The following is a 144,179-nucleotide window of genomic DNA, read 5'->3' as shown; positions in this document are numbered from 1 at the left end:
AATGCCCGCTTAAATGACCATAAAGAAGGCGAGTTCACCACTGCTACTGGCAGGGCATTCAATGAACTCACAACCCGCTGTGTAAAGAATCTACCCCTAACATCTGTCCTATACCTACCACCCCTTAATTTAAAGCTGTGTCCCCTAGTAACACCTGACTCCATTAGCGGTAAAAGGTTCTCAGTGTCGATCCTATCTAAACCCCTAATCATCTTATACACCTCTATCAAATCTCCCCTAAACCTTCTCTTCTCCAATGAGAACAGCCCCAAGTGCCTCAGCCTTTCCTCATAAGATTTTCCTACCATTCCAGGCAACATCCTGGTAAACCTCCTCTGCACTCGTTCCAATGCCTCCACATCCTTCCTATAGTATGGCGACCAAAACTGCACACAATACTCCAGATGAGGCCGCACCAGAGTCTTATACAGTTGCAACATGACCTCAGGACTCCGGAACTCAATTCCTCTCCCAATAAAGCCCAGTACACCATATGCCTTCCTCACAGCACTATTTACCTGGGTGGCAACTTTCAGAGATCTGTGTACATGGACACCAAGATCCCTCTGCTCATCCACACTACCAAGTAGCCTACCATTAGCCCTGTAATCCATCTTCTTGTTACACCTACCAAAGTGAATGACTTCACACTTAGCTACATTGAATTCCATTTGCCACATTTCTGCCCAGCTCTGCAACTTATCTATATCCCGCTGTAACCTACCACTTCCTTCCTCACTGTCCACAACTCCACCGACTTTTGTGTCATCCGCAAACTTGCTTACCCAGCTTTCAAGCCCTTCCTCTAGATCATTTATAAAGATAACAAAAAGCAATGGTCCCAAAACAGATCCTTGTGGTACACCGCTAGTAACTGCACTCCAAGATGAACATAGTCCATCAACTACTACCCTCTGTCTCCTTCCAGCCAGCCAATTCCTAATCCAAACCTCTAATGTATCCTCAATGCCATACCTCCGTAGTTTTAGCATTAGCCTACCATGGGGAACCTTATCGAACGCCTTACTAAAATCCATATACACAACATCTACTGCTTTACCCTTGTCCACTTCCTTAGTCACCTTCTCAAAGAACTCAATAAGGTTTGTGAGGCATGACCTGCCCTTCACAAAACCATGCTGGCTATCCTTGATCACGTTATTCCTATCCAGATGTTCATAAATCTTATCCCTTACCATTCTCTCTAAGACTTTGCCCACCACTGAAGTCAGACTCACTGGCCTATAGTTACTAGGGCTATCCCTACTCCCTTTCTTGAACAAGGGGACCACATTCGCTATCCTCCAGTCCTCCGGTACTATTCCCGTTGACAATGACGACATAAAAGTCCAGGCCAATGGCTCTGTTATCTCCTCCCTAGCTTCCCATAGGATCCTAGGGTAAATGCCATCAGGCCCAGGAGACTTATCTATTTTCATCCTCTCCAATATTCCCAGAACCTCTTCCCTGCATATTTCCAGGCCATCCATTCTAATCATTTGTGACTCCATATTCACATCAGCAACAGTGTCCTGTTCCTGAGTGAATACTGATGAAAAGTATTGATTTAGTGTCTCTCCAATCTCCTCCGCCTCCACACACAACTTCCCACTACTATCCTTGACTGGACCGATACCTACCCTAGTCATCCTTTTATTCCTGACATACCTATAGAAAGCCTTTGGGTTTTCCCTAATCCTACCAGCTAAAGACTTTTCATGTCCCCTTCTTGCTTCTCTTAGCTCTCTTTAGATCCTTCCTGGCTACCTTATAACTCTCTATCGCCCCAACTGAACCTTCACGCCTCATCTTTACATATGCCGCCTTCTTCCCTTTCACAAGGGATTCCAATTCCTTACTAAACCACGGCTGCCTCACAAGGCCCTTTACACCATGCCTGACTGGTACATACTTATCGAGGACACGTAGTAGCTGCTCCTTGAACAATCCCCACATCTCATTAGTGTTCTTCTCTTGAAGCCTGTTTTTCCAATCCACACATCCTAAGTCATGCCTCACTGCATCATAATTTCCCTGCCCCCAGCTATAACTCTTGCCCTGCGGCACACACTTATCCCTCTCCATCACTAAAGTAAAGGTCACCGAGTTGTGGTCACTGTCCCCGAAGTGCTCACCTACCTCCAAGTCTAACACCTGGCCTGGTTCATTACCTAGAACCAAATCCAGTATAGCCTCACCTCTTGTTGGCCTGTCTACATATTGTGTCAGGAAACCCTCCTGCACACATTGGACAAACACCGACCCATCTAATGAACTCGAGCTATAGCTCTCCCAGTCAATATCTGGGAAGTTAAAGTCCCCCATAACAACCACCCTGCTACCTTCACTCTTTTCCTGAATCATCCTCGCAATATTATCCTCTACTTCTCTAGGACTATTAGGAGGCCTGTAGAAAACACCTAACAGGGTGACCTCACCTTTCCTATTTCTAACCTCAGCCCAAACTACCTCAGATGGCAAGTCCTCTTCCATCGTCCATTCCACTGCTGTAATACTATCTTTGACAAGTAATGCCACACCTCCCCCTTTTTTCCCCCATGTCTGATCCTACTAAAACATTTAAACCCTGGAACCTGCAACAGCCATTCTTGTCCCTGTTCTACCCACGTCTCTGTAATGGCCACAACATCGAAGTCCCAGGTACCAACCCACGCTGCAAGTTCACCTACCTTATTTCTTATACTTCTGGCATTGAAGTATACACACTTCAAGCCACCCTTCTGTTTACAGGCACCCTCCTTCGAGATCGCTGCATTATTCATAACCTCCCTACACTCAAGGTCCTGTACCCTAAAGCTACAGTCCAGGTTCCCATGCCCCTGCAGAGTTAGTTTAAACTCTCCCAAAGAGCACTAGCAAACCTCCCCCCAAGGATACTGGTGCCCCTCAGGTTCAGGTGTAGACCATCTTTTTTATAGAGGTCCCACCTTCCCTAGAAAGAACCCCAGTTGTCCAGAAACCGGAATCCCTCCCTCCTGCACCATCCCTGTAGCCACGCATTTAACTGCTCTCTCTCCCTATTCCTCGACTCTCTATCACGTGGCACGGGTAACAAACCAGAGACTACAACTCTGTTTGTTCTAACTCTGAGCTTCCAACCTAGCTCCCTGAAAGCCTGTCTGACATCCTCACCCCTCTTCCTACCTATATCGTTGGTGCCAACGTGGACCACGATCTGGGGCTGCTCCCCCTCCCCCTTAAGGACCCGGAAAACACGATCAGCGACATCACGTACCCTTGCACCTGGGAGGCAACATACCAAACGTGAGTCACTGTCGCCCCCACAAAACCGTCTGTCTGTACCCCTCACTATCGAGTCCCCAAGAACTATCGCTCTACCTTTCTCCACCCTTCCCTTCTGAGCTTCTGAAATTGCTCTACATTATCCAATAGTTCAACATGGAGCCTGATGGGCAGAAGCACAGTGTCATTTGTTTTCCTGATATTTATCCCAAGGCCCACTTTTTCTTCTGTCTCTAATAAATACATTACTAACAGTCCGAGCTCAGCCTGTGAATTTGCAGATATACAACCTCCATCTGTAGACTGCAGCTCAATGATAGAAGTTAAGCTGCCCTTGATTTAGACTGGAGGCAAGGAACGTGAAAAAAACGTGAAAAGTTTCCCACTCAACCCGTTGATTAGCTCCAACCCAGTAGAAAATGAAATGTATATGGGGTGGAGTGTTGCAGTGGGGAAAATGGAGATGAGCACTGGTGTGTTGACACATCTTTGTTTGCACACATTTAGGTTCCATAGTGAGTCCATTATGAGGATCATTTCTCATTTGTAATTGTGCAGAAAGCTAAGGACAATGATGGATTCTGGGGGTTGCCAAATTTGAGAGTAGCTTTGTTCATGTTAGCAACTCATTAGAAGTTATATTGTAACAATATTATACCATATCATAGACTATGGGGAAGACACGGAAGTTGGTTCTAATCTCCGTGTTTCTACAATGTAAATATTGCGAAATAACAAATAACTTGATGCAATAGTAAGAGTGTGTAATGCCAATTTTTATAACAAGGGGGCACAATTCCAACTTGACTCTACAAACTTCTCATTTATAATTCTGCCATTGTTTACACAAAATGAGGAATCAGGTAATGTGTCTGGGATGGAAACAGGATAGGCCACTGGTAAACCCATATAGATTGAGGAAATATTTATTTAAAATACAATAAAGGTGGTGGGAGAGTATTAAGTTGAATCAACACCAAGATGGCTGTACTAACTCTGAAAGAATTATTTGTTACAGTTGCTACATTAGAACCACACAGAACCATTATTTCTTATCAATGTAACAATTTAAAATGTTATATCTTTTGTTTTGAATTAAATCTAAAGTTCTTTTCCCCAAAAGAACTCAGACCATCAAGAATCATTGCCTAAAACAATAGGGCAGCTCCACACCTCGATGGCAAAGTGTGAGCTTTGTGCAGCAAGTCTCGATTATTATTCAGTTGCTTGGAGAGGCATTAAGCAGAGGTTGGTGTTGCCCCAAAGACAAGTAAGATATTTATATTTTAATAAATAGAAGCCAAGTGATCTAACAAATATCTTGTGTTATCTCCTAGTGGCTACTATGTTGTGGAAAATTAATGACCTGCTCATAAAATCATATATTTCAAAAGCCACATGTTACCACAATTTCATTAGCAAATGATTAATTATGGACAAATCAGGCATCCTTCTGTTTTTCATTAAATCTTAAATCTCACCCTCACGGCTAGTTAAACTTAATTTCCTCACCATCAAGATGGTTTCATTTCTTCTCAGTATTGCAATGTATTCTGAGTGGGATGTGCAGTTTACGAATATACCCCTTTCTAGTGTTCCCTATCAGTCTGCCTCAGCTCCAAACTCAGAACAGCAGCCCTTACTACTTTTCCCTGTACTAAGGAAGTCTGCCAATCATTGCCAAATTAAGGACAAAAATCTTGTGTTGGAACCTAAGTCCATTGGGAACCAGATTCAAACTGCACTAGCACATTTGACAAAAAAATCTTTACAGCAAGCAAGAGAATTTCACCCTTTCACTCTGGTCTGGATTTGAAACAGGTCCCACAGGTGAAAGGTTAATGTTTAACTCAGTGCATACAATACTTTGGATATGGACATTTAATGAGAAAAATAGATTATGTTTGAGTTCAATTTAGTATAGAGTGGCAGTTTATGTTTATTTTGGTATGCCTGTAAGAGTAGGTTTTACGAACCAATGTAGTTGGAATACAGCGTTTATGTAGAAGACTAGGGGATTACATTGTTTTGCATTGCAAGTGTTAATCAGACTAACTGTGATTTTACAATATGTCCTAATGATTTCTACTGCTGCTCCCAACTATACTTTTTGTACAATTGACAATGATTAATTTCATCCTGTTTTTCAGTTGGATTGGGCTTATGTTGGAGTATGTTAAACATGTATGAAATTGGGTGGATTGTAAAATGTAGCACTCCTTCTAAGCCTGCCTCCAGGTTCAGGAAAGTAATTTTATGATTTTTTTTTAAACTTTTATTTTTGGTGGCAGACTCCAGTGCTTCATTCACAGACCAAGTGTTTAATAGCATGACAACCCTGCCTCAGCCCAAACTGCTGCTGTAATCCTATTCCTTTCTTACCTTGAAACACAATCATTCCCATGTTGCCTTGCCAACATCTCATCTTTCACCATGCATAATCGTGAAGTCATCTGAACTCTGCTTCTTATCAATTTGCACCAAGTTCCATTCACCCATCACTATCATCAACTTACATTTGCCCCTGAATATCTGAATTTAAAAATTCTTATTCTCATGCTCACCTCCTTCCATGCTCACCCCCTCACCATTGCTATGACCCTATACTACAACCTCTTCCAGCTCAACAATGCTCCAACAACACCAAATTTTCCCTTTTCATCTGCTTTTGGATACATGATTTTCCTTGCCTCAGCAATGGTAACTGCATCTTCGGTTCTTTGGGCTGTAAACTCGGTGATTCTCTCCTTAAACCTCTTTGCCTGTCTACCTCTCTCCAATCCTTTAAAATGCTCTTTGGCCAAGCTTTGTTTCACTTATTAAATTAATGAAGAAAACATTATAATATTATTTTTGGTTGATTACATGCCTGTGATGCAGGTTAGGTTGCTTTACGCTACTTTCAAGTTACTGAAAGCTTTGTTTTAACTGACACCTTATGAACTAGCACTCTCAATAAACCGGCAGTTATATACCTCAAATACCATGAAGCTTATTGTATTATTTAGTCTAATTATCATAGATTAATTTACCTCAATGTAAATACACTTGTTCTCCAATCAAATGGCCACATTAAATATCAACAGTTGATTCAATTTCAATTCAATTTCCACTCAAATACTAAAATTTACTGCACTGTCTGAATAGTTAATTGAGGGCACGAGTGAGAAGGCTCTCTGCTGGTAGGTTTTATTTGAGACAAGGTTGAATTATTTTTAAGTGATTGCTGCTGTAAATAAAGTATAATAGCAATGTATATACCCCTTGCATTACTTCTCTATTACTTAGTGTTTTTATATTGATTGTGTGGACTTCTTGATTATCCAGAATATCCGGCACAGATCCTGGTCCCACAGATATTAGGTTTATTGTCCCATCGCAGTACTACAAAAATACAATTGATATTGAGGATAGTGATTGCAGTAGCATGAAAACTGCTACAATTACTCACAATCTCGTTATGCGAAAGGTTCCAAAACAGAATTTCATTTGTACGGGTGTTGGTCATAAGGTTAGTTTCAGACAGGCCCTGGATAATGCTAAGCAGCCCTAACAAACTGACACATGGCATTAACCTGATGGAGCATATTAGAGATTTAGTACTTGATAAAGTGCACAACTCAATTTCTAAGCATTTATTTGCATACATTACATATTTCTGCTCAAATATTTACAAACGTATTGCACTGTCCACGCCAATTTGTAACATCAAATTAAACAATTTCCTGTACTTCATGCATTAACATGAGAGATCAAGTGTACTTGTGTAGGTGTCAAACCCTGTGTGCTTTGGATGGATTTATGGATGAATGCATTGTCACGTTTGGTTGCAAATAATAATGATCAATAGGTTTTGGGTTTTAAAAAAAGACTTGCATTTCCATATTACCTTTCCCAACCAGTGGACATCCCAAAGTTCTTCATAGGCAATGAAGCATAAATCGAAGAGCACCAACAGCAAATTTATGATGACGATCAGTTAATATGTTTCTATGATGTTGACCATTGTAAACATTTTCTAGGACACCAGTGATAATTCCCTTATACAGAGTCATGGATTCATTGAGCTATTTACAAGACAGAAGGAAATCATTTTCCCCATTAGTCTATGATGTCTCTCCAAGGAGCAAGCCAGTCAATCAGATTTTTCTATAATATCCCCACAGCATTACAACTTTATTTCTCTCAGGTGTAATTTTATATCTTTCTAAAAGCATTCATCATCTCTGCTTTCACTGGCTGGTGGGCAATAAGTTTTAGGTCATTACCATTTGCTGCATCAAAAAGTTATTTCTCTTATCTACCCCTTAATCTCTTGCCCATAAATCTAAATCTCTGTGTCTCGGTCCCTTGTACAAATCAAGCTAATTAAAATAATCTTGTTCTACCATAATCTCTATCTCCCTTGTTAGTTAAGGATCTGTGGTATTGATTCCTCTCTGACCCATATTGGAATGAGACTGGTTTGTACCTAAAAACACCTCCTTCTCACAAATCATCCATTTTTCAAGCAATTGTTCTTGTCAGTCTTTCTTTCACTTGTTTAATGGCAAGATCTTACCTTGATCCATTGAAATTAAACTTCTTCCAATTTAGAAATTAGAGATAATGATCTTCTACCTCCATTTTGTTTAGAAGACATTGTGCTTTTTTTTCTGGCTTCTTTATTTATTCCAGCTGGCAAATTAAGTCACCAGCTGCCTTCAATCAGTTGGACTTTGGTAGGCCAGGAGTTTGAAACCAAAAAGGTGCATAGAGTAGACCAGGTAAGAGTAAGTCGACATTATTTCTGTTTCTTGTAAAGGCAACGTACCTCTTTGGATTTAGTCCCATCACACCTTTCAGTGGAAGATAAGGTGTCCTTTGGAATGAAGATATTTTCTCTTACATTGAATTAAAATGCAGTTTGGAATTGTTAAAGGTAGGCATGAATGTGTGATTAAAATATGCATAACACATTTCATATCATGATCATTTGAACAGTCAACAAATCTAAAAAAAAAATCAACCATCAAGACCTTCAAACATAATTGTCAAGTGGACTGGTCAAAACCATCAAGGAGACTTGCCAAAACAATCAAGAGGAATTGTCAAAGGGACATGTCAAAACAATTGTCAAAAAGTTGCTGACAAGCTATGAATTCATTTAAAAGGCTTGTCCTTTAAGTCTTTCAAAAGCAATTGACAAGACTATTTGCTATTTCACTATATTGACATAAGCCTCAAGGCTTCCATTATTGAATTAATGGTACATGAATGATTTCTCAACCATCTATTATCTCAAAAGGTTGACTGTCATTTCCCAATTTGTTTGAGAGTCCAGTATTTGAGATGGTTAATTATTCAAATGTTTGTTCAATTTAATGAAATATTTTTGTTGCAAAACTTTGTGTTGTTGAAGAAATTTAGATGCAGTCAATGGGTTTTCATGAGAGTTTTTTTTTCTTAGACAACGAAGTTTGCAATATTGAATTTAGGATTTTAACTCAAAGCTTAGTTTACCCCATCTCTGCATAGTTCCAGGGGTCTGCACATAGGTGTTGGGTTAGTTGGCATGCTGAATATAAAGGCAAGGACTATTGGATGTATTGAATGGCGTAACATTGGCAAAGAGGATATAATAGGCCATGTATTCGGTATAGTTGCACTGTTTTGCATTGAACATATGCTGAGGACTAAAGCCCTCATGAGAGAGAACAATCTTCAGGCAATTCGATTCACTCCATGTGATAATAAGGGCTGGAAGATTTGGATACTCTAAAGGCCATAGGCCCTGACAACATTCCAGTAATGGGACTGAAGAAGTGTGCTCCAGTGAACTTTCTGTTCCCCTAGCTAAGCTGTTCCATTACAGTTACAATGCTAACATCTACCCAATCATGTGGAAAATTGTGCAGGTGTGCACTCTATGCAAAATGGAGGACAGTCAAACTTGGCCAGTTATTGCCTAATCTGTTTCTTCTTGCCCATTAGTAAAGTGTTGAAAGGTATCATCAACAAGATTATCAAACATCACGTACTCAGCAATAACCTACTCACTGTGACTCCAGTTTGATTCTGCCGCAGACATTTAGCTCCTGGCCCCATTACAGCCTTTATCTAAACATGAAATAAGACCGGAATTCTAGAGTAACTGTACCTGACATTGAAACTACATTTGATCCAGTGTGACATCAAGCAGCCCTAGAAAAACTAGGGTCAATGGGAATCAGGGGGAAAACCCTAGCTACTGGTTGGGAGTCATACCTATCATTTTCCATTTTGACAGTCCAGATGGTCATATTTGCATTTGTAAGTGCCTGACATCAGGTGGTCGTGGTTTTTGAAAGTCAGTCGTCTCAGCTCTAGGGTATCTCTGTAGGAGTTCCTCAGGGTCATGTCTGAAACCAAAACATCTTCAGCTGCTTCAACACTGACCTTCCCTTCATCATAAAAGGTCAGAAGTGACATTCACCAATGATTATATAATTTTCAGCACCATTCGTGAATCCTCAGATACTGAAGCAGCTCCTACCCAAATGCAGCAAGATCTGGATAATATCCCGGTTTGGGCTGACAAGTGGCAACTAATATTCATGCCACAACTGCCAGGCTAACCCAACAAGACCCACATCCCATGAAATTAAAAAAAGATACAGCAGTTTAAAATGGAATGGAGGGGTTGTATGGTAATGGAGAGGGTGCAGGGCATATACTGGTTTGGAGGGATGAGAGCTATGGGCAGTGGGTACAGGATATGAAGTGGCATTGGTTGGCATGAAGCGTGTGTGTGAGGTGAGAAAGGGTGTGAAGATTGAGAATTGAAAAGCTGGACTGCTTTTGGTTTCTCTCTTTCGAAGAAAAAACGTGGCTAGATCACCAAGGCTGGCCTTTCAAAAGAACCTGCCACCATAATTCCAAATCTTCCTCACTACTGCTGGTGACATCTATGATATTTTACATAGCCTGCCCCTCCCCAGGCTTGACATTTAGGCCACCGCCATCTTTAAAAGTCTAGACCCTTGCTTCCTCCACAGGTATCAAGTATCCTTTTTGTTAGGAGGGGGAGGGTGATTTCTAAATTTTTTTTAAAATTTAGATTTTTAATGTTGACAGCAGGATTCTCTATAGGAGGCAGTATGGAAATTCCAATTTTTCACTTAAAAAAAAAACCAAATTACTCAACCCATTAAGCTATTAATATACAATGAATATGGTGGCAGGTACAATGCCTCCGTGGAAGAATTCATGTGACTTAAAGTGATTTAGATAAGACAATTGATTAGCCTGATCATTCCGCTCACAGAAATTAACTGCTCATGCATATTACATGACTGAATCATACTTTTGTTACATTACAATGTTCAGATTTTGGTGCAAAATTAATCAAACCAGTTGTAGGGATGGAGTAAGTGGGATGACATGTAAGGGGGAAATATCCTCATCTCTTAGCAGCAAGAGGATGCTGACTCTGACTGCAGCAAGTAGGGTCTGTGCTGATTCTGGGGGCTGCACCTGCCTTACCAGGATGCCCTGAGTGAAGGCTATCCCCATTGACACGACAGAGGCCTACTGTCAGCTGTCGCAAGCTTTTCCGACCTCTCTGCCTGTTCAAAGTGGTACAGTAAGACAGCAGTAATCCTGAAGAAGGGCTCATGCCCAAAACGTCGATTCTCCTACTCCTTGGATGCTGCCTGACCTGCTGAGTTTTTCCAGCAACCCATTTTCAGCTCTGGTCTGCAGTCCTCACTTTCTCCCAGCAGTAATCTGAGCCAGGTGTTTCTGGTTGAGGGAGAAAAGCACAAGGCAGCAAGGCAGGGATGCTCAGCGTGAGTGAGCGATATGACTGAGTGAAGAGCCCAGGAATACACCTAGCTCATGGATTCGATGAGGTTGTAAGTCCCTGAGTGCATGGTCTCCTTTCTGCAGACACTCTCTATACACAGTGTCTGGATCTGCTGATCAGGTGTTTCAGTTTCTGCTGTAGTTCTTTAGCCAGTTTGTGTGATGGTGTCCCTGGTAGTGATACTATGGGTCTGAGTGGGATGTCTGGTTTGTGCACTTTAGGTAGTCCATAGAATCTGGGGGGTGTTGTTGCTTTCAGGTTTCATTCTTTGTAGGTCAAACCTGGTTATCTGTCTGTTTTTTTGTAGGTTCCTCGGTGTTGTTTATCCTATTGGTGAGCTGTGGGGTGGGGTCACCCCAACACACAAAAGAAGTTGCATCAAGACACTATTCAAAAAAAAAGGGCCACAACACACTGCAGTACACCAGAACTGCAAAAAGAAAAAGACCTATACAATGTATTTGCCAAAACGAATACCCGCGCAATTTCATCAACAGGTGCCTAAGAGAAAGACAACTGAATGAGTACATGCCGCAACCCAAAGGACTAGCTACACTACCATACATCAAAAGCATTTACAAACTGACAGCCAGACTACTGCGACCATTAGGACTCATAACAGCACACAAACCAACAGCCACTCTCAGACAACTCACCAAAACAAAGGAACCGATACCCAGCATGAGCAAAACCAATGTAGTGTACAAAATCCCATGCAAGGACTGCACAAAACATTACATAGGACAAACAGGAAGCCAGCTAATGATCCGCATCCATGAACACCAACTAGCCACAAAACAACACAACCAGCTATTCTTAGTAACCACGCACTCAGATGACAAGCAACATGAGTTCGACTGGGACAACACTACTATTATAGGACAAGCCAAACAGAACAGCCAGGGAATTCCTAGAGGCATGGCACTCATCCACAGATTCAATCAATAAGCACATCGACCTGGACCCAATATACCGACCACTGCAACAGACAACTGGAACTGACAATCGGAAGCAGCAGATACAAATCACTAGAAATGCCGGAGGAAACATCACAGAAGCACATCACAGGAGGCTCCCAAGCACTGAGGATGTCACCTAGACAGGGGACGAAACGTCTGCAACACGAATTCCCAGCTCAGCGAACAGAACCACAAGAACGAGCACCCTAGCTACAAATCTTCTCACAAACTTTAAAAAACTTTTCTTGTTGTCAAAGTGAAAAATTAAAGAATCTTGTCGATGTTGTTTACCAGACCATAGGGGCTGCCCTTAACCTGAGGGCCACCATATTTCAGGCAAGGGAAGGAGAGTTCTTCTTGGTAACCTCAAAGCAGTGATGAGAATTGAACCCATGCTGTTGGCATCACAGTGCTCTGGAAACCAACAATCTAGCCAACTGAGCTAAACCACTTCCAATCTTGTCTATCTTGGGTTTTAAAATAAGGAAAGATCTATCAGCGAGTCTTCTTAATAAACCCAGTATTTTGTTTTCAAATCAATACATATTCAATGAAGATACAATAATTGATTAAATATACCTCGTCGGTAATATGAAAATATAAATGCTTATACCACTAAATGTCTCACACACAGCACCCAAGTGGAGGTAGTGCTAATGTAGTAACAATAGTGAAGACGACTTGTAATACATGAACCCCAGACAGACTTCAAATCCCACTGAGGCATTTGAATTGAATAAAACCTGGAGTTAGAAGCTAGTTTAATTTAATTTTTCTTAATTTACTCAAGCGATGTAGCAGTAACTAGCAGGGCCGAATTCACTCCCATCCCATGAATACAACAGTGGCTTTACAGGCCACTTCAGAAGGCAGTTAAGAGTCAATCCCAATACTCTGGATCTGGAGCATCATGTCAGCCAGGCCAACTAAGGGCAGCAGTTTTCTCTAAAAAGATTAGTAAACCAGATTTACATTTTTAAAAAAAAAATCACAATCAACAATGGTTTCATGGTCATTATTAGACATTTAGTTCCAGTTTTTTTTTTGTTGAATTCAAATTCACATCTACAATGATAGGATTTGAACACATAACCCCAGCCCACTAATCATTAATTTTTTTAAAAAGTTACAATACCACTAAACCATGGCATCTCCTAACAACAGGGAATGAAATCATTTTCAATTATCCTGAAATCCCATCGGATTCATGAATGTCCTTTATGAAAGGAAATCTACCATCCTTTCCTGGTCTGGCCTAAAATGTAATTCTAGACCAACAGCAACGTTCCATTTGGGCAATTAGGGATGGTCAATAAATACTATCCTAGCCCGAGATCCCATACACCCATGAACAAAAACAAAATACATACACTTCTAAAAAGTGTGTTAAAAAGAGAGATTTGAAAAAAACAACACACTTTGGCCAAAGTTATTCTCAAAGACAAAAAAGGACTAAAGGCAGACTATTTGGAAGACTAATGTGCTGGTTCATGTGGTCATGTGTGAGTATCATAAAAGTCTCAGACACATCTGCTCAGGAAATGCAATATTGAGAGGTTCCTCCAAATCACAAAAAGCAAACAGGTTTCATCCTGAACTCAACACAATGCATCTTGCAGAAATAGGATATCTGGGTGCCCGTCATCATGGGTCCCCAACTAATTGTAGATACTAAAGCACTCCATTCAGTTGCTGTTCAAATCCTACACCCACCTCTGCTCCAAATCTCCAGTAAAGCAAAGCAAAGCAAATACTTAGTCATGTGATTTCTCAAGCTTCAAAAAAGTTCATATCCAGTGACCTTTCAATGACCCCCTTTACTGAAACCATTTCCTTAAAGTTTTATGGAGATATGGCATCAATTTTTCCACAATACTGCCAAACGTTAGTCCTGCATGCAATACTAAATCTGACATGTCTTTGTAAAAATGCAAAATCCTCAGCATCGGTGGAGAAAGAAATTGAATTAACATTTCAAGCTAAATTACTACCCTTCTTCAGAGCTACAAAAGCATCCCGAGAGATCCAAATGTAAAACAGTCATCAAGCAATCCTGACATTTTAAGAGTGCAGTGTTCAGCTGTTCTACTTTTAACCTGGTGAGTCTTTATCGTTGATGTTTACTGTGCTGGATTAGTTAAACCTGGGTGAGGACTCATGCCATCTCCACCTCATCTCATCAAATACATACCATAAACTTCTCACCCAATGCTAACTATTCTCCCACTCACCACTGCCTGATATCCTGAGACCCGCCCTTGGATCCCTGGTGCCAGCACTATCTTTTAAAGGCTGTTCTTCACTTGGTCAAGTCTGGAAGTGCCCTACACAACTAATGGCCTACCCCATATCCTTTTGACTGTGGCCTCTGAATTGGACTCTGGACATCAGGAACATCTGTTCTGCATTTAACCTTTAGTCCTGTTCGAATTTTATAGGCTGCTATAAGATCAGCTCTTCATTCGAAATTCCAGTGATTGAAGGAAAACAGCCCACAATACAGCAGGTGGTGTCAAGGCAGTTACTCAGGTGCCAGACAGACATACAGCTTCTCAGTCTCTACAAGGAGAGGACCCCCAACCTCATGGCCCAAATGACTGACTGACCATTCACAAACCACTGGACAGAGGGTCCCTAACCTCCTGTGCCTGGACTCAGCTCTCTTTCCTCCAGGCTGGTCATCATCCTTCTGTCCCCCAGTCAGCCCACGTCCAGGCTGCCCCTCCCTTGACCAGTTTTCCTGCGAGCACATTGTTGGCTGCCTAGCTCCCAGCCACCCTGCGCACTAACGAACTACGCCCCACCCCCCACTTTCTCCTAGGCCAATCACCAACCTTCCCATTCCTGGTTGCCACACATACTGACCAACCCACTCTTGCCCATACCCAAGTAATTAATTACAAAATCCACAAACATTAACAGGATTCATAAAATCCTCACAATACAGTTTCCAGTACCAAGGCAGAGTCTACACACAGAGGCAGGAAACGTACATCCCACGTGTTCAGCCTCTTTAGCAGCCTAGCCCATCCATCAAGAACCAGGCCCACTCACAGGAACACAGCACATTGTGAAGCTACAGTTAACTCACAGGGGTTTGGTCCACTCCTAAAGGCAGAGTCCACAGCGCACATACACAGGTGTTCAGTCTCCACTCACAGGAACACAGTACATTGTAAAGGCACAGTTAAATCACAGTGGTTTGGTCCACTCCAGGATGCAAAGTCAACTCTAGGATGCAGCAATTGTTCACCTCCAAGCTCACACAGTGAGCAGTCTTTACAGAGGCCTACTCACCCACAGAGGGCCAGGCCTACCTATACAGGATCAGCTCATCTGGAAAAAAGTGTTTTCTCACAAGGGCTCAGTCCAAACACTAAACAAGTGAAAGCACATTCCAAAAAACAAACCGGAATGCAAGGACTAAACCCTGCCTCAAAACCAGCAGAGGTAAAAGTGAGATAAAAGGATTATGCTGGTTTGTGTCAAGATTAGAGTGGTGCTGGAAAAGCACAGCAGGTCAGGCAGCATCTGAGGAACATGAAAAAAAAAATCAACATTTCAGGCAAAAGTCCTGATGAAGGCTTTTGCCAAAACATCCATTTTCCTGCTTCTCAGATGCAGGAAGTGACCAGCAAGTGAAACAACAGTTCCCTAACGAGAACTGAAACACATTGACTGTGAAGATCAAGCAGTTTAGAAATCAGTCCTCAATAATAAACAAAAATAGCTTTATAAACCAGCAGTTTCAGAATCAGGTTCTCCAAAATAAACAGTGACACACTGACTGTGGCCCAGCCAATACGGAGTCAGTTCCCTAACCTAAGGAGACTCTAAATCTCCCGGTTAGGTTAATCAGCCAGGGATTTCCTGATTGGCCCAGGTTAACAAACCCAATCAATGAGGTCAACCTGGTTCTGATCACTGCATCTCTCCCCATCTGAATCTGGGGATGTAGACCTCGTCTTTGGCTTGCAAATTTTCCTGTGATATTTTCACCCCAAGTTTGGTTCCTCTGATTTGGACTCTGAAACGGGTGGCATGTTCGAGACCATATTCCTGCCTTTTGCATCCAGACTGTCTCAGGACCATTTCATCATCTTCTTCCAGCGATAACTATATCAATGCTGCATTCATCTCAGATTTTGAAGTTTGGTCAACACTAGACGGAAGGGGAGCACATTTGATTGTTCTGAGGGAGCTGATATGTTTTGTTTCTACCCCGTTTGTGAGGTAACAGCGTTCAGATGATCCATCTGTTTGTTCAGGACTATATCACCTTCCCGAACTCTGTAAGTAACATGACCTGACCCTGTGTCAATCTTGCCTCATGCCCACACAAGATCATTTCCATGGTTCCAGAACCAAACTTCAACCCCTGAATTAAATTGCCTCTCTAGCTTAGAGGTGGCATGTGGCCGGCATTGGCATTCCTGCTATTGTTTCACACTCCCTCCCTGATATGGGAATAACCTAGTGTGGAGTCTTCTCCCTGTCAGCAACTCAGCTGGAGGTATTGCTATTGTTGCAGGTGGAGTGGTCCTATAATTGAATAGAAACTAGGACAGTTTGGAATCAAATGACGTATGCTGCTTCTTTAAGCCTGCGTTCAATATCTGGACTGTTCTTTCCGCTAGATAATTAGACAATAAATAGTTTGGAACTGTCCTTATGTGCCGAATGCCCTTTGAATTTCAGAGATATTCAAATTCCCCACTAATAAATGATTTCCCAATATCTGTAACCAATACCTCTGGGAGTCCATGTATCGTGAATGATGCTCGCAGCTTTTCAATCGTGATCCTTGAGTTTGCTGAATCTATGTCAAATCAATTTGAACGGGTGTCCACAATAACCAGGAACATTGAGTCCATGAAAGGACCTTCACAGTGGACATGCAACTGAGTCCATGGCTTTTCTGGCCATTCCCACGAATGTAGGGATGCTGCTGGTAGCAAGGTTTGGCCTTGTTTGCACTCTGGGCACAGCCCAACCAATGCAGCTAAGTCAACATCCAACCTCGGCCACCAGACAGAGCTTCTTACCAGCATCTTCATCTTGGAAACCCCTGGATGATTCTGGTGGAGTTCAGCCAGTATCTGGCAACAACCTTTACGCAGGACAATAACCCTTGCTCCCCACAGTAATATGCCGTTCACTACGGTGATTTGGTCTTGCCGGGTCAGGAAAGGTTTCAATCCGGCTTGCAATGGCCTTTCTGTCTCTCCCATTACCACCAGCTGTTTTTGTTTTGCTGGAATGGGATCTTTTTATGTCCACAGTTGGATATTGTCAGCGTGACTGGAAGGGTGACCAGAAAGTTCAAAACCAAAACAGATGTTTCCAGGGGAGGTACCACCAATGGAGTATCTTCCAATGGGAGACAGCTCAAGGCATCTGCATTAGCCACTTGGCCTCCTGGATCTAACTTGTATGTGCTGAGATTAAAGGCCCAATGCTGAATTCTATCAGAAGCTATCAGACACCACCTTGTCTTCTTTCAGTAGCCTGAGCAGGGGATTGTGATCTGCTATTGTGACAAATTCCCAACTGTAAAGGTACTGGAAGAACTTCCTCACACCAAAAATGACCACCAAACCTTCCTTCTCTATCTGGTCATATTTGTGTTCAGCATCAGCCAAAGTCTAGGAAGCATATTCTATCAGGTGTTCCTCTCCGTTAGGTCACCGGTGAGCCAACACTACCCCAATACCTTATGAGGAGACATCGCATGTCAGCACTACCTCTCGCTTTGGATCATAGTAGGCCAACACTTAGATAACAATAGTTGCTTTTTCACTTCCCTAAAGGCTACTTTTTGACTACACATCCATTTCTAAGGCTGACTCTTTTTCATTAGCAAGTGTAAGGGTGCTAAGATGGAGGTCAGGTTATGTATGAATTTTCTCAAATAATGACCTCACCCAAAGAAAGACCTAAGCTCCTGTACAGACTCTAACCTCATTTTCTCTTCTAATGGGTGTGACTTGGTTTGTCGAATTTGTAACCCAAGTAGGTCACTTGGGGTGCCTGGAACACACATTTTTTTGCTTCTCGGGCATACACCCGCCTGGGAAAAATGTTTAAGCATTATATCCAAGTTCTCCAAGTGTTCTTTATTGGTCTTCCCTGTTATTACTATATCATCCAGATAAATGGCAACCTGGGGTAACATGGTGCACTGGAAAAGGGTGCAAGCCGATGATACCCTGAATGGCAGTCTTGTATATTGGTATAAATCCTTATGGGTATTAATTGTCACGTAATTCTGGGTCTCCTCATCTGGTCGCAATTGCAGGTGGGCGTGGCTTATGTCCAGCTTTGTAAAGGACTGCCCCTTTACTATCCTTGCATTCAAGTCCTCATTGAGTATTTATCCAGGTGTGAGAAGTGGTTTAATATTTGCTTAAAATCCCCACAAAGGCGAACCGAGCCATCAGGCTTCACAATCGCTGTGACTGGTGCTACCCATTCTGTAAACTGCACTAGTCTGGTGATTCCTTCGCTCTCCAGCCTCCTGATCTCTGCCTCTATTTTTGCCCACAAGCCATTTAAAAGCGTGTGGGCCTTAAAAAATCTCAGAATTGCTTCCTACTCAACATGTAAAGTGGCTTTGGTCCCTTTGATAGTCCCAAGCCCTTCCTGAAATACTCCTGGGTATTTCACTAGGACTTCAGAGGCAGCCATTTTCTAACTAAAAAATGTTGAGCCAATCTAGGTGAATCTGTCTCAACTAATTCCATACCAATATGCTTCGGCCTGAGCCTTTTACTACCAACTGAGCCTTTTACTACCAACTGCACCAATCACTTCTCATGTCAGACCAGAACCAAAGCTGTACCCTTAATCTGCAACGGTTCCCCAGTGTATGTTCGTAATCTGGCTGAGGTCTTGCACAAACTTAAGGATTGGAGTCCTGAGTGAGTGAACCTTGTTAAGGATAGATTCTGCATCCACAGATACAGCTGCACCAGTATCAACCTCCATTGGAACTGGATGACCATTTAAGCAAACATTAATTTTATTTGGTTCCAATTTGGATGTCCCTAAGCAACTTAATAGTTCCAATGACATATAGGGGACTTTCCAGGGTGTGCACTTTCCTAGGTACCAGCCTATGAGTTTTCTTACTCAAGTCAGGCTTGTAAGACTCCTTTGCTGTCTCAAGTCCATATACCGGCAGCAACTACATTGGGGGATCTGCTATGAGTTGACCTAGAATGCCGCTGCTCAAGACATGTCCTGCGTGACATTCTGCAGATGCATGTTGTGTTTCTCAAGCTCAGTCAGAGAGATGAGGGAGTCCACTTTCATTGTGATGCACCGTAGCTCCCATGCTCCACTTACTGCATCTTCTAATGACAAGGCCAGCTGCAGTACCTGTTTGAAATCCAGTTGGGCTTCAGCTACTAGGAGGTTCTGCATGGTTACATTAATCCCACATACCAAACAGTCTCTCAACATCTTTTTCAGGGTTAAACTAGAATCACATGCTTCTGCGAGTAAATTAACTTCATCAAAAATCCCAATACAGATTCCCCCAGTTCTCTAACAGCTGAATAAAACTGATAGCATCTCAGAATTAGAGGAGGTTTGGGGTTGTAATGTTCTTTAACCAGCTCCATCAATTCTTGGAAGGTTTTAGTGTCTGATGCCTCTGGGAAAGTTAAGCCCTTAATAATGAGAATGCTATGGGTCTGCAAGCACTCAGAAGGATTGCTTTCCATCTGCCCCATTGTCATTTGTCTGGGAAAAAATATCTTTCCACAATAGCAGGATCAAATAAGTTAAGCTTCCCAAATAAAGGTATGATGCCAAAAATGCCTACCTCAACACCAAGATGATATATTCTCCAGGCATGTCGCATTGAGTATTTATCCAGGTGTGAGAAGTGGTTTAATATTTGCTTAAAATCCCCACAAAGGCGAACCGAGCCATCAGGCTTCACAATCGCTGTGACCGGTGCTACCCGTTCTGTAAACTGCACTAGTCTGGTGATTCCTTCGCTCTCCAGCCTCCTGATCTCTGCCTCTATTTTTGCCCACAAGCCATTTAACATCGTGTGGGCCTTAAAAAATCTCAGAATTGCTTCCTACTCAACATGTAAAGTGGCTTTGGTCCCTTTGATAGTCCCAAGCCCTTCTCATTGCCACTGCAATAACTGCAGAGGCCGGTATCCCATCACCAAGTCACCCTTTATTCACTTGTGCACAATACACTAACTGTGGCCGGACAGCTTGGAGTCAGTCCCCTGAACTGAGAAGATTCTCATTTCCTGGTTAGAGTTTGTTTAAGTGAAAGACAACAGGTGTACAAATCTTTATTCAGTTTCCACCAGCATGAAGAAAGGAAACATCCAAATGGCCAGTGACAAGCAATGCCCTTCTCATTAAAGGGCAATGCTGCGTGATCAAAAAAAAAGTGAACGGGAGGACAGGGATTAAATCAAAATAGAGTTGGAGGGGGAAAAAAAACACTCCATTCCCTGAACAGCTCATGGGATCTCCTGGTTAGAAGTCAGTTTCCATGCTACACATCTCTATGACACTATCTGCTGCAGTGGGATTCAAGCTGCAAATGTGTTGCTGGTCAAAGCACAGCAGGTTAGGCAGCATCTCAGGAATAGAGAATTCGACGTTTCGAGCATAAGCCCTTCATCATGAAGGGCTTATGCTCGAAACGTCGAATTCTCTATTCCTGAGATGCTGCCTAACCTGCTGTGCTTTGACCAGCAACACATTTGCAGCTGTGATCTCCAGCATCTGCAGACCTCATTTTTTACTTGCAGTGGGATTCAAACCCAGATCCTAGGAACGTTACCCAAACCACAAACCACTACACGATGCCTGGAGGAAGAGCGCCTCATCTTCCGCCTAGGAATCCTCCAACCTCACGGGATGAATGTAGATTTCTCCAGCTTCCTTATTTCCCCTCCCCCCACCTTATCTCAGTCCCAACCCTAGGATTTAGCACCGCCCTCTTGACCTGCAATCTTCTTTGCGACCTCTCCACCCCCACCCCCTCTCCAACCTATCACCATCACCCTCACCTCCTTCCACCTATCGTATTCCCAGTGCCCCTCCCCCAAATTCCTTCCCCCCTACCTTTTATCTCAGCCCACTTGGCACACCAGCCTCATTCCTGAAGAAGGGCTTATGCCCAAAACATCGATTCTCCTGCTCCTCGGATGCTGCCTGACCTGCTGTGTTTTTCCAGCACCACATTTTTCAACACTAGATTAACAACCCAATGATAATACCACTAGGGTGTTGCCTCCACATCTCCTGGTTATATTAATCAGACAGGACATTCCTGATTGGCCCAGGTCACCAACCCCAATCAATGACCTTTGAGTCAACAAGGTCACCCTGATTCCAATCCCTACAGATCTCTCTTCTGGAAATCCAAGGAAGGTGAAGTCCTAGTGGTATTACTGCTTAGACTATTAATCCAGAGATCCAAGTAATGTTCTGGGAGCCTGGGTTAAATCCTGCCATAGTAAATGGAGTTGGTGGAATTTAATTCCAATGAAAAGAATCTGGAATTAAAAGTCCAATGATGACCATGAATCATCTGTGAAGGAAAACCCACCTGGTTCACTAATACCCTTTAAGGAACTTCCATCATTACTTGGTCAGGGCTGCAGTGACTCCAGGTTCATACTTGTGGAGTTGACTCTCATCTGGGCAATGAATGCTGGCCTAGCCTGAGATGCCCACAATCTGTGATGTTTTTAAAATGACAATGGATGCAGGATTGTTTGTTAATTTTAAATTTGATATTGACAGATTTTTGTTAAGCAAATGTAATAAGGAATGTGGGCCAAAGTCAGGTACGTGGAATTAGGACATAGATCAGTCATGATCTCATTGCAGAGGGGAACAGGCTCAGGGCGCTGAATGGCCTCTTCCTGTCCCTGTGGTCCTCTCAGCTGGGTGCCTGTCACTGCACTTTGTGTTGTTGCAGCAGCATTGCAATGAGAAGTTCCACTGTACCTCAAAATTCAGCCTTAAATTGTTCAGTAAATGGGCTGGAAATGAGCCACGAGGGTGCAGAGAGGCTGGTACATGTGAAATGCCAGCATCCATGAAAAGGGAACACATGCAGTTGCTCCCCATGGAGCATGTGCTGAGATGTTGACACTGGTTGTCCAAGATGAAGTTCTAAAGGAACACATGGTGAGCTGGTTTGACCAGGTTCTCACTCTGGTGTTGATGGTTCTCATTTATGTTCAGCAGTGGTTGAATGGGATATCACATGTTAATAAAGAGGTAACAATCAGAGTGACAATGAGTGATAATCCCTGTTAATAGGCCCCTTGCTGGACACTTGCAAAGAATCTTGTCTCAACATTCAGAAGTCTGTTGGAAAAGGTAACTTGTTAGTTTCAACATCAGGGAAGGTCTCACTCAAATTCTCACATGATTCTCATAAAATTTGCATCAGGGCATGTACTGTTGAGGGCCTGGGATGACACCATTCATGATGTTTGTACGTTGTCAGATTAGATGCATTGTTTTACATGCTTTTTTTAAATTAATTCACATGCTGTGGATTTCACTGACCACTCAAAAATGTATTTCTCATCCCTAATTACCCTTGAGAAAGTAGGTAGTAACAGTCCGATTGGGGTATCTGGTAGACCCACACTGTTGTTAAGGAGGGAGTTTCAGAACTTTGACCCAGTGACAGTGAGGGAGCAGTGATTTATTTCAATGTCAGATTGGTGAGATCCCATGTATTGTTGCCTTTGTCTTTTGAAATGGTAATGGTCATGTGTTTGGAAGGTGCTATATAAAGAGGTTTAGTGAATTTCTGCAGTGCATCTTGTAGGTGCTATTGAGCATCAGTGGTGGAGGGAGAGAATATTTGTGGATTTGGTACTAATCAAGTGCTGCTTTGTCCTGAATTTGTCCTATTGGGCTGCTTTGTCCTGTTGAGTTTCTGGTTGATGGCAACTCCCAGGAGCAGTAGGGGAATTCAGTAATGCTAATTCCATTGAAAGACAGGGGATGATGGTTACATTGTCTCTTAATGGAAATTGTCACTGCCTGGCACTTAGGCAACATGAATGTTATTTTCACTTGTTACCCTACCCATGGATTTGGCCAGATCTTGCTGCATTTGGACATGAACTACTTCAATATCTGTAGAGTCACAAATGGTGCCAAATATTGTGCAATCATCAGCAAACATCCCTACTTCTGACCTTAAGACAGAGGTAAGGTCATTGATGAAGCGGGGACAAGGGGAGGTGATGGCCCAGTAATATTATCACTGGACTGTTAATCCAGAGATCCAGGTAATGTTCTGGGATCCTAGTTCAAATGCTACCACAGCAGATGGTGGAATTTAAATTCAATACAAATCTGGAATTAAGAGTCTAATGATTAACATTAATCCATTGTCAATTGTCAGGAAAATCCCAGCTGGTTAACTAAGACCATTATGGAAGGAAAATGCCATCTTTGCCTGGTCTGGCCTACATATGGCTCCAGCCCCACTACAAAGTGATTGACTCTTAACTGCATTCTGGGTAATTAGGGATGGGCAATAAGTGCTGAGACCCTCGTCCCATGAATGAATTTTCAAAACGGAGAAGGGCCATGCACTGAGGAATTCCTGCAGAGATGTCCTGGAGCTGAGATGATTTCAATAAAAAATACTGACCTAATCTCTTGTATCTTACCTCTGTGAAAGTTTTGTGGTACTTCTCACTGGACATTTAAATGAACTTTTCATTCGAGTATGTGTTTTACCTTGGTGGACTTTTCAGTACAGTGCCTCACGTCATTTTGTTTTGTAATGATTTTTGACTAATTTGGTAGTCTCATCATGTTTTGTGCAATTGATTTCTTTTGGTGAATTGGATTGGATTTGATTGTTTCTACTCTTTAGATGCGTTACATTCTTTTTGGTAGAAGTGCAAACTTCATTCATCTCCACTTCTATATGAACCTCCCTTTTGAATAGTTGCTACCTCAGATTGTTGGATTTAGTTCAAGACTCCCTGTGATAGATATTCCTGTTGGGTAACTGTATTAAAGTGTGAAGGTGGATTAGTGGGAAAAAGTTCAGCCGGGCAGGTAATGTCAGAGCAGTCAAGATATATGGATGGCCAACAGCTCACTGTGAAGTGAATGGGAAGAGTCTGGCATGGTAATTGGTTGTACGGTTGGCAGGCAGCCAAAGCAGAGAAGGTAGGATGGAGTAGAAACAGATCCAAAGGACTGATCTCACTGAGAAAAGTGGGTGAACAAAACAGGAGAAAAGAGGAAGCAGAATCTGGAAAGAATCAAGGAGAGAAGGAATCAGGTCTGAGTCAGCCAAGAGAAACAATGAGCATCAGTCAGGAGATGAATCTGGGAGACAGCACAGCTTTTTTTTCAATAGCCCTGAGAGGCTGAAAATTTGAGAATAGAAACTGTTGTCACTAAAGAGGAAAAGAGTGGAATTGAGAGAGAAACTGAACTCTTAGTTGTCCAATAGTAATTAAGTCTGATCAAATCGCTGAAGTAACTTGGTCATGATTGTCTGTTTAAATTTGTTGAAATCAGATTTTAATGATCCATTATGCTGAAAATCTGTTTTGCTATGACTTTCTGGTTTCTTTCAGATTCATCATAAACTATTTTTTAACTATTATTTCAAGTCATTTTTTGTCAGTGCAGACTTAGTGGGCCAAAAGACCTCTTCTATACTTTGTGATTTTACGAACCTATTATTGTATTTTGAAAGTACTAGTACTTTTCCCTATGTGTAAAATTTTATAGTTTGCTGCATTAGATTTCATGCCATTGGGCTATCCAGTTATGTATTTAATTTAATTCATGCAACAATCTCTGAGCTACTTTCCCTGTTGCCCTCTCTAGGCTGTAAACTCATTTCTTTTGGGACAACAGTCAGCAAATAGAGGAAATACCTGTAAAGCCTTGGGTCTAGATGCATAATGTACTGTAATATTCTGTCACCCATCAACATGGCTAGAAATTTTAAAATAAATAACTAGCGAGAGAGAAAATTCTTGCAATTTCCAACATTTTCATGAAAAGCAACAAGGGCTATTAGGTTAGTCGGTGAAAGATAGATTAGCATTTGTATACTGCCGTTCTTGAACCCAGGAGGTCCCAAAATGTAATCACCTGTAATTAGGAAAGATGGAAACTAAGTTGCAAATTGTGGACTTGAATGAGATAATGGCCAGATAATCTATTTATAGTCCCGTCGATTCATGGATAACTATTGACTAGCACATGCCATGGGATCTTTCATGTCCGCATGAGAGGTAAGAAAAGCTGAATAGGCTGGTACTTTTTTTCATTGGAGCGTAGGAGGTTGCGAGATGACCTTATAAAGGTTTATAAAATCATGAGGGGTATAGATGGGGCTAATTTATTTCCCTTGAATGGGGGAATTTCAAATGAGGGGGCATATTTTAAGGTGAGAGGAGAGAGATTTTAAAAAGACATTAGGGGCTTTTGTTTACACAGAGAGTAGTTTGCATGTGAAATGCACTTCCTGAGGAAGTGGTAGGTGCAGACACAGTTATAACATTTAAAAGACATTTGGATAAGTAAATGAATAGGAAGGTTTGGAGGGAATCAGGTTTGGACCAAAGGGTCTGTTTCCATGCTGTACATCTCTATGACTTTATGCCTTACCTGAAAGACAGTATGGCTGACAGAACAGCACCCCAAAGATACTGCATAAGTGTTCTTAAGGCTATCATTTTCAATTGTTTATGGAGGAATCAGAGCAGGAACACCATAAAAATTGTCCCTGGTTATTGTGCCAGTTTCCCATAGCCAGGAAAATTAACCACCTTCTTCGAGATTACTATAGCTTTGCCATCCTGCAGCCTTTGACAGCGATCATTTGCTGAGCTGCACCAGTCACTGTCCCAATTTGGATGATTATCTTAATGGCAATGGCCATTAATTGGCTGCCACCAGCAAAATGGTCCCCAGGGTCCTGCCACTAGCTCACGCGGGGGCCAGTTCCTGATTTTGGTCCTGGCAGTGATACTTTATCAGTTCAAGTAAAATTCAGCCCAGAAGCAAGATTGTTCACCTGAACCACTACTGACACCAAGTGGCTAGAAGTAATAACATAAGTAGTTCTCATGCATATGATGACGAGGATTAGTCATTTTATGGATATGCGGAGTTCTGAGGCCTGTGTTTTTATGTGAAGCACATTCAGACAGAAGTATTAAGACAGAATTATGCAGTAAGAATACTCTGTCAAATAGAATATTTTCATTGAACAAAGCTTTGGCAACTAATTAAACATTTAATAGTTATATGTTAGAGCTATTAAACTTCAGATGTATTCATTCATACAGAAGGGAATCTCCACTGTCATTATAATAACTAAAAGCACAAAGAGAATTTAATAAAAAAAATTAAATTGTTAGTTTAATCTCTCAGCTGAAAAAAAACTTTATCGCTTCTTAAATAAAGGATCATATTAAGAAATAGGGTTGTTAAACAGTAAAAACAATAAATGCTAATTTTACCATGAATATATTAAGTTATGTATAAAACAGATTGGCAAAGTAATTCAGTATCATTATAGTACCACATTTTAGAAAGCACAGTAATACTAACAGCACTTTAGTTTTGGCAATTTTTGGAAATTGCTTTTCCACAGCAGGAAATATGACCGTATTCTGAAAATTGAGCAAGTGAAAAGGAGCAGAACTATTTTCACAGAAATGGAGGAAACACTGTTATACGTAACCTGTATGGTGCACTGCTGAGGCACATAAACAGCACTGACACATGCTGAACCATTTAATTTTAAAGCATCCTTCTGTATCATGTGAAAATGAAGGCAATAATCAAATGAAACTTAGTGTTTGTTTCAGTTCAAGAAAACCCAACATACAACATGCCAAAACATCTAAAGGATATGATATGTTCTATGATCAGTACAGATTTGCCAACTATAAGTGTCACTGAGGGCATAGATTTTAATGCATTGAAGAGTTTTAAAAGATTTGATTGCCATGTGCCTGTAAGATAGACAGTAACCTCACATCTAAAGAAATGTTAGGAGGACTGTGCAAAGTCTTTGCGGGGTGAATTTGGAAGGCATTATTATACTCACTTCACCACTGACTACTGGACAGCATTAAGTAGAGAAAGCTGCATGACTGCTACCTGCCATTATATTGAGAATGAGAATCTTTGATCGGTATTTCTAGACACTGAAAATATAACACAACAACATACAGAGGCAAAGCTGGCTGAAAAATTAAACACTTATGGTGGAAAGACAGGATAAAAACAGAAATTACTGGAGAACCTCTGTAGGGCTGGCAGCATTGATGGACAGAAAGCAGAGTTAACATTTCAGGATCAGTGACCCTTCTTCAGAACTTCAGAGCTCTGAAAAACACTCAAAAGAAAACAAGCACAAATTCAGATCCAGCTCCAATTGATCCAGTCTTGCAAACCCGTTAGAATTTGGCACCTGTCAATTTTGAAAGACTCAGTCAGCAAAGGTAGGCCATAACAGCTGTGCTTTCAGAGAGCTCTGTAACAAAACAATCTGATGCCCAAACACTTCAGCAATGACAACTAACTGAGGACACCTTGCCGATTTTTTTGACCTTTCAATGTGCTACGACTAGATAAAGTGAAGACTGCAGTTGCTGGAGATCAGTCGAAAGTGTGATGCTGGAAAAGCACAGCAGGTCAGGCAGCATCCAAACAGCTGTAGAATCGACGTTTTTGGCATTAGCCCTTCATGTGCAACGACTGCCATGTCTGCTGAACAGTCGGTTTCAATTTTGATATTTATCCAATCTATGATGGTCTTATCCAAATGCAGCTCAAAATTAAAATTCCTTTTGGCACTCTCCGGGAACTTTGCATGATTCAAAATGATCCTGATATGATTGCCAAATATGCAGTCACTGCCTATTGTTAGATTCATGCCATAAACATGCAATTTCATTTGCCTGCCATCTAGATCACTGCTCAGTCAAAGCTTCTACAAGTTGCGGTGATGGTGGAAGTAGGGAAGCTGTAGCTGAACTGGATGAGGCAGTGGAGGCAGCACTGAAAACAATGCATGAAACTGAAAAGAGCACTATGGTAAATCTTTTAGATGAAGTTGAGACTTAAAAAGAGGACGAAATGGAAATGGAGCAAATAGAAATTACTTCAGAGAGCCTTGTGACATAGCAGAATGCCGTCCATTGGAGTGGTGCAAGATGAAAGCACAGCCCTTTCCATAAGTATAGAATTGGCATTTCAGGATTGCCTGCTCCATTAGAACATGCATTTTCCAACTTTAGTTTTGCTGTTAATTGTCTGCACCCAAGATTGACAGCAGTGTGTTTAAAATGCTATTTTTCTAAACGAATACCAGCATTCAGGTTGAAATACAATATTTATTAAACTTAATTTACTCAATTTCTTGATCAGTTTTTTTGTATTTTTGGGTAGCAACATCATCTAAAAGTTTAGAAAATTGCCACAGTAAAATAGCATTTTTTGGAAAGGCATTAGTAATGCTTGAGAATATTATGTAAGACCGTTCAATAATTGTTCTGTAGATGTACCCTTGCTCTATTTTCATGTTTGGTGAGTATAATTTAAACTCCAGAGCTGAAAGTAATATATCAGAATTTTATATTTCTTGAACACACTTGTGAATGCTTAAAAGTAAAACCAACATACATTTAGTTGTTTAAACAAATACTTTTTAAGACAGTACCATCATGAAAATGCAGATGGCTAGATACTGTTCACGTTGAGCTTTCATCAAGTGTGGCAATAATTATTTTGTAAGTAATGTGAGCCCATCTCACTCTGGTCTCAACACCATTCAGAGATTTACCTAACCAGTCCATTAAACTCATGGAAACAACCTGACCTTTGGAACACAGGAACTACAGCACATTAGTGTTAGTAAGAGTGTCTGGCCATTCCCCACTGTAACGTTGTCTCCATCTTGTGGTAGACAGCCATAAACCAGCTGGAATTCTTGAGACCAGTTTCCACAAAAGTCACAGATAAATGATTTCAAAAGAAGGAACAGAAAATAAGATGAAATAAGTTTGTGAAATTAACTTCTTCCTCTTATTGTTTGCTTTCGAGTAGATAAATGGAAACAAGCCATAAACTTGGTTTTCCACTGGCAAAAGACCCTTAGCAAAGGTAATCTGGTCATTTCTACATCAAAGTTACAAGAGCATCAAATGTTTTTTAATTCAGAGAATAAACTGTTTTCACACAGTTGTATTAATTCCGGAAATTGTACTTCATCACTTGACATTTACCAAAATCATATTTTGCAGCTGCTATGATTAATTTCATCATTTCAAAATCATAGTGCACCATGAATGAAGAGATAAAGGGAAAATGCAAGTATCACATGTGATATTTCTAATATTGCTATTTTCAATATCCATCTATTGGAAGGTATGAAAGAGAATGAGACTGACACAGAAAAGATGCAATCAGATACTTGTAGAAAAGACAATTGTTTAATGTTTTAATGTAATGCCCTATTATCAATCTTTCTTTTTATTCATTTTCCATCATTCCCCATTTCATTTGCTTAAAATCTATTACTTTTCCCAGTTCTAGGTCATAACCTGAAACATTGACTCTCTATTTTTCTCCACAGATATGACCTAACCCACTGAGCACTTTCTGTTTTTATTGCTGCTAGATACTAACCAGGTCACTCCAATTCAATAACCATAGTTTAGGTGAGCTGAAGTAGTGAAAGAATTAAGGAATGGGTCAAATTTGGACTGCAAGAGTTTGATAGAGTTTGATTCTGTAAACAGACCTTGGCAGTAACCAGGAACCAAGGTTACTGTGAATTTCATGGAATGTGTTACAGGTCCTTACTATGTATAGCTCAGAGTTGCCCACTCCATTGGCTGAGACTATGTCCAAAGAACTCACATCAGAACATTGTCAAAGGTGTGATAGTGATAGACACTTCAGTTTAAGGAAAGTGATTTTTTTTTCCCCACAGAGGAATCTAAAGAACCATAAGGAAAGACTGAGCAACCATGGGGCAAGGTAGAATTACAAGCCAGGAAGATCATCAGAAGATTTCCCCAAGTTAATGGCTTGTCAGCTAACCTAAAGTGAGATATACTCAGAAGAGGTAGCATGCTGGTGCAAGCTGAGAACCCCTGCCTTTTCCAAGGCCCTTTGATGCAGTCAAAGATCCACAACTAGCACTTAGATGGGAAGAAGACTCAGACCTACAGGTATGGATTTGCCTCAGGTTCCCATGTGAAGTAGAAAAAAGCTCCATGTCTGTACGTTACTGTATACTGTGGTTACTATAGCTGAAGAGGTTTTTAATACGGGGAGGTGCTCATGAAACTTTAACAGATTCTCAATCAGCCCCAGCAGCCTTTGATGCATATTTCAGTCCCAAGAATTTTGTTAGTGAATGCGTAGAATCCAGTCAGGGGTTACAGAAGCCAGTAGCCTTGGTAAGCTCTATCAAAGATTTATACAGTGCCCCTAATTTGTGTAAAGATGTAGGGTGAACTGTTTCAAACCCTCAACTGTATACTCCTTATTTATTGTACTCCGAAAAGACTGATGTTCAAACAAATGAGCTAGTGTGCAAGGCAGGCTGGACACAGGGCGAAATGCCAAAGGATCATTCAACATAAGGACAAAGCTCAGCCTGAGCCATCAATGAAGTGAAGCCAAAGATGGCTCCTTTTTGCATCAAGAAACCCATCAAAATTAGGAAAAGCAGGGAGCTTCCATTTTGAGGTGCTGATGTTTTGGTGCAGGGAAGGATCACAGGTACTTCTGTACCTTCACGGCTGCAAGTTTGCAACACGAGTTCATCTTTTGAATCAAAATTGTCAAGGTTAGCTCCCGAACTGAGCGAATTAGGCAAGAGAAGGCAGATGACATGGAAATCATATACTTTCTTGCTCAAATGGATGCTGTTGACCTTACAAACAGATTCTAGATTAAAGTGGTGCTGGAAAAGCCCAGCAGGTCAGGCAGCATCCGAGGAGCAGGGGAATCGATATTTTGGGCAAAAGCCCTTCAACAGGAATGATGGCAGGGAGCCTCTGGGTTGGAGAGATAAATGGGAGGGCAGTGAGGCTGGGAAAAAGGTAGCAAAGAGTACAATGGGTGGATGAGGGAGGGGATGAAGGTGATAGGTCAGAAAGGAGGGTGGAGCAGTTAGGTGAGAAGGAAGATTGGCAGGTATGACAGGTCATGAGGATAGTGCTGAGCTGGAAAGTTGGAACTGGGGCAGGGGGTAATGAGGAAACTGGTGAAGTCCATGATCAGATTAAATAGAATTATTGATCAGTAGGTTAAATCTCATGAATTTTGATGCAAAATCCTTTCTTAATTCAGGAGCAGGTATGACTGTATTTGCTTGAGAGTAACTACATACCATACCTACACATCAACCATCATGGTCCAGAGTTTGGAGGGCAGTGGGGGGAGGGGCACAGAATTTGGACTCTGTATAGCCTTTGAGCCTCGTGTACCATAGCATTACCATCATGTGCAATATAACAATAAACACACATCAACAGTTATTCAGACTTCTGGCCTGACTTTGTATCAAAACCTGAAGTACTTTTACAAGAACGTGATCAAACAATTACTATCTACCCATAAAAACTAGAGATTACAATAGGCTGTGCTTGATCTGTATTTTTTTTAATGAGTGCATTTTATATCTGGAATTTCCATATTCTCTGGTACAAAGCAGTTTCCTATCCCTTAGAAGCTCATGATACAACACAAAAAAAGCTTATCCTGAGCCAGCTGTTCAAAAACACTGCCAAATTAATTGTACTACTCCGTACTTTCTCTGTAACCCAATAGATTTTTCGTTTGAGTTTATCTAATTTCTTATTGAAAGTTATTAATTCTACTACCACTATATTTCCATACAGTCTACTCCAAATCAGAAAACTGCCCGAGCAAAACTGGTTTTCTTATGACAACAGTTGAAAATGTGTTGCTGGTTAAAGCACAGCACGTCAGGCAGCATCCAAGGAACAGGAAATTCAACGTTTCGGGCATAAGCCCTTCATCAGGAATGATTCCTGATGAAGGGCTTATGCCCGAAACGTCGAATTTCCTATTCCTTGGATGCTGCCTGACCTGCTGTGCTTTAACCAGCAACACATTTTCAACTGTGATCTCCAGCATCTGCAGACCTCATTTTTTACCTTTCTCATGACAACACCTGTTTTTGTGTCAATTATCTTAAACTGTATTCTCTTGTAACCAATGATTCTGCTACTGATAACAATTTATTTTTTGCACAATTCCATCGAACCTCCTCAAAGTTTCTTTGTTTGAAGGAAAACAACTGTTGATTCATTATTCTATCCATGGACCTGAAGTCATTCTTGAAATAAGATGCCCAGAATTGTTCATGTTATTCCAACTAGGACCTAACTAGTGTTTTCTAAAGGCTTCATGTAACTTCCTTGTTTTTGTACTCTGAGCCAAGAACCCAAAATCCAACTTGTCCCTGCTATTTTCAAAGACTTGTCTATTTATAGAGTCATAGAGATGCACAGCCCAGAAACAAACCCTTTGGTCCAACTCGTCCATGCCCACCAGATATCCCAACCCAATCTAGTCCCACCTGCCAGCATCCGGCCCATATCCCTCCAAACCCTTCCTATTCAAATACCCTTCCAAATGCCTTTTAAATTGTACCAGTCTCCACCATTTCCTCTGGCAGCTCATTCCATACACATACCACCATCTGTGTGAAAAAGTTGCCACTTAAGTCTGTTTTATATTTTCCCCTCTCACCCTAAACCTATGCCCTCTAGTTCTGGACTCCCTCACCCCAGGTAAAAGACTTTTTCTATTTACCATATCCATGCCCCTCATAATTTTATAAACCTCTATAAGGTCACCCCTCAGCCTCCAATGCTCCAGGGAAAACAGCCCTAGCCTATTCAACCTCTCTCTTTAGCTCAAATCCTCATGTAATACCAACTTCTGGTGGCCACTTGTATGTAAGTCCATACAAGAGGAAACCAATTTTTATTGGGGTTTGATTTTACCACTGCTTTGTATCAGTGAATATGTGCAGAGTCTAATCTGCAAAGATATCCGAGTTGGCAACAAAGTGGGACTGTGGACGTACTCTGCCAAACAAATTTGAGCTTGAAAAGCTTCCATCAAGCCAGCAGATGAATTGTGCATTTTTTTTTCTTGCTTGGCAGTTGTTTTAAAATTCCAGTCTTCATGAAATGCCTGTTCGCAAAAGTAGGTGAACTGACCTTTGAGGAAGGCTGCAGGAGCAGGCACTAATACAATACTGGGAGCGTACATTGTGATGAGCAGTCTTTCAGAGTCTATGTTAAACAGCACAGGATAATAAGGGACGGTTAGATTCCCCCTGCAAATTAGCAAGCCATCCTGTGCAGTTTATGTCCAAAACAGCAGGCAAGCTCTGTGGTTTTTACTTGGAAGAATACACATGGATGGGGTATTCAAAAGAGGCCTGGAGTATTGGGACTAAATGCTCTCACATAAACCAGTTCCAGCCTGCATTTATACATTAATGTGCTATAATGGTCACAATCAAATAATTATCCATTATTTACTCTGAGTTGCATGCAAAGGATCTCTCCAACTCTGAGGGTTGCAATTCAGTTTAAAACAAAAAGGAATCAGGGCAAAGAAAATTCACTCAGGCTACAAATCGACGAATCTTAGCATTAGTGTTATTCGTAACCTTCACAGTAATGGCCACATTGTTCAACTCTCCACTCTAGCCATCTTTACCCTTCCCAACCTTAATTACATTTAGCACAGTTGTTTCTGACCTACGTTTCTCATTATCAAACTGAATAAGATTAGATTTGACTCCCAACAGTGTGGAAGCAGGCCCTTCAGCCCAACATGTCCACACCAACCCTTTGTAGAGTAACCCACCCAGACCCATTCCCATACCCTATATTTACCCCTGACTAATGCACCTAACATTATGGGCAATTTACCATCACTAGTTCACCTGACGAGCACATCTTTGGATTGTTGGAGGAAACCAGAGCACCCGGAGGAAACCAACTCAGACACAGGGAGAATGTGCAAACTCCACACAGACAATCACCCGAGGAGGGAACCAAACCCAGGTCCCTGGCGCTGTGAGGCAGCAGTGCTAACCACTGAGCCACCGTGCCACCACTGTTAAAGTCTAACATCATGGTTGCTGTTCCTAGGGGATCTTTTACTCTGGGTATTCATGACCACATCTTTGATCTGAAGAAAGTGAGAGGAGTTAAAGGAGAAGTTGATCAAAGTGAAAATGACCTTGGTCAGGCAGAGGAGGATGCTGGTAGATAGGGCAAGTTCAGACTTTCTTTCAGAGATGACATGGAGAGTCCTTAGACCGTCCTGATGTAAAGGGATTACACGTCCATGGAGAAGAGGAGGCAGCTGGTACCAACAAACTCAAAATATTGAAACAGATTTAAAACATCAGAACAATCATGGATGTTAGTTGAAAAAGACTGGACAAGGGAGACAAAAAATTGAGACAATATAGGAAGAAGTAAGTTCAGGGACAGGAACAGACAAAAACAACGTGTCTGCCATGTGCAGTCTTGTTTGTGGATTTTGGGAAGAAGATAAATGAAGTGGTTTGTACATGTTTGGGGGACTGTGAGGTGGGAGGCTATGGAGAAGGCAAGATAAGATGAGGTCAGTAATGGTCATGGAAATATTAGCTTGATGTTCAGTGGTGGAGTTCTGAACCAGGGAGAGATTAGACAAGGTGTTCAAGAGCTGATGCTTTGCCTCTACAAGATAGAGATCAGTACACAAGACAACAATAGCACCATTCTTGCTGACAGGCTCAATTCTAATGTCAAATTAGAAATGGATTTGGACGCAGGGATCAAAGTTGTTTTTTCACCTCAATGATTTTTCCTGAGGTTTTCTCAAGGGCTAGATTTTGATATACAAGTGGGCCGATGTTTTTTTGATTTTCACATCCTCCTTTTTAATTCACACACTCTCTTTATTAGGTGATGCAGTCACACAGGAACGTTACCTACGTGTATTTGTTTAGACACGTCGGGCATTTGAGTCAAAGCAGTTATATAGTGCGGACCGTTATGTTTGCATTCGCTTGTTGAGCATTTTAACTTAGTGCCAATCTCCCCCCTTGACCCTCATACTTTTGCACATTGTTGAAATAATCATCTAATCCACTGTTGATTATCTCGATTGGACCTGCCTCCAATACAGCCGGCATAGTCTGAACCCCAAGGGCTCTTGTGGTGAAGTGTCCTTGCTTCCAGACCAGAAAGTCTAAATTCAAATCTCACTTCTCCAAGGCATGTTTCGAGAGAGAATGGTTATATATGTTTTTAATGCATTCTGGACCCTAATCACTCACAGCATGAGAAAAGAGTTTCCTCACTTGGGACTTGTGCTTTTTCCAAAATTTTTTTTTTATTTATTAATCATTGATGAGTGGGAACAGTTTCTTCTTCTGCACTCTTTCCAGAACCCTGATGATTTTAAAAACTTCTATCAAATCTCTCCTTAGCCTTCTATTCTCCAAGGAAAACAATCCCAACTTCTCCAAACTTTCTTCATAACTGAAATGCCTCATCCCATTTCCACCCATGTGAACTCACAAAGAAGCAGAATTAAGTAATTCATCAAAATTAATTCTCTTTGTTAAACTTAAAGCTGCAAAATACAGGGAGCTGCAAATTCCTAGGTATGTGGTACTAAATTAGCACAAGAAACAAGCAAGCATCGGTAAGCAAGCATATTTTTTTCCGAAATAATTGATACATTTATACACACAAAAAGCTATCATCCTAAACAAAGCTCTTGTGAACTTCTGAGGTCACAGGAAATATGTTTTCTTCATAAATGCACAAACCTGGAACATTCTATGAATTCATTCTCTGAAGTTTAACCAGATAATCACTTTTTTTTACTGCATCTCAGTTCCCAATCTCAGATTTAAATTTCACATTGGATGTAGCATTGATATTAATTGACATTAAGAAAACTGTTTACTCTCACCTTTTCAACAACAATTAGGAATTGACAACAAATGTTTCCTGAGCCAATAACATCCATATCCTGTAATTGATTAAAAAAAAGCTAATATCAACTGATGATACTTAAAGAGAGTTCTAAATGTCTACCACCCTTCCTGCATAGAATTGTTTCCTACTTTCACTCATAAGAGATTTGGTTGTAACTTTCAGGTGTGCTCCTTGTCTGCGATTCCCCTAAATTAGTTGCTCACTTACCTTATTACAATTCCTTCAATATAACAATGACTTCACTTCCACAGAACGTTATTGTCTGTAAAGTGCTTTGACATTTCCTGAGGTCATAAAAAGCCTTACAAAAATGCCAGTGGTTTATCGTTGGTTTGGATTTTGTTTTTCTATATACTCTTCCATAGGGTATGGGCATTGCTGATAAGGTTAGCATTTATTGACCATACCTAATTGTCCTTGAGAGAAGTTAAGTTTCAGCTACAATGATATAGGTCCAGAGTCTCACATAAGCTAGACCAAGTAAGGATGGCAAAACTACTTGATCAAACAAGATGTGGATTTTTTTTTGCTTATTCCAATCAATGGGGACTTCAGGGTCACCATAAGTAAGACTAGCTTTCATTTCCAGGTGTATTAATTGAATTTAAATTTCACCAATTGCTGTGGTAGAATTTGAACCTGGGTCCCCATATCATTAGCCTGTTTCTGGATTACTCATCCATTGATTTCACCACAATCACCTCCAATAAACCAAAGGAGTTCTTGTCAGATTAAAGCGATTTATTAAAGTACCTGAAATGGTGGTAGGGTTCAAACCCATACCTCCACAAACTCTGGAACCTTAATCCAACACTTTAGGCCACTCTGCCACATGACCTTTGCAAATGCAAAAATGGCTGCCCATTTGCCTTTAATATTGTCACTGCACCTCAAGCTATTCACAGAATTTGACGTGATAACTCATGATTGCATGAAGCTCTTCAGCATTCAATTATCTAATTAACACGATGTTACTTCAATTATATTTTTCCTGAAGTTATCCAGCCTTAAACTGCATGCTTCACCTTCCTTTGTCAGTTACTTCGCATCTTCATGGTTCCTAGTGGACTGAGTTTTTCTTTGTTGACAGTTTTAAAACCATTGTCTGTCCCTTTAAGCTTGTCTCATCCATAGTAATCTTTCACAGCAACATTGCCTCTCTCACCTACAGCTACTCTGAACTTTGTAGACTATTTCCCCATTGCGCCTTGACCCCACTATTATCCTGACAGTCTGGCCCCAGCTGGAACCGTTCTCTCCTCATAGTCTCTCTCCCTCTTTTCACAGCCTCTCTCTCCAACACAACTGCTCTCCCCAACCTCGTCCCCACAACCTCACCATCCCTCTACAGCCTCAACCAGCCCATATAGCCTCTTTCGCCCTGACAGCTTCTCTACAACCTCTCCCCTGTAGCATTCCCTATACCCACTGCAGCCTCTGTCCCCACTGGCAGCACCTCTCCCCATCAGCACAGCCGCTCTAACCCTGAGAGCCTCTTATTTCCTCTAAGGCCTCTCCTCATTCTACATCCCCAAGCCCCCACCCCCATCCACCCCCCCTTTAGTGGCCTCTCTCTCTGCTGCTACTCCAGTACTGAGGTTGATAGACCATCATTCACTTTCCCATTGCTCACTGCTTGCTCAGTCACAGTCTATCTCAGAGGCTGTTATTGGAGAGTCAGCTCCTAACAGACCCTGTCACTTCCAGGTATGGAATCAACTTCTTGGTTGCTATATATATTGAATTTTAAAGGCTTCTTGGGGTTTTCAAAGGGATAATTCAACCACTGTCCTGTGCAATTTAATCTTTGGTTGGATCACAGCATGCAGGACCTCTGATGCTAGGAAGAATTGATTAATATACTACAGCAATATAGTATATAACATTCATAACAAGCCCCCAGATTTGCATATCTGTAAGTATATTATCTACAAATAAATACACAAACAGCTGCAAAATACCATAATATCTTTGTATCTATCATGCCTCAATTAATCTACCTCACATCTTTACATCATATCACATTCCTCTGAACATCTAATCCTGCCAATTTATGGGACATTACACTTTCACTACTTAATTAATAGCTTTCATTCATAGTTTACACGGCTGTATAAAATTGACCTGAATTCAGAAGACTGAACAAAATCAACTATTTTAAAAACACAAACTAGATTAACATCTGATGTATGAATAAGTGCAAATTGAAGAAATCCATCGAATGTTCATTGTTGAGTGGGAGCAACATCAAATAAGGAATAAATTTGGTAGCAACAGCAAGTAACATAAATCTTATTATCAGTAACAGAAGTTTAAGGTAAATCTGTACTTAAGGTATAAACCAAAGGCCACAGTGCAAGCTTTAAATTAATTTTCTGCTTATAGCACAGCAAAAATCTTATTATATTCTTGTAACCTCCTATTATAGGTTCTACTGGCATTTAGGGTGAATTTATACAACAATATCACTTTACACAAGCACTGAAGTTGCAATATAAATTCACGGTCAGATTTAGTCTAACTCCAGAGAGCGGATTCCCTGAAGGAGCCAATCTAAAGCTGTTTGATTTTGTTGCTGCATGCTATACAATTCTCACACCAATTTAAGTATTACAGGGTGCCCTTTGCATTTCCTGGGTCCTACTTCACCTGGAGTTAATTAAAATATCTTCACTGTACAGCCATTGCCCTCCTGACCTTGTAAACAATTACATTTTAACTGCTTAGAGAGCAGCTCTCCTTATGTCTGTATATGTGAATCCATACATGGAGTTCTCTTGCTCAAAAGAATGAGGATTTGAACCAAGCTGTGCAAAGGAGATGCTGCCTTGCTGAAACTCAGGATGCAGTGGTAGTGTGAGAGTATTAATGTAGAAGCAGTACTACGTTTCTCACATGTTGCACAGTGCATCATTTGTAATTATCATTTCCTGACTCTATTTTTTTAATATACTTGACATACTTTGTGGTCCCTTTCCCCAATGCATTGAGAAGTTCAGCAGCACAGGAGTTAAACTATACTCCTTGTTATAAAAGTTAATGTGTGCTGTTTTGTAGTTTCCTCTCTGCATTCAGAATATAGCCTGAGGACTATCCTGCTGAAGGGAAGTAATTTAGCTTATCCTACTCTACAGCCCCAACAGCTGCTTTTATTTTTGTGGGGTCTTTTCCTCATTTAATGCAACAAAGATTGTCCTCATGGTTTGACCTTCTAAATGACTGCAGGGCAATGCCCTGATGCAAGTAAATAGATAACACACTCTATCAGAGATTTACAAATCATTGGAAAATGCTGGGGTTTATAGTGGCATCAATCGAAGTTTGACACAGACCTAGGTCACCCATCCATCTAACTAAAATGCCTGTGGTTACTAAAGGAAGATACCTTCTTTACCAGTGAAGAACTACATTGATGAGAAATTCAGCACTATCCCTTGATAAGGCTCCAAACTTTCCTAAGACTGACTGCATCTGAACACATTTTAATTCCAAAGGCACTATTCAATTGTAGCGTATTCCACGAGGGCATAAGTAACACAATTTCAATGCAGTGATTCACTTGCTTTAGGCATGTGATTAGAAATAGGACAAGATTCTGAGATAGACTAATTTGCCAATACAATCAATAGTTTATGAAAGCCCATTTCACCTCTCATTTTCTCTTTGGCTTCCACAATTATGAGTTTGATAAAAATGAAAAGAATCCTCTGCATGTTTTAAGCCAACTCTGTACTGATATGGAAATAAATGATATAAGAAAATAAATCAGAGCTTTGCAAAGCTGATTCCCATTTTTTGTGCATTTGCCTCTGTACAGGGAGAGTTTTATGGAGTCCACAACAGAGGGAAGAGAGGTATGTAAAGTGACTTCATTATTCAGGACGCAATCTTTCAATTTCCTGGTGATGGATTAAGGTGCATCACTAAAGTCAGCAAAATGTTTGCAGTATGTCTGATATTACACTGGCCTATGGTGGACTCGACTTGTAACACATATGCATAAATAGTCACTAGTCTAAAAAAGTTTACAATAAAATCCTACCTTCAGAATAAAGATAGTAGCACAAGACAATCTTGTGGCATCCAGTTCACAATCAGAATGTATAAGTTGGTTTTGTACAGTTGTGATGAGATGCACATTTTCATTAACAACTCTGGCACTAGGCATTGGGTGATAAATGTATAGTGTCAAGATTCAGAATGTAACAGTGGAGGGAAGGGCAAGTGAATAGAGGGTGGTGTTCACGAACAGGGAGGTCCAATGAAGGGAAGGTCATAGCACCCTGTGTAATGGCCCTGTAAACAGACCAGGTGGACATGCCACCCAGGGATTGAAAGATGGGTCCTGATGGTCAAACTGAGGGTGCTGATGGTGCACAGAAAAATTACAGTCAAAGTGGCAGGAGGGAGGGGCTGGGGGGATGGGGGTGAATTGCAGTCAGTGCAGGAGCTGGTCCAGAGTCAGGGTCAAGTATTGGAAGGGCACATAGGATTGGTCCCCTGAGTGAACAAAAAGATGCATTGAGTAGGGTAACAGGAGTGTTCAGGGTGTTAAAATAGTCACAGATGGGAAGATGGCATGTGGAAGGAAATGGTAATTGGGTAATGTTTTTATTTGATCCATGATACAGGCATTATTGCTTGGGACAATATTTACAGCGCATCTCTGAGAGCCATTAAGAAGTTGATTATGAGATGCCTTCTTAAATTGCTGTGGTTCATTTGATGTAAGTTTTTTTTAATCGTTTTTGGAGTGAGGGCATCGCTTGCTGGACCAGCATTTATTGCCTACTCCTAATTACCCAGAGGACAACTAAGAGTTAACCATATTGATGTGAGTCTGGAGTCACATGTAGGCCAGCCAAGTAATGATGGCGGTTTGCCTTTCTCAAGGGCATTGGTGAATCAGATGAGTTTTTCCCCAATAATCAATTTATTAGATTCTTAATTCCAGATATTTTTTATTTGAACCCTGGGCCCCAGAACATTATCTGGGCCTCAGTCCAGCAATAATGCCACAAGGGTGCTACCTCCCTACCGCGTTGACAAAGTTATTCAGTGGGAATGGGGATGGGGTTGGTGGTAGGAGAGTTCTTGGATTTTGACTTAGAGATAGTGAAAGAACAGCGATATATTTCCAAGACCGGATGTTGGGTGGCTTGGAGAATTGCAGGTGGTGATGTTCCCATGCATCTGCTGCCTTGTCCTTCAAGATGATAGTAGTCGTGAAAGGCACTATTGTTGGAACTTTTTTTTTCTGTTATTTTTTCATTTTCACTTTGGAAATGTGACTTTCAGTTGAGAATTGAAATTTGAACTTTAAGCAGCAGCTTGCTTTATAAAAAAACATGAGAACAGAAATACTGATATTTTCCATTGATAATTGATCTGGAAAAATAAAGCCATTTAATTACTGCTCTAAGAACAGTATAGAGGAACTGGCATTGAGATGTTTTTTATGCTCAGCAACTAGCAGCAGTTGGTTGGATGTTAAATTTGTCAATCAAGGGAGGACTGGTACTGACCAGTCAATTAAAGAGTATGTTGAACAAGAAAGATCATAAGACCATTAAGACCTAGGAGCAGAAATTAGGCCATTGAGCCCATCAAGTCTGCTCCACCATTAAATTTCTCAACCCCATTTCTCCCACTTTCTTCCCGTAAACCATGATCACTTTGATATGCAGAACCTATCCAGCTCCATCTTAAGTATAGTCAATGACATGGCTGCCACAACCTTCTGGGGCAGTGAATTCAATAGATTGACCACTATCTAACTGAAGAAGTTTCTCCTTATTTCTGCTCTAAAAGGTCTTCCCTTTACTTTAAGGCTGTGCCCTTTGGTCCTAATCTTTCCTACCAATAGAAACATCTTCCCAACATCCACTTTGTCCAGGCTATTCAGTATTCTGTAAGTTTCTATTAGATCTACCTTCATCCTCCTAAACTCGATCAAGTATAAACCCAGAGTCCTCAAACCTTCCTCATATGTCAAGCTTTTCATCCCTGGGACCATTTTTGTGAACCTCCTCTGAACCTGCTCCAAGACCAGTACATTATTTCTAAGATATGGGACCCAAAACTGTGTGCAGTACTCTAAATGCAGTCTGACCAGAGCCTTATAGAGCCTCAAAATTACATCCCTGCTTTTATATTCAAGTCCTCTCAAAATAAATGGCAACATTACATTTGCCTTCCTAGCTACTAACTCAACCTGCAAGTTTACCTTGAGAAAATCCTGGACCAGAACTTTCAAGTTTCTTTATAAGTCAGACTTCTAAATTTTCTTCCCATTTAAAAAATGGTCAGTGCTTCTAGTCTTCTTACCAAAGTGCATGACCTTGTACTTTCCCACTTTGTACTTCATCTGCCAAAGTGTGATTTTGGGCAGAAGGCAGTGTTGCTTTGGAATGTGCAGGATTGTGTTTTCTTTTTTGGCTGTGCTTTGTCTAGTTAATCTCTAATCATTAACTTGTTGAAAGTCCTGAGAAAAGAATCACAGTCTCCAAGGAATCAGGAAAAGTCTTTTGAAGTTTATTGTCCAGTGACTTCAGAATTTGGACAAAATACAATTCTATGTGCCTATATTAAAACCCATCAGGTTTCATGAGGCTGAGTATTCATTGTTGAAATGGTTATTGAACACTCAAATTATGATGTTTTTCTTAAATTTGTCCCCAAACTATGTCATCTGTCTGTCATTTTGGAGGTTGGTGATCAAAGAATATTGGGGTTAGCACGTACATATTAATTGGATTACCTAGCACTCATCTGTGTTCTGCTAAAGCTATATTATTAATAATAAATTGTTAATTTTTGTTTACATCATGAACTCAAGGGCAGTAATTCTCACTTCCATTCTGGAATTCAGCTGTTTTGTCTTTGTTTGAATCAAGACTGTAATGAGGTCAGGGGCTGAGTAGCCTTGGTGGAACGCAGACTGAATATGAGTGAGTAGGCTTTTGATAAGCAAGTGCTGCCCAATAGCTCTGATGATGTCCCTCTCTCTGCTTCAACAGGATCAAGGTTAAAAGAAGGAAGAAGAAAGCTGTTGGATGTATCAAAGGGAGGGAAATAAGTTGAGTGATGTAAAGATAAAGGTAAATATACAGTTTCCATAGTCCTATGGGAACTTTGGCCTGTTCTCTCATTTAGCTGAATGGTGAGCTTGCAACACAAAGTAAAGTCATCAGCATAGGTTCAATTCCTGCATTAGCTGAGGTTACTACGAAGGGATCTCCTACTCAGCCTTTCCCCTAGCCTGAGGCATGGTGACCCTCAGGTCAAAACACCACTGCTTGTCTATCTCTAATGAGACAGCAGCCCTCTGAGTAAGAAAAATATATTCAAATTGTCAATTCAGTGCTGTCTCCTAATCTACAAATGTTAAACTTTCATTTTCTTTGTTTTAGTGTGGAAGTGGTATTTTGCCCATTCACCAGAGTGAGTGTAATTATCAAGAGTGAAAATTTTAACCAATTATTGCAATACCCCACTCTATGTTATAAGCTAATATTCACCATGTTTCTAAGCCTTCCCAGTCTTAAAACGCGTTTTAACATCATTATCTTTTTCCCTGACAATCATCATAATTTCCAGTCAGTTAAAATCCCAGAAACTGTAAATTATCACAATGTTTCAAAGGATCAGGTTTTTCTTTCATCAAAGAAAAACTGGTAGCATCTGGGCTATGATAGCCCTAGTCATGTCACAGAGTCTTAGGTACAGTAAGAATTAATATGTATTGACTAGTCTGTCAACTAGCACATTATCAGATCATTTATTTTGGTCACAAACATCAGCTGCTCACTTATTTTTCTGATATTAGATATCAAATAAAGCACAGCTGTTAGTTCAGCAGAAAATAGTGAAAGTGGATATTATAATTCTTTGAATCTTCACACAGAACTGATTATCATTTGCAAGAAAAGATTTAACAATTTACAAGCCAATGAGACCTTTATTGGTCAATTCTGTGACCTGATTTTATTCACAGTGTTAATCATTACACTAATGTGTCTTGGTTGAGGGTAACATTTCATAATGTATACAAAACCTGCCATAACTGTGAACATTGAAATATTGACAGAATGAAATATGTCAACAGCTGAATATGTTTATATAAATAGGTGCCCACAATAAAATGTTGCACATGATCCCTATTGTGTCCATAACATCTGTAATTCTATTCATATAGCTCCTCCAAATATTTTACTTTCAGATGTCAATGTTCAGAAAATGTTCAGAGATTTGAAATATTAACATTTTTCAGAATTTCACAATAAAAGGCGCTCCCAGCTGACAATGCTGACTTGCAGAGAGATCATGGAAGGGTAAACAGCATACGATGAACCAAGATCCTGGGTCCAGTGTCACAAGTAGGTCAATGACTTCCTTCTATACACCAAGATACACCATGGTTCAGTGGCATTGTATTGTTAGAGCTCTCATGAGGGTAGCCAGCATATGTATAAGCCTGAACCAAGTCAGTGACCAGGTGGGTGAATATGTGACCAACCTTAGTTTCGTAAAGTACTTAATGCAAACCACATAACCATTTTACTTGAGAAAAAGAATCTGCCAGGATTTACAAGGGAACGGCCATAGAGAAAGGAACTCCAGTAGCCCTCAATGACTTGACCCTGTACAAGATGTCTGTTCAAATCATTACTGGCAATGATGCAATAAACCCAGCAGCTTACCTCCATCTCAGATCTCAGGATCATACCAAAACATAGTGGGAGGAAAAATAATTTTAAGACTTCATGAAGACAGAAAGTTGATGTTGGTGTTCACCACTGAACATTTCTTCTCATGCAAACATAACCATCTTACATTTGATTTCATGTATGCTTCAAGGTTATTCATTGCGACACACCTAGTCAGAGGCCTTATAGTCTTGGCATGTCATAGAGTCATAGAGATGTACAGCATGGAAACAGATCCTTTGGTCCAACCCGTCCATGACGACCAGATATCCCAACCCAATTGAGTCCCACCTGCCAGCACCTGGCCCATATCCCTCCAAACCCTTCCTATTCATATCCCCTTCCAAATGCCTCTTAAATGTTACAATTGTACCAGCCTCCACCACATCCACTGGCAGCTCATTCCATACACATACCACCCTCTGCGTGAAAAAGTTGCCCTTTAGGTCTCTTTTATATCTTTCCCCTCTCATCCTAAACCTATGCCCTCTAGTTCTGGACTCCCCAACCCCAGGGAAAAGACTTTGCCTATTTATCCTATCCATGCCCCTCATAATTTTGTAAACCTCTATAAGGTCACCCCTCAGCCTCCGGCGCTCCAGGGAAAACAGCCCCAGCCTGTTCAGCCTCTCCTTAAAGCTCAGATCCTCCAACCCTGGCAACATCCTTGTAAATCTTTTCTGAACCCTTTCAAGTTTCACAACATCTTTCCAAAAGGAAGGAGACCATAATTGCACATAATATTCTAACAGTGGCCTAACCAATGTCCTGTAAAGCCACAACATGACTTCCCAGCTCCTGTACTCAATACTCTGACCAATAAAGGAAAGCATACCAAACGCCTTCTTCACTATCCTATCTACCTGTGACTCCACTTTCAAGGAGTTATGAACCTGCACTCCAAGGTCTCTTTGTTCAGCAACACTCCCTAGGACCTTACCATTAAGTGTATAAGTCCTGCTAAGGTTTGCTTTCCCAAAATGCAGCACCTCGCATTTATCTGAATTAAACTCCATCTGCCACTTCAGCCCAATGACCCATCTGGTCAAGATCCTGTTGTAATCTGAGGTAACCCTCTTCACTGTCCACTGCACCTCCAATTTTGGTGTCATCTGCAAACTTACTAAATGTACCTCTTATGCTCGCATCCAAATCATTTATGTAAATGACAAAAAGTAGAGGGCCCAGCACCGATCCTTGTGGCACTCCACTGGTCACAGGCCTTCAGTCTGAAAAACAACCCTCCACCACCACCCTCTGTCTTCTACCTTTGAGCCAGTTCTGTATCCAAATGGCTAGTTCTCCCTGTATTCCATGAGATCTAACCTTGCTTATCAGTCTCCCATGGGGAACCTTGTCGAACGCCTTACGGAAGTCCATATAGATCACATCTACTGCTCTGCCCTCATCAATCTTCTTTGTTACTTCATCAAAAAACTCAATCAAGTTTGTGAGATATGATTTCCCACGCACAAAGCCATGTTGACTATCCCGAATCAGTCCTTGCCTTTCCAAATACATGTACATCCTGTCCCTCAGGATTCACTCCAACAACTTGCCCACCACCAAAGTCAGGCTCACTGGTCTATAGTTCCCTGGCTTGTCCTTACCATCCTTCTTAAACAGTGGCACCACGTTTGCCAACCTCCAGTCTTCCGACACCTCACCTGTGACTATCGATGATGCAAATATCTCAGCAAGAGGCCCAGCAATCACTTCTCTAGCTTCCCTCAGAGTTCTCGGGTACACCTGATCAGGTCCTGGGGATTTATCCACCTTTAACCGTTTCAAGACATCTAGCACTTCCTCCTCTGTAATCTGGACATTTTGCAAGATGTCACCATCTATTTCCCTACAGTCTATATCTTCCATATCCTTTTCCACAGTAAATACTGATGCAAAATATTCATTTAGTATCTCCCCCATTTTCTGTGGCTCCACACAAAGGCCACCTTGCTGATCTTTGGGGGGGCCCTATTCTCTCCCTAGTTACCCTTTTGTCCTTAATATATTTGTAAAACCCCTTTGGATTCTCCTTAATTCTATTTGCCAAAGCTATCTCATGTTCCCGTTTTGCCCTCCTGATTTCCCTCTTAGGTATACTCCTACTTTCTTTATACTCTTCTTTTTTTTTAAAGATATTTTTATTAGAAATTTAATATTTTGACAGATTTACAAAAATAAACAGAACTTTCAAGCACAAACATTAATATAAAAATAGATCTTAAATATATAATCATCAAAATTCAAAGGAATAATACTGAAGAAGAAAGAAAAACAATGAAACTCAGTTAACTACTAATCTAATCCACAATTATCCAGAGTGTATAGTTGAGTCACTTACATCCTTCAAACAAGAGAAAATGTTCTCTAATACACTCATAACAGTATAATAAAAAGGAAACTATTTCCAAACAATAAGAACAAAAAAAACATGTTTGAATGGAGATCCTCCCCCTTGTTCTCAGGGGGCCTTACTTCCTTTCTAAAGGTCCACCATATCCTCTCCCAAACAGTGTCCCACCCTTGACCCGGGCGCTCCTTAATAGGATTTAGATATAATACCGAGCTAGAGTTAACAGTGAGCGCCCCATCCCCACCCCTCCCCACCCATACCTGAGTATATCTGATAGCATCAATGCCACGTACAAACACACATAACTATAAAATTACAACTCCAACAGATTACAGTTAAGTATAATAACATAAAATAGCAAGGGAAGACAACCCTGCTCCCAGAAGCAAAAGTAAAGTAGAGTAAAGTATCCACTTCTCCCCACGGAGTGTGGAAGAGGCAAGCCAACATAAATTGTCTCTTACGATTTATTTAAATGAGTCTAAAAGTTCCTTAGCCTCTTCTGGTGATCTAAAATTATACTCGGATCCTTCGTGGGTAAGGCATAACGTCGCTGGGTAGCGTAAGGTGTATTGAATATTTAAGTTCCTTAGACATTTCTTCACCTCATCAAACACCTTCCTCCTTCGTGCCAAAGCCGGGGAGAAGTCCTGAAATAACATAATCTTGGATCCTTCATGGATCATGGCTTTAGGATCCTTTCCAAGATTTCTGGAGGCATCCAGGAGTATCTGCCTCTCCCTATAACTCTGCAGCCGGAACAGGACCGGGCGTGGGCGCTGGTTTGGGCCAGATCCGCGTACTGCGACCCGGTAGGCCCACTCCACCCTTACCCGGTCAGTTTCAGCCCCCAGGTTTAAAAGCTGGGGCAGCCATCACTCCAGAAATACTGCTAACTGTCCCTTCTCTTCTTGTTCAGGGAGGCCCAGAAGACGGATATTCTTTCTCCGATTTCTATTATCCAGGTCATCCATGTAGATTTCAAAGGCCCGGACTCTCTGCTCCAGAGCTCGCACCTGTTCTGCAGCTGTTTGTGCTGCAGCCTCGGAGGTCGTGGCCTTTAGCTCCGCCCCCTTCACTCGGCCCTGTAATTCCTCGAGAGCCTGGCTGTGTTTCTGCAGCTTTTCTTCGAATGCATTCCATCTCTGTCTGGATTCTGCGATGAAATTGACGAGTGTCGTTTCCAGCCTGGCAATCATCTCTTCAAGGCCTGTTTTTACATCAGCTGCAGCCGGAGGAGGAGAGGAGGGTGGGGGAGGGGTCTTTGTTTTCTGAGAGCTGCGGGATCCCTTTGGTTTACTCATTATCCACTTAATATTAAACTGCTTAAATATAATAGTAAGCAGCTAATTAAGGTTAGAAAATGTTTTTGGGTGGTTTGGTAAGTGTGGTGGGGGTGAGTAACTCACTTTACCCAGGTTTTGGGAAGAGCACTGTAAACTCAGACTTGCTGAGTCGCCGCCATCTTGGATCTCCCTCTTTATACTCTTCTAAGGATTCACTCGATTTATCCTGTCTGTACCTGACATATGCTTCCTTCTTTTTCTTAACCAAACCCTCAATTTCTTTAGTCATCCAACATTCCCTGTAGTTACCACCCTTTCCTTTCACCCTGACAGGGATATACTTTCTCTGGATTCTTGTTATCTCATTTCTGAAGGCTTCCCATTTTCCAGCCGTCCCTTTACCTGCGAACATCTGCCTCCAATCAGCTTTTGAAAGTTCTTGCCTAATACCGTCAAATTGGCCTTTCTCCAATTTAGAACTTCTACTTTTAGATCTGGTCTATCCTTTTCCATCACTTTTTTAAAATGAATGGAATTATGATCACTGGCCCCAAAGTGCTCTCCCACTGACACCTCACTCACCTGCCCTGCCTTATTTCCCAAGAGTAGGTCAAGTTTTGCACCTTCTCTCGTCGGCACATCCACATACTGAATCAGAAAATTGTCTTGTACACACTTAAGAAATTCCTCTCCATCTAAACCTTTAACACTATGGCAGTCCCAGTTGATGTTTGGAAAGTTAAAATCCCCTACCATAACAACCCTATTATTCTTACAGATAGCTGAGATCTCCTTATAAGTTTGTTTCTCAATTTCCCTCTGGCTATTGTGGGGTCTATCATACAATCCCAATAAGGTGATCATCCCTTTCTTATTTCTCAGTTCCACCCAAATAACTTCCTTGGATGTATTTCCGAGAATATCCTCCATTAGCACAGCTCTAATGCTATCCCTTATCAAAAATGCCACTCCCCCCTCCTCTTTTGCCTCCCTTTCTATCCTTCCTGTAGCATTTGTATCCTGGAACATTCAGCTGCCAGTCCTGCCCATCCCTGAGCCATGTTTCCATAATTGCTATGATATCCCAGTCCCATGTTCCAAACCATGCCCTGACTCCATCTGCCTTCCCTGTTAGGTCCCTTGCACTGAAATAAATGCAGTTTAATTTAGTCCTGCCTTGTCCTGCCTGCCCTGACTGTTTGACTCACTTCTGTTCTCAGCTGTACCAGTCTCAGATTGATCTCTTTCCTCACTATCTCCCTGGATCCCACGCCCCCAACTTACTAGTTTAAATTCTCCCAGTAAATCTCCCTGCCAGTATGGTAGTCTCCTTCCAATTTAGGTGCAATCTGTCCTTCTTGTACAGGTCACTTCTACCCCAAACGAGATTCCAATGATCCAAAAATGTGAATCCTTCTCCCTTACACCAGCTCCTCAGCCATGCATTCATCTGCTCTATCCTCCTCTCCCTGCCCTCACTATCTCATAGCACTGGGAGTAATCCAGATATTACTACCCTTGAGGACCTCCTTTTTAAAATTCTACCTAGCTCTCTGTAATCTCCCTTCAGAGTCTCAATCTTTTCCCTTCCAATGTCTTTGGTTCCAATGTGTACAATGACCTCCTGCTGGACCCTCTCCCCCGTGAGAACATTCTGCACCCTCTCTGAGACATCCTTGATCCTGCCACCAGGGAAACAACACACCATTCTGCCTTTTCTCTGCTGGCCACAGAAATGTCTGTCTGTATCTCGGACTACAGAATCCCCTAACATGGTTGGAAATCATTGATGGCTCCAGTGGACAAAGGGATATTTCTGGCGGCATCGATATTGTTGTGTATTTGCATTCTGTTTTTATTGGATGATTATGCATTTGGCATGATCAGTAACCTCGACTCTGTTAAACATAACTGAACATATAATTCCCTTTATGGCAAAGAGATTGGCCAAGGTTACTTACTTACTACTGACATTAGGCTCACAACCTGTGCTTGATTTGGCAATTTATATCCAAGTGTGCACCAGTTGTCCTTGGGAACAGTCTTTACCCATGAGAAAGGTCTGCCTGACTTGCTTTTCAAAGTGGCAGAGAACAGGGGCTTTTACATTTGCTGTGGGCCAGGCTGACCAGGCTGGTTGACCATCCCCAGCAGACAATGGTTTGTAGTCAATGAGACACCAGGTAGTTAGGTACCTCATACCCTGCATAAAACAAGGTAAAATCAAATTATGTCTGGCACCCTAATGCGTCTTCACATTACCTCTCATCTTGGAAATTTGGTGTGACATTCGAGTGTCTTCTTTAGAATCGTCACTATCATTCTTAGTCCTCCAGATCTTTGCAAGGTAATACTGCTATTGGACAGCAGACAACAATAAACTGTGATATCCTTTGTAGATTGTATTGTAGTGGTCCACCAGAACAGGCAAGGCAGTGGAAGCACAATTACAATAGCCTTTTGGATTCCTCTCTGATAGCTTTAGTTGAAGCCTGAGCTTCATGTAACTTTCCTTCAGGGATGGTGCAAATATCACACTGGTATCAAAGGCCAGAATTCAACTGTAAACTTGGACAGGGGCCTCAAAGAGCTGGGGGTGGTATAAGATATAGGAATCATTAGAATTCCTTGGGAACTGAGCACAGTTTGGGTGGCTCGGTGGCTCTGTGGTTAGCACTGCTACCTCAAAGCACTAGGGTTCCCGGTTTGATTCCAGCCTCGGGTGACTGTCTGAGTGGATTTCCTCTGGGTGCTCCGGTTTCCTCCCACAATCCAAAGATGTGCAGATTAGGACACACACACACACACACACATTGGGTTCTATCCACGGTCAAGGGGCTGCAGATCCTGTTGAAAGAGGATGCAAGGGTCAGTAACAGCATCAAAGGAATGCCTCAGCCATCCGCACTTCTTGGAAATTTGAGGTAATTGATTTGTGTTGAGAAAGTCGAGGGGTGTGCTAATTGGAAACTAAAACCTATTCTGGTTTGCCTTGCTCATGACACTTTTTTTTGGATAAATACTCTCTTTTGCCTTCCAAAGTTGCAGAATGGCCCCAGCGTATTTGAGACCCATTGCAAATGCATGAAGTGAGCTGTGAGAACAGAGCAGCAAAGATCTGAGCACCTCTGTGTATATGGCATTCATCTGTAAAGCAGCTACAGCTGACCAATAGGTCTATCTGAGTCTCCCATATGCCATAGCCACTTCCTCACTGCAATCTGAATATTTGACAGCTGAACACCATCAGATATGTCCAGGGTGACCCTTTGGTTATCAACCATCACACTCCAGCCTCCTTCTGCCAGCCTTAGCTTCTGCATGGAGTAGAATCCCATCTTCCATGGCTGCCTTCACTGGAACTGTCTGAACCCACTACCCTCTGCAGCCCAGAAGAGCAAGGTCAACAGCTACATGGGAAGTTGCAGCTACAAATTTATACCGAAGTTACACGCATTGTGATTTGGACCTGTATCAATATTCTTTCACCAATACTGGGATAAAATTATGGAACATTCTTCCTAACAAAACCATGGGTGTATCTGAACCACATGGACTGCAATGGTTCAGGCTGGCAGTTCACCACAGGGCCAGGGACAGAAATCAATTGCTCCTGGTCTAGGTCCCTGAATCTAGCACCCAACCCAGGATCAGTGACCCCATATCACACCCCGATTATAGTAACTCTGCCCCTGATCCAGCACAGCCATTCACCCTGACCCAAGACCGCTGGGCCCCCTTAGAACCGAGGACCCAGGCACCAGTTATTGGACCATAACATACCCCATCCCTGGCCCTCTTCACTGTCATTTTTTCCAGAACAATTACAGGTGGATCATAAATGCTGGCCTCTATAAGATATAAGATATAGGAGCAGAAATCAGGCCATTCAGCCCATTGAGTCTGCTCTGCCATTCAATCATGGCTGATAAATTTCTCAGCCCCACTCTCCCACTTTCTCCCAGTAACCCTTAATCCCCTTGACACTCAACAACCTAACTATCTCAGTCTTAAATATACTCAATGCCCTGCCTCACCAGGGAATTACACATCTCACAAAAAAATTTTTTTTAAGAAATGAGGTAGGCAATCAGAAAAAAAACTGTAGGAATATCTCTTCTGATGATCACTCCGGCCTATCACCCTCACCTTGACCTCCTTCCACCTATCCCACCTCCATCGCCCCTCCCCCTAGTCCCTCCTCCCTACCTTTTATCTCAGCCTGCTTGGCTCTCTCTCTTATTCCTGATGAAGGGCTTATGCTCGAAACGTCGAATTCTCTATTCCTGAGATGCTGCCTAACCTGCTGTGCTTTGACCAGCAACACATTTGCAGCTGTGATCTCCAGCATCTGCAGACCTCATTTTTTACACTGAGGCTCCCAGTTTCCAGCCAATTTTCCATTGAAGCTACAGCAGGAAAAACTATCTTAAAGAAGGTGCCCCAATGGCTATTTACTCTTATAGAAAAGGCTAAGAGACAATGTATTCATTTTTAAAATCCCAAGTAGTTTTGTAGGTCATTATTGTGAATGTTCTCTCTGGTTAAGAAGTCACAGACCAATGATCATCAAGTTAATGATACCTACTCAGAAAGGAAAACACTTAGAGAAATTATTTGTGTTTCAATCTATTTTGCCATAGTGAAACTAGAAATGAGAGTATGTTGGGAACAGTTCAGTGGGGCCACCAACTTTTGTTCCAAATCTTGACACATCTGGCTTCAGCTCGGTAATGTCCCAGGTTAGAGTGGAAAACTGTCTTTTTCAAACCATTTTCCGGTGTATATAAAGGACAAGGCAATGGTGGGACATGAGGATAGAGTGGGAAGATGTAACTAGAATTGGAGGAGATCTATGTGGAGTATAAACATTTTCCAACATGGACTGGTTGCACTGAATTTGTTGTTTCTGCACTGAAGATTCTTTTAATAATATGGAATTCTACAACCCAGTTTTAACCAGGTACCATAGCACATTATGCTGCAGGCTGGACACTAAAATAGTTCTGAGGAAGGGTCGCTCGACCCAAAATGTTAACTCTGATTTCTCTCCACAGGCACTGCCAGACCTGTGAGCTATTCCAGCAATTTCTGTTTTTGCGCCAGAATGGTGTCCATTTCAGCATCAATGTGAAGCCTGGTATATTTTCACTTCTGGGCTTTATTGAAATATCCTGATGTTGATTCCCATCTCAAGGCACTGGGGATAACATGGTGACTGGAGTCAGGACTAGTGTCTGGCTGCTCTTGCTTTCCACCAAGGAAATAGGATTAAAATTGGGGCCCAATGCCTTAAAACATGTTCAAAATGTACAATGCACATCGTGAAAAGTCAAGTGTTGTTGTTAAAGGGACACTATTAATCCTCTAAAGCAAAGTATAAACAATTGCAACCAATTTTTTTTAAGGTTAATTTAGTCTGAAAGCACCAGTGGCTGGATAACAAGAATCTCCAGGTTCCAGGGTAGGACATAATAGGCATTGAACTAGTTCTAGGGAAAGATAAATATAGCCTATTAAAGTTTCAACATCAATCTTTTTTCTTTTCTGTATAATACAGAAACATATTGGAAAGGGCAATGTCAATGCCACTGAAAGCTTCACCTGTGATGCATGCTGAAGGAAATGACTCATTAAAGCCCAGACTGGAGGCCTCAAGAGTCCTCCACTACTTGCCAACATCTCCACCAGTTTAGTTGTGAACTCAGCCAGGAAGTGAAATCTTCTCTGCCCTGTGGAGATGATGGAGGAGGAGAAATTTGGAAAACAGTACAGTGGGTCAGCTCTCCCTGGCTTCCGTTTATTTGTGCCACAGGCACTTTTACAACAGAGGCTACTCAACCGGGAGATAACCAGTCAGCTCAATTAAGGAGCATGTTTCATATGGTATCTTACTGGCACCAGAAGCCAGCACCTCCCACCAATTCCAAAGGCTAGAATCACCATGAAGCAACCTGCCACTGGTACCTCCTCCCACTAGCCCATTGAAAGGGTTGCAGGACTAAAAACACAACATACATCATTTCACCACCAACATTGGTTCAGAATCAATATGGGTGCTGATTCAATCAGATACACACTTTCCAACAGCTAACAGTAGTGCAAACTTCAGTTAATACAAAAGCAAAATATTTTAAATGCCAAAAATTTGAAATAAAAACTAACAATTCTGTGAATGCTCAGCAAAAACCAAGGAACCTGGTCTCATGCTGTTAGGAAATAAGCATGCAAACACAGCAAACAGTAAGGAAATTGCACATTTGGTTTTGTTACAAAGGGATTGGTATATCAGAGTAAAGTGGTCTTCACACATTATAGATTGCTTTGGTGAGGTCACATCTGGAGTACTGTGTACACTCCATGCCAGAGAACAGAGTGCAACAAACATACACCATACTGGTTCCTGAGAAAGGGTGTGGTGCTGGAAAAGCACAACCGGTCAGGCAGCATCTGAGGAACAGGAGAATCGACATTTTGAGCATAAGCTTTTCATCAGGAATGAAAGCAAAAGCCCTTCCTGATGAAGGGCTTAGGCTTGAAACATCGACTCTCCTGCTCCTCGGATGCTGCCTGACCGGCTGTGCTTTTCCAGCACCACACTCTTCGACTCTGCCTGCAGCACCTGCAGTTCTCACTTTCTCCTGGTTCCTAAGAAAGGTCTTTATCCAGTAAGGACCTTGAGTAGTCTTGGTCTATAACTCCCTGGCAGTTAAAAGTATGAGAGATGATCGGATTGGATTATACGAAATTCTGAAAGGCTTTTAAGGATAGATGTTGAGAAAATGTTTCTCCTCACTAGGGTATCTAGAATACAGGGTCACAATCTCACAATAAGGAGTCAGCCACTCAGGACTTGCATGAAGGAAAATTTCTTCACTCAAATCCTGCAAATATTTGGAATTCTCTTCTCCCAAACTACAGAGATCTGTAACACTGAGCTGAGTTTTGAATGGTACATTTACCAGCAGTATGTGCCGTGCAGCATCTCAATGTAAAGTTGTTCACACCTATCCTGACAACATTTACCAAACGCAGGTATCGATTGTATTCTTTCCACTAATAGAAGATTACCTAAGGTTGACTTCATTCTGTAAGCTCCAACACAGTCCATTTTACTGCAAACTTCTTGAGCTGGAAATGCAGACACATTTCCCAATCATCTGCAGCTCTCTGTGCTCCTCTTCCCTACTGAGTGTGTTAAGGATTCCAGAACCAGGGTGGGTAAATACAGATCATCCCTGCTCTAAGTGAATGGCAGAATGGATTCAAGGGGTGAAATTGCCCACACTGGTTCCTACTTTCCTTTCTAATTTTCCACATGACTAGTTTCCTCAGCAGTTAATCATTACCTTGACCAGAAATATGTAAAAGAAAGTAACAGGGTGATACAAAGTGAGAAACTGCTTGACTGGGACCATTGTCAGAAAGCATGCTAAATATTCCATTATATTTTTTTTACTCAAAAGTTCTGAAATAGTAAACATGTTCAACATTCTGGACCCCTCTGTGCAAAAATAGATAAAGTCATTCTAGGCCTTCATAACATTAAGGAATGTTCATTGCCTTGGCAAGATAAAGGAGAAGGGATCTATTACATGGGACTCTATCCTTTCACATGTTAACTTGATATTTCTGGGTACTTGAGTCCTACAGTTATACATCTCACTAGTATCTACAGAGGAAATTGAGGTGGCATTATTACCAACAAGCCAGTCTTAATTTACCCACATTTCAAACAAGCAATGAAATTTCCAGTCATCTCCCAAGCAATTAGTGGATGGACATTGCATTTGGTCCTCAGTCCATCTTAGATCATAGTTTCTGAGAGATTCAAGCAAGAAAGGTATGCAGTCCTCTAATCCCATTTTCAATGCTATCAGAAAGTTTATAACAATAAATGTGAAGATATTCAGAACAGACAAACATCATCATTAGATTTCTCATACTAGCTGTGTTTTACTCCACATCACTAGTGAGTCATCACAGAAGATCTCAGATAATGACAATATAAATCTCAAATTAAAAAGAGCTCTTTGAAATGTTTTAGATTAGATTCCCTACAGTATGGAAACAGGCCCTTCGGCCCAACCAGTCCACACAATCCTTTGAAGAGTAACCCACCCAGACCCATTCCCCTACATTTACCCATGACTAATGCATCTAAAACTATGGGCAATCTAGCATAGCCAATTGACCTGACCTGCACATCTTTGGATTGTGGGAGGAAATTGGAGCAGCCAGAGGAACCCCACGCAGACATGGGGAGAATGTGCAAGCTTCACACAGACAGTTACCTGTCAAACCCGGGTCCCTGGTGCTGTGAGACAGCAGTGCTAACCACTGAGCCATCATGCCGCCCATTAAGTACCTTTGAGGTTTCAGTCATATCTTGTGAAATCTCATGTATTGTCTTTAAAATAGAGTTATCAGTGTCTATAAGCAAGCAGTACTTTTCCAAAAATATCAAGCCGACAATATTTTGAAACAGCTGAAAGGCCCAATATCATGTTTAATTAAACAGTGTAAAATTAGCATTACTATAATATAATCTATAATTTTTTATAAAATGGTAACGTACAGCTTTTTGGCAGAGGTAAGGTGTGATATCAATCAGAACATTTTCACCCAGAAACTATATTGTAAACTGAACTGGTCAGGACTTTCAAATCCCATCAATTTTATAATCCACAATAATATGATAGTATGGGACAGCATTTGAGACTGTTCATAGAAATGATTTACACTTGTCACTTCTCTTCAAATAAAACATGTCCGACATGTCCTGAGAAAGGAATGGCCTCCTGTGTAAATTAATATTAAGGGCCTACACGCATTGACACCTGAGCAAATCTTGTTTGAACCTCTAACAATTTGTGACAGTGTAAGGGTTCACTAATAGGCTCTGTAATATTATGACACCTCAATATTTTGTCCCTAATGTTTGAATGCCTCTGTTATCTTCACAGTAACCGGCTCTGGCTGTCGAAACACCTCACACTCTATCACTGCCTTCATCGCCATGGAGACATTGCAGGAGCCATTATAGATGAGAACTTCATCTTTTTCCACTTTAGGGCTGAAATGAGAGGGGAGGTTAAATGGGGTGCCATCAATCTTAATGAAATGCAATTATTGTTGCACTTATTAATCATCACAAGCCATTTGCTCGTGGCTACTCCAAGACGCAATTTGTCAAACTTTGTAAATTTCTCTAATTTCATGCCTTTTTTTCTGTTCACTTCAGATTGTTTTTCTTGTTGACGCTTACCTGAGGAAGAGACCGGCGATGATTGCTTGAGATAAACCAGCAGCTACATTAATGTTTGCTGTTGAAGCACAGATGGCATCATGGCAGGCATACATGAGGCCTCCAGTAACATAGATGCCTGAGTGCCCACTTGAATTCTATATCACACAGTAAGTATATATGTGGCACTAGTAACATTGCAGCTGTGGTCCTCAGACACTGTCAGACAGCACAGGCTTACCAAGGAATGTAAGACAATAATGCGGTAATCACTTTTTAAGAACAACTAAATTGTCCGACACAAACAGTGCTCTCAAAGCCAATCACTCTGAAGCAAAATTGTTCCTGTAAAAATTTTGCATTTCCACTAAGGTATATAATCCAGCAGCATATACTTTTAAAGAGCAAAATTTAAATTAACTACAAGGATAAGCAACAACAAACCTAATTTTTATAATGTTCATGTCAGATGTTCTCATCTCAATTCCTTTGAGGCTAGCTCTACCAAATCAAAGCCAAACTATATGCCGAAAGGCTGTTCTTGAATTTAAAAATAATTATTTACCCCTAACAGAAATGAAGGCCATTTAACTTAACCTGCCAAATTATGGGTAGTCAACAGAAAGTAAAATTAAACGAGAGGTATAACCTATGCTTGATTTGGCATCGCCTGCTTTGCAGATAAGGCATCAGAACCAAATCTACGTGAGGACATTTTTCTTGCAATTACAGTATATCATTGAATTATGATTTTGGGACAGTTATTTTGTGGCATAATTCTGGTCATTGGTTAACAACAGCTTTATTGTTTACCACTACAAACACTGATCGTGTCTTTTGTTTACAGGTACCATGATTAAAAACAAACTTGGCTCACTGAAATGCTGCCGAGATCAGTCCTGGACAGTGCAAGCACTGTCTCTAAATGACTGACCTCCCGGCTCCTCTCTCTCTCTCTCTCTCCCCACACTTTCCCTGGAGTTCTACTCAGGGATGAACCCTAAACCTCCCTTCCCCAGATAATCTCTCCAACATTGTCCTGTACAGGGCAAAGGTGGAACTTGTCAAAAAGTTTTGTATCTGTGTGTGCGCGCACATGCACACGTGCAGTATTTGGAGAATTACACCACAAAGGCAGCACCAGCCTTACTGTTGGTGTTTAGTCCGACTGCCCCAGGCATGGGTGGAAAGGGGGAGGCAGCGGGGGTGCAGATAGGGTCAGACAGGGGACAGGGTTGGGAGAGTGGTATTGGGAGCTCGTGGGGCGGCGGACAGAGGGGGCGATGTTGGCGGGGTTTGGGGTCAGGCAGGATGGGGTGGTAACGGAACAGGTTGAGGGTGGGTGGGGGTGTGGGATGGGAGTGGTCAGGGTTGGGGCAGGCAGGGTGGGAGTGGTCAGGGTTGGGGGAGGCAGGGTAGAATTGGACAGGGTTGGGGACGGGCGGGGGGGTGGGAGTGGACAGGGTTGGGGCAGGCGGAATGGGTGGGAGCAAACAGGGTTGAGGATGGGATTGGGAGCAGGGTCTCGCACGCAGTGTGCTGCTGCTTAGTCTCCTGAATGGGGAGAAAACACAGAAAATCACACAAAACACCGTGCTCCAGAGGAAATCAATTAATCTAATAATCAATTATCTGAACAAAATAGTGCCTGCCCATCTTGTTCAGATAATCAAAGTTCCTCTGTAATCAATAATTCTTCAGTATTAGTGTCACTGTCTAACATGGTATATTGTGCACACCAATGTCCCGAAATTGGAAAATTGCCTTAACAAAACCACTCCAACACACTCTGTAAAAACAATTTGTGAAGTGTTTTATATTGCACATTATCATGTAATCAAAGACCCATTAACATGGCCTGGATTCTTGGTTGGTTTCTGCAAGTAAGCTCTTAATTTTCAGGAAAATGGACAGAGAAATATTTTCCAGGTGATTCAATCTACTGAGTAACAATAGAAGGTAGTTTCCATTTACTCGAGTTGGTGAGAGAGATGACATGAAGACAAAATATTGTGTGTGCTTGTCCAATCTAGGAACAATTGGAGGCATGGATGGTGGTCAAAGAGGTAACCTCTGAAAGCCATACTTCTGCCTTTGCCTAGACTCCCCTGAACACCAACCATCATGGTCACTCCCACCCAAGAAGCAAGCACAGTTCAATCTTCTGAAGAGTAGGTCTCCACTGATGGTCTTTAGGATGCAGACTTCTGATTAGCAGGCAGCATCTGGGGACTGAGAGAGACACTGTCAAGAACTGCGAACACCAAGATATTCACCAAAGCTGACCAGTCAGCTCTCAAAAGCTCCCACTGCGCGATTGGTCAATTTTTTTAGGCAGTGGGGAAGTGGTGCTTAGTCAATATTGAATGTCCCCAATTGCTCACTTAAATTCAGATAGAAAAATTCCAGACCAATCTGTCAGTTCTCAGTTTTTCTAATATTCAATTAAATTATCAAAATGAGATTTAAGCTTTTTTACTGCTAAAAATGTAAATTGGAACACTGCTTGAGTCAAAAACATTTAATAGCATGGTCACTACAGCTGCAAGAGCAACCAATCTCATTGGGTCATCCATCAGTTAATACTGTATTATCAATTTGTTCTGATGGTTTGATTTTATCAGCCTTTTATTGCAGGTCCATTTTTTAAAGAAATGTCTGAGACAGAGGAGTGACATCAAAATACTTTTTCTCATTAAAGACCATTGTGTTGTTTCAGCAGACAGCTGGTAGGCATTAGCTGAGTGTCTGAATTAGCCTGGAAGAGTAATACATAAATATTGTGTTGCATATTAGCAACATAAGCACAGACAGTTAACAAGCAACCTGCAACAAATTCAGAGAATGAAAGATAAATAAATTTCTAAGGGATTCATCAAGACCATACAGAACCACATCACCTCAGGAGATCTCCCAAGCACAGCTTCCAACCTCATAGTCTGGGAACCCCACACTGCCCGGTGCTACCTCCTTCCCAAGATCCACAAGCCTGACCACCCTGGCCAACCCATTGTCTCAGCATGCTCCTGCCCCACTGAACTCATCTCTACCTACCTCGACACTGTCCTATCACCCCCTAGTCCAGGAAATCCCCACATACGTTCGAGACGCCACCCACGCCCTCCACCTCCTCCAAGACTTCCATTTCTCCGACCCCCAACGCCTCATCTTCACCATGGATATCCAATCCCTCTACACCTCCATCCGCCATGATCCGGGCCTCCAAGCCCTCCGCTTTTTCCTCTCCAGACGTCCCCAACAGTACCCTTCCAACGACACGCTCATTCGTTTGGCCGAACTGGTCCTCACCCTTAACAATTTCTCCTTTGAATCCTCCCACTTCCTCCAGACCAAAGGGGTAGCCATGGGCACACGTATGGGGCCCAGCTATGCCGGTCTCTTTGTTGGCTACGTAGAACAGTTAATCTTCCGTAATTACACCTGCACCACTCCCCACCTCTTCCTCCGCTACATTGATAACCACATTGGCGCCACCTCGTGCTCCTGCGAGGAGGTTGAGCCATTCATCAACTTCACCAACACATTCCACCCTGACCTTAAATTTACCTGGAGCATCTCTGACACCTCCCTCCCCTTCCTGGACCTCTCCATCTCCATTACTGACAGCCGACTTGACACTGACATTTTTTACAACTCCCACAGCTACCTGGATTACACCTCTTCCCACCCTACCTTTTGCAAAAATGCCATCCCGTATTCCCAATTCCTCCACCTCCGCCGTATCTGCTCCCAGGAGTACCAGTTCCACCACAGAACACACCAGATGGCCTCCTTCTTTAGAGACCGCAATTTCCCTTCCCTCGTGGTTAAAGATGCCCTCCCACGCATCTCGTCCACATCCCGCACCTCCGCCCTCAGACCCCAACCCTCCAACCGTTACAATGACAGAACGCTCCTGGTGCTCACCTTCCACCCTACCAACCTTTGCATAAACCAAATCATCCGCCGACATTTCCGCCACCTCCAAAAAGACCCCACCACCAGGGATATATTTCTCTTCCCACCCCTTTCCACCTTCCGCAAAGACCACCGTGACTATCTGGTCAGGTCCACGCCCCCCCTACAACCCACCCTCCCATCCTGGCACCTTCCCCTGCCACCGCAGGAACTGTAAAACCTGTGGCCACACCTCCTCCCTCACCTCTATCCAAGGCCATAAAGGAGAAAGTGAGGTCTGCAGATGCTGGAGATCAGAGCTGAAAATGTGTTGCTAGAAAAGCGCAGCAGGTCAGGCAGCATCCAAGGAACAGGAGATTCGACGTTTCGGGTATATGAAGAAGGGCTTATGCCCAAAATGTCGAATCTCCTGTTCCTTGGATGCTGCCTGACCTGCAAGGCTGTAAAGGAGCCTTCCGCATCCATCAAAGTTTTACCTGCACATCCACTAATATCATTTATTGTATTTGTTGCTCCCGATGCGGTCTCCTCTACATTGGGGAGACTGGGCACCTCCTAGCAGAGCACTTTAGGGAACATCTCCGGGACACCTGCACCAATCAACCACACCGCCCCGTGGCCCAACATTTCAACTCCCATTCCCACTCTGCCGAGGACATGGAGGTCCTGGGCCTCCTTTACTGCCGTTCCCTGGAGGAAGAATGCCTCATCTTCCACCTCGGAACACTTCAACCCCAGGGCATTAATGTGGACTTCAACAGTTACCTCATTTCCCCTTCCCCCACCTCACCCTAGTTCCAAACCTCCAGCTCAGCACTGTACCCATGACTTGTCCTACCTGCCTATTTCCTTTTCCACCTATCCACTCCACCCTCTCCTCCCTGACCTATCACCTTCATCCTCACCCCCACTCACCTATTGTACTCTATGCTACTTTCTCCCCACTCTCCTCTAGCTTATCTCTCCACGCTTCAGGCTCACTGCCTTTATTCCTGATGAAGGGCTTTTGCCCGAAACATCGATTTCGCTGCTCCTTGGATGCTGCCTGACCTGTGTGGTCATTCAACAGAAGCCCTTATACCCCCGCCAATATAAATTGAATCTTAATCTTAATCAGTATGTTCCTATTAGTGTGAAGGGCAAGGCTGGTGTGACTAGAGAAATTGAGTGTCTGATCAAGAAAAAGGAGGAGGTATATGTCAGGTATAGAAGAAAGTGAGGACTGCAGATGTTGGATGTCAGAGTCGAGAGTGTGGTGCTGGAAAAACACAACAGGTCAGGCATTATCTGAGGAGCAGGAGAATCGAGGTTTCAGGCAAAAGTCCTTCATCAGGAATGATGAAGGGCTTTTGCCCAAAATGCAGCATCCAAGGAGCAGGAAACTTGACACTTTGGGCAAAAACCCTTCATCGTTCCTGATGAATGACTTTTGCCCAAAACATCGATTCTCCTGCTCCTCAGATAATGCCTGACCTGTTGTGCTTTTCCAGCACCACACTCGTGACATATGTCAGGTATAGGCAACTGGGAATCAAGTGAATCCCTAGAGTAGTATAAGGGCAGTCAGAGTATACTGAAGAGGGAAATCAGGAGGGCAAAAAGAGAACATGACATGACTTTGGTAAATAGGGTGAAGGAGAACCAAAGAAATTATGCAAATACGTTCAGGACAAAAGAGTAACTAGGGACAGAATAGAGGTCCTTAAAGATCAACAAGACTGTCTATGTGTGGAAATGCAGGCAATAGGTGAGATACTCAACAAATATCTTGCATTAGTATTTACTGTGGAGAAAGATGTGGAAGCTCGAGAACTTGGCTAAATCATTAGTGATAGCTTGAAAACTAACTATATTACAGAGGAAGAAGTGCCTGACGTCATAAACGTGGATAAATCCCAAAGACCTGATATCCAGAGTGTTGTGGGAATCTAGAGAAGTGATTGCTGGGCCTCTTGTTGAGATATTTGTATCTTTGATATCCACAGGTGAGGTCCCTGAAGGCCGGGTGTTGGCTAACGTGGTGCCATTATCTAAGAAAGGTGGTAAGGAAAAGCCAAGGAACTATGGACCGGTGAGGCTGAAATCACTGGCGGGCAAGTTTTGGAAAGGTTTCTGAGGGACAGGATTTACATGTATTTGGAAAGGCATCGGCTAATTAGGGATAGTGAACATGGCTCTGTGCACAGGAAATCATGTCTCACTAACTTGATTGAGGTTTTTGAAGAAGTGACAAAGAAGATTGATTAAGATAGAGTGGGTACATGTTGTCTGTATGGACTTCAGCAAGGCATTCAACAAGATTCCACATGGTAAATTGGTTAGCAAGGTTAAATCATATGGGATCCAGTGAGAGCTAGCCAATTGCCTTGCTAGAGGGTCGTGATGGATGGTTGTTTTTCAGACTGGAGGCCTGTGACTAGTGGTGTGCCAGAAGGATCAGTACTGGGCCCACTATTTTTTGTCATTTATAGAAATGATTTGGATGTGAATGTAGGAGATGTGATTAGTTAAGTTTACAGATGACATCAAAATAAGTGATGCAGTGGACAGTGAACATAATCTCAGAATGCCTTGTTGGTAAGGCAAATCAGTGCAGGACTTAGACCTAGGGATGCAGGTACATAGTTCCTTGAAAGTGGAGTCACAAGTATACAGGGCAGTGAAGTAGGCATTTGGCACACTTGCTTTCAGTGGTCATAATATTGAGTATAGGAGTTGGGATGTCTTTATGGCTCTACAGGACATTGGTGAGGCCACTTTTAGAATATTGCATTCAGTTCTGTTCTCCCTTCTACAGGAAGAATGGTGTTAAAGTTGAGACAGTGCAGAAAAGATTTACAAGGATGTCACCATGGCTGGAGAGTTTGAGCTATAGGGAGAGGCTGAATAGGCTGGGTCTATTTTCCCTGGACCATCAGAGACTGAGGGGTGATCTTATAAAGGTTTATAAAATCATGCAGGGCATGGATAGGCTGAATAGCCAAAATCTTTTTCCTAGGGTAGGGGAGTCCAAAATTAGAGGACATTAGTTTGGGTGAGAGGGGAAGGATTTAAAAAGGACTTGAGGTGTAACTTTATGTGTATGGAATGAGCTGCCAGAGGAAGTAGAACATAGAATAGTACAACACAGTACAGGCCCTTCGGCCCTCGATGTTGTGCCAGCCTTTTGTCCTACTCTAAGATAAAACTAACCTAAATTCCCTTAATTTTATTATCATCCATGTACCTATCCAAGAGTCGTTAAATGTCTCTAATGTATCTGACTCTACTGCTACTGCCGGCAGTGCATTCCACACACCCGCTACTTTCTGTGTAAAGAACCTACCCCGACATCTCCCCTAAACCTTCCTCCAATCAGCTTAAAATTATGCCCTCTTGTGATGGACACTGGGTAAAGGTCTCTGGCTATCCATTCTATCTATGCCTCTCATCATCTTGTACACCTCTATCCAGTCACCTCTCATCTTTCTTCATTACAATGAGAAAAGCTCTAGCTCCCTCAACCTTTCTCCATAAGGCATGACCTGTGGTCCAGGCTGCATCCTAGTAAATCTCCTCTGCACCCTTTCTAAGGCTTCCATATCCTTCCTCTCATTGGACAGCCAGAACTGAACACAGTATTCCAAGTGTGGTCTAACCAGGACTTTATAGAGCTGCAGCATAACCTCACGGCTCTTAAACTCAATCTCCTTGCTAGTGAAAGCCAATATACCATATGCCTTCTTAACAACTCTATCAATATGGGTGGCAATTTTGAGGGATTTATGGACATGGACCCCAAGATCCTTCTGTTGCTCCACACTAACAAGAATCCTGCCTTTAACTCTGTAATCTGCATTAAATTTGACCTTCAAAAATGAATCACTTCATGCTTTTCCAGTTTGAACTCCAGTTGCCACTTCTCAGCCCAGTTCTGCATCCTGTCAATGTCCTGTGGCAATCTACAACAGACCATCACACTCTCCACAACTCCACCAATCTTGGTGTCATCAGCACACTTACTAACCCACCCTTCCAGTTCCTCATGCAGTGGAGGCTGGTATAATTAGAACATTTAAAAGGCATCTTGATGGGTATATGAATAGGAGGGATTTATAGGGAAATGGGCCAAATGCTGACAAATGGGATTAGATCAGATTGGGATGTCTGCATGGTCAGCATGGGGAGGTTGGACCAATAGGTCTTTTTTTTATTATATGACGCTATAACTGAATTTCAGGTAAACAGAACTCACAGAATTCAGAGACAGAGAAATTGGCTTTCCATATGATTTTTCAGATGGAGAGCTCACAAACACAATTAAGTTGGTGATTATACCACCCTCTTGGAAGCTTTCCAGAAAGATTTACTAGGCCAACCAAACACTTAGAGCATCAAAAACAACTGAAGGATTGACTATGAAGCAATCCTTGAAGGTTGAAGAAGTTTACAGGTCCTATATACAAATTCAACAGTTGGCACAATCACTAGATAGCACCCAAAGACAGAACTAGGCAGGCAAGAAACTTACTGTAGAATCCCTACAGTGTGGAAACATGCCATTCAGCACATTGAGTCCACACTGACACTTTGAAGAGCATCCCACCCCTACCCAGTCCATCCCTGTAACCCTGCATTTCCTCTTCCACATCCCTACAGGGCAATTTAGCATGGTCAATCCACCCAACCTGCACATCTTGGACTGTGGGAGGAAACCGGACACTCAGAGGAAGACACAGGGAGAATGTGCAAACTCCACACAGACCGTCGCCTGAGGATAGAACCAAACCCAGGTCCCTGGCGCTGTGAGGCAGCAGTGCTAACCACTGAGTCACTGTGCTACCCTTTAAAATAGAACTAAAGAGCTAAAAGCAATGAGTCTTTGCAAAAATATAGTATGTGCAAAATCAGCCTGATTGAGGATTAATATATCTCTTGGACAAGACCAACTTCATCCCAGTGATTTGCAAGGAAGCAAGGTAAAAAGATAACAGATTGATTCTGTAAAGGTTCCTGTTGATGAGAGGATAGCAATTGTGGTCCCACTATTCAAGGAAGGTTAAAGAGAGAAAGTGGAGAACTACAGAACTTTCAGCTTGATGTCTGTGGTATGGAAAATGCTGGAATTTACTCTAAAGGAAGTGGTAACTTATAGCACAGGCAAAGGGGAACTAGTGGATGTGGTGTTAATGGATATTCAGAAGGTTTCTAATAAAATACAATACACATGGTTAATAAATAAAATTAATGTGCACGGAATGAAAGGAATATATTAGTTTGGACTGAGTAGGAAGTGAAGAACTAGACCCTTGTCATTCACTGAATGGCAGGCTCTTACAATTGGGTTGCCATAAATGTCAGTGTTTGAACTACAACTGTACGCAATATATATAAAGGATATAGATGTGGGGACCAGTTGTAATATTTCAAAATTTGCCAAGGCATTAAACCTGGTGGAAAAATAAGTTATAAGGAGTGTTCAAGAAGGTTTCAAAAATATTTGGATTGGCTACTAAAGATAAGGCCATAAAGATATATATGTAGAAGTAGGCCATTCAGCCCATTGTGCCTACTCTGCCATCCAATGAGATCATGGCTGATCTGAGAATTTTCTGCCTTTTCCTAAGATCCTTGATAACCTTACTGATTAAAAATCCATTTCCATCAGCCTTACATATACAATGACCAGCCTTGATATTCCTCTATGGTAAAGAATTCCACAGATTCACTACCCTCTGACAGAAGAAATTCCTCCTCTTCTCTGTCTAAAAATGTGCAAGCACTTATTCTGAGGTTATACTCTCTAGTCTTAGACTCTTCCCCCAAGGGAAACAGTGTTTCCACATCTCCTCTGTCAAGTCCCCCAAGAATCTTGTATCTTTCTACAAGGTTCTCTCTCAATCTTTTAAATTCCAATGAGTACAAGCCCAATTTATGCAATCTGTCCTCATAAGTATTTCCATACCTGATATTAGCTCAATAAAACTTCTCTACACTGATTCCAATGCCAGTGGAACTTTCCTTAGCTAAAGGCCCCAAAACTGTTCACAGTATTCAAACTGTGGTCTGATGTGCGCCTTGCACAGTTTTAGCAAAACTTAACTACTTTCATATTCCATTCACTTTGAAATTAGGCCAACATTCTATGTGGCTTTTCCCCAGCTCTGAGAAAGGATCACTGCATCTATAGTGTTAACTCTGATTTCCCTCCACGGATGCAGCCAAACCTGCTGAGTTTTTCCAGCAATTTCTGTTTTTCTTTCTGATTTCCAGCATCTGCAGTTCTTTCAGTTTTTATTTCAGTTGGCTTCTCTATTATCACTGAACTTGGGACACTGGATTTTTGTGATGTATGGACAAGGATTCCCAAATCCCTCTGTTCAATACCTTTCTACAGTTTTTCTCATGTTAAATAATATCTTATTCTTCCTGCCAAAGTGCAGAACCGGACATTTCCCCACATTATATTCCTCTGCCAACATTTTTCCCATTAGCTTAACCTTCTATATCTCTCCACAGATTGTTTATATCATCCTCACCACTTGTCTTCCCTATTTTTGTGTCATCCGCACACCTAACTATTGTACATGCACTTCCCTCATCCAAATCATTAATATACATTATAAATAATTGTGTCCCCAGCACTGGGGGGGTCCAGCGGTCACGATTAATTATGATATGGAGATGCCGGTTTGGACTTGGGTAGACAAGACGGAAATTACATGACACCAGGTTGTAGTACAACAGATTTATTTAAAATCATCAAGCTTTCAAAGCGCTGCTCCTTCATCAAGTGAAGTGGATATTTCACCTGACTAAGGAGCAGTGTTCTGAAAGTTTATGATTTTCAATAAACCTGTTGGACTATAATCTGATGTCACGTGACTTCTGACTTTATTAGTTACAGATTGTTAGCCTGAAACATCCCCCTAATCCCAATTCTGTGTCTTCTATTAATTAGTCAATCCTCTATCCATGCTGATTTACTACCTCCAACACCATGTACTCTTATCTTAGTAAGCAGCCTAATATCTGGTACCTTATAGACTAGAAGGTGGCAGACAGAATGCATTATAAATAAAGATTATGTCATTCATTTTGGTTTTAAAAAAAGCAGAAAGGCCTAATGTTTCTTAAATGATGAGAGATTGGGAAATATATGTCTTCAAGGGGATCTGGCTGTCCTTCTCTGTGAGTTACTGTAATCTAGCATGCAGATGGAGCAAACAATTATAAAAGAAAATAAATTGGCATTATTTGAAGAGGATTTGTGTGCAGAAGTATAAATGTATTACTGCACATTGTTTGGAGCCAAAGCAAAACCTCACCTGCAGTAATGTGTACAATTTTGATCTTCTTATCTATCAATGGCTTTTCTTGCCACAAATTGAATTCAATTGAGCTTCACCAGATTAATCCCTGGGATGTTCAGATTGTTTTATGTGGAGAGATTGAAGGGATTAGGTCTGCATTAACTAGAACTTCAAAGAAGGGGAAATGATCTCATTGAAACTTATAAAATTCTTACAAGGTGTTACAAGGTAGATATAATTAGGATGTTTCTTTCTGGTGATTCTAGAAACAGTAGATATAGTCTCAGAATAAGGGCAAGCCATTTAGAGGAATTTCTTCACTCAGAAGGTGACGAATCTTTGAATTCTCTATACTGTGAAACCTCAAACATTGAGCAAGCTCAAGACAGAAATCGTTAAATTTCTAGAGACTAATAACATTGAGAAATATGGAGGTAATGCAGGAATATGACATTGAGAAGATCAAATGCAATCTAAAATGATGGGTGCATTGTATTTAGATTTCTAGAAGGCATTGATAAGATGATACATCAAAGGTTTTTGGGGAAAATAAAAGTTCATGGTGTAATGATAACATATTGGCATGGAAACAGACTGGCTTGGCAGCAAAGATTAAGAGTAAGTGGGTCTTTTTCAGGATGGCAGGATGTCACAAGTGGTGTGCCACAGGGGTCAGTGCTGGAACCTCAGCTCAATATAATTTATATGAATATTTGGATGAAGAGATCAAAGGTATGGTAGCTAAATTTGTTGATGACATAAAGATAGGTAGTAAAGAGGACTTAACAAAGAGATATAGATGGGTTAAGTGAGTGAGCAAACATCTGGCAAATAGAGTATAATGTGAAAAAGTGTAAAATTATCCATTTTGGCAGAATAAAAGATAAAAGGAGTATATTATCTAAATAATGAGAGGTTGCAAATCTCTGAAATACAGAGAGAGAGATGGGTGTCCTAGTGCCTATATGCAGGTACAACAATTAGGAAAGCTAATAGAATATTATGGTTTATTGTGAGGGAAAAGAGGGAGGTTATGCTTCACTTATATAGGGCATTGGTGAGAGCAATGGTCACCATATCTACAAAAGGATGTTCGTGTTTTTGAAGCAGTTCAGAGAAGATTTACTAGGTTAATACCTGGAATGAATAGATTGCCATATAAGGAAAAGCTAGGCAGGATAAGCCTATATGCACCAGAGTTCAGACAAATCAGAAGTGACTAAATTGAAATATGTAAGATCCTGATGGGAGTTGATCAGGTGGATGGTGAAAGCATTGTCCTCTTGTGGGAAAATCTAGTACTACAGATCATTGTTGAAAAATGAGGGGCGGAGGAGTGTGCTCATTTAAAAGAGATAACAAAACATTGTTTCTCTCAGAGGGTTATGAATCTTTGAAACTCCCCTCCTCAAATTCAGTGGTTACACAATCTTTAAAACTTCTTAAGGCGGAGATAGGTATATTCTTGATCTGGTAGGGATGTAGAATAGAGGTTAAAATCAGATCAGCCATGATCTTATTCAATGGCAAAGCAGGCTGAAAGGGCTGTGTGACCTATTTTTGTTCCTTGTTTCAACGTTATGAGTGAATGGCTAGCGAGATCAGTGCAGAAGGCAGCTCAGAGTCGACCACGTTGCTGGGGGTTTGGAGTCACATGTAGGCCAGACCAGACAAGGCCCTAAAAGGCATCAGTGAAAGAGCCTTTTTTTATAACAGTTGGGAAGTTTCAATATTCAAATATCTTTAAATTTTTAAGATTCTATCAGTAAATCAGAAAAAAGTTTTAAGTTCTAAACTGATGAAAGCATTAAAACTACTTTATTGCAAAGACAGTATTATGAATTAATGAATAATTACCTTCATTGGCCATGAAGAAGATTCACCATCAGCTTCCAGCTCAACTTTTATTCAAGTGGGGGGATGGGGGTGGGGTGTTGAAGGGGTGTGTGTGTGTGTGTGTGTGTGTGTGTGTGTGTGTGTGTGTGTGTGTGTGTGTGTGTGTGTATGCTGCCACCTAATGATAAATAACAGCACGGGGAAAATTCTGACAAAGAATCATGGAGTCACACAGGACAGAAACAGACCGTTCGGTCCAACTCATCCTTGCCAGCCTGTGCTGATTTATTCATAGAGGGGACATCTATCATTCAAGTTTGAAAGGTTTCATAAAAATTAACGATCAGGTCTGTTGACAATGTTAAGTAATCAATGCAAGGTTTCAATGCAGATCAATCTGTGTGTGAATTTTCCCATTTTATTCTGCAGTGCTTTATTGAGTGAGATTCATTGCACCACCTTGGCCCATGGCAACATTTCTTCCACAATCTTCTGCTCCCCATATCATTACTTTTGCGAATTGTTTCACCAGTGCATGTCTGTTGGAATTGTAAAACAGGAGAGGGGGAAATGCTCGCCATTGCCGGGGCTTTGAAACAATTGTGCCATTGATGCCAGATTTCAACATCAGCTGCACACCACTTCAGATGCTGCAAGTAAGGATCTGCCCTTCACACTGTGTTCCTGTGTCATAATCCTGAAAGCAATAATCTGGAAATGCAAGTTAGCTCCTTGCTTCACCCACAAGGACCTGGAGGTGCTGGTGGAGAAAAAGGCAGTGCTTTATCTGACAGTATGGCAAGGGAGGTCATGCCAGATAGTGGTCCAGGTCATTGTAAAGTCCTGCGCTAAACATAATACACATAGATGCAGAAAGAAGTTAAATGACTTACTCTGCTGCTCAAGAGTAATGGCACCATCTTCTTCCTGTTACCTTGCACCCAAGGGGTTAGCACCTACTCTAACTCTGTCAATGCATTCACCTTTCACTAAGACTCATGGGCTACAACGCTCATTATTACATACATTATGTCAACTCAACAGCTCTCACTAACCTCATCCTTCCAGAGCACTAACCCTCCTGCCCCTTCCACTTCATACTCACTTACTGGGTACAAAGCAGCACATCTCCACCTTCTGCATCACCACTAACTTCTCTGCTCTCTACTGTCATCTTACTGACTCTATCCCTTTGTCTCAGTGCAGGAAAATGGGGTCTACATCCCAGATTGATTTCTTCACAGCACCCAGACTGATGTACCTGTAACTGCAGACTGATGCCACTTTGTCAACAAGACTGACCATGGACCACCCACTGGACTGGAATCAGACAATCTCGATGACTGACTGTGGCTGTATTCCTATAACTCTTTCTCAATCCAGAAAGGAACCAGCCCACAATAGAGCAGAAAGAGTCAAGATGGCAAGATGTCCATCATTCAGCTCCTCAATCCTTATGAGGAAAGTATCCTGACTCTGACACACTGAACAGACCTTGGCCAGGTAACAAAGGTTGTGTCTGGCTTGCTGTGCTAGGAACCACCCCCCCCCCCCCAACACACCTCCCCCCCCCAAGTGAAAGCCATTTCACTTTTTTTAACTAAGGCCGACTGGCAACTATGACAAGTTTCCAGGCTTTGTGTTTGCCATAAAATACATAGCAATACACTAATAATATGGGCCTGGTATCTCTGGCTGAGGGGGGAGAGTGCAAAAAGACATTGTAAAGCAATGTAAGGTAGGAATGTTCTGAGCATCCTGATAGGCTCAGAGTGAGTGAGTGCCATGAGAGAAAGCAAAGAGCCTAGAGATACAACCTGGTCCCATCTGTGAGCGAGGTGTGTGTGTGTCCCTGAGAGCACAGTGTCCTTGATGCAACATTGCAATGACAGGTGCTAGTGCAGCATTGAAGGGCAAGAACGAGCTGTAAGTGGATCAGGTGTGCCATGAGATTGCTTGGAGGCTGGCACATGTTGGTGCCAATGTCCGTAGATGTGGGGTGTGGGTAACCATGCCCATGGAGCATGCTCTGTGTAGGGTGGTAGGATGTGAAGAGGATGCAGAGATGTTGCAGTGAGGGAGTGGGAAAAAGCACGGCAGATGTAGCAAACCGTGGATGATTGTGAGGTTATCATCTTTGATAGCAAAAACAAGAAGGCAAGTCATAATTTGTATGGTTGTAAATTGAGAGAGGGGAACATTCAATGAGGCCTGGGAGTTGTCGTGCACCAGTCGCTGAAAGTAAGCACGCAGGTGCAGCAGGCACTAAAGAAGACAAATGGTACGTTAGCCTTCATAGTGAGAGGACCCGAGAACAGGAAGAAGGATGTTTTGCTGCAATTATATACGGTATTGGGGCAGCCACACCTGGAATAATGTGTGCAGTTTTTGTCTCCCTATCTGAGGAAGGATGTTCTTGCTGTAGAGGGAAGGCAACAAAGGTTTACCAGATTAATTCCTGGGATTGCAAAATTGGATGCGAGGAGAGATTGAGTCACTCAGTATTGTATCCAGTGGAGTTGAGAAGAATGAGAGGAGATCAGAATGAGATAGAGATAGATATGATGGATTCACTTTGGCACCTTTGGATGAAGATTTGTTGTAGAGGTTTGTTGGAGAGATTTGTGGAGCCTCATCTTCCAGCAAGTTGTTTAACTGTCCAACACCATTCTCAACTGGATGTGGCACGACTGCAAAGATGAGGTTGGATCCATTAATTGTGGAATTGCTTAGCTCTGTTTATAAGTCACTGCTTATATTTGTTGACACACAAGCAACACCTCCTGTGTTGTAGCCTCACCAGGTTGACACCTTATTGTTAGGTGTGCTTGATGCTGTTCCTTGCATACTCTCCCGCACTTTTCATTGAACCAGGGCTGTTCCCTGGCTTGATGGCAACTGTGAGGGTGAATATGCTGGGCAATAAGGTTGCAAATTGCTTTTGAGTATATTGCTGCTGCAATTAGGGCACAGTACTTCATGGTTGTCCAGTCTTGAACTGCTAGATCTGTTCAATATCTATCCTAATTAGCATGCAGTTAGTGCCATATAATAGTATCCCTTGTGTGAAGATGAGACTTCATCTCTGCAGGGACTGTGCTGTGGTCACTCTTGATACTGTCATGAACAGATGCACCTGCAGCACAGAGCTTTATGAGTATGAGATCAAGTATGTTTCTCCCTCCATTGTCCCTCTCCACTTGCCATATATCCTTTCTCGTAGCAATGTCCTTTAGGTTCAGTGGATAGAGTGAATAGCCAAGAACTTTTTCCTAGAGTGGGCAAGTCCATAACTAGAAGGCATAGGTTTAAGGTGAAAAAGGACCTGAGGGGTAACGTTTTCACACAGAGGGTGATGCATGTATGGAATGAGCTGCCAGAGGAAGTGGTGGAGGCAGGTACAATTACAACATTTGTAAAACGTCTGGATGGATATATGAATAGAAAGGTTTGAGAGAGTAAGTGCCAAATGTTGGCAAATGGGCTAGGTCAGATTGGGTTGAACTGATTGGCATGGATGAGTTAGACTGAAGGGTCCATTTCCATGCTGCATAACTCTAAGTCTCTATCTCACATAACATTCTATCAGAACCAGACAAGTTAGATGAAGGAAGGATGTTCCCGATGCTGAGGGAGCTAAGAACCAAGCATTGTTGTTTAAGGATAAAGTGTAAATGTCTAGGACTGACATAAGGAGGAATGTCCTCATCCAGAGAGTGGTGAGGTTGTGGAGTTCACTACCACAGAAAATGGTTGAGGCCAAAACATGTGCTTTCAGAAGAAGGTAAATATAGCTCCTGTGGCTAAAGGGATCAAGGGATATGGGTGGAGGGCAGCATTAGGGTATTGAGCTTGGTGATCAACCATAATTATATTGAATGACAAGGCAGGCAGGCTTGAGGGGTTGAATGGCCTACTCCTGCTTTTATGTTTCTATGTAGTTGTCTGATTTCCGCCAGTGCTTGCTCAATGTTCTAGCCGAAAGGATAAATAGGGTGGTCCCTAGGACTTTAAACTAGTAAGTCGGGGGGGAGAGAAAGGGAAAACAACAGCGAATATGTTGGTAAATAAAAAGTTAAACAACAGGTTAGCATGTGTGCAGGAGAATTTAAGTTCAAGGCAAACAATGAAAGAAGCACAAAGGAAGGTTAACTCAGGTGATATTATTAAAGATGTTGGAAATCATGAGAAAGCAAGCATAAAGGCACTTTACCTGAATGTTCACAGCATGCGTAACAAGGTTAATGGCATTAATCATCGTGAATGAAAATGATTTGACAGCCATTACAAAGACATGGTTACAGGATAGTCACAACTGGGAATTAAATATCCAGGGATACCAGACTATTCGGAAGGACAGACAGGAAGGTAAGGGAGGTGGCATAGCTCTAATATTCAAGGAAGACATCAGAAGAGTGCTGAGAGATGACATAGGTTCTATGGAAAATGAGGTTGAATCCATTTGGGTGAAAATTAGAAATTCTAAGAGGAAAAAGTCACTGATAGGTGTCATCTATAGGTCACATTGCAGCAGACAATATACAAAGTAATAACTAATGCCTGTAAAAATGGTATGGCAATTATCATGGGGGATTTTAATCTACATATCGATTGATCAAACCAGCTTGACCAGGGTAGCCTTGAGGAGGAGTTTATTGAATGTATGTGTGATAGTTTTCTTGAACAATATGTAATGGAACTGATGAGGGAATAAGCTATTCTAGATCTGAACCTGTGTAATGAGTCAGGAATAATTAATGACCTCATAGTTAGGGACCCTTTTGGAAGGATTGATCACAGTGCAGTTGAATTTAGAATATAGATGGAGAGTGTGAAGGTAAAATCCAATAGCAGGGTCCTGTGCTTGAACGAGGGGGGACTCCAATCAAATGAGGGAGTACTTAGCTAAAGTAGACTTAAACAAAGATTTTATGGTGGGACAGTTGACAAGCAGTGAAGGACTTTCAAAGCAATTTTTCAAAGTGCTCAGCAAAAGTATATTCCAGTGAAAAGGAACGACTATCAGAAAAGGGATTATCTGCCATAGGTGTCCAAGGGAATAAGGGAGGCTATCAAATTGAAAGAGAAGACACACAAAATGGCCAAAAACAGCATGAAACTAGAAGACTGGAAAAACTTTAATGGTCAATAGAAAGACACAGAAAGAGCTGGAAAGAAATGTAGGATAGAACATGAGAAAAAGCCAGCACAGAACATAAAGACAGATAGCAAAAGTTTCTATAAATAGATAAAATGAAAAAGTGTGGCTAAAATAAACTTTGGGTTCTTAAAGGATAAGAAGGGGCATTTAGTTATGGAGCATGATGAAATGGCCGAGGCATTGAACAGGTATTTTGTATCAGTCTTCACAGTGGAGAATACTAATAACGTGGCAGTAATTGACAAACAGACAAAGGTAGGTGAGGACCTGGAAACAATCATTATTATGAAGAGGTAGTGTTGGGCAAGCTAATGGAACTAAGGATAGACAAGTCTCCTGACCCTGATGGAATGCACTAGGCAACAGTGAGGGCTGCAGATGCTGGAAACCAGAGTTTAGAAATTGTCCTGTTGGACAGATGCAGCATGGGTTCATGGGGATAAATGACTGCTATTCTGGTCGACAACCAGTGACTAGTGGTGTGCCTCTGGGATCGGTGTTGAGGTCGCAATTATTTACAATTTATATGGATGATTTGGAGTTGGGGACTACGTGTAGTGTGTCAAAGTTTGCAGGTGACACTAAGCTGAGTGGCAGGGCAAAGTGTGCAGAGGACTGTGAAACTTTGCAGAGGAACAGAGATACTTTTAGTGTGTAAGCAAAGGTCTGACAAATGGAATACAGTGTTAATAAATGTGAAGTCATCCATTTTGGTAGGAGTAACAGTGAAAAGGATTATTACTTAAATGGTAAAAAGTTGCAGCATGCTGCTATGCAGAGGGATCTGGGTGTCCTTGTGCATGAATCACAGAAAGTTGGTCCGCATGTACACCAAATAATTAGAAGGGCAAATGAAATTTTGTCCTTCATTGCTAAAGGGATTGACTTTAAATGCAGGGAGATTATGTTACAGCTGTACAGTGTCCTGGTGAGGCTGGTGCTGGAATACTGTGTGCAGTTTTGATCTCCTTACTTGAGAAAGGATATACTGGCACTGGAGGGGGTACAGAGAAGGTTCACTAGGTTGATTCCAGCATTGAGGGTGTCGGTTTATGAGGAGAGACTGAGTAGATTGGGATTATATTCATTGGAATTCAAAAGAATGGGGGGGGAGGGATCTTATAGAAACATAAAATTATGAAGGGAATAAATAAAGATAGAAGTAGAGAGGATGTTTCCACTAGCAGGTGAAACTAGGAGAAGACAGCATTGCTTCAAGATTAGGGAGAACAGATTTAGGACAGATTTGAGAAGGAGCTTCTTCACCCAGAGGGTTGTTAATCTATGGAATTACCTGTCCAGTGAAGGAGTTGATGTTACTTTAGTAAATATTTTTAAAACTAAGATAGATATTTGTTGAACAATAAAGGAATTAAGGTGTAGGGTGAGAATACAGGGAGATGGAGCTGAGTCCATGAAAAGGTCAGCCATTAACTTATTGAATGGCAGAGCAGGCTGGAAGGGCCAGACTGCTAACTCCTGCTCCTAGTCCTTATGTTCTTAGGTTCCTTGTCGAGTTTTACCGACATCAAGCTTGTTTGTTGAGTTTGGCAAAAGAGGAGGCTAAATATTAATGGGCTGAGTTGGTGTGTTACTGAGGTGTGGAACAAGCTATAGTTGCCCCCAAATGGTGCTGCCTTGTGAGAATCTTACCATGCTGCTTGTGAAAAGCATAAAATATGGAATAAGATAATTTCAATATCATGATGGACCTCACCATACTTGTTAAGTGATTCTGCCACATGTATTACCAAAATTCACATCACTCAGACCCATACAAGATTCCATCCCATGTCCTTTATCATCAGGAATTGGCATTGTCTAGTTTGTTAAGGATTATGCCAGACCACTTAAAACATTCTTAAGCAGGCAGTCCAGACCATAACTTCGTAATTTGTTTCAGTAAGTGTGCAGTGAAAAGTATCTGGATTATGTTATCGAAGTTGACTACCAGGTTTAAAACAGACAAAAAAATGTATTCACAAAATTACACAATGAAACACAAAGGGCAGAATAAAGAACTCCTACAGAACTCAGTCTAACCAAGACTTAAGTATACTGTTCCAAATATACACAACAGTCCCAATAAGCAAACCCTCTTTAAAACACAGTACCAAAAAGGATCAGATGCTTACAGGTTGAAGTTAGAAGGGCAGAAGAGTTTCCACACAGCTCACTGTTGAACTTCCAACCAGTTCTGGACTGAACTAAACTGCTCAGCTGAGCTAGAGAGCTGACCACTCCCCTTTTTTTATACAGGTCACTTCTAAAACACGATCACTTTAGTCTGAAGTCTCATCTGTTTACATATAAACAAAAGGCCTCTCAAAATCCTTTTCATCTCTGGACCAAACCAGATTGATCGCAGCCTGGCCCGGTTTATTGCCCCTCTGAAGAAAATCAAGGACAGAGTATCCTTGAGCCAAGGAACAGCTTTTATAAAAAAAAGGACAAGCTTTTTGACAAGTTTGTTGGAAAAGGAGGGGAGGATTGCATTCTACATAGAATTGAGACTAACAGGTTAGCAAAGAGACTGAAACTAATCAAGCAAATCTATAACTCGTGATGCATTAATACATTTATGGAGTTACTCTGGAGATTTCTTTTAAAAAGTATCTGTAATTAATCAGCTTAAAAAAAGGAACTAAGTATTTTATGCACAAACCATTTGTTTTTGAGGGTCTTTGTTTTTGGCAGTGCACAGAGGCGAATTTGTAACTAAAATGGGAAAAGTTTCCCTACTTTTCTGAATCTCTCAAATACCAAAGGAACAATGATAATGGAGGGAAACATCTGAATGCCAAGACCTCAAAAGACATCAACAATATTAATGGCTATCATTGATCTGGGATACTGATAACCAATTTCATGCCTCAAGAACACTCTAAAGACTCTAAGCTGCTTTTTTTTTGTACTAGACACTATCCCCTCTTAAACTTTTATATCTATTCTTGAATTTTTTGATATTTTTGTTACTTTTCTCAGAATTGGCAGGTCATAAAATCGCTCATCTTTTCAGTCAAGAAAACCTTGTAATTAGTTTCTTATTTATTTCTGGTAAACTAATTAACTACATTTTTTATTAAAATAGATGTAGCTAATGGCTAAAAAGATCTTTAAATCTTTGTTGTGACCCAGCCGAAGATGTTGCAAAGAAAGGAGCTAACTCTTTCCTCCTCACTTTGTCATTACAAATGACACTAACAGCATTGGTTCAATCTTTATATCACAGGAAGTCACTCTTGGTCATGGCTCCTCACCCTGCCCCATGATGATATTATGGCATGAGACATGATTAACAACCCTTGGACAATAAGGATGCTCCATAGAGAGAGACAGACAGACAGAGAGAAAGAGAGTGAGAAAAAGAAATATTGCAAATAACTCAGGGATAATTTTAACCCCGCCTGCCTGTCACTTGGAAAATGAGCAATTAAAATGCACAAAAATGATAACCTTATCCGGACCCACCAGAAGCTGATCTTCAAGAATTTTATCACAGGTATCTTGAGTAACAGCCTGAAAGCAGCTGAGTCATTTTCAGCAAATGCATGTTGGGTCCCAGCGACTGCAGTTTTTACAAGGAGGCCTGACCAGGAAACATCGGTGAGATTACCAACAGACATATCCAGAGGGGTTCCAGGTGAAGGACAGATCAACATTGCTTTTTTTTAAATGTCCTTATAATGCTACCATGAAGAACAACAGCAAGCCCTTTGGTGTGACGTGCTGCCTCCACCACTATGGACATCAGAAGCACATGCTGTACAGTCTGGGAGCTGATCCACAATCGTATCTGTTCCGGAGGGGCACTGCCCAGTGCATGCCCATTTGAATGCTGGGAAATCAATTAATTGTATTTAACGAACGCCCCCAAAAAGTGCAGAATGGAGGGGACATGAAAGGCTGAATTGCCTACTCCTGCTCCTAATTCCTAGGTGTGAGAGAAGTGAAATAGACTGGCCACATTAAATTGCATTAAATTACATCAAATTTTCTTCAGATCTCTTCTGGCCAATCTATTCTAATCCTAGGATTTGACTGTTCATTTGTGAGGTAATATTGGTGGATAAAAGCAATACTACAATCTGGAAAGCACATATTACAGATGAGATTTTTCTATTTTAGCGGTGATTTCCTTACATCTTTCTTTGCCTCATCTTTGCTGATATATTGTGCATTGGAATATCAACAAAGCGAAATAATTCTGCTCCTATTCTGTCAATATACAAGATCAAAGCATATCATGGAACTGCACACTGCCAGCTTAGGTTTCTCTGTCCATTAATTTTAATGGACTGTAGAAGTGAATCTTTACCCCAAATACCTTGAAACTAATACAAGTTTAAGTGGTGCCACATTAATTCAGACCCCATCTCCTCTGTTCTGGTTCACTCCCCAGGCAAAAGCTGGGTATAAAACATGAAAAATATATTTTTCCATGGCAAATCCCATTTGTGTCACAAAACGGAAATCGCGCAGAATTCTGCTCTGAGGCAGGCATTTATGACAACTTTGGCCAAAAGGATCAGAACATAATTTCTTCAACTGCACTTGAATCAACATTTTTTTTTTCTCAGAATAACCTTGCGCATGATTCCATTCACAGAGGCTGATAACTGAAATCCTTCAGTACTCAAAATGTTACCTGCTTAGCTTCCAATACTGCATCATAATGTGTGGCATAGTTATCAGTGCTGTGAGTTTGTTCAGCTACAACTCTTCTAGGTTTTATCTTGATTCAAGTGAAGGAGGTGTAAATTAGGCTGCCAACTTTGCATTGCCCCTTTTGTACTATTGTGCAAATTTCGGATCTGTATCTATTATGCTTAGAACCATGAAAGATCCTAACTAAAACAAAATTCCCAGGATGTACCCAAACCTAATGAGTAGGGAAGACAAAGAGCGATGTGGGAGAGGACAGGCAAAATCCAGCAAGGCCATGAGAAATCATTTTAAATAATAATTTTAAAGGAGATCGTGTCACTACCAGGGAAGTTTACTCCTGATTTTACCAGGCCACAAAAAAACAGTAAAACGTTTGTTCCAGGCGAATTCTGACTAAGATCTATTTGCTAATAAGTTTTAATTGACAGGGGACTAAAAATTAACCTGAAGTCTGATTGGGAGTCAATGTCTTAGACTGGGCATAGATGATATCATAGAATGCAAGCTGTATATTTAAAGTAGGCCTCCTTTCTATCCTGTAGGTGCCTCATTCGCTGTTCAAGAATGTAGGTTAAAATAGGGACACAGTGGGCTTATAAGATTATTGCTCCTTATTTTCACCGCTAGTTCTGGACGTCCCCCAACATTGGGAACATTCTTCCCGCATCTAGCCTGTCCAGTCCCATCAGGATTTTATATGTTTTTATGAGATTCCTCTTCATTCTTCTACATTCCAGTGAGTACAAGCCCAGTTGATCCAGTCTTTCCTCATATATCAGTCCTGCCATCCCGCGAATCAGTCTGCTGAACCCTCGTTGGACACCCTCAATAGCAAGAATATCCTTCCTCAGACTAGGAGACTAAAACTGCACACAACACTTAAGGTGTGCCCTCACCAAGCCCTGCATAACTGTAAAAAGACATCCTTACTCCAATACTGAAATCCTCTCACTATGAAGGCCAGCATGCCATTAGCTTTCCTCACTGCCTGCTGCACCTACATGCCAACCTTCAGCGACTGTTCCACCGTGATACCCAGGTCTCATTTCACCTCACTTTTTCCTAAATTGGCACCATTCAGAGTATTCACATTATATTGCATTTGCCATGTATTTGCCCACTCAGCCAGTCTGTCCAAGTCACCCTGCAGCCTCTTAGAATCCTCCTCACAGCACATATTGCCACCCAGCTTAGTGTCATCTGCAGATTTGAAGATATTGCACTCAATTCCTTCATCCTACAGTTAATGTATATTGTGAACAGCTGGAGTCCCAGCACTGAACCCTGCGGCACCCTCCCCTTTGTCACTACAATTCACCATTGTTCAACAAATTGTTCTTTGTCAGTAACATAAGGACATGCTTAAAGACAGTCAGCCAACCTCAAGAGACATTGGTAGAGGGAATTTAATGCCCACCTCAATGAACAATTTTGGAACCACCTTCAAAATATTTAAGTGAATTGCCTCTGAGCAGAGTTTCATTTCTAATTTAAAATATTCGCATTGAGAAATATGATATGAACGCTCGTCCAGTATCATTGCAAGCAGTAGTTTCATATCGTGGATTGGAAATATAAGGCAAGTTGATCAGTTGTTTTACAAAATAAAGAGAAAGCAATATTTTTGTGTGGCTTTTCTTCAGAACTCCATTCTAAACAATGTGATTTCAATGATGTGACTATACTCACTTAAAGATAGAAACTAGGAGCAGGAGTAGGCTATTGACCCATTCAATACTGCTTCATTATTGTGAAAACACAGATACAATTAAAAATAAATATTCCTTGTTCAAGATAGTAAAGTTGACATATTCTGAATGAAGATAAATCCTAATCTTTATAGGGCCTAGATCAAGACCAAGCTTATCAAACAGTTTCACCTTATGGCTGAGCTGATTAAAATTCGTGTTGTTGCATATTTTGAAATGTAGTGGCATTGTGATAATGCTACTGCTATCAGTAATCCAAAGACTCAAAGCAAAGCTCTGGAAATAGCACTTCACATCCCAAGATTGCAGCTTGTGAAACTTCATTTCATTTTAATAAAACAGAAATTGAAAGGTAATGTCAGTACATTTTTAAGAAAAAAGCATTTACATATGTCCTTTATGGAAGAAAATCTGCCATTTTTACCTGGTTTGGCCTATATGTGACTCCTGACTCACAGTAATGTGATTGACTCTTAACTGCCTTTTGAAATGGTTGAACAAGCCTCAGTTCAAGGGCAATTTGGGATTGGAAATAATTGCTGACTCTGCTGCTGACACATACATGCATTCAAATGATTTTGATTCAGTAAGCAAAATGTAATTTCTCTGAGTTCATTCATGGCAAATGGGTGTCACGTGTTTGTTCCTGAGCTGCACTTAGAAAGGCAGTGGTGAGCCTTCCTCATGAACCTTTAAACTTTACGTAACATTAGCCATTACTGATTGCCATCACTTCAGTATCTTCTCAATGGGCATCATTTTATAGGTGACAGGGTTTATCTGGGAAATAAAAATGGCAGTAGGAGTTAACACTCTGGGAAGTCTTTATTCCAGGGTCAGCCAACTGATTGGTCAGAAACTCCCTGTTCCCAGCATCACTGGAAGTAGTGGCCATTAATGAGACTGCATCCAGCCTCAGACATTGTCACTTCAATCCTGCTGCACCATTCAATATGAAAATACAGATGCAATTAAAAATTGCAATGCTGGATGCTAGCTCAGTACTGAAGAGTCTCCTGGAAGGGCCAGACATGAAGGAAGTCAGGGTGGTTTTAACATCCAAACACTCATCTCAGCTACATTTTCCATATAATTACAATAAATAACTAAGCAAAACATTATAGTGACAAGAATCACCATAGAAATAAAACATTTAGCACTGCTGATGGGTGTTTGTTAACAGAGACTAGCAATTCACAAAGCATGTTAAAAACATGGTAAGTTGTCATAGTTCCTGCTGAGAGAGAAATTCACATCATTCTGTCTTGGAATGATATTACTGTTTCTTCACTGTAATGGGGTCAAAATCTTGGAACTCCCTTCCCAAGCAGCATTTTGAATGTATCTGCATCACTGCAGTGCAGCTCACCTCCACCTTCTCAAGGGCAATTAGGAATGGGCAATAAATGCCTTGCCCACAGGCCCCAAATCTCATGGGTAAATAATTTTTAAAAATGAATTGAGGACTGGTTCACAGCTTAAAGGCAAGTGGTAACATTATTTCATTTCCAAGGATCACAAGAATACTTACAATACCATCCTCCCACTGTTGCTGAAAGAAATGCAGAACATGATTAGTTCACAAAGCTACTGATTGGAGTGTGCCAAGAACTGTTTTGCAATGAATTCAATATTGAGCATTACCATACTGAGCCCTATTCTTTATCATATCTAATGCTATGGCACAGTGTATCCAGTATTCTGATATAAGCTTTTCAGTGGTGGTCATCTTGCTTTACTGTGAAGTTTGAACATAAACAGAAACTGCTTGTACAGAGTTGCAAGTTAGGAATTATTTCAACAATAAATCAATATCTTGGAATTGTATCTGTAGTGTGGTATTACTATTTAGAACATGTAACTCTCATCTCTGTTGTTCCACAATGAGGTTCTGGGTTACCCCTATTTTACTCATGCCTTATTCTAGTCACCACTTTGCATAAGAATAAGAACTGATGAAATGTTAAACTGTCACTCAGTCAAACTGAATGTTCTCCTCATCCAGTGCCTTCATGTGTGCATTTTTCCAGCACAGTTCACTGATTAACAACAAGTACTGACTGCTTACTGGCCTGTATCAATGAGCATCAGATATACTCCATTGGATAGTTTTTGTTTCTGAACCTCGACAGAGAATGCTTGTGGCATTTATAGAATGTGGGAATCATGGGTTAGACCAACATTTATTGCTCATCCATAATTGCCCAGAGGGCAGTTCAGTGTCAATAGCACTAATGTGGATTTGGAGTCACATGTAGGCCAGACCAGCTAAAGATGACAGATTTCCTTCCCTAAAGGACATTAGTGAACCACATGGGTTTTCACGACAATTGACAATGGTTATTTGATCACCACTAGACCAGTGTTTTGTTTTTAATATCAGGTATTAAAATATTTATTTATTTCGAATGTCACTATCTACTATGGTGGAATTCAAAGTCATACCCCAGAACAATAACCTGAGCTTCTGGATTACTATTCCACTGACATGACCACCACACTACCATCTCCACAAGAGCCAGGAGTATTTTTACAGCTGCAGTACTCTGCAAAAGACAAATCTCTTCTTACTTATCCTTTCAACTGAATCAAATCTCAACCCAGTTTCCCAGCTCCCAGCAAATCACTCATGCCTGGCTGAATATCAAGAGTAGACAGCAATAAAGACAAGTGACTTGACATAAACTGAGATAAGCATGTAATGCCATCAGTACAAATCTGAAACTTTTACTGGTTTATAACATTTAATCTTAAATGACCTATATTTTTTTGATGCCGTACATTCAATGCAGTTTGAGTTGCTTCTGGTCCTGTTCACCTGACAGTGCTGAAAGCCAAACCTCAAACTAGTAACAATGAGAGAGATTGATATTCCATCTGGAAAAAAACCATCCAATCCCATTGGTAAAAGTATTTTATGAATATAATTGACTCATGTTCTATTGCATTGCATAGCAACATTGCAAATCATATAAAAGTAAAGCAGATTGTAGACAGTTATAACTCAATAATAAAAAGACACTGCAAATAGATTTGCATGTTGACATCAATAGGGAAATTTCAAATTCAGGTCGGTTTTAACCAGACCATCAATAACTACCATCCATTTTATGTGACTGTCAAAGGCCAATTTATGCTTTTCATCTCTTTTTACTCATTTTCCCTCTGCAGTGCAGACAATACCAAGATGACAGCCTCCAGACCAGATTCTATGGCATTGCTGATGCTGGTACTCCAATGCAATATATCTTCTACTGTAACTAACCCATCACCACACATGACTATTTCATGAGTTCTTGAGAATATGTCCCAGCTTCATCCAATGTGTGATTTTTAGATCTGTACTAATGTTGTTTTAAATATTTTGAAGTTGACATGAAGCATCACCCATTCTCTACAACTTCCTTACAATTATCCTCTGAAATAAATCGTTCACATTGATACACGAGCCACATTACCCAAGGTCTGGTTGCTCTTCTGTTCTCAATGGGTCTGCTCTGATATAACTTGCAAAATTTGGGAGAAGATTTGTAGCTCGGGTGCTCGTTGTTGTGGTTCTGTTCGCCGAAGCTTCACAGGAGGCTCCCAAGCACTGAGGATGTCACCTAGAAAGGGGACGAAACGTTTGCAACAAAAACTCCCAGTTCGGCAAACAGAACCACAACAACAATTATCCTCTGCCTCCCACTTGTCCTGATCTCTCCTCCCCAAGACTAATTAACCCTTGCCAGTTTCTTTTCGCGATACTGCAAATCTATCTATAAAATATTATAAAATAAGCATCCAGCATTTCTGTTCTGAAAAAAACTACAAATAATTTTTAAAACTATAATAGATTGCACCTAGGCTGCAAAACATTCGGAACCTCTGTCAAAGACTGCTCTCAACTTTGCAAAATACGACAGAGGATGAGGAGGAGGGGAAGAGGGGAAAGGGAGAACAAATGGAAGGATGGTGATTTTTAATTTGGTCATGACACACAGGTATCATTTATCAGACCAGAACCTATCTCTATCCCCAGTGACCTGGAGAAGATGATGGTGAGCTCCCTTTTTGAACTGCTGCAGCCTTGTGCTGGAGGGATGTCCACAGTGCTATTAGAAAGACGGGTCCAGGATTTTGATCCAGCAACAGTGAAGGAACAGCAATGCAATTCCAAGTCAAGAATCAAGAACATTTGAATTCAGAGGGAGGAGTGCTATCAACTGCTGTGCCACAGGTATCTTAGTTGCAAATTGCTCCATTCCGTGTCACAAACTGAGAAGTATTGATTTGTTGCTGTGGCTTTGTTCACATTGTGAATTTTCAATCACAAAAAGCTTTTGAGGTGCTTTAAAGTTAATTGTCCCTTAAAGATGAAGAAGTTTTTTCACAAGAAATGAACATTTCAGACAGATGGAAAATAAAAATGAATTTTGATTCAAGGACAGTGTAAAAATATGAAATAAAGTTCCAAAATTGAGGAACTCTCGCACTCAAACATTATCCCGCACTCCCATTCAAAATGAGCTTCCAGAGACAGAAGAACGAAGTGAGCACATTTCATGTCGAATTGTGTTCCCCTCTCACCTCAAATTTTTTGCATTAAATCTTGGGTCTATGTAAATCAACTTACCCTAGCATGTCTTTTTTTTAAGCTTTGATATTAGAGAGATAAACAACTTGATCACTTCCATAACTGTACAGTATTATTTTCAACGGATCGCTACTGAATACATATATGAGTAGATAGAGTCTTGTTAAGCACAGGAAACAAGGTTATAGGGGTAATGGGTCTGGGAAATTCAAAACACAGACAGATCAACCATGTTCTTTTTGAACGACGTAGCCAACTCAAGGGGCAGAATGATCAACCTCTGCTGTTATCCTTTATGTTAGAATGTATCATTGAAGCTGGCAAATTATGGTTCACTACCAAGGTTCTAAAAAGTTTAGTATGTTTTCTATTTATCTTTGGACACCCTTCTATGTTATAAGTTACTATAGCTGATAATTTTATATGATCTATCAAAGTAGCATCCTGAGTGGACACATTTAGTACCAGCAACATACATAGAACATAGAAAGATACAGCGCAGTACAGGCCCTTCGGCCCTCGATGTTGCGCCGATCCAAGCCCACCTAACCTACACTAGCCCACTATCCTCCATATGCCTATCCAATGCCTGTTTAAATGCCCATAAAGAGGGAGAGTCCACCACTGCTACTGGCAGGGCATTCCATGAACTCACGACTCGCTGAGTAAAGAATCTACCCTTACATCTGTCCTATACCTACCACCCCTTAATTTAAAGCTATGCCCCCTCGTAATAGCTGACTCCATACGTGGAAAAAGGTTCTCATGGTCAACCCTATCTAAACCCCTAATCATCTTGTACACCTCTATCAAGTCACCCCTAAACCTTATTTTCTCCAATGAAAACAGCCCCAAGTGCCTCAGCCTTTCCTCGTACGATCTTCCTACCAACATCCACCAAAGTAAGTGAATGAGAAAGGAAGGATACATTGCTAAAGTCTGCAAGGGGGATTTTTCCCTTTCAGCTTCATATTGTGAGACATTAATGCTCCAGTCAGCTATGAATGTGGTGGGGAACAGGCTGACAACTGTTACAAATTGCCATTCTCATTATCTTTCTTTGTGCTCATTAGGGTGACAAATGTCGTATTCAGGAAAGAAGAACTTTTCCATTTTAAGCATCAATGTCATGAATCCCGCATGTCTACTATATACACGAGTAAGATATTTGGGACAAGATTTCAAGAATTAGCACTGTGCCCTGCAGAGCTTTGTGTGGCAGGAGTGTGTATCAGGATTTTGAGCACAGTAGTCAGCGCACTGCAGATGGTTTTCACTCCAGTCACATGAAGTTGTGCTGCAGGCATGCTGATTTGTAACATCTACCCTTTACACAAGCCGTTCCTTCACTGTGCTGCAAAAAATTTGCCTCACTGCCAATGGCAGAAAAATCACTTACATTATATTTTCTGAAAAACTGTCTTTTTAGTGTCAACTTGAAGCAAATTATGGAAAATACGCGTTATGAATTTGCATTTATCATGATTGAAATCGCCTAAGTCCAAGTTTGTCTTTCTAAAGAAAAAAGGGTCGGTAACTGAGCTAGATTTAAATCTCGGTTCTCGTAATGAAAGTAGTATTGCAATAATCCAAATGTGCCACTAATGATTTTTGTGTGAGGACTGTTTATTAGTTTGCAAAAGTAAGGTAATAATAGATGAGATTTGTGCATATGATAATCCATTCTTATAACATAACGGATATTATTAAATACAAGGAAATCATTGACAGCATCTACACAATTACATTTGTGACTGCGGCTGTTTAGTAGATAGAATGTGTTATAGTTTGCAATGCAAGTTGGTCTTGTGTAGTATTAGCCCAGACTTGCCCATGCCCTAACAATAATTTTTCCAGCATGGAAGGGACCTTGCAGAATCCCCATCATAGCTGACTCCAAATGGAATCGCCCAGGAAAATGAACATTCCTCTGGGCAATTTCTCTACATCTGGGAGCTTTCAAAAGTCTCTATTTCAATCAGAGAATTGAAATTAAGTAAAATAATGACTCAGAAAGTTAGAATATTAAATACATTGTCTTGATTAACTAAAAAAGTGACCCATACTTACCTCACATGCCCCTACTACACTTTCCCCAACTCAAGCACAACATGGCCCAGACCCAATTACACACTTTCCACATTGCCAGCCCTGATCCAATTACACACCCCCTCACAGCCAACCACACCAACCCCTAACTCACCCCACACCCCCGGATCTGCTACCCACCCTTCCAATGACCCACCAGTCCTGACCTACCCTAAACATTGCATTGCCTTGTCACTTGGCACTGTAGCACCCTACCTATTTGGCACCGGTCCCACTTGACACCCAACCTCTTACATACCTAGCACCCTTCTCAGCTGGCACCCTACCCAGCTGATGCCCTACTTCTCTAGCACCCTATTCTCTACTCATTTGGCACCCTACCTCTTGCCGGCTAACACCCTACTTAACTAGAGCCAGGCAATTTAATAACCTGGCACACTAGCTCCTACCCATCAGGTGGCAACTGTGAAAAAACAGTTCCCAAACAGTTCTGCACTACAAAAAAAGCATGGTCAGATAGAACCAGGGAACTGCATTTCTGAAGGAGTCCTGAATGATATCTCCTCTCAGACATATGGAGTTCCCTTTTCTTGTAAAAGAGAAAAGCTGGACTGGCAATCTGCATCAGAAATATGCCAATTCTACATACCAATGTCAGAGTTTAAAGGGGTTATATATTTGAAAGTTTGGATCCCACTGCTAAACATAACTCGATCATATCAGCTCTCATTGCATCTCCATCTAGAATTACCAGTGCACTCAAAGAACACTGTCTCAATGGCAGCTCAGCCCTGCTGCACCTTATCTGTGTTATATTGGTATTGCCAACCATGAAGTTTGTTTGAAGAACTAAGACCGATGTGTTCTAACTAAACTTAACCGTTCAATCAAAATGCACCGAAATTCTGAAAAATCTGCACTGAAAACAAAAATACTTGAAAGAAGCTAATAAGTTTAATAGACAGTGAACACTATTAAATGTGCCAGATTGATGCAGACAGAAGTTAACATGGGTACAGATCAATATGATAATGTGACTTCTATGAGACTGACTGCAGATAATAGATCAGATTTTCTGGATTCTGGATAGATGTGCCCTACCTGGATACCTCTTGGAAGGTTAAATTTCCAACATGCAATCATCTGTCATTTGGAACCCTCAAAAATAGTCCTAACACTGCGTTAGAATCAGAGATTTTGGAGGGTTTGGAATATCTACCTGAATAATTACTCAAGAAAAGTTAAAGAATTAAAACCTTCTCATAACTCCCAGTAACTGTAAGACTGACCTGAGAATCAAATACACTGACACTCCCCCAGTTATTGACACTTATTACCCAACCTTCACCCAGAAACCACACAATTACTATGGACGCTTGATTACTCCCCCCATTCCAGTTATATAGGGCCCACTCCTCCTGGACACCCTGTGACCCTTCTCTTGACACAGCCAAATAACACTGTACCCCCGAGAATGGATACCTGACCCCAACTCACTAATAGTCAACCAAATCGACAGCCGATACCTTCCCCAGTTCCCTATCGGACTCTCAATGACTTCTCCTTAAAGCACTCCAACCACCTCTTCCACAGACTTTTGACTCACCCCATTCTCCAACCCATGGACATCTGATGACCCCATTCCAATGGTCAACTGAGACACCCCCTCTGTATTCTGCCCTCACCCCAACATGGACACAAAACTCCTCCAGGCACCCACCACCCAGTCTCTCCCTCTCCAGTTCTCAGACACCACTCACATGTCACCTGACTCCCTCTCTTAGTTGCCTCAATGACCTAGCTTCTCCTGATGTCTGTCAAAGTGACTTTAAAACTTTTAAACATTTGACTTCCTGGAATATGACAGCTATTGCTGTAAAACAAAGCGGTAATGTGGCCCCAACATTGAATGGATTCCTAACTGGCTTCTTACAATGAAGACAACCAGAACAGGGCAGACTAAGAAGCTTATTGAGATGCAATTGAACATTCACTAATAGAATTACTGTAAGGAACTGGTCTGAAGTAATTGATCAAGCCAGGCCATTATGTGGCAGAACTTAAAACATTTGAACTAATGATATACCTGAAATCCAGATGTGGCTTTTTCTGGCATATTACTTAATGTATAATTTATTTTTCTTAATAATGCTAATTCTTTTTAAATTACTCCAAATGTTATTGTTTGTTTTTGAAAATCATTGAAACAGAGAGAATTGACATCATTCTCCATTTTCAATTACATGCAAGGAATGCACCCTGATCAAACTATCTCTACCCAATCATATTACACCTACAGCTTTAAAACATTAAATATAAACAAAGGTAAAATGAAATACACTTATAATTTGCTGGGTTTATCCCTTTCTAAGGATTAGTAATACGTGATTGGTTTGTGAAGTAATGATAAATATACATGGATGTATATGTTCTTCGGTGTCTGCACTAGAAAATTGTGCTGTATTTTTAATAAACAACTACTTTCAAGAAACTTTGATAGAAAGACTGTCTAGCTGTACAACCTCTGCTTTAGGAGGAAGATTGTGCTGCTGCCTATTTTATGAGTAACACAAGCTTGTGACTTCTTCCTTTCAGGCTGTTCTTCATGCATTTGTTATAACCTACCTCAATATTATTCAGGGAGGTTAAGATGGGAGTATTTTAACATGACACTTTTAAGAAGGGAGTGCAGGGGTTTGACCCAGCGACAGTGAGGTAACAGCAATACACTTCCAAGAAAGATGGTATGTGGCTTGTAGGGGAACTTTAACATGATTGTGTCCCATAGCACCTGCAGCCCTTGTCCTTATAGACGGTTAGGAAATCAAGCAGTTAATTTCTCATCACAGAATTCCCAGCCTCTAATGTCTTCTTGTAGCCATGGGATGTATATGGCTAGTTCAGTTTAGTTTTTTGACAACAGTCACTCCCAGGATGTTGATAGTGGAAGTTCAGTAATACCGATGCCATTTGGAAATGTTTGCTTGGCCGTTGTGTACCAAATCACTTAATACATACTCGTGATTTAATCAAAGTACTTCAAATGAATAAAAACACATTTATCCTTACCAATGCACCTCTTAATATGAGCCCAAGAGGAATTGAGTGCTGATGATGGAGAAAAGCACAGAATCCTGAACAGCTAGCTGGAATAGTCTTCAGATGTGCTATCACCAAGGAGAAATTTGTGAACGTGTTTACAACTTTTATGAGTCTAAACTTGATTGTTGTAAAGTAGGAAACTCAGAAGCCAAACTGCATGTAGCACTGACCCAGATAACACACTTTTAGTAGTAAAGGTTAGAGAATAAATGTTGGGCAGAACATCTTGACAACTCATCCATACTTTGTTGAATAGATTCATATTTTACATACAGCCAAATGGGCATATGGGCACTAGTTTAAAATTTCATTTAAAAGACCAGTGTCCAAACAGATCACATTCCCAATGTACTGCACTGAAGAATCGGCCTACTTTGAGGGTTTAAAATGTTGAGCAGTGAGCAAAATTCTGGAGTTCAGATGTGCCAGACCTCATTTTGAAGGAATTCCCCTGTGAAACCAATAAGAGACTTTGCCCGGGATTCAGTTTGACAGAAGATGATATAAAGGATTGAAATGTTCGCAGCTTGCACTCACATTGTTTTGATCGATCGTGCCAATTCTTCAATTTTACTTCGCTCCGGGACTGTTACCAGTAAACTTTCTAATGGGAATCCTCAAAAACAATATAGTTTGAAAAAGATAGGGGATGCCAGGTTGGTTAGACTGCAAAGAAGGTGCTCTGTCAGTCTAGACTATGATGTGGAGGTGCTGGTGTTTGACTGGGATGGACAAAGTCAGAAGTCCCATGACACTAGATTATAGTCCAACAGGTTTACTTGAAATCATAAAGTGAATTGAGAGAGACATGTCCATAGATTATAGGCCATCCTTTCGCTTGTTATTCACTTTATTCACTGTTGACACTTTACTCACACCGTCTGACACTTTTGATCACCTACAGAAACTTATTATTTAACACTCCACTCACACCATTTGGATGATCTTTTGATCTCTTTGCCCTTGATCCCTCTGCTTATAAATTCTGTGCCTGTATGCTTTTCTCTCACTTCACCTGACAAAGGGGTTAGGATCCAAAAGCTTGTGATTTCAAATAAACCTGTTGCACTTTAACCTGGTATCAGGTGACTTCTGACTTTGTCTAGACTGAAACAGTTGCATCCAGAAAGGTTTTCAGACCTTACATGGGCAAACGATTGGATTGTGCAAATACTTTTATTAGAAATGGATTTGGGACAGTCAATGAGATCTACACACATGAATGACTAAACATCCGATCCGAAACACTTCTTAATCCCATGCCAATTCAATCTTCAGACAAGTGCTAATGATCGTGATCCCTTTCAGAGAGTTTTACAAATCTCTAACCTTCAATTGATTCCTTTTCAATTATTCCCATACCTTTAAATTCCCTGTACCAGGGAGGGTGTCTCAATGGTTAGCACAGCCTCGGGTGACTCTCTATGTGGTTTTTGCACATTCTCCCCGTGTCTGCATGGATTTCCTCCGCGTGCTCCAGTTTCCTCCCACAATCCAAAGATGTCCAGGTTAGGTGAATTGGCCATGCTAAATTGTCCATAGTGTTCAGGGATGTATAGGTTAGGTGCATGAGTTAGGGATAAATGTAGAGTAATAGGGTTGGGGAACGGGTCTGGGTGGGTTACTCTTTGGAGACTAGATGTGGGCTTGTTGGGCCAAATGGCTTGTTACCACTCTGTAGGGATTCTGTAGGAATTGTCTACCAGCCTCTCCCTGTAAGCAACAAAATCTGCACCATAAACTGGGCATCAACAGCAAGACATGAACCACTCAACTCTAAACTGCAACCAGATCAGAATTTAGAATAATGTTTTCCTTTAAGCAGGATCATTTGAATGAGTGCATTATCTTCATTGATTATCCAATAATATATAAGATTATTTTAGTTATTCTGATTTATTCAGTTCAAGAAACTGTAATAAGTGTGGAATTTTACAGCTCACTCAAATCGCAGTGAGAACTTTTAGAATATGTTCAGAAGGTATTTAAAACTAAAAAAAAGGAAAGATAAATAAAATATGTGTGAGTAACACAGTACTGCTTTTAGATTATTTTTAGCAACAAAAACATGCAACATTATAAACTGTCAAAACTTCAGATAGTCTCAATTTGCCGTCTTGTCCAGGATTGACCAAACATTCGAGCCAACCAATGACTGCATTCTTTTGAATGATTAACAATAACTTTGAGTGCGCATACTTTGTGCTTGTACAACAACAGAAGAATACTGAAGGATACAGGCTAACTGCCAATACTAGAGGATACTGGTTGATAAGGTATATGTTGTTGCCTCGGAAACCAGGGTTGTCCTCAGTTGCAGCTGCTGCGCTAATCGGTGCCTTGGGCAAGGAGTTAGTGGCTGCTAAGGAGCAAATTATGAACAGAATACCTTTACAGTGAAAATGTATTTAATTGAAGACTTCCTGATCATCAAACATAGAATAGGAATCTGTCAGTTTCACTTCTAAAAAAAATCTGAGATTATTTAATTTTATTTTGTTTATGATTGCAGCAAAGATATTGTACTTTTAGCATTCAGTTGTTGCATGGCACTCGGGAATATATGTGCTGATTTGGTGCTTTCTTTCTGATCAACTTTGTGTTTCTTCCTTTCTTACCTGTTATCAATCTATCAACAGAATTATCTTTCATCTTCTCCCCCTCCCCAACTTGTGCTTCGTCATTCCGATTCCCAGAGAGTAAGCTGTTACCAATGAACTGCTGTAAACCAACTGGAGATAATGTTGGCCAAAAACAGTGTACTTTTGCATTGTGTACTTACACCATATGGTGGTTCTCACCTGTGTCCTGGATCATTTGTGCGCATCATTGTTTCTGTACAGTGGGGAATATAACAAAGGTTACAGCAAACTTCAAATGTGACAAGAGCAGATGTCTTGTAAAATTAATCCTGGTGGTTGGTGTCAGCACACAAGTAATAGAACATTTGTGCTTGAATGCCAAGGGGCAAGTCTCAGCACCTTTCAGTGGCCTAATACTTGATTCTAGTTCAGCAAATGATGGTTAAAGGGAAACTATTTCAAAGTAATCAAGTAGGAGAGGAACGGATGAAGTGGGGACCCTTGCAGAGAAGCAAAGCAACTTAAGTGGATTTGGGACATAAATGAGAACAAAAGTAGTCTACATGTAAGTAGGAATAAGGGTTAAGAAAAGCAAGGGTCAAGAGTGTGGTGCTGGAAAAGCACAGCAGGTCAGGCAACATCCGAGGAGCAGGGGAATTGCTGTTTTGGGCAAAAGCCCTTCATCAGGCTTTTGCCCGGAATGTCGATTCTTCTGCTCCTCGGATGCTGCCTGACCTGCTTTGCTTATCCAGCACCACACACTCGACTCTAATCTGCAGCATCTGCAGTCCTCACTTTCACCTTAAGAAAAGCAAGGCCTATATTCTATTTAGTTAAGATAGTCTCTGGAGCTCAGGTCTATGGTTTGCACATCTTCAATAAAATGGGAAATCCTACACACTCCTAGTGATCTGGATGACCACGTGTGGAATAGACGCCTCATGCTGCAAAATTCCACTTCAGGATTTTGGTGCTTGAGAGGCAGTTGGATGCATCACAGCATGGTCATGAGGCTACAGACTCAGGGATAGCACGTTTCAGGATGTGGTCACCCCACAGCCTAAGCTAGTTCAGGCAGGAACAAAAGAAGATGATGAGGCAGGTAATGAGGGAATGTGTAGAGTGCATCTCACTTTCAAACCATTTGTCAGACTTGGAAAAATTATGACAAGGTCAGTTCCTCTGTGGCAGGTCAGAGCCAAGGCCATGACACTGTAGATGGTCAGGATTCTTAGGAGAGGGAGGAGGCAGGAATAAGACAGATGATCCTTATGCCCCAAATAAGGACATGGGATTATGATATTACAACTATAATGGAGACCTGACTGGAAGATGGAAAGAATTGAGAATTCAGCATTTCTGGTTATAGGGTATCCAGACAACAAAGAGAGTGGAATTGAAGAGAAGGAAGTGTTACAGTATTGATCAAGGATCCAATTATACAGATGAGAAGGTCATGATGTCATTAATAAAAACTACTGTGGGATTTATTCTATAGGTGCTCAGTTAGGGAGAAATAGGAAATCATATATGTAACCAAATTTTAGAGAAATGTAGGAGTAATAAGGCAATTATAGTAGGGGTTTTAACTACCCAGGATAGTGTTAGTGTGAAATGTAACAAGGGAACAAAATTTTTTAATTGGATCCAGGACAATATTTTTAGCCAGTATGCGGAAAGCCCAACAAAGGACGGGCAGTCAGGACTAATATTTGAAATGATCCTGGGGAGGTGGAAGACATATGAATGTGGCAGCATTTTGGCAATAATTCAGTTAGGTTTAGGATAGCTGTGCGTAACACTTTTGAACTGGGAAAGGACTAATCTTACTGAGACAAGATACGACTTAGCCTGGGAGCAGCTACTTGCAGAAGAAGCTGTCAGAGCAGTGTCAGGCATTCAAGGAGGAGAGAGCGATAGTACAGAGCAAATGTCTTCCTTAGCTTGGACCTAGACTAGAGAACCCTGAATGTCAAGGGGCAAAAAGGTTAGGATTAAGAAAAAATAAAAAATCTTATTGATTATAACAAGGGCTCAAAGTAGAAGATAATCTAGAGGAGCAGAAAAAGTGCAGAAGGGAAACTTAAAAAGGAAATGATAAAAGCAAAGAGAGTGCATGAGAATGCATTGGTAGGTAGAATTAAAGAAAACTTAAAGTTTTTTTTTAAATACGTAAAGAATAATGAGGGAAGGTATAAGACCCATTGGGGACCATAGAGGGAATCTGTGCATGGACTCGAAAAATGTGAGCATAATCCTCAAAGAATATTTTGCATCCATGTTCACGATGGCAAATGATGATGTAGGTATATACATTAGGGTGGAGGACAATGAAAAATTAGAGAAAATTAACTTAAAGAGAAGGGAGGTTCAAGAGAGTTCAGAAGGTTTGTAAGTGGATAGGTCCACAGTCTTCAGTGAGGTGTATCACAGGTTGTAAGGGGAGGCAAAGCATCACGTCCTCAGTAGTAACTTATAGATTGTGTCTGATCACTGATGAGGTGCCAGAGGACGAGAGAACTGCTAATATTGTCCCATTGTTTAAAAGGCAGTAAAGGATAGACCTGGAAATTACAGGCCAGTCAGCCTAAACTCAGTTCTGGGCAAGTTCTGGGCATTTTAGAAATCATTCTGAGGGACAGAATATATCTTAGAGAGATACGGAATAAGAAGGTTGTCAGCTTGGATTTGTCAAACAGAGGTTGTGCTTGACAAATTTTATCAAATACTTTGAGGGGTAACCAGGAGTGTTGATGGGGATAATGCATTTGATATAGTCTACATGTAATTTGGCAAGACTTTTGATAAGTTCCATCATGACTGGTCCACAAGTAAGAGCCCACGAGATCCAAGGCAAATCACATGTTGGGTCCAAAGTTGGCTGAGTAGCAAGAAGCAGAGTGCGATGGTAGAGGGATTGTTCTGTCAATGGAAGTCTATACTTAGTGGAGGCTTGCTGCTGGGATCATTGTTATTTGTGGTTCTGCTGGACAATGCAATAGCAAATTGAATTCAATCCAGAGAAGTGTGAGGTAATGCACTGGGGAGAGCTATGGATCCCCATAGATCCCTGAAGATAGCAGGACAGGTAGGTAAGGTATTTAAGAAGGCATATGGGATATTTGCCTTTATTAGCTGAGGCATAAAATACAAGAGCAAGGAGATTATTTTGGAACTACACAAATACTCTTTAGGCCAGAACTGAAGTAGTGTATGCTGTCCTAAAGGAAAGATGTAATTGCACTAGGGAGGGACCAGAGGAGATTTATCAGGAAATTGCCTGGCTAGTGAGTCTGAGCTATGAGAAAAGATTGGATAGTCTGAGGTTGTTTTCCTTTATGCAGCAAAAATTGAGAATGTGGTCTTGATAAAATTGTATGTAATTATAAGGGCATCGATAGGACCGATAGGAAGGATTTTTTTCCTTTAGCAGAGGGGTTAATAACGAGAGAGAATAGATTTAGGATGAGAGGTAAAAGTTTATCAGGAGAGTTGAGGAGAATTTGTTTTTACTTTGAAAATCTGAAAGATATGCTGATGATGGGGTGAAGGGGGAGGGGTGGAGTGAATAAAGTATGTGGAATCAGATGCCCAGAGAGAGAGAGAGAAAAGGGATAGACGAACAAAGAGAATGCTGATGATACGCTGAGAGGATAAATGCTGGGTAGGGTGCTAACAAGAAGTGTAAGTGATTGAAAACGAGTTGGCTGTGCTGGGAGCAACCCATACAAAACAGGTCCTAGGGGTGTGGGGGCAGGTAACGAACATGGAGGAAGGTGTTCACATTCTGAAATTTCTAAAGTCAACATTGAACTTTGAAGGCTCCATGGTGACGAGATGAAAGACAAAGTGTTGCGCCTCCAACTTGCATTGAGCTTCACAGGTGCACTGCAGCAGGGCTGAAACTGAAATGTTGGCACGGAAACACAGTGGTGTGTTGAAGCAGCAGGAAACTGGAAGCTCAAGATCATTTTTATGAATAGAACATAGGTACTCAACAAAGGGTCATCCAATCCGTGTTTTGCCTCCTCAGTGTACAGGAGACCACATTGTGAGCAATGAATACAGTAGATTAGTTTGAGTGAAGTACAGGTAAATCACTGCTTCGCCTGGAAGAGGTGCGCGGAGCCTTGGATACTGAGGAGGAAGGAGATAAACAGGTACCTTCTGCGATTGCATGGGAAGGTGTCATATTGCTGTTGGGAATGGAGAAGGAATGAAGCAGGGTGCCCTGGCAGTAATGGTACCTGTGAAATGCTGACAAAGGAGGGGAAGGGAATATGTGCCTGATAGTGACATCCCACTGCAGACTTATAATCCTTTGGATAAGAGGGCTGATTATGGGAGAGGAGGGAAGGGGTGAGTACAGAAGTGCAGGAAATGAGTAGAACAAGACTGTGGGCACTATCAACCATGGTAGCAGGAATCTTCAGTTTAGTGAAAAGATGGATATTTCTGAGAGCCTCTGCAATTGGTGACATCATCAGAACAGATGCGGCAGAGAAGGAAAAACTGGGAGAATGGGATGGAGTCCTTACAGAAAGCAGAGAGTGAGGATGTATGTTCAGGGTAACTGTAAGAGTTGATGGGTTTGTCATATCAATGGCCAGCCTATCCCCAGAAATGGAAACAAAGATGTCAAGGAAGGAAAGGGAGGAGTCAGAGATAGACCAGGTGAAACATTTGCATTGAATCTATGCTATTGGCATCACTCCACATTGCAAACCAGTTGTCTGGGCAACTGATCAAACCAACCACCACCCCCACCCCTGAGTTTAAACATTCTACAACAGCACTAGAAAATCACCCTGCATGTACAAGTACCATCTCCCCTAAATCCATTCGCAGTTTCTCAGGAATCTAAAGCCTCTTTCCTACATCATCTTTCGAGACACACATTCATCTGCTTCATCCTTCTATTTCTGTACTTGCTTGCAGCGTGCCACAGGGAGTAATCCAGAGAAGACTAAAGATCCTGCTTTTCAGTCAAAATTTTTGACTCAGCCCTCTAAATTCTGACTACGTGGCTACATCACCAGTCTGGTTTGTGGACTGATATATAAAAACAGACTGGATTAGTAAGGACATATAAGAATGAGGGAAAATCTCATAGAAACCAATAATAGTCTAGACAGGCTAAATGCAGAAATGATGTTCCTAATGACCAGAGTGTTCAGAACCAAGGCTCACCATTTTAAAAATATAGGATAGGCTATTTAGAACTCAGATGAGGAGAAATCTCTTCACCCAGAGAGTAGTGAGCCTATGGAATTCTCTGCCACAGTAAGTAATTGATGCAAAACATTGAATGTTTTCAAGAAAGAGTTAGATATAGTTCTTAAGATCAAAGGAATCAAAGGGTACGGAGGGAAAGCAGGAACGAGGTACTGAGTTGAATGATTAGCATTATGGCGTGTTTCTATATCGAAGCTCCTACCTTTCCCATTAGCACCAAGTGCATCGTGACCTCTGGCTGGTTGCTGTCTCTCAAAAGAATGTCTGACGGAGAATATGTGACATCCTTGACCCAACTACCAGTAAGGCCATATCCTATTACATTGGAGTATCATTGATGTCCACAAGAAATCCTATCTGCTCTACTAATAAAAGCATCCCTAATATACTGTATATTCCCTTTCCACGCTTCTTCCTTCCCTCCTGTACAGCTGGATTATGTGTGGCAGCATAGACTTCAGTCATGTTGAATTCCACTCATTCAACATGCACAACAAAATCCACCATTGATAACAGGTTAGTGAGCAAGACATCTGGGAACTGTTGTACTACCTTGTCTCTCTCAGACTGCCTAGTGGTCACACATTCCCTATCTGTGATGTGTTTACCTCGCTGAACACAGAGCCTATTTAGTTCTATGTCTCACAAATGCACCTCAGTGACTGTAGCCAACGTTTCATCTCTGAAAACTGGAGCTCAATCTTGTGTTTGCTTCCTGCACGTGTCTTTGTCCAGGTCATGAGAAGTGTCTGACACATTATACACCATAGTCTAGATATTCCGCTTGGCCAAGTTTTCCTGCCACAGTTTAATTTATACCTTTAAGTTACTTCACGTACTGTAACTTTAATAACTTTAACTTAACTGTTACACCATTAACTAAAAAATTGGAGATCGGTAGAAAATAGAAATTCTTCACCTTAGCTCACAAATCAGTTCACTCTCCTGTACCTGTAAACAATAAATTTCCCCATGTTAATTTAGAAGCTTTTGTTTTTCAAAACAAAACTTGGCTAATTAGGTTCCTCAGACAGCACCTTCCAAGGACGAACTACAAGGATAAGGATAGCGTATACATGGGTACACCACGAAAAGTTGCAATTTCTCCCCCAAGCTCCTCACCGATCCTGACTTAGCAACAGAGCACCTATCCTTTAGAGTCACATGGTCAAACTCCTGTAACTCCTTTCCATTGGCATTATGGGGATATTTACACCAAATGGCCTGCAGTGATTTAAGAAGGCAGCTCACTACCAACTTCACAAGGACTATTAGGGATGGGCATTAAAGACAGGCCAATGAAAATTCTAGACTCCATGAACAAAATCAAGAAGTTAATTCCTGAATATTTTGATCGTCGTAATTGGCACCTTTTGTTACAGTGAAGTCACTGATGTTAAAGTACACAACTCAGAAGCAAACTAGGAGAAAGTGAGTTCGGCAGGTGCTGGAGTACCAGAGTTGAAAAATGTGGTGCTGGAAAAACACAGCAGGCCAGGCAGCATTCGGATACTGCCTGGCCTGCTGTGTTTTTCCAGCACCACATTTTTCAACTCAGAAGCGAATTCAATATTTCCTCCAAACATTCCAGAGCATCTGTGAAAAGTCATTCATTGGAATCTCTGTGAAAAAATTGAAACAAAGTAAATCAGGAAGATTAGTTTAGCATTAAGTCACAGACCAACTCTTCATACTTTATTGAATATATCTTAGGAAATTCACTGAACAAGTGGTAGTATCTTTAAATTTTGTAGAGCATTTTGAAAAGTGATACTGAAAATATCCGAGAAAATCCATAATTGTCTATGGAATGTGAAAGTTATTCATTGAGAGAGTCATCACTTAATTCACAAGCATCAATAATACAAATTGATTAGAATAATATGAGCACAAATGTAGTATTGAATTTACCTCTCTTTAAACAAATTTCAGTTTGGACACTTCTAGGTCCCTTCTATATGTATATCATGATCTGTTGCCAACAAATTGAACTATTTTCTGTTATTTTACATTGTTGTTACTCATTTTCATGTTGGTGCTCACTTTTTCCTTCAGGCAAAATGGCATTAGGAACTGCGGTTGCAGATATGAACAGAGTTACATTGGAATTTTACTTGACTTTGAGGTGCCTTCATTTTTAGCACCTCAAGGGGATACTTCCCAGGAATAATAGAGAAGGATCTCCCAAAACCTGGATAACTAATAGTTTTGTTCATTCAAGTTTGCTCAATGAAATATGTTTCCATCTATTAAATCGGATGGTTACTTTATCTATTTTACCAAAATATTCCCAACAAAAACATTTTTATTTACCCACCAAGGTATAACTACATTTAGTTTCATATTATTTCTATGTTCTCACTTGGTATGGAAGTTTGGGGAATTGATGTTTTTTAACATAACTTTACGTTCAATAAAGTGAAATTAATTCATACCTGCCATTCTTTAGACGTTTTCTATTTCGATAACTTGGACAAAGAGCCTAAAGATATCATTGTATTATGGAATAGATTCGAGAGAAGGCAGGGCGGTACATTTAAGATTTGACAACATGCTCCAGTGTAAAGGTACTTGTTTCACTTGCCTGTCATTTTCTCTGTGTAGTAGAGTCAAAGAAGCAGTGCAGCCAGTCAGTTATGCATGTATAATGTACAGTAACATCAGTAAGTTCAGAACCCAGATTATAAACATAGAAACATAGGAATCAGGAGCAGGAATAGGCCATTCAACCCCTTGAGCCTGCTCTGCCAGTCAATAAGATCATGGCCAATCTGTTTGTAACCTCAAATCCATATTTTGATCTACCTCTGATAAATTTCCCCTCACATATCAAGAATTTTTCTAACTCTGCTTTTGAAATATTCAAGGATTTTACTTCCATTGGCTTTCCAAGGAGAGAGTTCCAAGGACTCATGACTTCCTGAGAGAAACAAAATCACCTAATCTCTGTTTGAAATGGGTGACCCCTAACCTTTTTTTAAACAGAGACCACTTAGTCTAGATTCTGTCTTAAGTAGAAACATTGTCTTAGCATCTACCCTGTCAAGACTCTTTGGGATTCTATATGTTTCAATAAAAGCATACAGTCAACGTTTTACAGCATAGTAAATGGTATTTTGGCTCATCCTACCATCAAACAGCCACCTATTCTAAACCCATTTTCCAACATTTGGCCATTAGTCTTGTATGTTATGCCATGTCAAGTGCTCACTTAAATGCTTCTTAAATATTTTGGGGTTTCTCCTCTACCACTCTTTCAGGCAGTGAGTTCCAGATACCCACAACCCTCTGGGTGATTGTTTTTCCCCTCTAAAACCTTATCCCCATCTGGTTATTAACCTGTCTAGTTCAGGAAAAGGTTTCATTGTCGATGCACCTCAGAACCGTGCACATCTCAATCAGGTCCCTCCTCAGCTTGCTGCTCAAAGGAAAAAAAATCTCCAGCCTTTCTAATCTCTTTCTCTTCAGCCCAGGCAACATCCTGGTGAATATCTTCTACACCCTCTCTCATGCAATCGAATCCTTCCTATCGTGTAGCAACTGGAACTCCAGTACTCCAGCTGTGGCCTAACTAGCATTTTATATATAACTCAAATGTAACCTATCTGCTTTTGTACTCAATAAATTGACGAATCAAAGCAAGAATCCCATAAGTTTTCTTAATCATTATATCTACCTGTCCTGTTGCCTTCAAGGATCTAGGTCCCTCTGATCCTCTGTATCTCCTGAGGTCCTATCATTCAAAGTGTATTCCCTTGCCTTGTTAGTCTTCCCAAAATGCATCATCTCAGTCTTTCCAGCATTACTCCATCTGCTTGTATTCAACCCATCTGATCAGCCTGTTTGTATCATCCTGTAGTCTAAGGCTTTCCTCCTCACTATTTACCCCATCACCAATCCTTGTGTCATCTGGTGAGCTTAAAGATCTTGCTCCTGCATAAATACGTAAGAACTAACAACAGAAACATCCTCTCAAGCCTACTCTGCCATTTAATATAATCATGGCTGATCTCATCTCAGCCTAACCTCTCCCTTCCTGCCCAATCCCCATAGCTCATTAAAGATCTGTCCATCTTCTCCTTAAATTTATTAAGTGTTCCAGCATTATCAGCAGTCTGACGTAGAGAATTCCACACATCGACCCTTTGAGAGAAGTCATTTTAATCTGCCACTCCTTAGCCTAAAAACGTGACTTTTTCTTGATATCCCCACAAGAAGAAACATCTGCTCTACATCTACTTTGACAATCCTTTATAGCATCTTACATATCTTAATTAAATCACCTTTCATTCTTCTAAACTCTTCTGAGTATAGGGCTAAACTGTTCAATTTCTCCTCACACAACAAGCCTTTCATCTCTGGAATTAATTTATTGATCCTTGTCTGAACTACCTTTGAAATTATATCCTTCCTTAAATAAGGGAACGAACACTGTATGCAGTGTTTCAGGTGTGGCCTCACTCGTGCCTTGTACAGTCGCAGCAACACTTCTGCTCTTTTATCCTTCATTCCTTTAACAATTGATGCCAACATTCCATTTGGTCTCCTCATTACTCACCATCCCTGCATACTAGATTTCTACAATTCATGCACAAGGATACCCAGATCTTTCTGCACCAAAGCATTCATATCTGAATCATTAATATATACACAAACAGCAAGGGGCATAGCACCACATGCTGTGTTATGCCACTGGACACTGGACACAAGCTTTGACTCACAAAAACACCCCTCAACCAATCCTCTCTGCTTCTGGGCACTGAGCTAAATTTGGATGCAATTTGCCAAATTGCCCTGGATCCAATGAACTCTTAGTTTCTTAACCAGTTTGCCATGCAAGACCTTGTTAAAAGCCTTACTGAAATCTATATAGACTACATCAACTGCACTGTCCTCATTTACATACCTAGTCAACTCCTTTAAAAAATTGTACACCTGACATAATCTGCAACCTCATGACCTATCATATCCCTCACTCTACTATTATCAAGACAGGCCATCAACCGTGGTTCAATGAAGAATACAGAAGGACATATCAGGGGTTACACCAAGCATACCTAAAAATGAGGTATCAAAGTAATATTGTTGGCATGCCAAACAGCATAAGCTTTAGTGATAGATACAGCTAAGTGACTGACCAGAGCCACAGATAGTCATGAATGGTGGTGAGCAACTGAACAACTCATTTGAGGAGGAGGCTCCACAAATATTCTCAATGATGTAAGAGCCCAACACATTAATGCAAAAGTTAAGGCTGAAGTATTCACAACAAATTTCAGCCAAATGGATGAACCATCACGGCATCCTCCAGTGGTCCCCAGAATCACAGATACCAGCCTTCAGCCAATTCGACTCACTCCACATGATATTAAGAAATGGTTCGGGCACTGGATACTTCAAAAGCTTAGGGCCCAGACAAAACTGAAGTCTTTACCTGACAAAGAAGCAGCATTCTAAAAGCTTGTGATTTTTGATGAACCTATAGTTATAAAATAGTGTTGTATGACTTCTGACTTTTCCCAAAACCTGTCCACTATCTGCAAGGCACAAGTCAGGAGCATGATGGATTACTCCCCAATTGCCTGGATGGGTGCAGATCCAATATCTCTCAAGATGCTTGACACCATCCAGGACAATACAGCCCACTTAATTGGTGCCACATCCAAAACAGTCAATCCTTACACCAACAATGTTCAGTAACAGCAGTGTGTGCTAGTTAGAAAATGCACTGCAGAAATTGGCCAATGATTCTTAGATTAGATTAGATTAGATTACTTACAGTGTGGAAACAGGCCCTTTGGCCCAACAAGTCCACACCGACCCGCCGAAGCGCAACCCACCCACACCCCTACATTTACCCCTTACCTAACACTATGGGCAATTTAGCATGGCCAATTCACCTGACCCGCACATCTTTGGACTGTGGGAGGAAACCAGAGCACCCAGAGGAAACCCACGCAGACACGGGGAGAACGTGCAAACTCCACACAGTCTGTCGCCTGAGTTGGGAATTGAACCCGGGTCTCGGGCGCTGTGAGGCAGCAGCGCTAACCACTGTGCCACCGTGCCGCCCATTAGATTCTTAGCCAGCATTTTCCAAATCCATGACCACTTCCATCTAGTAGGACAAGAGCAGTGGTGACATGGGAACACCACCAACTGCAAGCTCCCCTCCAAGCCACTTATCATCCTGTTGTGGAAATATATGACTGTTCCTTCACTGTCATTGGTTCAAAATCCTGGAATTCACTCTCAAATGGCACTTGATGCATGCCCCCCCGAAGAAGACACCATGGAGCCCTGGTGTGGTTACAACCAGAAGTGGTGATGGCCAAGTGGTATTATCAATAGATTATTAATCTAGAATCTCAGGAAATGTGCTGGTAAGCTGGAATTCCTTTGTGAATGGCAATACAGCACATTGACTACAACAGCCAAAGAAGGTAGCTCACCACCACCTTCTTAAGGGCAACTAGAGACAGGAAGTAAACACTAGCCAGCAACGCCTACATCTTACAAGTAACAGAAAACTGGATCTCATTGGAGAAAAGTGGTCAGTGCAGATGAGAGGCTGGGAAACCATGCAAAAGGGTTTTTGAAGGGTACAGGGTACCCAAAAAGAAAGCATCACTCCCCTTGCCTAGCCATCAGGTATTATCTGCAGGGATGGACACACGCCACTGCCTCCATCACCATGAGAAAAACTTTAGCATTATAGGGGAGTTTGTAAATGGCTATTAATTGCACAGGCTCCATTGTGGCCAAGGTTGAGTGGGCAAACAGGTAATACCCTCAGCATTTCGTTCCACACCCAGAGGTCTGTAAAATCTGAGTCATTACTTGCTCATGTCATTTGGCATCATACTTTTCTTCATAAATGTTCCAGCAAAGCACTGTGAGATGTTCATTACATTAATGGTGCTATTTAATTAAAAGTTGTTGTTCCTTTTGTTGCAGCGATGTTAGCCTGTAGAAAAGCAACTTAGCATATTGTCTCAAAAGTTGTGATTACTTTGTGATTAAAATTAAATGTTTTCAGGAGAAATTTAATTTGCAGGAGAAAGGTTTTATCCTCAGAGGACTCTGGTATTTAAGTGGGAATTTTATATGGCATAGAGTTTTCCCAAGCTGCTCCTGTGTATTAGACTGGCACAAACTCCAGAGAATCTTGTCAAATGCCCTTTTCAGTCATTGACACTATTTTTTGGAGAGTTGTCCCTGGTCTCCTCTCAGAGGTCCCTCTATCTTCACTATCATCACCTCAACCCTACCCACGAGCACCCCAGGATTTCAGTAACTAAGCTTACCTGCTAAACTCCCCAATAAGGTGTCACAGACCTTTAATAGCGTGTCTGCATCTAAATCTGTTTCATATATGTTCGTGACAGCCAGCCCCCTCCTCCCTACCCAACTAGCTGCTTTATTAATATTTATTACCATCAATTACTGGGAGATTTTAACTCTGCATGGCTTCAGGGGACAATATTAATATTAAACAGAATTCAACTTAAGCTTATTTATGGTGCAATAATGGAAATATTTACATATTATTGGACTATGGGGGATGGATAGGAACAGCAGCTAGAGACTAGTCAGTTTTCCTGTCACAGTTGAGCCTTCAGCCTTGCACACTTAGTAACATCCTCTCCCTCTGGCTATGGATTTTCCTTACCTATCGGGTTGGTGCTATCTGGGTTCCATATGCACAACTAACGGTGCTCCTAATACTTTGATACAATGTGTTGTGTTGGTAAGGGTCACTGTGAATCCACCTGCTGTGTCTTCAAAATACATCTCTTTGAAGTAGACAAAAACAAAACGAGTTCAAACGTTATAAATATTGGCAACAGCCGCTCATACCAGGGCTGGTCAGAGACTTTGACAGGACATTTATCAGTGACGGTGGGCAAATTTAATGTGATTTATATTGCAAAGTTTCAATATTGGTGGCCTCCTCACATGTATATACTATCATAGATTAGTGATTTTGATTATGGAGAGTTGAAAATTATCTGAAAGAAGCACTTATATTGTCAGAAATACACAACTGCTCAGTAAGTATCTTCAGAGATCAGTCTCAACATTTCATGTATGAACCCATCAACAGGTGAGTATTTTGTTTTCAGTATTTGTAGATGTGACTGTAGACTGTGGTGACATGTTAACTTGCAGCAACACATTCAGTATTTGGTAAACTTTTCGTGTAATAATTTGACAGTATAGCAATGGGCCAACATGTCTACGTCTTGTTCTTGCACTCACTTTAGCTAATTCAATCAATATAACCATCAACTCTTAGAAACATAGATTCACCTCATGGAGGAATGCACTTGTGGGCCCTTGTCCTATTTTTCTGCCCTGACCACAATCATTCATCCACTCTCCAAATTACCACAAACTCTCTCTTCTGCTTCATGCATTTCACACCAGTCAGCTTCATATGGTCAATTCTGGATTCAGGCAGGGTAGATGCCTGGGAGATAAAATATAACAAGCCTCTGCTGGTTGGCTGACCAGCAGCCCTAACTTCACCCACACTCGCCAGCTAAAATCAGGGCTCTGCCTCTGTGTTTCAAACCCAGACTACTATGAAAGCTTCACTGCAGAAGCTTAGTTGATTGGTAATCAAAGATTGGCTGTAATAATGGCTAAAATGAAGATCTATTGTTAACATTCAAACCAAAAATATGTTAAATGGACATGAAACTCCCATCCTCCTATCAGAGGCAATGAAGGTGGGAAGTCACATTCAATAGCAGCGTTTCCTCAGTCTTCAGATTTCCACTTTGATCAAAATCCGCATCAGGGAGATGAAATGATCAGTTCCACCCTCACTTCCAAAAAGAGTGCAAGTGTGAAAATGAAAACAGACAGTCCTCACCTAAGAATGTAATGAAAATCCTGTGCTTTAAAACAGAACAATCCAATTATCTCCCCCAATTTCCCTTTCACTCCTGCCCACCAAGAAAGCTGACTTCATCTAGTTTGATTGTGCCTTGTGCAATTCCGTGATGACTTACAACTTCTTGAGGCTGCTTCTTCACACAAGATGAGTATTATCCCTTCATGAAATTGGACAGCTCCAGGCCAATTAGAGATAGACAACAAATGCTGGCCTAGCCAGCAACGTTCTTGTCTCATGAACAAGTAAAACCCAACATATCAAAGCAGCAATATTCTGTACCTCAAGGGCTTGGATAAAAGGCTTGACTTATGATTGTTCAAGAATTGTCATCAAGATATTCTGAAAATATTCATAGCTCTTGAGGAGCTAAGTGGAATCAGAAAACAAGTCATCAATTGTAGCTTCCACATGCTTGCCAGTCATCAGTTCTATGTGGTAATAGTGGCAATAGCCTGGATGTATGTCACATGCAAGATTCTTTTCTGAGATTTGTTGTGGTACTTGGGGGAAGAGGCAGGATTTGAAAGACTGATAGAGAAACAAGAGACTTTAAAATGGATGGACAAAAGCTAATACTAGATGTGGCACAAAGTTATTCTTCATGCATTCAGTGGCACTTATTCAATAGGAATAATTAGGTAAATTAGAAGTGCTAATCATGTTGAGGGTTTCCTGACAGTTGGATATCGACGTGGCAACAGTGGTGATTTTTCCTCTCTCTCAATACTTTGTAACATCATATCTGCTATTGGGGAAGCTTGACTGGCCTATTAAAAATTGTAAACACTGAATCTTCCACAGTATTGTTCTATCTAGCTCACAAAATCTCTTTCAGTTCCAGAGTCTGCTGTTCCTTGTTGTATTACACAACAAAAATAAATAAATGGTTTTCGTTTAAGGGTAAATAAAGCGAATATATTGTACTTACTATAATGTGACCATTATGTATAATCATAAATATTTTTTAACAGAATGATGCCCATAAGAAATCTTTTCATTGGCTATGATAAGGTGAGGACAAATAACTTAGATACTTTGCAGTTTTTTTTTTGCGAAGAGAGTGCACTTGGCATTGTGCAAAGCAGATAGTGTTCACTTTAATTCAGAGTGTTTTCAGAGTTCAGAAAAATGGTACAGTATTTCTATGAGAAAATCACAGATGTATTCAAGTTCCAAATGTAAATTGTTAATGATAACCTGTTAGAAACATGCACAATAGGGGAGATTTTCAGGAAATCAGCTGGTGCTTTAACATATCCAATTTGTTTGATATTTCCTGCAGCTAAATAATCCAGCAGGACAGACTGCAAAGTAAAGACAACCACCTTCATTTTTATTTTATAGGGAACATCTTTGAACAAGATAAGCAGATTATTGCACACAAAAGATTGTTCTCAAAAATTAAAGCACACAGAATTAAAGAACTTGCCATTAATAAGTAAATAATTTGGAGATGGGAGGGAAATAATAGGGATTCTCTACTTAAAATCATCTTTAACAGCGAGCAATTTTTCATTAGTAGATATCTTAACGACATGAAAGAATAGAGAGCAATACCTCCAGGTTTGTGGATGACATTAATTTAGGAATTAGAGTCAGTTGACTGGATGACAGCCAGAGCATATAAAAGAATTGTCTTCAATTTTGGACAGTATATTCGAGGTATTATACATTAATCTTGCAAGGAAATGAGGAACAGATTCCCCAGCATTGTATTAAGGCTCCTCATTCCAGGGTAGGTCAAGGAAAATACAGTAAAAGACACTCTTGAATGTTTCTATGAAGCAGAGCAGCATTTACAATAGTGGCAGAAAGGACTTGCTACTAATCTCTCAGAATGGTGGCAACTTGTCTGTAAAGTTGCAACATTACGAATCCCAATGCCTTAGTGATGAGACAGAATGATGGTAGAAAAGAAAAGGAAACAGATCCTGCACTTCAGATCCCATTGCCTCATGGGATACTTTGATCCACGTGTCCAAAGATTGATGGGTCAAAAATCAATATGCGCGATCACATGAAAAGCATTGGTACAAGTTTATGAGTAAATATCTATCATCGAAACAAGGGACAATTTGATGAGGTGGTTTCCTAGGTTAAATGCCATTGCCAGTAACATCAGCTCTGAATGTTGCCCTATATATTAGCTCACATAGCATAATCCCAAAGATAGTGTTTTTATTGAGACAAATGTCTCGAAGTTTATTGATACTAAATATATACATCGCCATCTTATCACAGACATATACATGGTCTTGTTTCCATGCTTAGTAATGTTACTGTACATTATATACTCATAACTGTTTGAACACACTACACTAACTGGCTCAATAGCACTGAAGGCAAACATAGCACTTCATCAAAAACAAAAAAACATCGTCCTGAATGCCTCTATGTGTGTTTCAGAAAATTTTGCTTTCTTTTTACTTTGGTATTTCTTGCAAATTGTCCTGATATCTCTAAGATGAAAATTTCAACAAAATGTTATTTTTTTCCCAGCAAGACATAAATGTTTGTGTGACATTTATTTCATTGTTTCTTGTGAGGCCTTCCTGTGAACAATTTGGCTGTAATGGTCCATCATAACACAGGGTCAGAAGTTAAAAATCATGAATTTTTCAGCAGAAAAGCAACCTAGTTCCAAAACATCTACTTTCAGGTTTAGCAGGAGTGTAAAAAAACATACTTGTTGAAATCAGGAATTTAATTTTGAATGTAGATAGGTGCTTGTTAGTGTAATTAATGTCCTTAGGAGACATAAATGAGACATTCTTAACTTGTTTCTAATTCAGCTGTAACCTGAGGACTGCATGCTTCCCAGAATTTGGGAAACTGACCAGAAAAACTGATGAATTCCAGCAGTAGTTCAAATGGGTACTTAAACTTGACCTTATCTTAGCTCACTGATCGTAGCTATTGTCTTGGTTCCCACTAATTTGATTTATTATTGTCACATGTACCAAGGTCCAGTGAAAAGTGCTGTCTGACGTATTTTACAGACAGATCATACGATACACATGCAAAGTGCATCAGGGTAACTGAACAGACTGCATCGGGGTAACTGAACAGAGTGCATCAGGGTAACTGAACAGAGTGCATCAGGATAACTGAACAGAGTACGTCGGGGTAACTGAACAGAGTGCATCGGGGTAACTGAACAAAGTGCATCGGGGTAACTGAACAGAGTACATCAGGGTAACTGAACAGAGTTCATCAGGGTAACTGAACAGAGTTCATCGGGGTAACTGAACAGACTGCGTCAGGGTAACTGAACAGAGTGTGTCGGGGTAACTGAACAGAGTACATCAGGGTAACTGAACAAAGTGCATCGGGGTAACTGAACAAAGTGTATCTGGGAAACTGAACAGAGTGCATCAGGGTAACTGAACAGAATACATCAGGGTAACTGAACAGAGTGCATTTGGGTAACTGAACAGAGAGCATCAGGGTAACTGAACAAAGTGCATCAGGGTAACTGAACAGAGAGCATCAGGGTAACTGAACAAAGTGCATTGGGGTAACTGAACAGAGTGCATCAGGGTAACTGAACAGAGTGCATCAGGATAACTGAACAGAGTGCATCAAGGTAACTGAAGAGAGTGCACCGGGGTAACTGAACATAGTGCGTCGGAGTAACAACGGAGTGCATCGGGATAACTGAACAGAGTGCATCAGGGTAACTGAACAGAGTGCATCAGGGTATCTGAACAGAGTGCATCGAGGTAACTGAACAGAGTGCATCAGGGTAACTGAACAGAGTGCATCAAGGTAACTGAACAGAGTACATCAGGGTAACTGAACAGAGTGCATCGGGGTAACTGAACAGAGTGCGTCGGGGTAACTGAACAGAGTGCGTCGGGGTAACTGAACAGAGTGCATAGGGGTAACTGAATAGAGTACATCAGGGTAACTGAACAGAGTGCATCAGGGTAACTGGACAGAGTACATCAGGGTAACTGAACAGAGTTCGTTGGGGTAACTGAACAGAGTACATCAAGGTAACTGAACAGAGTTCGTCGGGGTAACTGAACACAGTGCATCAGGGTAACTGAACACAGTGCATCAGGGTAACTGAACACAGTGCATCAGGGTAACTGAACACAGTGCATCAGGGTAACTGAACAGAGTGCATCAGGATAACTGAACAGAATGCATCGGGGTAACTGAACAGAGTGCATCAGGGTAACTGAACAGAGTGCATCAGGGTAACTGAACACAGTTCATCGGGGTAACTGAACAGAGTGCGTCAGGGTAACTGAACAGAGTGTGTCGGGGTAACTGAACAGAGTACATCAGGGTAACTGAACAAAGTGCATCGGGGTAACTGAACAAAGTGTATCTGGGAAACTGAACAGAGTGCATCAAGGTAACTGAACAGAATACATCAGGGTAACTGAACAGAGTGCATTTGGGTAACTGAACAGAGAGCATCAGGGTAACTGAACAAAGTGCATCAGGGTAACTGAACAGAGAGCATCAGGGTAACTGAACAAAGTGCATTGGGGTAACTGAACAGAGTGCATCGGAGTAACAACGGAGTGCATCGGGGTAACTGAACAGAGTGCATCAGGGTAACTGAACAGAGTGCATCAGGGTATCTGAACAGAGTGCATCGAGGTAACTGAACAGAGTGCATCAGGGTAACTGAACAGAGTGCATCAAGGTAACTGAACAGAGTACATCAGGGTAACTGAACAGAGTGCATCGGGGTAACTGAACAGAGTGCGTCGGGGTAACTGAACAGAGTGCGTCGGGGTAACTGAACAGAGTGCATAGGGGTAACTGAACAGAGTACATCAGGGTAACTGAACAGAGTGCATCAGGGTAACTGGACAGAGTACATCAGGGTAACTGAACAGAGTTCGTTGGGGTAACTGAACAGAGTACATCAAGGTAACTGAACAGAGTTCGTCGGGGTAACTGAACACAGTGCATCAGGGTAACTGAACACAGTGCATCAGGGTAACTGAACAGAGTGCATCAGGATAACTGAACAGAATGCATCGGGGTAACTGAACAGAGTGCATCAGGGTAACTGAACAGAGTGCATCAGGGTAACTGAACACAGTGCAGGAGACAATGTAACAGCTGCCAAGAAGGTGCAGAGAGAGATCCACATTAACGTTAAAGAGGTTCATTCAAAAGTCTGGTAACAGCATGGAAGAAGTTGTTCTCAAATCTGTTCATACGTGTATACAAGCTTTTATATCTTCTACCCGAAGGAAGAGGATGGAAGGGAGTACAACCAGGGTGGCAGGGGTCTTTGATTAGGTCGCTTTTCTGAGGCAGCGGGAGGTATAAATGGAGTCTATACTTCTCTGGCATGTATTTGGCAGACAGCATTGCTTTATCAACCTTAGAGAATTTCAAATCGAGAAGATCAGGATTTAGAGGTATTTTAGATACACTTGACAGTGTATCAGAAAAGAAAATTCATCAAGATAGAGAGCAGCATTGAGACCTTGTGGTGAGATCAGTATGCAACAGGAGACAAATTTGCAGGTAATGGAGGAGGAAGGGGTTCAACACTCATCTTTGAATGATGACATGATAGACAAGAAGTTAGAGATGCATGTATCCATCACTAGATCAGTCACTTACATTGCAGCTCACACCATCGTAACATATCAAAGCTTCATCTGGTTAGAACTATGGAATCCTTCAGTCTCACCATCAGGATCAATCCTACTCAATATTTGAATGAAACAGTCCTTCAAGCAACCATTGTATAGTCACCTATTTGTATCCAGCTGGGAAGAGCCAAGTTATTGCCAAGTTTTCACAGGTGCTTCATAATTTTCCCTGTCACTAGCCTCTGCTCAAATTGACTTGTAAAGTGTGAACCAGCCAGGGAAAATGCAATTTACTGCCTAGCTGAGCCCATTGGGACCTCAATGTTACACATCACTCCTGACTTTCTTTGCTTTATATTAGCTCACAGAATGAATGTTACATAATTCCACATCATTTGGACTTGTAACCAGCAACATTTTAGGAATAACGTCAACATTCAATTCTCAAAGTGTAAAACAAATCAACCAGTCCGTTTTTGTAAAGGATCAACCATTTAGAGGTTTTATTAATCTGAGTGATTCCAACCAGTTGGGTAGTTAAGTTCAAAGTCATTTTTCACAAGTAGAATATTTTAACCTTGTGCTTATTTTTATTAATATATTTTCATATGCAATATGCATTAAAAATCCATGTCAGTTGGCTTATGAGTGATTAAACCAACACCCACGGCATATTTCATTCTGTTACACTGCTTGCATTATAATTCTATATACAGGACAATGAAAGATTCACATAATGTGCAGGCTGGCCTCCATTATGATGATTAATGAGAGTTTTATTTATCACTGAGATTATGAAAGAGATATTTCTTTAATTAAACCTAACTGCACATTGAATCTGGTAGTTCTAAAAGACTGAACTTGTGCAATGCAGATATTTGAACATGTTCAAATGAAATTCCTTTGCTTGTTTGTTAATCCAGATGGGATCTTCAATTTATTATGCTCTCATTTAGTATAGTTTTCACTCATAAGTTTTTAATATTGTGTACTAAATGGCAGTTGACAAGGTAGCATCATTTCTTCCCCTTCATTCAGGCTCTTGAGAATTCCATATCCTGAAGTGTCAGAAACAGGATGGAAGAAAGCTTTTCAGACAAAGTACCAAAATTGCCGGTGCTTGGTTAAGAACTAAATGTTTGGTACAAGACTGGTTGATTTGATAGTGAATCTTAGCAATGCTACACCCAGGAGCAGCTGGGAGCTGATTGGGCTGGGGCCAAAGTTACAGTGTATACTATCTGGTTTTGCAATGTAATTGGATGTGCTGCCTACAATGTCATGCTTAAAAATATGATAAATGAATTTCCCCAAACCCAGGAAGGTTGCTTTCACTGCAAAGTACTATGGCAGGAAGTATTCCCTGTCTCTAACCTCACACCCAGCCCCAAAAGGAAAATCAGACAGCGAAATAAGGGAAGATGGTGTTGTAGTGGTAATGTCTTTGGACTAGTAATCCAGAACCCCAGTCTAATGCATAAAATTTTGGAATTAAAAGCTCATCCAATGGCAATGACTGTCCGTTGTTGGAAAAACAGATCAGAGGGGATCTATCATTCTTACCTGATATTTTAGTCTTTGTGTGACCTCCAAACCACAGCAATGCAGTTGAATCTTAACTTTAAACCAGAATGGGCAATAAATACTTGCCATGAATGACATTTTTCCCAAAATGGACTATCCATCTGATAGCTTATTTCCAACATCATTAAAGTTAACCCTCTCTTTATTCAAGTGTTTGGAATATTTAACACATCTTACCAATGATAAATTACTAACACATCTTATCAAACAATACAAGGCTGATCTTTCGATCTGACATGCCTCCCTTTTTGAATACTGGGGCCATGTAACTTTCAAGTCCAAAAGAACAGTCTCCATTCTTGAGTGAAACAAAAAGCACTGAAGAAACTCAACAACTCTAGCAGCATCTGTGGAGACAGAAACAGAGTTAAATTTTTGACTCTAGTCTGACTCTTCTTCCAAAGGCATGACTAAACTGTTAAAGGTATAGATCAGAAGCTGACATAGCAAATGCCCTTTCTTTTAACCTGCCTCATATGCATATTAGCCAGACCAATAACCTGGCCTGTTTATGGCTTCTTATTCTTCCTTATATACCATCAGATGTTTCAATACTCAGAATAATCATATCTACAGTGCATCCAGTGGGGATTAACTGAGTATCATTCACGGGAATGAAGAGTGATATTAATGAATCATTTAATACTTTTATACCATGAGAGTCTTTTCAAGTCCATTCAAAGGCATCTTTAAATAGATGCAAAGTCTTTGTGACACCAAATGTAGATTAAAGATTTTTGTTATTGTACTGTTATTGCTAACTATATATTTCTTAATTTAATTGTTTTCATTGCCCTTAATTGTGTCTTGAACAAAGACCAATATGCATGCCTAATCCCACTTCTATAATAGCTCAATCACTGCTCAAACCTTCATCTTTATCTATAGACTTGTCAATCCAATGTACTTCTGTCATCTATGTCTAGATGTGTTTCTATTCTCCTGTAAATTACATTCCTTTCATTTGTAAAGTTATTTCTGCTTAAATCTAATTTGCCCTTTCAAATAACTAGTTAGTCATTTTGGATTTTGTTTTAGAGTAAAAAATGAGGTCTGCAGATGCTGGAGATCACAGCTGCAAATGTGTTGCTGGTCAAAGCACAGCAGGCCAGGCAGCATCTCAGGAATAGAGAATTCCCAAGTGTCATCTAAAAGAAACTGCATGGGAAATTTGTATTTTTTTTAATTTGGAAAATATTGGTACATTACAAAAAGTACAACAAAACTAAGAACAGCAGATGCTGGAAATATGAAACAAAAGTAGAAATTGCTGGAGAAACTCAGCAAGTCTGGCAGCATTTGTTGAGAGAAAATAGAGTGAACATTTCAAGTCCAGTGACCCTTTTCAAAACTTATAATACCTAGGAAAATGTTGTATTTATGTTGATGACAGTGAGTGAGAGAGGGGAAAGGAATGAGCAGATAAGTGGAGACTGATCCCAAAGAGCCCTATCCTGCTCACTCTTTATCACCTATCCCTTGTCAACAAGATAAATACCACTTTTTCCTGGATGCTATCAGTTCTGAGGAAGGGTCACTGGACTCAAGTGTCCATTCTGTTTTCTCTCTATAGATGCTGCCAGACCTGTTGTGTTTCTCCAGCAAGTTTTGTTTTTGAATCAAAAAATACAAGTTACTTTAAGTCACTGTGACTCTCAGGAATTACTGCATCCATCTTATAGTACAGAAGAGGTCGATATGATTGTGCTGATTTTGTGGTTTATACAATTCCATCGCAGCTGAGCAGCAAAGGCATTGCCTGCTAGAAATATTTTCCCTATCAGGTTCTTGCAAACCACATATCATCCCATTCCTGAGGTTTAAATTAAAGAGACAAAAACATGATTATCATGTTATTGTCACTGTGGGGAAAGATAAGAACAACTTTGTATTTATGATACAAAGTAAAAAATGAGATCTGCAGATGCTGGAGATCACAGCTGAAAATGTGTTGTCCTGAGCTGGGGTAGGGCTGATTGCAAAGAGTGTAAGTGGCGACCTGGGGTAGGGCTGATTGCAGAGAGTGTAAGTGAAGGGCTTATGCTCGAAACGTCGAATTCCCTATTCCTGAGATGCTGCCTAACCTGCTGTGCTTTAACCAGCAACACATTTTCATTTATGATACAAAGTAAACTAAGTTACATTAATAAGGTTTTGCATAGGCGTGATATCAAACAAAATTTGGCACCAAGGCACATAAGGAGATAGTTCAGCAAATAATCAAAAGCTTTACTAAGTACAAGACAAGTTTTAAGGACCATCTCAAAAAGGAAGGAAAGAGAAATATGTAGACATACATTCCTGATCTTAGACAACTGAAGGCATGGTCGTCAGTGGTGGAGCAAGTAAAATCAGGGTATTTGTGATGTCCACAAGCACAGGTATCTCAGAGGGTGGTAAAACTAGAGGAAATTACAGAGAGGGGGAGGGGCCAGGCAATGAAAGGATTTGAAAACTGGATTGAATATTTAATGTTGAGTTTTTGTTTATCCAAAAGCCAATTTCGATCAGTGAGCACAGGGGCAAATATGAGTTGGACTCAGTGTGAGTTATGACATGAACAGCACAGTTTTAAATTTGTCATAATTATAGAGGATAGTGCATCGAGATCTGGGTTGCATTGGATTGACAAGTATATAGTTAACAAAGGCATACATGGAGGTTTGAGGAATAAATAAGCTGTTATGGAGGTGGGAATAGGCAGCCTTAGTGATGGCATGCATATTGGTCAGAGGCAAATACCAGTAAGGGTGGTGAGCTGCACTCTTTTTAATCTCCTATCCCTAGAATTCTAATTTCCAATCTCAAGCTTTTCCAATTTTAATTTATTTGTTTAATTTACCTCAGTTTTTGGCCCTAGATATTTGCCAGGTTTTTTGTGATTTCTGTTTTCCTGGCTTTCAGAGAGTGCTTAGTTATTCCACTTAATTCTCCCAAGGACAAGGCTTTTAGTTAATCATAAGTTATTTCATTTTGCTCTTGGAAAAAGTTACCAAACATGGACATATTCGCATTTATAAATCTTAAACACTAAAAACAAACCGTACCGAAGATTTTCTAACAGCTTTAAAAGGAATAACTGTGTTTCACCACTCCAATTCTTCCATTAGTCAGTGAGTTCTAACCATGTGATGAGTCCCCAAATGTGACATGATCCTCAGAGGTGGATGTGAAAGTCTCCTATCTTTCAAACCCTCTTTCAGTTAGACAACTTTTATTTTCTTTGTTAGCATACAGATATCACACTTCAGTTAAAGCTTAATTAACTGGGTCAAAATGAAGGATCCAACTAATGACAAGACTTTTTTGAGTCACAGAAAGTGGAGTTTTATTCCTATTAACAATAAAAAGTAGAATCAATCACATATTAAAATAAGTAAACAAAGAAGAAGATCAAGTTCAGCTAAGAAGGTAAAAGCAATCATGGTGCAATGTTTTACAGTCCTTAATTTTGAAGAAAGGCTTTTATCCTGACTCTTTGGTCGTTGTTTTTGTTTCTTTACCTGCAGTAAAGTTTGCAGTTCTCAGTGAACAGATGTTGCTATTCCAATTTCCTTTTAAACTAGGTACTTCATCTGAGGTTGACAAAAGAGACAGGAAAAGAAAATCTTTTAGTTCTTGTGTATAATCCATTTTCATTTTCTCTGCCATACAATTGGTATATTTCCAAATATATTCATTGTTTTTCAAAGTTGAATACTCCACAAACAACCTTTCGCTCAATGTTTGGCTTAAATTAGTCAGGTGATGACAGCAGATATTTTAGATCAGCATTTGCCTACTTTAAACCATTTTTGATGTTGAGATCTCAGACATTAGAATTGGATAATGAACTGATTGGATATTTGTCGTCCCTTCTTTTTTAACCATGATCATAACCTATGGTCTAATAAGACAATAATGTTACAAACAGTCTGATTAAACATTGGACAAATGCCAGGGAGATGTTCAAGTCAGTGATCAAGGAATGGATTTTATGATGCAGATTCAAATCACTGGATTCAGTCTCCTCAACATTTAATTGGTAAAAAAGACAATATTTTCAGTCCTCTTAAACTTGCTGCCTCAAGGATAAGTTGGAGTTTCCTTGAATGCTTTGCAACAGCTCCCTATTTGCCCAGAGAGACATTCTTCATCATGTGATTCTATACCATGACAACTCATGAGCTATTCAACCTCGGATGGTACCAGGGTAGAACCTACACTTATCTGACTGCAATTTTCATATCTTTAAACTTCATGTTGAATTATGTTATGTCACAAACAAACACTTGGAACTAAATTAATCGTTCTAACATGGCCTTACACTAATAGTTGCACTGTACAATTGGAGGGAAGAAGGAAATAGGCAGAATGAACTTTAATTTATTTTTAATCCTCTTCCAATCAATTATAACAGAGAGTCATGGAAGATATCAGACATTTAAACAAATCTAAGAACATCTGAGATTTTATTCAACTACCTAATTTCTGCATTTTCAATTGAAATAATGTGTTATTCTTTTAGAACATTAAAAACACATGATGTTGCAACCTGGCAAAGAAAACGGAACAGTTTCATCAACCCAAGTCAAAACTAAATCTTTACAAACTTAATTCTGATTCATTTGCAAAATGCCCAAATATCATAACTGTGCGTACATTGACATAAGCAGTTATGCTTAACAGTGCTAGGAGGCAGAAACTCTATTGCCATGGAGTAACTGCTTTGCATTCGCCTAATTTGTCATCTACTTACTGGATATTATTTTCAAGCTGTACTTGCTCATATTTTGCCTTGAGGTGTACAATACCATTTCTGCCACTTATGCAAATTTTAGGACAATATTATCTTGCTTCAACTCTCAGAAGAGGTACTTAAAGAATACATGGATGAATACATTGGCTGATCTTTCACTTGCTGTCTATCCCTGTGGATGCAATCAAAATAAGAGCTGTTGCATAGTCTGTCAAACAGTGTATCATGAAATACACATCAATTTACCTATATTTCTGAAAGCCAGTCCACTCTGACTTGAATCTGCGATCACTCCCTTAAGTATGTGCTTACAACCTTTGGATTTAACCAGGTATTATCCAACTGTATGCCAAATTTAATTTCTCTGCTAAGGGTCTTCCTCTAATATATTGCCACCACATAGTACAACCTTCCTCCATTCAGTTCCAACTTCCTCACATTTCACCTGTAAACTTTATCCAAACCATTTTCCAACCCCTGTGTTTATTTTGGGATAGCAGTATGGCTTGGCTGTAATCTTGATCTTCTACGTAAAATCCAACACTAATCAAAGTTGTGAGAGAGGTACAATTTTTTGACTTTTTAACCAAAGATCCTTACTTTTCCCAAACTGTGAGAGATCAAATCAAATATTCATTATTGTTTTATTGCTAGTTGCCACCCATTAATTAGTTACATTAATCAGGTATGTGAATGGATGCACCAATATAAACTAATGTTAGACGCGCAGTATTTAAAGATCACTGTACAATGCAATAACTTATCATTTCCTTTGCTCCCACACCTTCTACATTGTGAGAACATTAGGCAGGATTTGTAGAGTTGAGGCCAAGGAGAAAGCGATCACTCTGAAGTACAGTGAAGTTTACCTGTCTAGAATAGATAAGATCAACAAGAACATTTGTATGACATGAATTGGAAGCTGACACACATGAAACACTGAGTTTTGACATTTTTATTCTTTTTCAATTAATTTTTGCTGCAGATTGCTTTGTTTCACCAGCTAATTGTGTTCCACTCACATCCTGTATGTTCTTTAGAACAGACATAAAAATGGAATGAACAAAGAATAAAGAAATTTACAGCACAGGAACAGTCCCTTCAGCCCTCCAAGCCTGCGCCAATCCACAGCCTCTATCTAAATCTGTCACCTATTTTTTAAGGATCTGAATCCTTCTGCTCTCTGCCTATTCATGTATCTGTCTAGATACATATTAGATGACACTATCGTGCCTGCCTCTACTTCCTCCCCTGGTAACACATTCCAGGTACCCACCACCCTTTGTATAAAGAAATTCATATCTCCTTTAAACTTTTCCACTTTCACCTTGGAATGTTCCAGAGTTAATCTTCAAAACTGATGCTCTTTAATTTCCTCATGAAAGAGCATTTCTGAGTCTGCACAGCTACTTTGTTTTCTTTTGAAAAAAAAAGGCCTACTGTCATTAGAGTTTCACAAGAAAGACAGGAGACTGAAAAATGCTAAAAAGCACACAATAAAAAGAATATAAACCCAAATTTGGTCATCATTTGGTAAGGTGGAAGTGAATGCCCTTGACATCAAGGGAGCATTTGCTTGAGTATGGCATCAAGGAACACCAGGAGAAAACAAGGACTGCAGATGCTGGAGATCTGAGTCGAAAAGTGTGGAGCTGGGAGAGCACAGCAGGCCAGGTAGCATCCGAGGAGCAGGAGAGTCAATGCTTTGGCCTGAAGAAGGGCTTATACCCGAAATGTCATCTCTCCTGCGCCTCGGATGCTGCCTGTCCTGCTGTGCTTTTCCAGCACCACACTCAAGGAATACCAGCAAAAATACAGTCAATGGAAATCAGGAAAACTCCTCACTAGCACAAAGGAAGCTGGCTGTGGTTGTTGGAGTTGGTCAGGAGACATAACTGAGGAGATTCTCAGGTTAGTACCCCAGGCCCGAACATCGACAGTTGCTTCACCAATTATCATTCTTCATCATAAGGTGATGTTCAATAATGATGGCACAATGTTCATGGTATATCAGATACTCAAGCAGTTCATGCCCATATGCAACAAGTCTTCGATAAGGTCTAGGTGTGTGTTGATAACTGTAAAGTTACATTCATGCCAGACAAGCATCAGATAATGACTTCATTGAATGAATTGAACAATCTCTCCTTGATTTGCAATGGCATTGTCATTGCTGAATCCCTCATTATCAACAGAATCCTCCATTAACAAACAGCTAAACTGGACAAACCATATAAATACTATTGCTACAAGGTCAGAAGCTAAGAATTCTGTGATGAGTAACTTAAGTCCTCACTCCCCAATGTCTGTCCATCAGCTCTAATATAGAAGTCATGTGTACAATGGAATCCTTCCCACTTATCTGGATGAATGTAGCTGCAACAACAACCATGAAGCTCAACAACTATATTTCTACAAATCTTGCCTTATGTCCCCACAATGTAGAAGGTGTAGGAGCAAAGAAAATTAAAACTTATTGCATTGTACAGATATTTTTAAATGCTACAGGTCTAACATTAAAGTTTATGTTGGTTTATACATGGTTTATTCATCCATATACCTGATTAATGCATCCAGCACAAAACAGCCCACTTGATTGGTACCTTATTTACCACCTTAAATGTTAATCTTCTCTATAATTGACACACTATGGCAGCAGTATGTACAAAAGTGCACTACTTTAACTCAAAAACAGCTCTTTCAACAGCACCTTCCAAAGACATCACCTCTACCACCTGGTAGGATGAGGGCAGTGGGTACATGGGAGCACCACAAGTTCCCTACCAAGTCACGCCCCATCCCATTTTGGACCTATATTGCTTTTCCTTCACAGTTGCTGGGTCAAAATTCTGTACTTTCCTTCCTTATGGCACTATGATGTTCCGACCCCTTACAGTTTTTCAAGATGTTGGTCCATCATCATTTTCCCAGGGTATTTGGAAATGGGCAATATCCCATGACCAACTTAAGAAAGTCCCATTGATACATTGGAAACTAATGGCTCAATAAAGTTAACCTTAAGCATCAGGAGAAAAAAATCAGTCAAGTCTCAAATGCGGTCACAAAACTTACATAACTCAACCATCAGCCTACACAAGTTCAACTCACACCTCACACAGAAGGACAGCAGATAAAATTAAAGGGAATGAATGGCATAAATGTTGTAAAGCTGAAAGCAAGTGTAGGTTAAGAGCGGCCTGCAGTCATTTTTAAATGGACCCAGCAGAAGCATGCCAGAATCTTCCAACTGGATACGTTACAAGAATGTTCAGATGTTTTGCTGGACTCCAGCATTTTCGATAATGTCTGTTGGTTAATTTGCTGAAAGTCAGGAAATGCAGAGCAGGCCATGCAATGTGCTCCAACCAAGTCACAACAATTTCATTCATCAGTTAAAAACAAATAATTCGAGGTTGAAATGAGCAGAGATGTTTTTCAACCATCCCTGATTTCAGGCAACTGCTGGTGTTGCTTTCAAAAAGATACTGTCCAATTTAGCATCATTCAGGCAGTGTGTTGGAGCCTCTGCACTGCCAAATTAGTGCTAGCTGTACCCATTTTAAATACATACAATAGTGTTCAATTTAGATCACTAAGTGTCACAAATGAACATTTTTGTGGGAGAGCACAGCAACAGAAAATAAATCCAAGCTCCCATCACTCTCTAGGTAGTTTAAGACACACAACCTCAGAATATATACTTCCAACCATGTTATCAAGCAATCAAAGTGGATGGATGTGGAACAATCATAACTCAGGTTACAAGAAGGGTGTATCCAATGGAACTGCCTTGGTATCTACCTGAAGTGGCTTTCACTGCTGGTTTTGCGTTATTGTCAGTTTTGATGCTGCATTGTCTTTTGAAAGCATTTGTTAGCTTTTATAGTTCTGGTTTAGTTTTTTCCCCTCAAAGTTGTTATAATCTGAGAAAATAAATCTTACTGGCTACTGTTAGGATTTCCATCCTTCGTGGGATAATAAAGAGGGGATTTAATTAGATAATTCAGTGACTTACGTTCCATTCCTCGATGCATCCTATCATCACCTCTCATTACTATCTTACAACTGCATCTGGAAAATAAAGCAAGAATGAACCAACAGTAAAAAAAAAGTTCTGTATACAGAATGTAATTAATTTAAAAGGAAAGCTATTTATAAATAAAAAAGCACAAAGGAAACTGCATTTATATATCTGACAAACTAATTTTCAGCTTCCAGTATATTGAAATTCTGCGGAGGACTTTGTCATAATTATGTTGAAGAATGACCTATACCTTTTGTCCCAGGAGTTTTACAATTATAAGAATGATAAATGTCAGGTCACAAAAAGCCAACTTATTGTCTCCTATTGAAGCTGGAAACAGAAATAAAAAAGAACAAAGAACAGTATAGCACAGGAACAGACCCTTTGGCCCACCTAGATTACGTAGACACATGATGCTTTTCTAAACTAAAAGGCTTTTGCCTCTACAAGATCTGTATCCCTCTGTTGCCTGGCTATTTATTTATCTGTCAAGATGCCTCTTAAACATTACTATTGTATTTGCTTCCACCACCCCTTCTGGCAGTGATTTCCAGGCACGTAACCCTCTGGGTTAAAAAAAAAGACCTGCCTCTCACATCTTCTTTAAACTTACCCCCTTTTACCTTAAACCTATGTCTCCTAGTAATTTAAATTTCTCCACTGGGAAAAAGTGACTATCCATTATATCCATGTCTCTCAAATTTTGTTACTTTCTAGCGGGTTACCCTTCATTCTTCAGCGTTTATGTGTAAACCAAACCAAGATTGTCCAATCTCCACTCATAGCTAATATCCTGTAAACCAGGCAATATCCTGGTAAACCATTTCTGTACCTTCTTCAAAGTATCCACATCCTTCTGGTAGGGTGGTGACCAAAACTGTCAGAGTCACTATAACGCAAACCTGAACTTGGGGAAACCTGCTATGTCCAACAACGCCTTGGCCCTCTGCCTTCCCATTGAGAAATTCATGTGCTTTCCCACCTGAGCAAAATGGGCATCTGAACTGCCCTGAGGCACCAATGTTTGACTGACACAGTACAGAAATTTAGAAAAGTGGCCTTTAAGTGTCAATGCACTGTATTCACATTGATAAATAGTGGTATCAGATCATGCTGCACCACATAGCGCTTATGTCTGTAACCAATTCCTGGGTTAATCTGAGCCTGCTCTTGCATGGGTCTTTCCAACATATCAAGATATGGCCATTACAGTTTGCATATTCTTGGCTGGGAATAAACCTTGTTGTTCTCCTCCTTCACCTTGATGGATATATGCTGCCTCCAACTGCTTCCTTGTAACCTTCATTGGTTCGTTTATTCATTCACAGGATGTGGGTGTTACTGGCCATTTATTGCCCACTCCTAATTACCCAGTGGGCAGTTAGAGTCCCACACAGCTGTGGGGCCTGGAGTCTCATGCATCAGTATTTATCCCTGAAGGATATTAGCAAAGCAGATAGGTTTCTCCTGATAATTGGCAATAGCTTCCTAACCACCATTAGACTCTTAATTCCAGATTTTTGGGTTTTTTAAAAAATTGAACTCAATTCCACCATCTGTCATGGCGAAATTCAAACCTGAGACTCTGGACCATTGCCTGGTCTCTGGAATAAACAATTTAGTGATGATATTGTTAGGCAAACACTTCCCCACATGCTCACATACCTCTATAGATGTGAAAATGCAATTGTGCCATTATCATTTAACACAACACTCCTTTACTTATCCTTCATCCAACCCAAAAGCTTGAGTCAGGAGGGCTGAATAGATCTGACTTCCAAGACTACAGATCCCATCCTCTAAGACCGTTAGGTGCCAGCTACACACCTATGTTTGTGAAGGTTGAACTTCTGTAGAATTACTTGAAAATTTTTACACTCTCCAAAAGGGAAACTGTTGACCTGAAAACTGAACTCTAGTCTCACTACATTTTCACAAAATAGTAATTTACACGAGTTGAGATTCGGTAGTGGCAACAACTGCTTTGAATTGCAGTCAGCTGCACTTTTAATGCTGTCACTACTTCAGTGAATTGTGAATGTACAAAATTGATTTTGTTTCCCTTGCACTCAGCAAAAATGATTTATACCAGACATGGGTGCAGGAATTGCCGGTATTTCCATTTTGAATAAAGCATGGAATCATTCCAACTTGTCAAAATTCAAAGCCCATGTCCCTGTCTAGGCATGTTCATGGAGGAACTAACTGAATGCCATTGACAAACAAACAATGTAGCCTAGGTCACAGCCATCAGGGGCATTCACATCATCACATTATGCCCGATGATCGTAACACTCCTAAGATCTATAAGTTCTGCCTTTTCAGTATCATTTCAGTGTAATGCTTTACTTTTCTTAATCCTAAAAGTGTATATATTTAACTCTGAGGGTTTCAGTAATGTTCTGCCACAACATGAAAGTGCATGATCAGCATTTTCCAGGTCATTATGACTGACACTTCAGCTTCAAGTCTCACTCCTTTTTAAATTGAATGAACAATATCTGCCCAAAATAAGGGAAAGCAGAGAAGGACAATCACAGGGACACCTACGGTGACCAAGGGAGTGTAATATGGAGGCCTGCAGAAGACAATCACAGAGCACTCTTATTGAGACAGCAGTTACTATTGGCCGAGATTTTCAACCTCTCACCCCAGCCAATCATCTCCTGTTTCTACAATCATTTCTACTTTCTTCCTGGATTCACTTTTGCAATTCAGCCAACAACCAAGGAAGTAACATTGATAGGCCTGATCAACTTGCAATGTCAGGGAGTCCAAGTAACATCCATAGCTCCCTATAATTATGATGCTGAGACCCAACAACTAATTGAAAACAATATTCAGGCTTGTCCATATGGCACACTTTGGTTCTATGCCACACAGATCTCACGGCTTTTCAATGTTAATTAATTTAGTATCCCAAATTTAGTTCCAACAAAAGAAGGGACCAGTACTTGGCCCAAGAAGACCTAAAAAGAGCAAAGCATTTTGGAAATAGAAGTAGAAGATAATTGTGTTCAAAATTGCAATAAAACATGAAAAAGTTGATGACAAGAGTATTGGTCAAAGAAGGAAAAAAACTGTACCCAAAGCAAAACTTGAGATTGCTCAAATGATATGATGCTAATATTTTGCAAATAAAACCAAATGAGAGGGATTGTGTAACAGTCTGAACGACATGGGCCATCGTGAAGTGTGTGACAGAATTGGGCGAGATGCTCTGAGGGCAATATTGACTTTGAGATAATCTCACCTCATCTTTTATGCTTTTCTCAAACAAAATAGTAGGCAACGAGTTCCCAATTGATGCCCATTATTGCTTATTATGTGCCTCGTTAACTACATCCATATTTCATTTGCACTTTACCAAACAAACAAGTGTTGGGAAAACTCAATATTCAAACCAGACTTTGCTGCTTTCTCCAAACATTCTCTATGTTTGACACCAGATTCCAGTGCCACACTTTTCGACACTAACATCTCAGGGCCTGGTCCAAAGTTGCCACCAGGCTAAAACAGTATTAGCCACCTTGAGGAATTTTCAGCACTGTAGGATGAATTTAAGTAACTTTTCTACTTTGCCAGCATCACTTGTACCCCCATTTCCACAGACCTTGGCATCTGACCAGCCTCAGGACTCTTGTGGCACTTATCCAAACCATTTGGGATGCTACTTCAATTCAGTGCTTCACCTCAGGCTCCCCGGCAAAGAATATTATAGTGCTGCTACAAAGACACACACCAAGTTCATGGACTGGACCAGGTTTCATTTCTCTGCTGTTCACTTGCTCTCACAGTCCTCACTCACCCTGAACCTGTATGGATGTTACAGCATCCTTACATTGTATTACCTAGCCTTTATTGCATCTTGTTCCCTCAGTCAAAAATACTAGCTACGTATTACTGATGCCTTATCATGCATTTAGCACACACAAAGTCTGGAAGCTTGCCAGCCTGAGTCAGGTCAAGGAGGATATTCATTGTTCAGGGGAACATGGAAAAGTAAGTCAAGGGCAGACTCCAATACTCGTCCAGGCCCCATTCGAGGCAGCCAGAGTCAGGAACCACTCTTCACAAGGGGTGAGGAGCTGGATGACAGGCGGCAAATTGCTTGTCTTGGCTCTTTCTGCCCCACTGTGGTCTATATTCATCCTGGAATGAGAAAGAGGCAGCTAAAATCTGAAATAGAAGGCACAATCATTACAGTTGGAGAGGTGACCCAAGTGAGTGAGAGAGAAGGCAGGTAGGGTTAATGGTGTTCAGGGTTCAGGTGGGTGAGTAGGGATGATGTTGCAGGAAACAGAGACAGTGATAGAACATGAGTTTTGATGGAAGGTGCATACAGTGGCAGAGATGGTTTAAGTATGAGCCATCAGAAAGCAAAAAGATGGAAAGTACACTGGTGGAGTGGAGAGAGACCTTAACATTTTTCCTCAGGGCTGGGCATTCTTCCAGATGGCTGAGTGACCTCGGAAGAGGCTGGTATGGCTTGATGTCATGGCATCCTCTCCTGGTCCTAAGGGAAGAGGAGATAGCACTGTGTCCCACCTTGTACATCAGTGGCAGCAGTTCCAGGATCATTTGTAAAGTAGGGCACCAATATCCCTCTAACTGCCATGTCCACGGCAAATATCAGAAACCATGAAAGGCAACACTGGGTTGTCAGTACTTGTCTGGTGCACAACAGACTTTTAAAGAAAGCAATGGTGCCAGGGATGCCAATCAATTTGGGGATCACCAGTGAGTGGTAGGTTTTTCTGGGATTGGTGCGTGGCAAGTTAGAGTAGAAACCTAATGTGAGATAAGTGCCATTGGGGCAGAAAGGGCAATTATAAGATCCCTACAGTGTGGAACAGGCCCTTCGGCCCAACAAGTCCACACCAACTTTCCAAAGAGTAACCCACCCAAACCTATTCCCCTCCCCTAATATTCTACATTTATCCCTGACTAATCCACCTAGCCTGCACATCCGTGGACACTATGGGCAATTTAGCATGGCCAATCCACCTAACCTGCATATTTTGGATTGTGGGAGGAAACCAGAGCACCTGGAGGAAACCCACGCAGACACGGAGAGAATGTGCAAACTCCACACAGACAGCCGCCCAAGGCTGGAATCGAACCTGGGTCCCTGGAGCTGTGAGGCAACAGCGCTAACCACTGAGGCATCATGCCCCCAATTGATGTGATGAATTTGGTCAGAATCGGTGAGAAAATTCACTCAGTCTCGTGGCAAGAAACACACCTGCCCAGGTGTAATGAATGAAGGGAGAATTGTAACAAGGTTCTCCTAATTCCTTTCTGTAACTTTTGTAAAAGGCTGGTGAAATCCCTGTGCAAAAAGTGTAAGCAGCGAAACATATGTCACACTGTTCCTCTCGGTTTTCTGCCATATTGAAATAAGGCGGGGTGAGTGAACTTTGTTTTAAACTGACCGGAGCTGATAAATACGCCAGAAAAAAAATGTTAAATTGAAATTCATCTGTTTATCCTGTAATATATGAAACAATGATAAACCTTCATCAGTCCTGATGAACAGTGAAGAGATCCAGTTGCATCTAATATTTTTGTCAAACAATTAATTCTTTTTGTAAAGGGAGTCCCTGCAACAAGAAAAAAAATTGCTGAGCCTAGTTTTATTGATGGCTGTACTGAGAAAAGTGGCTAAACGTGTGGCGCTGGAAAAGCACAACAGGTCAGGCAGCATTCCAGGACCAGGAGAGTCAACGTTTCAGGCATAAGCCCTTCATCAGGAATATTATGCCTAAAACATTGACACTCCTGCTCCTCGGATGCTGCCTGACCTGCTGTGCTTTTCCAGTGCCACACTTTTTGATTCTGCTCTCCAGCATCTGCAGATTATACTTTCTCCTGTACCGAGAGAAGCCTTTTAGGAAAACAAATTCATGGTTAACATGCCTCTCAAAATGCTGAATCATATTATGCAAAGAAGCAATAAACATTCCAGACAATTCATGGTATATGGGACATCACAAAGGTTAGTAGGCTTTAAAAATAAGATAGCAGGGTTCCAAACTTGGGACAACTCAGGAGTTGCATTGGGAGTGCAAGTTGGGGCAATACCAGATAGTGAAGTATTCTTATTTTTGATAATGGGAGATCAATGTGAAATTGTTAATAGAGTGACTTCAGGAATGTGTTTGGTCTCCTATTGACATCAAGGTTATTCAAATTTGTACTATGTTGTAAGAAATAAATTAACAGTCATGTCAAAAATCAGTGCACAATTTCAATTTACTGCTGAATTCCCCCTCAGACCTTTGAATGGACCTCTTTAATGTTAATGTTGATCTCTCTCCACGCCCTCTCAGCAGCTTTCACCTTATACCCTGCACTCTGTTCTGGTCCCCTGATGCACTTACATGGTGGAATTTGGCTGTAAAGCACATAAGATAACACATTTCACTGTACCACGGTACACATGACAGTAATAATTCACGTCAAATCGAATCAAAGAAGAACTAAACAATCCCCTGTGTGCACAGAGGATTGACACTTTATGACTAGAAGTTAATTTTGAGATGAACTAACCTATTGTATAAACATTTTAATTTTAACATGAGAAGAATAGAAACTGAAAATGCTGGAAATAATCAGCAGGTCTGCATTGTCTATGTCAAGAGCAGCAGTTAAAGTTTAGATCAATGACCTTCAATGCTCAACCTGCTGAATATTACTAGCACTTTTGTTTGTATTTCAGATTTTCAACATCTGGAGCATTTTGTTGTGAACCTTATAAGATGGTCCTACGAAAGTAATGAGACAGAGGTGCAATCCATAGCAATACGTTTTTTATAAAAATACAAACCAAAGAAAGTATAGATCAGTTACATGCAATAGCGTCAGTAATGACATTATAGAACAAGTTATTTTGCTTGATGGTAATACTGGGCTCTCCTGCCAGACAGTGAATTAACAGACATAATTTCTACATTTAAAAAATAGAGAAGCAATACCCAAAATGGTTAATCGAATGGTGCAAACATTTTATAGCTCCAGCCAGTCTGGTTATTCAGCAGCCAGGAGTATGGTGAAAGCTGAAGATTAATTGGATGGAATCGTTGATTCAAATTACTATTTACAAAAATAGTAATGAAAATGTGACTTCCTTAATTTCAGTACTCACCTCAAAATCACTGCCATTGTCGACAGTTTGGCCTATTCATACTGTTCCTCTCAGGAGAAACACAAAATCACAGCCCCTTTTTGAGCACTGGAACTCAGAACTCTTGTTGCATATATGTCAGTTGAAAAGAAATATTTCATCTGATTTTAATACATATACCAGAGGAGAACAGTGAGCTGGCATAGATTACAGAATGACTGTGGCAGCGACATTATCTTCTTATTTGCATCCATGCACCCTCTGGGGATGGCAGTTTCTACTGGAAATTAACCTGTAGCTTAGAGGGGGAGTAACTCTTGTGTTTCTGACCTAAACCTCAAATTCAATTTTCCTGCAATGGAATATCACAAGTTTCCCCCCAAAACAATTTTCATGCACAAAGGCTTTTCTTTGAAAGCCAGGCAGTCTTGCTGGTAAAGATTAACATCTGCACGATAAAAATGGTGCACTCCCAACTGTCTCCTCCTGTCCCACACCCCCTCATTAACCGTCAACATATAGCCTTGAGCATCACTGAAGTTCTTCAATTCGGCCTCTCCTACACAGACACAACAATTGACAGCACAACAAAAAGGTGCAGATTGATTGACTAATCAATTCTGATTGGTCAATTCATTGCCATAGAGAATGTAGCAAGGATCTATTTCTTCTGCTTTTGTTTAATTCAACAAAGTCACAATTGCTGGGCATGTTCCTTTTCTCTCCAGAGGACAGGCCTTCTGAATGCAAATGTGAAGACTATAGCAAATGTAAGCAAGCTACATTATGAGCTGCCTAATAAACTTAAATTGATTGTTTTATAATTCATAACACCCTCGTGATCATTCAGCAAACAATTTCTCACAATAGAATCATATCTACCATGGTTACAGGTTATCAATTGAAGATTACCAGTTAAGGATGGAGCCTTTAGTTGGTCACTTAAGGGCTTTACTTGGCAATGGGACAGAAAGACATGGTGGGATGTTAGCCTTCCCATCCAGAAATTAAATCTGGTGAGGCAGGTAGGTAGCAGGGTTCAGGTATGCCACCAACCTGCCATATTGCATGTCCTTCTCACCCTCATGCTAATTGTCAGTGAAAGCAGGAGACTCTGTCATTGTGTCATTTATGGCAACAAAAAGGTAATTCAGTCCATGAAGTTCATGACAGCTTCCCAGAGAAAAATCCATTCAATCACCTCCCCCACTCAGATCTATAGCCCTGCTAGTTTATTTTCTTAAAGTGCCCATCTAATTTCCTCTGAAACCTTTAACCGTTTCTACATCCAGCATCTTTGTGGGCATTGAGTTCTGGATAATTATCACTCTCTATGTAATAAAAGTCATCCACACATTCCCCTGGCATTTCTTGTTAACCACCTCAAATGTTGTCCTTTAATCCTCATACAACCGGTTAATGTGTTGAGTTTTTCCTCATCAAAACGTGTCATAGTCTTATACATCTCTCTATCTCTCCACCATTATCTCTACCGCAAGGTGAAAAACCATTGAGTTTCCAACATAAGCTTTTAACTAACACCCCTTCCCCCACCTGAGACATGTACAACAAATCCCACATCCCACACCTTTCCTTTCTTTCACAGACTGTATTTACTGTTCCTGAAAGCATGACAGCTAGGTTTTATTCCAACTTAGCCATTAATTGGCTATTCATGTGTCTGTCTAAATGCCTTTTACATATTGCAATTGTATCTGTTTCTACCACCTCCCCGGCAGCATGTCCCAGGCATCTACAACTCTGTAAAAAACGCTTGCCTCCGAATATCCACCCTATCCATACTTCTCATTATTTTATATATTTCTACCAGTTCGTCCCTGATCCTCCAATACTCCAGCGAAATCAATGCAAGTTTATCCAATCCATTTGGGTAAATACATGAATAGGAAAGGTTTAGAGGGATATGGGCCAGGAGTAGGCAGATGGGACTAGTTTAGGTTAGAATCATGTTCAGCGTGGACTGGTTGGACTGAAAGGTCTGTTTCCCTGCTGTATGACACTATGACTCACCATAGCTAACACGGTACACTCCAATCCAGGCAACAATCTATTTTGCACCTTTTCCAAAGTCTCCACATCCTTCATATAGTGTGGCATTCAGAACTGCACGCAGCACTCCAGACTTGGTCTAACTAAAGTTTTATACGGTTGCAACATGACCTTGTTTTTATTCATTTATGGAATAAAGGTATCACTGGCTAGGCTAGAATATACTGCTCCGGCTTAATTGCCCAGAAGACAGTTAAAAGTCAACCACATTGCAGTGGGTCTGAAGTCACATGTAGGTCAGACTAGGTATGGATGTCAGTTTTCTTCCCTAAAGGACTTTCCAACTTTTACTCTCAGTGCTGCCAGCAATGAAGGCAAGCATGTTTTACATCTTCTTGACCCTGTATCCACTTGTGTTGCCATTTTCAGGGAACTGTTGATCGTATGCCTAGATCCCTTTATATGTTGATGCCATTAAGGGTTCTGCCATTTACTGTCTAGTTTCCTCCTGCATTAGATCTTCTAAAATGCATCACCTCGCGTTTGGCCTGATTAAACTCCATCTGACATTTTTTTGCCAAAGTCTCTAGCCTATCTGCATCTTATTATATCTTTCAGCCATCCTCCTCACTATCCACAGATCCCCCAATCTTTGAGTTGTCTGCAAATTTACTAATCGGACTACCTACATTCTCTGCTAAATCATTTATATATGTTACAAACAACAGTTTCCCAGAACTGACCCCTGTAGAACACAGCAGGCCACAGATCTCCAAACTGAGAAACACCCTTTCACAACTATCCTCTGCTTTCTCTGACCAATCTAATTTTGTATTCAACTTAACAATTCACCTTGGATCCCATGTGACTTAATCTTCTGAACCAGCATGAGGGATCTTGTCAAAAGCTTTAGTAAAGTCCATGTAGACAACATCCCTAGCTATGCCCTACCATCATCAATCATCTTTGTCATTTTTTTCAAAAAACTTAATCAAGTTTGTGAGACAAAGACCTCCTCTGCACAGAGCCATGCTGACTGTCCCTGATAAGTCCATTCTTTTCAAAATGTGAGTAAATCCTGTCTCTAAGCATCTTCTATAATAATTACCCTACCACTGATGTAAGGCTCACCAACCTATAATTTCCTGGATTATCCCCGTTACCCTTCTCAAACAAAAGAACATCATTGGCTATTCTCTACTCTTTGGGATCTAATCTTGTGACGAAAGAGGGTACAAAAATCTCTGTCAAGGTCCCAGCAACCTCCTCCCTTGCATCCTTCAGCTCGTTCTTAATATCACAATCTCCCAGAAAACATACACCTCCCAAGTCTTATCATCGCCCATGGTCTTCTCTTTGATGCAAAATACTAATTAAAGGACTTCACCTAAGTTGTCTTGCTCTACGCATTAATTTCCTCTTTGTCCTTGAATGAACCTACCCTTTCCCTAGCTATCCTCTTGCTCCGAATATATATATGAAATGCCTTGGGATTCCCCTTAATCCTACTTGCCAAGGATATTTCATGGCCCCTTTTAGCACTCATAATTCCTTATTTTAGTTCTTTCCTGATTCATGTTTATTCCTCAAGAGCCTTGCCTAACTTCAGTTTCCTAAACCTTACATCTGCTTCTTTTTCTTTTACGATAAAACTTTCAAATTCTCATGTCATCCAGGGTTTCTGAATCTTACCATTCAGGAACATGTTGGTCCTGAACTCTAATCAATTGGTCTTAAAATTTTTCCCACATATCAGATGCGGATTTACTCTCAAACAATTACATTCAGTCTAATTTCTCCAGTTCCGGCCAAATACTGTGATAATTAACCGTCCCCCAATTCAGTTTTTTTCACCCAAGGACAAGTATCACCTTTATCTTTAAGTGTCTTATAATCGACAGAATTATGATCATTCTTCCCAAAGTGCTTCCCCAATGAAATTTCAATCAACTGGTCAGGCTCATCCTTCATACAAGGTCTATGGCTCCTTCGTTACTTGAACCTTCTGCAATTTGTTTCAAGAAACTGTCTTGGATATACCTATCAAGGTCTGCCCCTCGAAGCTCCTGGCATTAAGGGAGTCTCAGTGAATAATCTGGAAGTTAAAATCACCCACTGCCATCACCTATAACAATCACCTTCTTGCCTTCATATCTTTCCATTATCTGCCTACATGTCTGCTCTTCTATCTTCCACTGGCTATTGGGAGGGCAATAATATAACACCATCATAGTTAGTGCACATTTTTTGTTCCTAAAATCTGCCCATATGGCCTCACTGGATGAGCCCTCCAAGATTTCCTCTTTTAGTGTAACTGTGACATTCTCCTTAACCAGTAATGTAACACGTCACTCATTTTACATCCTTCTCTATCTTCTCTAAACCCTGGAATGTTGAGTTGTTAGCCCTGCCCTTCTCTCAAACAAGTTTCTGTAATGGTTACAACATCAAAGTTCTGTGCACTAATGCAGACTCTAAGCTCATCTACCTTACCTGTTATATTCCTTACATGAAAACAAACACACATCAGACTGCCAGTCCCACCACATTCATTAGCATAATTCTACCTGTTCTTCTTATTAGACTTGCTTGACTTTAACTCCACCTTTTTCTCAATCACTCCACATGCTGACCTACTGCTGTGGTTCCCACCCCTCTGCCACACTGTTTTAAACACTCTCCAGCAGCACTAGCAAACCTCCTTGCAATCTATCTTTTTTGTGTAGGCTCCTCCTGCACTGGAAGAGACCTTAATGATGTAGATATCTGAAGCTCTCCCTCCTGCACCAGCTCTTTAGCCAGGCATTCAGTTTTATTATCTTCCTATTTCTGGCCTCACTAGCACATGACACAGGAAGGAATTCTGAGCTTAATAGCGCTGCTTTTCAACTTTCATATCTCCCTAATGTATCTTTGCAGGAAGCCATCTCTCTTCCTGCCTATGTTATTAGTACCAGTGTGGCAATAATTTGTAGCAGCTCATTCTCCACTTTCAGAATATCCTGTGCCTGCTCAGAGACATCCTTGATCCTGGCAGGCAAATCATTCTGGAGTCATGCTCATAGCCATAGAAATGCCTGTCTGTGCCCTGGCTATAGAAACCCCTTTCACTACACTTTGACTTTTCCTGCTGTATAATACTGTCAATTGTAGTGTAACCGATCTGGCTGTTGTTGTTGTTTTCCCATGAGAGATCATTTCCCCAATACTATCCAGAATGGTATACTTATCTGAGAGGGGAATGACCACAAGGGAATCCTGCACTGCCTCCCACCACTCCTAGTAGTCACCCAACTATCTGGTGAACTTTTGGTGTGACCACATCCCTGAAACTCCTCTCTATAAAACTTACTGCCTCCTGTATGCTCCACAATGAGTCCAGCTGCTGCTCTAACCAATCTATTGGGTTAGAGAGGAGCTGGAAGTGGACACATTTCCTGCTGATGTACTTATCAGGGATATTTGAATTCCACACCCACATTTCACAAGAGGAGCATACCACTCCACTATTGCTATTACTACCCCTCTTGTAATTACTGGATTAAGAGAAACAGGAAAGCTTTATCTTGCAATACCTTAATGCCACTTACCCTCCTCAGTGAAGCCCAAGCCTGCAATTTGGCCTCAACAGCAGCACATTGATCTCACTGCTGGGTCTAAGGCACGAGCAAAACTTCTAACAGCCCCTCTCTCCTTTTTTGCTTCAAGGAGAAAGGAAGGAGCGATACACTATTGTCACATTTGAGGGTTTCACTGTTCTTTGACACAGGGCTCTCCATGATCCCCTTCTCAGCTGTGGTCAGCAAGGTGACTTCTCCCAGAGCTGAAAATGTGTTGCTGGAAAAGCGCAGCAGGTCAGGCAGCATCCAAGGAGCAGGAGAATCGACGTTTCGGGCATGAGCCCTTCTTCAGGAATGAATCATTCCTGATTCATTCCTGAAAAATTCGTTCCTGAAGAAGGGCTCATGCCCGAAACGTCAGTTCTCCTGCTCCTTTGATGCTGCCTGACCTGCTGCACTTTTCCAGCAATGCATTTGCAGCTCTGATCTCCAGCATCTACAGTCCTCACTTTCTCCTGACTTCTCCCAGAATCCACCACAGTCAGACTTCTCTTGAATGCTGTTCCTCCTGTTGAGCATCAGATCCATTGCAATTCATTTCTCAATTGTGTTTAGCAAGTTAGCATACAAATATCTCATTTTTCAGGACTGCCTAAGCTATCAGCTGCTGTACAGGACCAAAGCTTTAGTAATTATTGTTTCAGAAAATACTATTTTGAGACATAGGTTTTGATTAATTGGAGACATGACATATGTTAAATTCAGCCCCGCTTGAGAGGAACAGGTGGAACTAAGGTTCTCAAAAGTCTCCATCACTGGGGTTTTCCATGCCTCACATCTGGGTCTGTTGTAAATTATTTGATAGAGATTGATTGCTACAATTTTTCTACAAATTTATTATAGGAACAGAAGTAGGCCAAGCCTATTCCTCTGTTCAATTTGATCATCTGTGATCTGTATCACTGTATCATGTAACAGACAGGATAGTAAAAGGTGAACTGAATAATGAGTCTACCCCTCCCACTTCTCATGACCTCAGTGAGTTTATTAAGTCATTATTGAGAGTAAACCAGTTAAATAAGAGGACTTGACAAGGCCAATCCGTCATGCACCAACATAATGCTTATCATGTTTTGTCTACCGGAAGAACCTGCTCACTTCCATATGTTCCTCTCGAATACAACATTTGAAAAACTGATCTTTTTTGTTTAAGGGTAAAAAAGTTTTGATAAGCATCTGAAAATTCCAATAAAACAAGCTGATTCTATTCTGATTATAATCATTTATTCTTTATATCAGAAATTATGATAGCAAAGAGCTCGTACTTTGACTGGAATATTTTTACCTTCCAGAGGCTGTGTGACCCATGTTCCTCTGTCAAAGCTGTCTTCTGTAGGACTGATACTCGAGTTCACATCTACAGCTGGACTGCAGTAGACAACCAAATTTGTAGAAAGCAGAAATGTGTTCGATTGTTAGGAAGGAATTACCTGTCACTGGACTGATTAACAATAGAACAAGAATAATTCTTTTAATACAGGTATTGTATTCATTTCAATATTTAATATATAATTAATATTCACTGGGCTCACTTATTTTATCTAAGTAGTTTAATTAGGTGTTTTATTATGCTTAGTTTTTAAGTGCATGTAGATTTTCCAACCTTTCCTGTCCTCTCCTTAGTTCCTCTAAAGCACGGGAATTAAACATTCATTTGACCCCTACATTTAAGATCCTGTGGTGACTAAAGGGAGAAAATGCCATAACACATAAAGCTTGTTATCTTGTATTTATGTTTTTATTAAGCAAAATTCTAGCTCACTCCATCATAGGTGAGTACGGGTGTCATAAGTTATGAAATGATCCCTGGTGTTGCTACATAAAAATATAATTACAAAATTTGAAATCCTAAATAGGTTTGGTGCAAGAAAACGGCCAGTTGGCCCTCAAAGTTATTTTGTCCTAACTCGAACATACCTGGCCACATGGCCAAAGAGTTCCTTCTGAATTATTAGTTGATCTCCCACAGAAAGAAAGACTGGCTTCCTGCTATTTGTACTACTGCAACCTCTCAACTCAACACCAAAGCTGATTATCGAGGGGAAATGGATGATAAATTGGTTAGGTCATTCTGTTTTCACCTGTGGAGACTGCATTTAAATCCAGCCCAGGCTAATGAGATAAAAGTATCCTCTAGCCACAATTGTAGGGTTCCCACAAGAAAAGGATTTTCCTTGCTTCAGAACCATTTTGGATGACACTGATTAACAGCATGGAACTTCACTCAGTTTGAACCTAATTGGTGATCTACTTCTGGAAAGTCACAAATCTGGCTTGTGCAAGAAACAAAATCACAGCGATGTAGAATGGAGTGCTGCTCTGAGACTGGAGGTTCAATTGGCAAGATTATAAACATACAGTTGAGACAGAGTGATCTAGATGTGTTTGAAACTCTCACTGCATGGATAATATATTGTTTTCAATTCTCTAAAACTTTTCCACTGAAATATATACTATGATAAATTCCCATGGAATTGACTTAAGACTTGGAACAAAAATAATTTACATAATTAGTGGCATTGCACATCAATTTGTTAAAGGTTACTTTTCAATTCAATATTTCCCACTAAGAATATGCAATGGATTGTTGATTTTGTAACACAATGGTGATGTCCCTATGTCCGGCTTCAAGTCCCACCTGCCCTGGAGGTATGTCATCATATATCTGAACAAGGTGATTACAAATATCTATAATTCAGATTGATTGATCATTCAAGAGTATTAATGGCTACACAGAAAATGCTATTTCAGAACTGTACATCCAAATTGAGTAATTTTATTAGAAGTTGTGTACAGTAATGCAAAATTTAGTTCTTTATCAAGTTTGGGCAATTATTAAATTCCTTATCCAAGTACACACTCACTTGGCTTACAAGTCAGGCAATACTGAAAAGGAACAAGATCTGGTGAAGATTTTGCATGGAGAAAGTGAGGACTGCAGATGCTGGAGATCAGAGCTGAAAAATGTGTTGCTGGAAAAGCGCAGAAGGTCAGGCAGCATCAAAGGAGCAGGAGAATCGACATTTCAGGCATTAGCCCTTCTTCAGGAATGATCTAGATGTGAAGAAGGGCTTATGCCCAAAACGTCGATTCTCCTGCTCCTTTGATGCTGCCTGACCTGCTGCGCTTTTCCAGCAACACATTTTTCAGTGAAGATTTTACATACCTTGAACTCACTATCATATTTTAGAGGCTTTTAACTATTGTAAATCCATTGCGTTGAGTTTTATTTTTCAATTTCTTATTGAGGGGAAATGAACATTTAATTATGAAATATCAAGTTGGCAGGGAAACATGCATTTTAGAATAATATTACTGAACAATATTACTGCTGTTCACTATGCCTAATGTAAGTAAACATAATAGTGGAATTATTTATAGTTTGAGTTGATGGAAAATTATTTATGGAAAGGGTAAATGTCTTGTTAATGAGTAAAAAAGGTATTTGTGGCAAGTAAACATTTTCCCTTGCACATACATGCACAGTTACCTGGAGAATAAATATTACTATGTGAACTGTACAGTCAATCATTCATTAATTTGGAAATGCACAAACAATTGAGTGTAGAGGACTTGTCCTAACTCATTACCAATAACATATCAGGTGTCAATGGCTGGGCCATCATCTCTAATTGCCTTTGAGAAGGTGGTGGTGAGCTGTCTTCTTGAACCACTGCTACTTCCAGCCCACAATACTGTTAAGAAGGGAGTTCTAGGATTTTGATCCAGTGACACTGAAAGAACAATAATATGTTTCCAAGTTAAGATTGTGAGTGGCTTCAAGGGGAACCTGCAGTTGGAGGTGTTCCCATATAACTCCTGCCCATGTCCTTCTAGATGGTAGTGGTTGTGTTTGAAAGGTTCTATCTAAATAGTCACCCAAGGCTGGAATCAAACCTGGGACTCTGGTGCTATGAGGCAGCAGTGCTAACCACTGAGCCACTGTGCCACCCAAATGACTTCTGAAAATACAAGTATGTATAATTAGTGGTTAGTCATTTATTATGACAACTTTAATTTATACAGCAACTTTAACATAGAAAAATGTTACAAGACCCTTCACAGAGTGAAAAGTAAGAGAAAAGTTGGATTCTGAGTCTACATGGAGCTACTAGAGGTTGTTTTTAAAGAAACTCTCAAGAGAGAAGCTGAAAGAATTCTAGAATGTGGAGTTTAGGCAGCTGACAGCCAATGCAAGGGAAAAAAGAATAAGCCAATGAAATGGAAAATATGTGGAGCACTTTAATTGTGGAGGCGACTACAGAAATAGGAATAAAGAGGCCATAAATAGACTTGAACACCAGGATGAGATCTGTAAACTTAAAGCTTGTGGAATAGAATAATAGCTCAGCAAGAATGAGGCTAATGGGCAAGTGAGACTTGTGTGTAGAATAGGTTACGGGCAGAACTTTAATCAACTTTTATAATTTGACTTTAATACCTGAGACTTTCATGGACTAAATTGGTTTTTCAGAAAAGAAGCTCATCTAAAATGGTTGCTGTGATCATCTGACAAGCCCAGGCAACACCCACACAGAAAAAAGTTGCCTTAGAATTACCATTTTAATCAGAAAGCTGGAAAACTCAGAAGTGTCAATAAATTTGCACCTACTGTTTCATTCACACTTGCCCGAAAACTTCACGTATTGAAAATAAATGGTTACCCATGGCATGATCAGTTTAGAGAAGTTAATGAAGTTAGACTGGGAATAGACAAAGAACTAAAAGTCAGTCACTTGTTGTGAGAAAGAAAGCAACATGGCCTGAATACAGTTAAAAATCACACAACACCGAGTTATAGTCCAACAGGTTTAATTGGAAGCACACTAGCTTTCAGAGCGACGCTCCTTCATCAGGTGATAGTGGAGGGCTCGATCGATACACAGAATTTATAGCAAAAATTTGCAGTGATGTAACTGAAATTATACATTGAAAAATTGTTTGTCTGTTAAGCCTTTCATCTGTTAGAATACAGTGATAGTTTCACTTCTTTCATGTGTAAATCACAAAACCCTTTCTTTTTTAAAGTTGCATTGACTGAATACAGCAAGGATATAGAGATGACCCTCTCTCCCTCTCCTTCAATCTTTGACACTAGCTAATGAAAAGCAACCTGGAATAATAGCAATGATTTATTGAGAACTCTGTACATCTAGAACTTTACCGCTATGAAGGAAACAAAACAATAGCTAAACAACTGGGAGTCAGATTTCACTCACAATTCAAAGAGTCTAAAAGTAACTTTAAATTGCAGCTACCATTACTTTCCTGTCTATAGCAGGTGCCACTCCTTCCATCTTCTTTAAGCTCATGAATTGTTTTTATGTGTGTGTTTATTTATGTTGCTTTTTTTCCTTTTCAGGTAATAGAAAACCAGTCTCTTTCACTCAAAGGTTTTATAATTGTTTGGCCTTTATTTTTGATCTGGTCAACTCAACCAATTGAAGTAAAATCACTTCATACAGTAAAAGGATAGATTAAACAATATTTGTTTGACTGACAGAGAAGGCATTGAAAGGAGAGGAGCTTTGCTCTCTATTCATCAGATTGGAACAAGATGTTAATCTGGAGAGCAATGGAATAACCAAAATTGGAGATGGCAAAGATACCTCCTTAATAAGACACAAAGGTCACAAGATATGATATACTGCTAATAAAACTAATTGACTTCTGAACTCTTAGCAAAACTGAATAGCATCCAATAAAAACTGTTCTCCTACTGTGAGCCGAAATCATTAATACTTTCTGGACTCCTGGCTCACCTTGTTTAAATATTAACATTTCCTCCTTAATTTTTAGGTTCTGAAAAATCTTATGAATATAAATTACATTTTGGTTAATTTTCTTCCCCTTTTGCTTGAGTATTTAGGGTGCATTCCTTCTGACATAATTCTTTGTATTCTGTTTTATTGATCTTCATATGCTCTTGAGTCAAAGCAATCGACATTGCAAAAACTAATTTACAAATTTGTGATTTCTAATTCTTCACAATTTTTCTATTCAATTCCACTCTGGTCTAACTTTAACACTAGGTAAAGACAATGACTGCAGATGCTGGAAACCAGATTTTGAATTAGTGGTGCTGAAGAGCACAGCAGTTCAGACAGCATCCGAGGAGCAGCAAAATCGACATTTCGGGCAAAAGCCCTTCATCAGGAATAAAGGCAGAGAGCCTGAAGCGTGGAGAGATAAGCTAGGGGACGGTGGGGTTGGGGAGAAAGTAGCATAGAGTACAATAGGTGAGTGGGGGAGGGAATGAAGGTGATAGAGTAGGGAGGAGAGGGTGGAGTGAATAGGTGGAAAAGAAGATAGGCAGGTAGGACAAGTCATGGGGACAGTGCTGAACACTATCCACTTATACTACAGCTGAAAAATCAAGTTGCATTATTACTGCCATTACAATATTTTTCACTCTTTCTTATATTCTTTGCAAGTCTCCGTTGCCTTTTGCCTTTGTTACTCCCGAAAGCATAGCCTCAAGCCTTGCTGGTTTCTTATCGAGGCAAGTAATTCAGTGATGCAGAGAATCCACACCTAGAAAAGGAAAAGTTTAAATAATAGCAAAACCAGTGGATGCTGGAAATCTGAAATGAAAACATGAGATGATGGAAAACGCTACAGCTCTGGCAGCGTCTAAAATTCGTCCTCACGTATCAACCATCAGAATTTCAAAAAGAAATGTTATGTCGTGATCAACTACAAAATCATGCCAACTTTTCAAATTATATTTACCATGCACAGTAATTATCAGGA

Source organism: Hemiscyllium ocellatum, chromosome 3 (genome assembly GCF_020745735.1).
Source record: "Hemiscyllium ocellatum isolate sHemOce1 chromosome 3, sHemOce1.pat.X.cur, whole genome shotgun sequence".
NCBI lineage: Eukaryota > Metazoa > Chordata > Chondrichthyes > Orectolobiformes > Hemiscylliidae > Hemiscyllium > Hemiscyllium ocellatum.
Note: the sequence above shows the minus strand (reverse complement) of the source record.